The sequence below is a fragment of the Camelus dromedarius genome, chromosome 5 (genome assembly GCF_036321535.1).
Source record: "Camelus dromedarius isolate mCamDro1 chromosome 5, mCamDro1.pat, whole genome shotgun sequence".
Lineage (NCBI taxonomy): Eukaryota > Metazoa > Chordata > Mammalia > Artiodactyla > Camelidae > Camelus > Camelus dromedarius.
This window is the reverse complement of record NC_087440.1, coordinates 4,629,849-4,774,027: the sequence shown is the minus strand read 5'-3', so window position 1 is coordinate 4,774,027 and position 144,179 is coordinate 4,629,849. Positions and strand designations below refer to the sequence as shown.

Below are 144,179 nucleotides of genomic sequence, written 5' to 3'. Positions count from 1 at the left end.
TCAAAGAAATACTACAATGCAATTAAAAGGAATAACCTCTTAGACACACAACAATATGGATGAATCTTCAAAAACAATGTCTGTTAAGTGAACAAAACAAAATAATAAATACTAGATTCCATTGACAAGAATTTTGCTTATGAAATAGTTATAACTAACTTATAATTACAGAAATCAGAGAGAGGGTGGGATGACAGAAAAGGGTCACAAGAGAACTTCTGAGGTGGCGGAAAGAGTCTTTTAGGTAGTGGATACACTGCTGTATATAAGTTAAAACTCAACAAAGTGAACATTTAAAATATGCATATCTTATTGTATATAAATTATACTTCAATAAAACAGCATCATTTGCAGTCTTAATTCTTCATCCTCCTTCCCCACCAAAGGAAAAAAATACATAGTAAATATGAATTTCATTACTAGGAAGCAAAAATGGACTCTTGAAACATAAAATGAGAAATTAAGAGTAAAAATAAAAATCACTAAGGAAATAAACCACACAAACATACCTGTTGACAGTGCATGCACTTCTATTTATACTTCTGGTTAGAACCCCTAGTGCATCTGTCACAATGTAATCATTTGGTTATGGATTTGATTTTTTTGTTGTTAAAAGTTTATTTGTTTAAAGAGAAATAATTATTTTACACTTTTAAAAATTAATTTTCTTAAGTCAGTTGCTAATTGCAACTAAGGAAAATCTCATAAAATCTATATTTAGTATATATTAAATGTAGGTTAAGATACTTCCAATTTTAAGAAGGGAAAAGATCTATCTACTCTTTTTTGAAATGCCCCCCAAAATAATTTAAAATAATAATTATTATAGCCCAATTTTGGAGAAATGATAGGTTACAGCCCATAGTTAACTGTGGTTTTCCTAAAGCAGAGATTAGGGAAATGGAATGAGATGAATGTTTCATTTAGAAAAAGGGAAAAAATAGCAGAAGTAGGCAAAAAACTTCAAATTGGAGAAAGAAGCAGAAGCCTGTATCACAGAGAGATAAAAACATTAAAGAGGCCTCATATCCTCCACGCTAATTAAAATCAACTGGTAGGAGCTACTCTGAATGCTGGTGAAGCTAAGGAGGAGTCCCAGGCTGTGCTCTGGTTCAGTGGGAAAAGGGGCCATGACTGATAAGCTATGTGGACAAAGGCCAAAGGACTCAGGATGTCTGCTTGGCATTTTCCATCCTTTCTTTGTGTGGAGCAGGTATCATTTAGCTGCCGGATATTGCACTGCCTGAAACTTTAGACAATAAGGCAGAATGCAGTAAGTTACAAATCAGCTGTGAAAGCTACAACTACATTTCTTTTTAATATTCTAAAAAAAAATTGATATTAAAAGTTAAGACTCCATAGCTGAAGGTGAATTACAGCAAACAACATCACCTTCAGTTCACTGGAAATGACTCCTGGTGGCAGCATCGCTAAAATGCAAGGGCAAAATAAAAACCAGCGAAAATGCAACCTCTTAAGTGCTAAAAATGCAGAACTACAGTCACAGGGTGTCTGGTACATATATCACACACAATCATATGTTTATAGATTATATCCATCTTATACTAGAAACAAACTAGATTACAAAACATACGGTTATTTTCAGATATACAAAACAAGGAGGTAAGTCAAGATGTAAAATTGTCATCATTTACTCTTTTAAACTGACATAGTTTAGGCATCTGAAAATTACTAAAACAAACCTAACATTTTAAAAACCTCACTTCCAAAGATTTTGGAGATGTGAGATTCCTGCTAGCCACATCATCAAGCTGGGAATCTGAAATCTATCAAAGGTCCATCCAGTCAGTTCATATTCTTGTCACAAACTGCTTGAGTCAAAAATCCTTCTCTCTCATCTCAACTTAAAAAAAAAAAAGCCATTCACTGCAATTATGACTTCTACTGTTCACAGCTGCACTACTGTTAACTGTGACTTCACTGTACACCCAAACTATAAGAAACAAAGGTCAAATCTACTGATTCTACCATTGAAACAAGGAAGGGCGATTTGATTGGCTGCCTCAAAAGGCAGAGACATATAGATTTTTTTCATTTTTTGTTTTATTAGGTAGAACTGTTACAATATGCACATATGCACTATATACTGCACGTTTTAAATATATATATATTTAAAACGTGCAGTATATACACACACTGACATATAGTTTTCAAAATGAAGCCTTAAAGAGAACCCTGAGGATTAATCAAACACTGGTCTATAACAGATAGTATAGGTCAAACTATAAAAAATATATATACTTAAGTTACCAATGGAACCAATTAACTGTAACACTGATTTCAAGTAAATACAAAGTGTGCTTAAAGACAGTTCAGTGAAAAGAAATAAAGGCTCAAAAAAAATTTTCCCTGTTTTACCCACTTTCCATCTTTGTTTTTTTTAAGTTCCAAGTACCATCTGGCAACTTCTCAAAGAACTTTCTTGCTTTTGGTGCTTGGTCAAGAATATGAGCAGGTGGAATACTCAGAATTTCCACTGTTTTATTCATCTGATCTACCCGTATTCAAAATAAAAACAAAAACCCTGTCATTTCTACTGTAGTACATCCAACTTCTGCTCATCAATTCATTCATTCATTCATAAATTATAAATGCAGTGAGGGAGCAGGCGCACTTCAGGCCTGGCACAGGACGAGTGCAAGGGCCTGGCAGGGCCTGCGGCTAGACCAGACAGGAGGTCATGTGCTGGGACCGGTGGGAGAGAGGGAACAGGAGCAGAGGGAGTAAGGGACCTTCAAGCTGCTCAAAGGACTTTGGCTTTTACCGTGAGTGAGGTGGAAGCCACTGAAGTTTCAGGCGATCTTAATATTGTTTAAACCCATGGAAAAGGTACTATTACAGGGTAATATTATTTATTATTAAAAGAAAAACAAATATACACTATGGTAGTTACTGCCAAACAGGAGCTCACTAGCTACAGTGAAGTGACTTAAAAGGAAGGCAGAAGGGACAGGTTCCTGACACTATTTATTGACAGCTGTATAACCCAGGACAAGTCATTGCATTTCATTAGTCTTTCTCGTCTCATGTGTAAATGAATCGACTGATCATGATCTGCAACTTTTAACTTTTCTTTAAAAAAAAAAAGAAACAAACAAACAACAACCCAGAACTCCACAAGTGAATAGTTTCAAAAACCACTGAAAGCCCAGTTCCTCTGACTGTGAGGGAGCCTGGCCTCTCCCTCTCCCCTGCCCTCTTACCCCTCCCCGGCACTGCCTTTGACTTTCAACAGTCCTCTAGGAACACAGACTGAAAGCCTGGGGACTAGAAGAATTACATTAGTCTGTAGATCTAACTAGGTTCTCTAGTCCTAATTTGCCCTAAATTATTGAGATCAAATATCCATCAAACCTACCTACTGGTCATCATTTACTTTAACTCCAAATCATACCCTCAAAATTTACAGTGACGTTCACACTGTTTTTAGGGTGGACTTCAATTCTTCAATATCATCTTTTTCTGTTATTATACTTAAAAATCAATAAAATTTATACCAAAATACTTATTTTTCTAATCTAATTTACCATTCTCCTTCATCAGCAGATTGAAAGATCTCACCTTCTATTTCATAATTCTACACTTCACTATTATATAACTGAAAATTTTAAAAATGGATAAAATCAAAACTGACCTAACACTTGAATGATTAAGCTGGTAAACAGACACCTTTTCCTAAAAAAAACTTGAAGATTACACTGTCAGAGGTTAAAAACAAAAAACCATGAAAACAGAAACAGAATTTTTAAAGCAATCCATCATATACCTCACTGGCTCCACTGAACAGAGGTTCTCCAGTGTGCATTTCAACCAAAATACACCCAAGGGACCACATGTCAATAGCAAGGTCATAAGGCATTCCCAGCAGCACCTCTGGAGACCGATAAAAGCGACTCTGAATATACTGGTATATCTGAAATACATTTCAAAATAGTATTAATGCCAAAATAAGTTTTTTTAAATTGTGGTCAACATTAGATTAAGAACAATACTCTAATATTAACCAAAAAAATAGAGTTATTATAGTTTCATTTGTTGGTTTCAACATTAGACTGTGAATGTTATTTAAAGAACTAAACATTTCAAGGGAGTGGTTAAATCTGTGAAATACAAAATACACAAAATTCAAGCTCTTTCATTTAGTTCAATCCTAACTAGTAATCGAGATGTATCTCAAAAATTATGCCTTATTAGAAGAAAATATTACTGAGAACTATTTATTTCTCTATTAATTATTCTTTCCTGCTATGGCTAGCACTTGGTTTACCATGAATTTAACAGTTAAACTGTATTTAACCTAAAGATTTAAGGGTCAAATAAACTCAGTAGAATGTAACTGAAAATTCAGACATCAGCACTATACTAGTCTCACAGACAGATCCTAGAAACATGCCACAGAGATTCAACTGGGAGTCATTTCAGACTAATCACTTCCTCTCCACCCTGTCCTGTCCACCTCGCTCTAAGACTTCTTAGAAAAAGAAAATCTTGAAATGTATTATTTCCAACGAAGTAACCTGAGAATGTCTTGAGATCAATTCATTTCCACGTAGCCATTTTGAAATTACATCTAGAAATATCACTAAAGCAAAGACAGTTTTATTTAAAAACGGAAAGAAAGAAACAAAATTGTAACTAAACTTCCTAAACTTAACACTCAAACCAAGTGGCCAAGCAGCATGGAGCTGCTTCCTCAGAAAGCTTCTATGGCCCCGACCTACAACTCCAGCCAAGTCTCTGAGAATAAGCTTTGCCTCCACAAGCAGCTCAAACTCAACCTTAAGGGCTTCTCAGAGTGAAGAAATTCTAATTCAAAGGGACCAGGAAGAAGTATTACATTTCCAAGTTTTTATAAGCCAGTGGCATCTGTTAAGCCCCAAAGACTCTCTATTACTGACACTGTCTTATTTCCCAGCTTGTGAAAGGAAGTTGGTCAGCTACCTGAGTAGCAGTTAGGTTATCCACAAGGCTGTGCTCCAGGATCCCCTGACCAATTTCTGCTGAGACATAATTGCCCTACCATCTTCTAACACTGAGCCAGCAGAACCAGGTTAGGACCGCCGCATGTCTACTCTGTAAATGACTTCCAGAGAATTCTGATATACTCACACAGTTTAAAACTTGAGCTAAAGGTACAGTTGTGTCAGTTTGGCTGGATAGTAGTGTTTGACATTAGGACAGAATATATGATTTGATTTAAATAGGAAAACATTTTGCAAGACTAAAAATCTATTCAAATAACTCTCAAGATGGGCATGTATTTTCCATTTACAATATACTTTATCCCACAGAGTATCTTCTGATTTTCAGAGGCATCTGAAATTTGCAAACCTTGCTTCCTACTCCTTCAATTTTTAAAAATATTTTCAATGATTTATAGCAATCACTACCATAAGATAATTTGCAAAAAATAACAAAAGGACAATCTTGTTAATTGGTCGTAAACCTTCATGATTAAATTAACCCACTATATTTAAAAGCTGGAAAAAAGTTGGACAGGACAGGAAATTTCATGAATTTGGAAAACCAAGAAATAGAAAGCCAGTATGAAATAGTAGTATCTGAATGTTAGTTATGCTTTCACTTTTTTTTTTTAAAGAAATGTAGTTTCAAATACTTACAAGTAAATAGAAATAGCACTTAAAATGAATAAAGTATTATCAGATGGTGACCCTAATTCAAGAAGAGAATAACCTACAACTTCTATTTTATATGCAAAACACTGCTAACGTAGCTTTCATAATGCCAAGAATTTTAGGGAAAAAATGCTTTCCTAAATTAGCTACACCCAAACCTACTTATTGCTATGGACATGTCTGTTTTTTGCACTCTGAAGGAAACTAGTTTGGATGTGTCAGAATTTATATAAGGAAAAAAGGATTTAAACTTATTTGTCAAAATAAGTTGATGTTTATCAACTGCATAGCTTCTACACTGTATTACCATGTATAATGCAAAATTACCTGCTTTTTTTTTTTTAATCCATCTATTTTCGAGGAAAAACACTGTTTGGATCTATATTTAGAGAAATATTTTATAGCAAAGATTCAATGTTCTAGTACTGGAATCTCCCCAAATTTATACTAAAACCCCTCTTTGGGAAATACAGTTAGAACAAAGCACCTAATATTTAACATATTTGTCACCTATTTTCTCTTAGTCTTTTAGCATACATGTAATTTTTTAAAATAAACTTTGAAAAACCAACACCTTCTAATTCAAAGTATTACTGTTTGCAATTTAAAAGGTATCTCCTCAAAGTATCAACATAAGTGATTCAAGTGCTACATTTTAAAGATAACCATCCTGTAATTATCTCCAAACTGTACACAGATTAATAACACTTCAAGTATCTACCTACACTGTTCTACTTATTTCTATATTTTAATTTACAAGTCCTGAAATATACTTACCCGCTGCCCCAAATGACAAGAACTGCCGAAGTCAACAATCTTGATTGCACTGCGTTTGGGGTTACAAAGAAGGATACTCTCAGGTTTTAGGTCACAGTGAATGATACTAAGTTCTGGAGTCACAAGGAAAAGCAGTACAGTGCACATTTGCTGTGCAAACTTTCGTGTTAGGTTCAAAGAGACACGTCGAAAACTGGTGTTCCTCAACAAGTCACAGAGGTTGTAGGACAGCATTTCAAAAACTAAACAGATGGTTTCAAAACATAAAGTGACATTTTAAATGCACTGAAAGAGAAAAATGTTTCATTTTAAATTAAACATACCAATTAAATGAGAATAACATACACATGAACTCACAGTTACAATGTCAAATGCAGAGTGAAAATCAAGTTAAAATTTGGAGATCAGCATTCTACAGTAAACAGCACATTCTTTAAACAGTTAAAAATATCTAAGTTGTTTATCTGCTGAATTAAAATAGGTACAGTGTCTGCCAATAAGCAATTTATGATACAAGTACCACCACTGCAAGGCCTTGTGTACCCCTGTTCTCAGGGACCAGACACAGAATACTGTCATGGTTATTCCAGATAGCCCTGTAGAGAAACTTCTGTTTCAAATGATACTAAAAGACCAAAACGAAGGTAGCCTTGACAAATGGTTGTTTTATATCATTCCTGTTGAGTTATAGGTGCTCAATCTGGTATATGTAAGAAGTTTTATACTGAAGGGCAATGCTTTAATTTATTGAATGACTTCATCTCATGTGAAGTCAGTGTTAATACTTAAAGCACCACTTTTTGAAGCAATGTGTTGACTATTAAGCCTTTTTAGAGGGTCCATAGTTACAGCAAGTAATATATTCTATGCTCTTTCTCCATTCATAAGCCTACTTATCATTTCTAGACCATGGCAGGGACCAAATAATCCACATAAGAAATTATGCTGCATGGTTTAAAAATATTTTAAAAAGTAGACTTTTTTTAAGTTCAAAGACTTAAGACTATAAAACTCATCAGAATAAATTATATTGATCAATCACTTCAAAATAAAAAGTAATTTATATCATAAAAAGGCAACACAACTTCCAGACACCTTAAATTTAATGTATCTACTCTACTGGCAAGGCTAAATCTAAAGGATTTTTTTTTTTTTTGGCTAGTTTTCCAATATAGAACCTCAGTTTCTTGAGACACTGCACATTAATTCAGCATCTTCCTAAAAAAGTTTAAAAAATTCATCCAAAAGAGTATCTGTAATGACTAATGCAATTAATGATCATTAAAGTCAGTTTATTAAAAACAAAAATGACAGCCATTATTGTAACATAACCAAGTAGCTAACATTTCATGTTTTCTTTCAAAAAGGCAAAATTAAAATGTTATAGTAATGCTATCAATATTTTGTCTACCACTTAAGCAAAAACTCAAAATAAAACACAAGAGTGAAGAGGAAGAAGAGGTGAGGTATGTTCAGATCATAAGTCAAGCATCCTCAGAATGTCCTTCCCGGTCTTCTAACCCATTGAATGGAAATGTGCCCAGTTTATACTAAGTTGTAACTAACACTGAAGACCAAACATTCAGTGAATTAGACGATAAAAGGGTTCAAATGCAAATGTTGTTACTATGGACTGTATCAGATGATCTATAAAGACACTAAGGAAGAAAATGAATAGGATAAGCTCATTTTATTGCAACAATAAGGAAAGAAGGTGTTTCATATATGAAATCTAATCTGAGTCACGGGACCATGTATCTTTAAACATCAGTGTTTGTTTCTATCATCTTGGAGGCCACAATGCCCTCTCCTAATTTATTAAAAAGGAGTTTGTTAATAAAACTTAACCTCATGGTTACCAGGTAAACCAGCCAGCATTTCTGAACATGAGTTGCTAATATATGCCTATTTTTAAAATTACATAATTAAATGATCCTAAGGTCTCGATCTTAAAATTTATAGCATCTTATTTTTATTGGCAGCAATTTGTTTCTTCTTGGTGGCATTTCATTTCAGTGTCATCAAATAAAATATTGATGTCTGACGATCACTGGCATCTTAGATTTGATTAAAAACAGTATTAAAGAATATATAATTAGAAGATAGTTTACCCATGTATCAATTGGCCCTAGAAGTCACTATTTTCATAACTCTTCTGTCCCTTTTTTTTTGTTTTCAGAGCCCTGGGACCTTGGGTATGTTACTCCTTGAGACCATCTGCAGTATAAGGATTCTACCACCTTCCTTACAGGACTGCTATGACTATTGCAGACAATGGAGGAAAAGCACAAGGAATATGGTAGAAGTTCAAGACATCGTGGCTGTTATTTCTTGAGGAAGACATTCCAAAAATGGTTCTATAATCACTAACAACATAGTACCTCACTTCTAATTTCTGAGCTGTATTAGAAACGATTAAAGTTAACAAAGAAATCTCTGGAGTTTAATGTATCATTAAAGCAAACCAATGGCACTCATAAGTTGCAAAAAAGAGAGAGAGAGACTATTCTTATTTGTTTTTAGACTATGTACCACCTGGAATGCCATTCCTAAAGATTTAAAATACTACCGCCAGATCAAGTAACATATAGATCTGTATGCCCTCCAACAGAAATAACTGATTTTTATTCAATCACTTTAAGATAAAATCAACATATTATCATATAAAAATAACCATTAACTCAAATCTTTGGTCTGGGTCAGGGCGCACTGCTTTGTCTGTCTGTCTGTTTACCTATGTAGTATCTCATTTCAGTGTCATGTTTGCTCATGAGCTCAAGAAGTCGCACTTCTATCTGGGCTTGATCCAGAAAAGCCTTCTTGTTCTTTATTATTTTAATGGCAGCCCATCCTTGCTCCACACCATCATATGCCTTTACAACCTAAAAGCGAAAAAAGATAAATAATATCTATTTCATTAACAACAATTTACAATTCACCTTAATTATACATTTATCTAATTCCCATTTTGATGACCTTCCTAAATATGAGATTCTGTCCATTTCCATTCAACAGCATCCATTCACTACTTTATTGTCACTTTAAGTCAATCTTTTCAATTGGATTTCTTTTGCATCCTTATAGTATTTCTAAACATCCACAAGGTAGATAAGTTTCTTAACAAAATTAGAATAACTATTTTCCTCTTTCAAAAATAAATTATGAGTGTTGACAAGTGCTTTGGTTTTCCACCTTTCTTACTAAATAACATTATAAAACTGTATGTCTGACTATTCTTTTAATGAGAGAAAAACCTGGTTTAAATTCCAAGTATCCATGTGAGATATTTAAAAGTTTGTAAGTCACCTGAAAAATGTAGATAACTTTCTAAATTTAAATTAGATTTTCATTGGCATATAAGAGAATTAGTTTAGACTAAAAAATTTTTTTGAAATAAGCAGGAAATAAGTTAAAATACCATAATTAGAGGATTTTGAGTTTTAAAATGAGAATTAATGCTAAGGAAACTGAAGTGTTCATGAACAAATGACTGCACACCTCTCATTTTAAACTTTACTCATTTAAACAAGTTTCACACTGTTGACAAAGAAATTTACATTAAATACTAGGAAACAAACACAAAGAAAACTTTATCTATACAAAGTAGAAATAACTACTATACCTGATTAAATATTCTTACTTTTGTAATATTATATACAGTCTGAATAGATAATAGCTTTAGACACATTTTCTAGCATATTCAGAAAGTCTGGAGATGCAAGCAGAACTCCAAGTGATTCCAATGTTTTCGGTGAGCATCACTGGATTAAAGGAAGAAAATGGATGCACGGTCCAAGATCCCTATCAGTCAAGGTTATTGTCAATGACAGATCATAAATGGTTTAGTTGAAATCAAACTTGAAATAAAAAAATGCAGTATCTCTGGTTTCACCCAATTCTAAAATAAACTACTGCCTACTGCCTTTTAAATCAGAGGTGACCCGTGTAAACATCTGACCATGACCAAGTGGTTTTGATATTCCTCTCTTTCACTGACCATACTGACTACATCAAGAGTGGCAGTTTAGTGCCCAGATCCTAATGGTCTCCAGGACAAAGGCCACTAACAGGACCCCAACTATTTACTGACTACGCAAATAGTTAACTGGCTCAGTGGTAAAACAATGATTTTTGACCTTGAATTATACATTCAATAGGCAGTTTTCAAGGATGCCAATGTCCAGAATTCAGTCAGAGAGATTCTGAGTTCATTAGTCTGGAGCTTAGGCATCAGTCCTCCCTCCCCAACCCCCATCCCCAAAGCTCACTGGAAATTTTCAATGTGCAATCAGGACTGATAACCACTGGCCTAAGAAATGAAGGAGCTGCTTATTTGACAAGGACCTGGCAGAGAATTTAGAGAAAGCCTGACAAAGTCAGTAAGGAAGAATTTATTTGGCGAGTGACAGGCCCTGACCCTGAACACACTTCAGCCTAGGAGAAAGGCGTCAATCAGTCTCATCTGGGGAAATGAATCCTGATGTCAAACAGGCCTGTATTTTCACAAGTATATGATGCTAGCGTGCTCTTAGAAATCAGAGGATGAGAAGAGGTAAAGGGGAGGGGGAGGATCACTGCGAGCTTGAAGGTTAAGTGCCAGGGAAAACTAAGTTAAAGAGCAAACCGCGTGGCCCCGACTTGCACAGTGGGCATCACAGAAGGCAGACGCCGCCCTGCTGGGGGCAACTGCCAGAGCGTCGGTGTGATTTTGAGGGTGGAGACAGAAATCACTCCACCCAGCGCATTCACAGCCTTACTTATGTAAGTGGTAGGCCTCAGAAACACGTTTCCTTAAGAGGCTCTGACAGAGAAGTAGAAGCTGCTTCTGACAAGAAGTAATATTTTGATACAGAAGGGCTCCCATAACACTGAGAAACCCCTGACTCAGAAGAAAGAGGTTAGAATTAAGGGAAAAGGCCCTGAATTATGTATAATTACAAAAATTCCTTGACATCATGGAAAGGGGCAGGCATACTGTACACGTGACACCAGGGCCTGGCAGAGCCACCCCAGAGCTGCAGAGCTCTGCTAACAACCTTGTTCATACCTCCTTCAGGTTTCATCACTTAGATGTGTCCTGGTCTCAGCCTGTGGCTGCTAGTGGCTTACAGTATTCTTTCTGTCCTAAACACGATCAGATTCACACAGGAAAACGTTTCCTCACAGGGTGATAGAGGCATATTTTGTTTCTCACAGGGCAGGAACAGGTAAGTAAGAACATGTAGGTGCCACAGTTTAAGAAAAAACAAACACAACCCCCCAAATTGTCAAAAAGTCAGAAGTATTTGGACTGAAAATTAATAACTGCTTCACTGCAGAAAAGTTGCAAGGCAATGGAGAATGGGACGAACAGGAAACCATACCTCAAATAAAACAGCTCTGCGACCCAATGAGACAGGGGATTTAGGAGTGGGAACAGCTGGGGAAGCCACAGCCCTAGAAAAGCTTCGCGAAGTGCAAGGAGGAAGGACTGACAGCTTAGTCTGGGCTCGGCTGATGCAAGACACTGATGCAGTTAGGGTTTTGTCCTCTGTATTTGGCAGGATGTGCAAGTGAGGAGAGGAGAGTTGTAGGTAGAGACAAGAGGCCAGGAAGGAAGTGAAAAAACCAGGTCCCCTGGAGTTCCTTCCTCACTTTCCTAAGCAGCCATGCTGCCTAAGTTGTCCTGCCCATCAGAACTCCACCAGTCATAGCCTTAGCCATGCTGGTGCTGTGGGGCCTGAGAAGGACATCCTGAAGACTGCCCACTCAGAGGCTGGTAGTTAGAAGAGGAGCCGAGAGACAAAGTCAAGGCACAGCCCCTGGCGTCCAAGCCTCTGAAAAAGTGAGAGGGCACCTGCTGGGCCAGCTGAAGATGGTAAGTGTTTTTCTCTTTGAAGAGGAGTATCAGACAGGAACGCAATTATCTCTAACATACATAATGAAGAACCACCCACAGACCCCAAAGCCCCTGTGAAAGAGGCAACACTATCTATCAGTCACTTAGTGAAGTAGCTACCTGGTAGCCTCAGAAAATAAGTTTTAAAAAACCCAAAAAACAAAAAAAAACCCACAAAAAAACTGCTCATGGAGTTTTTAGAGCTGATGCAGTATTAGTACCTTCACAGAACAATGATAATCCGAATACTTACATGTCCGTTGCTGAGATCTATTTACAAACATTAAAAGTGTACTATTAAGAAAAACATGTAACAACATGATTCACTAATATGTTCTAACTATAAAATTCAGCATTTCCATTAAATTACCTGTCCAAAGGAACCTTTGCCTATCAAGGAGTCAATTTTGCAATGATCCATCGACTTCTCTCTGTTTTTTACAATATAATCATGGTTATCATCATCATAACCATCATTATAAACCTTCTGCTCCTTCTTACGACTGGAATCGTCTCCCTGGCCTTGTTGGTGTCTTCGCTTCTTTTTTGCTTATTAAACCTGAAATGAGAATACGCAGTGTTAAGTGTGTCATTAAAATCACTGGGGGGGGGGGCGTGCGCACACCATTTATCAAGAGTATATATGAGACAAACCTGCTATCAGTAGAAAACAGATGAATTTTTATTCTTTAACACACACACACACACACACACACACAAATGAAATGAAGAATTTTCCTTAGTTGCTATTTGAATTACAGAATAACACTAATATATAACCAGGGAAATTTTCTGCAGTAAAATTCCCTTTAGAATTATACAGTTTATACATTTTATAAATAGATGTTAAGTGACTGGAGCAACGCCTCCCATTCAAGAAGAGTAACAGGACCTGATCTACATTTATTTTTTTAAACCAAGATATAATTTATATACAGTGAAATGGCATAGATCTCAAGAGTGTATCATATGAGGGATTTTGGAAAACTGCACATGTTGATGCAATCAACAAATGCCAAACAAAATAACATTTTCATCCTCCTTATATTCAAGTTCCTTCATGCCCCCTTCTAGTCCATCCCAATTTTATATTTGATCCTAAGGCAAAAGTGTTTTAAAATGAAAGTTTAAATGTATATGAACTGATGTTTTACTAATATAAAAGGGGCCTCTGAGACATGCCCAGTTTTTAAGCCTATAACAACACATTAATGAGAAACAGATATGCTCCCTACCTATCCCACACACACTAAAGGCCATGAATCTTGTGGTTGATCACAAAATGAGTTATTTTCCTTATATCTGTTTTGCTTATAAGTTTCTAAGACTAGTAAAAAATAATAGGTGGACTAGGCAATAGTCCAAGTGATTGGTAACTAACTGAGGAAGTTATAAATTACACTGCAAGGGGCAACATCACAAAAATTCTAGTTTACAAGGTAGCAAAACAGTTAAAAACAAGCTTCAACAGAGTTACTGTTAACAGTTTAACAATTTATCAGATATTAACAAACTGACATTAATAAAGTGTTAACTATTTTATCAGATATTTTCAGATAACCAAAAGCTGGTTTGCACATCTTTTATAACACATTAATTATGTACAAAATCCAATTTAGAAGTGTTCCTCATTGAATTCATTCCAATTTTATCTTGCCACAATGCCACAGTAACATAAATACTGGCATTAAATGGCATCAAACTATTATAAAATTTATACACACATAAGAACGTCTTTTTAGATAAGTGGCTCTAACACTGGTAGAAGATAAGCCTTCAGTGTGAAAAGATGTAAGCCCCCCCCAGAAAAGGAAAGAAAGCACAGGCACTCTTCTCCAGAAAAGCTCATTTAATAATTAATTACAGAGCTAGAGTTGCGGTTAGAAGCAAGTAACAATCATGCCAGAGGTCTAAGACAACACCAGAAAAATAATTTTTGGAGGCAAAGAGTCAAGTTGGAAGATGAGTAATTCAAAGTGCATTTTTTTTTAATCATACTTACTTCCACCAAAAAGGCTTTTGGATATCTTACAATGAAAAGATACAGATAAAAACACATATCAATTTAAAAAGAAAATTATATAGATAAACTAGGCCAGATGCCTGTTACCTGGGTACTGAATACATCTCAGAGCTTCCTGACATCCACGGCAATAGGAGAAACAGGTAAATGAAAATTCAAGCAAAATTCTAACATATTCAGACTTTTCCAGTGTCATTATTCCCTCTCTTCCCCTTTGTTTTGAAGAGGAGTTATTACAGAAGTGATAACTCAGCCTATATTAAACATTTTGAAAAAGAAGGAAAGTTATCCACAATTATCTTAATTTTCTGTAGTCCATGTTAATATGTCTTCTTTCTGTTACATAATTATACTATCTATAAGTCATTAACTTACCAGTCTTCATAATAGTCATCAATATGACAAATCATTGGGAGTAAAAAATTTTAGTATGTTTAAATACATCACAAAATAACTTCTTTCCCCTACTCTATTGCAGGGTAGATGGTGTTATAACAAATCAATAGTCTTACCTCACTAATATGCTTATATGTTTTGATCAAGTCAACAGAAAGTTTTCTCAGGGGAGCAGTAGCTGGATCACGGAAGGTTTGGGGCATCCGCCTCTGTAACATGACAATATCAGGCATCACCTTAAATAGACAGAAAAGACTAGCACTTTAACTATACTGTACTGGCATGAATTCCCTCTTTTGTAACCTGTGTATATGAATTATTAAAAAAAGACATCTACATTAGAAGTTTCAGTTATCTCTTTTAACTGGAATCCAATGAAGACAACCACCAGAAAAATAAATGAAATGAAAAGATAATGTGCCCAGCTGCCCAAGGCTTCAGTTCTGTTCCCCAAATTAAACAACAGCATTATAGACATACCCCTGGTTCAGGAGACATGCATGATATGCTGCCCAAGAGGGCTTCTCCACCATACAATTAGCCGAGGAAGAACTTCTGAATTATTCCTAAGCCTGACCTGGTTCACAGCAGGCAAAGACTAACTCATCTTCCAGCCTCCTAAGACAAGATTTTAGGACCCAGCTTGCACCATGAAGCAAGCTGGTCACAGGGCAGAGATGGAGTTTGGTGCTGCAGAAGTGCAGCTCCCAACACCCCCAGAGCCTGCCCTCCAACAAGCATCTGCCTATAATATAAGCAAGGCTGAAATCTGCACTCACTCTTTAGCATAACAGTAAAGCATGCCCTCCACCTGACGCATCTGGGCTTGCCCTCCACTTTCCCTTCGCCCCCGCCCTGCTGAGTTATCACCACCTGACATGCTAGTATACATTTGCTCATTTACTGGTTTTGGTTTGTTCTCCTTCCAGTACAAATAAAACTCTGTGTGGCACATGGATTTTGTTCAATGTTGTATTACCTTTGCCTACAACGGTGCCTGGCACACAGTAGGTTCTTCAATAAATATCTGTTGAATAAACAAATGAATCCACAATACCAGTATCTCTACTTCTGATTATTACTAAGAGCTAACCACAAATAAGTTCCAGAGGACACCTTAAAGCTAATGAAACTTTCTTTTAAAAAACCCATTTCAGCCGTACTCCCAGTGCAATGCTAAACCATGTCTTTCGCCAACCAGTAAGCAGTCAGAGTACAACTGTGAGCTTCCTGCTAGACGGGGGCTGGAGCAGGAACACGAATGTCCTCCATACACAAGCACACCCAGGGACGCTGCAACTAGCACGCCAATGATGCTGGATTGTTGTTCCCACCAGACTCTGCCACGTGGCAAGCCTCAGTAAAGGGGTTCCCAGTGGGGCTTCTTGCAGCCAAGAGATCCTGATCCTCAAAACCAATTAATTACATCAAGGTACCTACAGTCCCTACCACTAGCCACTCTTGGATTTCTGTCTAGCTCTCTTACAGACATTTATACCAGCAAAATCTACTGAGCCAGGAGCCCCTGATGCAGCCCCTTTCAAAGGACACTCTGGTCAATTCAAGGGGCAGAGAGAAAGCAAACACATCACACTAAGGCCTCACAGAAATGTCTGGAGTCTTGGGAAAATTAACCAAGTTAACTCACACTAACAAAAAAGAAGAGAGGAGGGTAGAGATAACAATGGACGCAACAGAAAAGAATCACCATCCCAGCAGCATGAGAAGATGGAGTGACCACAGCAGTGATCAAACCAATTTTAACATTAGTCTCCTTTGCATCTATACTCAAATTCTAAACATTGTTACCCAGATAGTAAATTCACTGAATTATTGTATTCAGTTAATAATTATCTTTCCCCAAGATCTCTCCTTCTCAAAGTTCCAAATAGGTTTTAAGGGGACAAACAGTGATTATAACTATTTGTCTGAAAATATATTAAGACTTACTAAGATAATCTGAATTAATTTTTTAAATAAATATTGTTTTATTTTTTTTAAATATAAACAGGTACAACTAGGTTCACAGAATATTTGGCTCTCATACCAGTCCTTGGAGACTGAAGGAACAGACAATATCAGTATAAGCAAGTCAATTATTTTCATGCAAATGAAGCTGTAAGCATTTAAGGTAATGAAACAGGTTTCTCATAATCTATTTCCTTTCCTATTTTTTAAGCACTGGCATTGTTTTCAAGCAGGTAATGTTCTCGGCAAGACCCTTCTTGGATTACTGGAGTGCAGCCTCACTGTGAGGTTTCACAAAATCTCAACCAGTGAAATACTTCATTACCACTGTAGTAAGCGTTGACAGAAGGTATAACTATCATTAGAAACAAATGAATTACTTAAGTAGTTAATAAAATAATAACTGTAGCAGCAAGTGTTTGCTATACACTGTATTTTGGGCATGCATACGTTTACATCTTTCATGTAATCTTCTCAACAATCTCATGAAAATAAGTAATGTTCCTGTCACCATTTTACAAATGAGAAACCTGTGTTCCTGAGGTAATGTTACTTGACCAAGGTCCTAGAGCCAGTAAAATAATACAGATGAGAAGAGAACTAAGGCAGTCTCACACCCAACCCCACGCTCTGAATCACAGCACTGGGCCAGGGGCTCCCTATTAATTTTAGGAGTCTATTCTAGCTTCTTGGCAGAATCATTTTTAGGCTATTTGTTGGGCAAAATAATTGAGCCATGCATAATATGTACCAATAAAATAAACATATGCATTTATTAAAATCAGTTATGTTTAAAACTATAAATGTGTTTAAGTTTTCAACTTGCCCGCTTACAACTCCACTGGTATTTCAAACACTGGAAAAAAGAACCAATGGCTACATCTTTCCAGGAGTAACTATGCTCAATTAAAACACCAAAATCACACAATCAAAAAGATTTTTTAATGTACTGCACAGACCTGAAATTGGCTATGAATGTAATTCTGACTACCACATTTTTATGCACACAGTGTGTAAGTGTGCACTGTGCACTTGTCATGTCACGACACTGCTAACCTTTTCACAACTGGCCAAACTGCCTACAAGGCCAAGTCAATTAGCTAATTCTAAATATCTTACTTTTCTTACAGACTTTTGGCAACAGAAGTTACTATTTCAGGAACATATGTATATATAAACCAGATGCATTCCATCCACAAAAAATTGGCCTTTGGATCAGACTGTACTTCAGTGCTTCCAACAGTGCCTTGTACAGAGTAGATGCTCAAAACACATGGGAAGAACAAATTAATTCCTACAAACTAAACAACACTTTCTTCACTAACTTTCATTGTGATTTCATGTTAGGTAATCAAATTTTCTGTTTTTCACTACTGTAATGCCATAATCACAAATCCAGAATTAGAAAATAATTTTTCCAAATACACTGTTACAAATTTATACTCAAACTCAAACCAGCCCTAAGCATCTGATGCTTTGTCCACTTCCAACTTCCATAGTCACAAAGTCAGGAGATGTAATGTAACAAGCTCCCTTCTTCCCTTCCCCAGCTGGGTGAAAAAACCCAGTGGTTCAGAGGACCCAGGAGCTCACCAAGCTGCTGCAGGTCGCGAGCTCCCCTCCACACTGCTGCTCAACGTCCTCCCTGCAAAAGGGATGGCTGCTGAGATAATTCTCCTGCCGCCTCAGCTATCTGGCTCTGAGAGCCCAAAACAGCCACACCCCCAAGGCTCTAAATCTCCTGCCCTTTCAATGTGAAGACACAGATCACAAAGACCAAAAAAAAAAAAAAAAAAAAAAAAGGCAGTAGTTCTCACCTCCTGCTTAGATCAGTTACAAGAGCTAAAACAATCTTTTTTTCTTGAAAGATTCCATAGTGTAAGTGCCAGGACTTCATTAAAAAAATTGTTTCCTAGTTTAATAATACCTATTCCATCCATTTTATTTACATTTACTTCATATTTTTATATATAGTAAAGAGTAAGAAACACTATATCCTGCCATTCTTGCTATCTTGAGGCCTATTAATAAAGCTGAACAGCATACATAACACACATGCAGAACACAGTTTAAGAACCATGAAAGGTGCCGTAAAAACTGTAATAGCCCAGACTCAGCATTTCAAACAGTAACCATACTTTTCTACACTTTTACTACATTTATCTTTTGAACAAAACTGTGTTTAAATTTATGTGAAACACACTCATATTAGAAAGATTAATTACCAGAAATGAAATGTTCAAGTAAGCTCATTTCAATTTACTTGTACAATAAACCTTATTGAAGACACTGATAGGATGATTAACAAGAAACAGTGGAAATCAAATAGTGAAAATACCAAAGTTTAGAGCTAGAAAGCACTTGGGTGGGGGGGATGTCGAGTCTAGTCCAACCTTACATTCAAGGAACAGAGAGAAGGGTCCATGTGGCCTGACTCAAGTCACACAACTAGATCATGAATCAAGATCTGGAACCCACGTCTGGTAGACCAGGCCACATCAGCACACAGTTTTAGTGTTTTACACTTCAATAAGAAGAAAGCTTTTAATCTGACTGCCTTTGGTTCAGAAACTTCTGGAGTTTGGCAAAAATATCTGGCTGAATATTATTACTTAAAGACTTTTTTTTAACACAATATGAATCTAAAAATATTTTACAGCTTAAAATGGATACTAAATTAACTTATCTCTTATTTGAAAATAATCCACAAATAAGATGTCAGTTGTATATAAAAATAGGTACTTTGCTAGCTAACTAGATGATCTACTACAATAATACAACCATAAAAATAACTTTAAAGGACTGGGTTTTTCCTAGTCCTTTGCACATGCCGGGGGTTAGAGCAGAAAGAGCACTGCATCTAAAAAGAAAGAAGCCTGGGCTGGACCCCAGAGTCTACTGCCTACATACTTGGAGAGATCACAAATGGGAGCTCAGTCCCTTCAGCTGCAAAACAGATTAAAAACAGGCAGCCTGCCTGATAGGTTGCTTCTGAACAAGCAGGAAAATGAATCCAAACATACTTGCTTCTTACAAGTACAATGCAGACAGATCATTATGCTATTACTACTGTGTGGAAGTCCAGAGAATTTTCTTCTGGTACACACACACTTTCCAATTTTGACCAACTACTCTAATTCTCAAACATACAATTCCTCAATTTACTGCATAAAAGAATTCTTAAGTCCTGCCATAATTTATCTTACTATTTTATTGTGAATGTTACTTACACGCTGTAATACATTTTATAACTGTAGAATCAGGTCCACTATTAACAATATTTTATTTTAATACATACAAGGGTGTCCTCAAATAATGGCGTTACTTAACTGTAGCCAACAGCTTATTAAAACCACATAGTAAGTTAGGAAAAACTAATTTCCCTCAAATAATCCAGTAAAAGAAACACTCTGAAATTTTCCAAGTTTTTGATCATATTAAAAGACCTAAATAAACAGTGGAAAACCAAATTCCTAAGTACATGGAAAAACAGCCACTTTCAGTGCTCATCACACACTCAACCTCAGGGGGAAAGAAACTTTACCACAACTATAGCTAGTAAAAAAAAAAATTCTTCCCAAACCAAAAATCAACATAGTAGATGCAGTTAATTCAGGAAGATAGTAAAAATACATTCACACATGCATATATGTATGTATGTCAAGAGGGTTCAGCATTTATTCACTGTATACTATTCTTATGAAAAATTACTGAATCTCGAGTCTGAATATTAGAATGAGCAGCGTAACTAATTTACATTAATTTTAAGGAGTTCCACGTTTATTTGTAGGTATGTGTATAAAGTACTTTATAACAACATAAAATCAGCTCCGTAAGTTTGCTATAATGGAATCTGACTTGTTTCCCTGTAACTTGTATTTTTCTACTTAACGTTCTTTCCCTAAAAATCAGTTTTCAGTTTCTTTAACTAATATTCTCTAGAAATAACTTCCCCCCTTATTGCAAAATGAGAGAATGTGCTTATGTTTACATGTGTTTTTTAATTAAAGTGAAAAACACAGGGGAAAGAGAGAAAAACCAACAAAAATTTTAATGCAAACTTCTTAACATCGTATTTTGTTCATCTGAAGTCCCATGTGACATGTAAAACTGAAAACCATTAAGGTATTTGCCTGTTTTCTATTACACCATTTTAGGGAATAAATGACCATCCCAACAAATCATTTCTGATACATCGTAAACTTACCTGGTTAGAGGTTGCTGAATCTGGTCAGAGTAAGATAAGGCAGAAACCTGTTGGTCACTTATGTCTGGCTGGCGACGGTCACTGTACTGATGTGAATGGGGCATCTGTGCAGCCATCTGAAGGCCAGCAGCATGGAATGAAAATGACAGTGCAAGCCGAACAGATGAAGGTTTGCATGCTGAAGTCTCTCCTACAAGACGACAGTAAGTGAGGCTTAAAGGGTGCATTCATATCCTAATGTTTGTACCTTCTGACCTATTTGATAGTTCCTTAAATTAAGAACTTTAGGATGTTCAATTATATTAAAAACATTTAATGCTACCAACAAGGATATGATACTCAACACAACTGTTGTACATTAAATGGTATAGAATCCAGTAGTGCTTAAAATGAGTATCTATAAATCTGTTTTAAGAGAAAATCTTAAAACACATCTTTTTGTAAAGCATGGAAACAACCTTTAATACTCATTTTCACATATGAGGTTTTCATCAGTTCAGAACTGTAAATTGCAAAAGTAATCTCTGAATGCCTGCACCAGGCCTGTCCAGTGGGGCAGCTCTTTAGAAATCAGTTCAGAGGAGCACTGCTGAGGCTCTGCTTTGCACCTGCCAGGTGTACAGCAATCAGTCCCCCCGGCATCCTCCAAAGCAGGTGAGAAAATCGTCCTAACGGTACTCGCCACTGATACAGGTCATTAAAGGCTGAGCACACAATACATGGAAACAAATTCACAGGCTGCTGTATTCCTCTGGACGCTTCTTACACAGTCCCAAGAGAACCTAGACCAGGCAAGCCTGCCACAAAATGAACAATCAATAACTATTTCTCAGGTAGGCTGAGACCATGGTCCTGATTTTTCATGGTAGACATGGAAAATTAACATTTTGGTCCATAAAAGTACTTGCTAGCTAACTAACAAAAGTTACTTTTTCCTTAAGAAAAGAGAAAGACTTTTCTTCTTACAGTCAACAAAACTTTCAATCACAAACTAAAGCCAGAAGGCAAAGCATAAAACCCTGGTCAACCAACACTGGCCCAGAATACCTTTTTTTTTTTTAAGTAAACCAGCGAACTCTCATCACACTGTTCAGCACCATGGTACTTTTTCTCAAGCCGACTTGTTTCAAAACACACACCAGCACTGGTCAAAAAGTGAAGAGCACAGACTCTTAGCCAGGCTGCTACAGTCTGAAATTTCAGCTCCACACTCCACCAGCTGGGTGGCCTTGCACACCTAATGTCCTGATAATGATAATAATATGTACCTCAAACAGCTGTGGCGAAGGTTGAGTACTTTACTACGTGTAAAGTACTGAGAACAGCTCTGGCACTGATAGCTAGCTTAACATCTGCTGCAGTCACCGCACTGACAGTTCAGTCACGATGAAGACGAGCATCCTTCTTGCGGAGCATACAACCTCTACCTGAATGTCGCACGGATTCTGCAAACTGAAGACAACAAAGCTCAACTCCCCCCAAAATAGAAGTTCCACTTCTATATTCTCCCACAGCGAATGCCACTGTCTCCCACCGAGTCAATCAGAATCAAGGCTCTGGGAGTCACAGTAGAGCTCTTTTCGTCCACAGACCACCTCACGCAAGTAACAGCCCCGCCTTGCTGATCCCACCTCCTGCAGAACTCTCGGATACCACCTCTCCTTCCCGCCTCCGTCACCACATGCCGCACTCAGACAACTGGAGCAAATCCCTAACAGCTCACTCTGTCTTTACCTTGCCCATCTGCAATTCTGTATTTCTTCAGTGAGAAGGCTACAGTGGCCTTTCTAAAGTGCAAATCTCAAGTCTTCACCCCCACTTACACGTGAACATCACCTGCGTTAGCTCTGCTTTTAGACCTCGGCCTCCGTCCCCTCCTTCACAGCACAAGGCCCTTAACTGACCCAGAGTGTATGACTGACAAACATCTGCTGAACATGTAAAAGGACCACATCTTCATGGCAAATGGGGTAACTTGTCTAAACAATTCATTAATCAGAATTTAAAATACATTCAGTTAACTCAATTATGTAGAGCAACTCTGTTCAGTTTAAAAGGGGGGGGTGGGTTATATCTGAAGGAAATAGTAGATGCTGTGCACAAAGACAGGAAACAATACAACCTGGTACTGTCTGCAATAGCAAACAACTGGAAATCTAATGTCAAATAATTGGTGCGGGGGTGGGGGGTGTATGCTTAAATCTGCATGTTAAAAACAAAAGAAAACTGGGAAGGAATATAAATAAATAAAAATTTATGTGAAAAGAACTGAGATCCTTGATATACAAACAACTCAGGAATAAACAGTAAAAAGACTAAGGCCCTGCATCATAAGGACAGCCACTCTGGGCCCTAGTTTCCCTGCCTCCAGCAGAGGTGTTATTACACTAACCCCAGTCCCTTAGGTCTGTCACAAAGCTTAAATGAGATAGCACAAGAAGACACGCAGAATAGAACCCGGCACATAATAACCACTTCTTAAAAAAAATTAATTTTGATTTCTATTATCAGTGCTATTATTAAATTCTATGTTTAAACTTGTTTGTTATACATATAAAAATACAGAAATTAGAATACAACTTAAACAATTATCATCAACTGAACTTGTCAGGCAGGAATAATAAAAATTGCCGTCTTCCCAGAACCACCCCACCACTGATTCACGACCCCTCAGTCAATGCTGAATTCTCTCTCCCCCAAAAGTCATTAGCATCCTGACCTCCATTATCAGATTAGTTTTAACTTTATGTAAGTGAATTTGTTTAAACAAACTACAGTTTGCTCATTATCATTATTTTATAGTACCCCACTGTATGAACAGGTGATGATTTATTTATCCATTCTTCTTTCGTCTGACATTGCATTATTTCCAGTTCAGAGCTATTAAGAATACTGCCACTGGGAAGATTTTTGTTATACGTCTTTCTGCATATACAGAGATGCTGTCCTTTTTGTTTGTTTGTTTTTTATCTAATTTTTCCCTAGCTGTTTATGAAAATTCCCTGTGCTCCACTCCATTCCTTCACCAACACCTGGAATCATCAGTATCTCTAATTTCAACCACAACAGTGTATTGGTACTCCATTGTGATTTTAATGTGTTTTCCTGATGACTGTGAGCACCTTTTCATTTATTTACTGGCCACTTGTGTGAAATGCCCAGATTGTTTTTCCACTTTTCTATGAAGAGTCTTTTTCGTACAAATTTCTACATTTTTAAAAAAGTCTATTTTTAACATATTTTGGATGTAAGCCCTTATTGATTACAGATGCTTTGCACTGTCACTCTCTTAATGTTATTTTTTTATGAATGTGATCTCTTAATTTTACCAATTTTTGATTTAAAGTTAGTTCTTTTGCTGTTTTAAGAAATCTTTCCTTATATCAAAGTCATGAAGAAATTCTATGTTATCTTCCAGAAGTTCAGTTTTACCATTTACACCTGGAGACGGGCAATGCCCTTAGATCTGATTTCTGTGTTTGTGATAGCAATCAAGTTTCACTTCCCCCAGAATGGACATCCAATTAACTAGGAACCAATCGTTAAAAGGACAAACTTTCCCCAATGTCCTGTAATGTCATCTTTATCATAAATCATATTCCCACATATGCCTGGATCTGTTTTTGGATTCTTTGATCTGCTGTATGCAGACTTACCTAGATTTCTTATGTCTTTGCCTAAGAACCAGACGTTGTCTAAATTATAACAGATTCAGAAGTTTAAATATCTAGTAGAGAATTTTGTTCTTCTTCAAGAATGTTTTGCCTACCCTTAGCCTTCTGTGTGTCCATCTATGTTTTAGAATTAGCTCATCAAATTCACCAAAATAAACAAACTCATGCTGGGGGTTTTGATTGAATCTGCATTATCTCAAACAGTGCTGTCCAGCAGAATGTTCTGCAATGATGGATTTATCTGCACTGTTTAATAAGTGACTACCAGCAAAACTGGGGACTTCAATAGTTTTTTTTCCCCTCTTCCCTTTGCCCTACTCTCCTTGCTGGAAACTCCAATACAGTGGTGATTAGCAGAGGAGATACAGGTGCTATTGTCTTATTCCCAATCTCAGAAAGAAAGCTTTCAGTATCTCTTCAGTATCGTGGTTACTGTAGGTATTTAACTGAGAATGACTATCAGGTTAAAGAAATTCCCTTCTAATCCTAGTTTGCTAAAACTTTTTCCTCAAACAGATGCTGAATTTTATTAAATGCTTTTTCTGCATCCATTGAAATGACATGAGTTTTCTGATTTACTCGGCTAATGTGGTGAACTACACTGATTGGTTTATGAATAGTAAGCCATACACTGTGCATTCCTGGAATTCAATTTGGTCATAATTATCCTTCTGTAGTAGATTCACTGGTGAAATCATCTGGACCTGGAGTTTTCTTCGTGGGTGGATTTTTCAATTAAAGGTAGTATGTCTTTAATATGACCATTCAGATTTTATATTGGAGACGGAGGAAAGAAAGAAAAGAAAAGAGGAGAGAAAAGAAATAAATGTTGGTGAGGATGTGGAGAAACTGGAACCCTCATATATTGCTGAAAGAAATGTTAAATGGAGCAGCCACTATAAAAAACATGTTAGCAGTCCTCCCCAAAGTTAAAGAACTACCTAATGACCCTGCAATTACACTCCTAGTTTTGAAGACAGGGACTGAAACAGATTCATACACCAATGTTGACAGCAATGTTATTCACAAGAGCTGAAAGGTACAAACAACCCAAATGTCCATAATAGATGACTGGATAAACAGAATGTGGTATATACATACAATGAAATATTACTCAGCCACAAAAAGAAATGAAGTTCTGACACATGCTATGACATGGATGAACCCTGGAAACACAATGCAGACTGAAATAACTCAGACACACAGAAAGTCAAATTTTGAGTGGTTTCACTTATAAGAGGTCCCTAGGGTTGTCAAATTCAGAGACAGAAAGCAGATTAGAGGTTGCCAGGGGTTGGTAGAGGGAAGAAAGGGGAGTTATTCCTTAATGGATCCCTTCCTAATTTGCAATGGTGAAAAGAGTTTAGAAATAATGGGGTTAATGTGCAAATTCCTGTAATTATACACTGAAAAGTGACTGAACTGGCAAATTTTATGTTGTCTATATTCTGCCGTAGTGATAAAATAAATAATAAAAGACACACAAATAAAAAGACTCCCTCTCCATCTCTCCAATTCCACATCCCATCCAACAAAACATTTACTAGTTTCTTGAGATCCTTTTACTGTTTTTCTATGGAAATACAAGCAAACAAACCCCATGATTCTAGCTCCAGAGACCTCCTCATTGCTTGTAAAAAACTAGTAATTCACCAGGTGGGTAGGACCAGCTTTCCTGTTTCACTGTGCACAGAGTACAGTGCTCACCATTTAAGCATAAGCTTTAAAGATCAAAACTAACTTTGTTTCCACAATAATTATCTCACTAATAAATTTTGTGGAAAGAGAACGTAATCATTTACCATACGTGGGTCATTTGTTCTGCCAAATATATGCCTGGTGTTGTGTTTCCTAGTTTTGAAACACATTTCACAAAAATCAAAGTCGTCACAGTACTTGAATTGAGATCCATTGATAGGAAACATCTCACAGCCATCACACCTATTTTTTAAATAGCCATTGGTTGATAAGAAAAAGATGAGGTCATTTGTTAAACTTGATTCCAGAGAAAGCCATTCCTCCCAAACAAGTCTAGCAACATAAAAATAAAAACTCACGTGATACCAGGATGGACACTGGGTACCAACTCCATGTCTGATGAGAGTGCAGTTCAGTGAGACTAAGGGAAGTTGACAATAACGTCTTTCCCATCGGCACTGACAGCTAGGACAGAATAGAAATTGTCTGGAACACCTCTTTCACCACTAAAAACTGAAAATTAAAATTAAAACTATACCTAACCACGTGATATTCTATTACAGTTTTCTGTGTTGTACAAAAAGAACTTCTCTCTGGGAGAGACATACTAAGATACTTCTGGGTCAACTAACACATGATAGCAATCAGGCATTAGCTTCAAAATAATGGAAGCAGGGGACCATGGATGAACGGTTTGGCCAGGAGCTGACAACTGCTCAAGTCAGGTAATGGGCACATGGAGGCTCATTATACTATAATCTTGACTTTTGTATCTGTTTGAAATTATCCACTTATTGAAGGTTTATTTGTTTGTTTTTAATTACACCAACCAAAAACTCCATTCAGTAACTTAGGGAATAAAATTTGTATTAATAACGTTAAGGTATCTCTTGCCCTTTGGTGAAAGCTACTGAAAACATTAACTTCTAAACCAAGTTGTTATTTTTGAAATTTATCTTTGTTTTGATTTGTAAAGCTTTTAAGAATCTCTTAAGTGAAGCAAAATGTTAAACCAAAATAAAATGTTAAATAAGCCATTTGTTCTTAAGTAACTTAAGAAACTCTAACATCCCTGTCCACCGAGGAAGTACCAGCACTGCGGCCATTTCTAATCTAAGCTATCTGGCAGAAAGATGGCTTTCCACAAAGCTGAAACAAAACAAAGCAAAAATGGCACTGAAAGTGTTCAAGACAAAATAAAACCATGCATATATTTAATTATTTTTCTTGCAACTGTTAAAATGGACATAGTATGCCATGTGATTTGAAATCTCAACAATATCACATTAAATATAAACTGAGGAGAATTTTGTGTTTCCAGGTCTTAACACCCATCATTTCTACATTTCCATTTCTTAAACTCAGTCCTAAATTTTCATACAGCATTAATAAAAAGAGAGAACAACACTGAGGAAGCTGGCCATTTGGCAGAAGGACTGACAGAACAAGAACCCCAATATGAGACAAGGTCAGCCTGAGACTGTGACAGATTGAGATGAAAACAAAACCACTCTAACATGTCCAGTCACATCCAATCAAATCCCAACCACAGTCCCCTCCTGGCGAGTAAGACCGACTGCTTCCCTGCCAGGCATGACCTCATCCTGACTCAGTATTTCTGCCCTCCAGGGAATATTTATTAACACATCCATTCTTAGAATTACCCCAATTCCTTGAAATCTCCCCCAAATACTCAATGCGAACCCATTAGACTTTGTCACATTCACACACTTACGGAGACACCGCATTCTCCATGGTGCATTCTCCCACGTTGCAGGGAGTTAACACACCTGACTCCTCAACAGCAGGGCTGCTCCTGGTCATGAGGGCACTGACAAGCAGAAGGACACTATTTTTATATCATAAGGTTTGCTTAATTCTTGTTTTTCCTGCCCTAGTTTACATCAGTTGATGAAAAGCCAACACCCAGCACTTTCCTGCCTAGGTACTATGACCTTTCACAAGCCCCACATTTTACTGAGTCACAGACCCCCACTTGTATTTCAGTGTCAAGACTGAGGCTTTCACATGAACTTTACCACCAATCTTGCCTTTATATGAGGAGAACTTGGTGGAGGACAGCCTAGAGATTCCAATAAAAAATAAACTATAGTTAGCATTCATTTCTGGGAACTCTAAAGATCTCACTCAGAAGCAGATGAAGAATGTTCCTACCTACAAGTTCCACGTGAATGTACCTAACCCAGTAAGTGCTCCTTTCTGCTGCCAATCACACTGCACACTGAGGTCAATGTAATCCATCTCTATCCAATTTGATAATTTTGCCCACATCTCCTCCACAAACTTCTTCATCTGTTCAACAGCATCTAACCATCATTCCTACCTAAAATTAAAATTAAATGTAAAAAGTCTAGTCCAGTGTATAGATGAGTGATCAATTTTAATTTAATCAATCAATTATTCTATTTCTAAGGAAAGTTCCTCTAGCACCCAGTATGATCTCAAAATCATTTCTCAATACATAGAACCAGGGCTCTTTAGAAAGCTGCCTGTCTTGATCTCTGGGGGAGGAAATACGTAACATGAGCCTAGGTCCACGTGTGCCATAAAGCAAGGGAGCACTCAAAAACTAACAGCTCCACACAAAAACTACCAAAGCTGATAAATGAATTTGGCAAGGTAGCAGGATACAAGATTAACATACAGAAATCAGCTGCATTTCTTTATACTAACAATGAAATATCAGAAAAGGAAAGTAAAATTTAAAAATCTCTTTTAAAATCACATGAAAAACAAAGACAAAAAAAACTTGGGAACAAACCTGACCAAGGAGGTGAAAGACTTATATGTGGAGAACTACAACACACTGATTAAGGCAATCAAAGATGATTTAAAGAAATGAAAAGATATTCTATGCTCTTGGATTGGAAAAATTAATATTGTTAATATGGCCATACTATCCAAAGCAACCTACAGATTTAATGCTGCCCCTATCAAATTACCCAGGACATTTTCCACAGAACTAGAACAAATAATCCTAAATTTTATATGGACTCCCAAATGACCCAATGGCCAAAGCAACACAGAAGAAAAAGAATGAAGCTGAAGGTATAACCCTCCCAGACTTCAGACAATACTACAGAGCTACAGTAACCAAAACAGTGTGGTACTGGCATAAAAACACACATGTGGATCAATGGAATAGAATAGAGAGCCCAGAAATCAGCCCACAGACCTACGGGGTCAATTAATCTTCAACAAAGGAGGCAAGAATATACAGTGGAGAAAAGACAGTCTCTTCAGCAAGTGGTGTTAGGAACACTGCAGAGCAGCGTGTAAATCAATGATGTTATTTAGGACACTCCCTCACACCATACACAAAAATAAATTCAAAATGGCTTAATGACTTAAATATAAGAGAGGACACCATAAAAATCCAGAAGAGAACATAGGTAAAACATTCTCTGACATAAATTGTAGCTATGTTTTCCTAGGTCAGTCTCCCAAAGCAATAGAAATAAAAGCAAAAATAAACAAATGGAACCTAATCAAACTTACAAGCTTTCGTACAACAAAGGAAACTAAGAAAAATAAAAAGACAGCCTACGGGATGGGAGAAAATATTTGCAAATGATGCAAATGATAAGGGCTGAATTTCAAGAACATACAAACAGCTCAAACGGTTACCAGAGGGACAAGGGGGTGGGAAGGGTAAGTTGGGAGTCTAAATACTAACTACTAATTCTAATACTACTAGTACAGATACTAAAATAGATAAATAACAAGGTCCTACTGTACAGCCCAGGGAACTACATTCAGTATCTTGTAGTAACCTGTAAAGGAAAAGAATGTGAAAAGGAATACATGCATGTGCATGGATGACTGAAACAATAAGCTGCACACCAGAAACTGACACAGCATTGTAGACTGACTATACTTCCATAAAACAAAAAAAAGATCAGTGGGTTCCCACATGATCAAGAGGAAAAATGGCTAAAACACATCAAATCCATAAAAGCCAATAAATTCATCATAATGATAATAGACAAAACAAAGGTTCTTGGTCACCTTTACAAGTACCAGGGCACCAATTCATCATTCTGAAAATTGGTAACGCAAGCAAGCAAGCAAACAAAAACCAGCCACTATTATGCCTTTCCTATATGAACTATATTATAGTGACCAGAGTTCATAAGAAAGTTTTTTTTAAAGGACACAACTCCAGCTAATAAATTTGGGAGGGATGACAAAGTTTGTGACGGATCTAGAAGGTGACATGAACAATATTAACAGAGAATAGATGGTGATGACCAGCAACGCTGCGTGCTGGCCCCTACGATACATTCCTGCTCAGGGGCAGCCTGAGCCCAACCACCCTGCAGCCCTCACTCTGACTGTACAGGAGACACAGAGGAGAGGGAGAAAGACTGTGGGCTGATGTAGTTTTAGCACAAATGAATGGCATGAAAAGGAAAAAAGGAGGGAGGAACTATTCTAGGTTAAAAAACACTACAGGGACCTATCACCCAAATGTATGATATATGATCTTGTTAGTATCAAAATTCAAAGGAATTACTATAGAAAGCCATTTTTGAGAAAACTGGGAAAATCTGAGCAAGCATTAGCTATGAGATGACAGTGAGGAATCACTGTTTACTCTGTCAGGCAATGTTAGGCAACTGTCAGGTCATTATGTTAAAAATAAAAGCCTTATCTATATGAGATACATGTTGACATATTTACAGGTAGAATGAGATGACTTCTGGGACTTTCTCTGAAGTGTACTAACTAGAACAAAAGAATTAAAGCAGGAAAAGGAAGGATTTAAGGTTGAAAAAACATAACTAAATTTTTTAAATTAGATGGCAATGAGAATGATATTTTTTTACAAAAGATGGAGGAGTGTATAACTCAGTGGTAGAGTGTGTGTTTAGCATGCACAAGGTCCTGGGTTCAATCCCAGTGTCTCCATTAAATAAAATAAATAAATAAACCTAACTACTTCCATCTCCCCTCAAAAGCAAAAAATAGGCTGTGGAAGTGTCCAAAAGGGGGCTGACCGAGAAGCACAGGACCCTGTGCCATGTCACTACGGACAAGCCTCCTTTTGTTCTGTGGTGCTGGCCCCCCCATCTGCTGCTCCTCTGTCCTCTCTCCAGACACAGAGGCCTCCCTGCTGGCTGCTATGCCCTCCTCTGCCAGGTCTCTGATTTTCTGAGATGCTCACACATTTGTTGAATGAAAACCTAAGCCAGGCTCCAGCCTGAAACAACTACTCACCTGATTATTCTGTCTCACATACACAGCATAATCATCATCTCAGGAAATCAGCCTGTTTTTTTGTTAAGTCTGGCTCTCGGTTATGACAGCACCAATAGACTACAAAAGAGAAACACATTTTTTAAAATGGTGAACCAGATAAACCTACTTAAAGAAGTATATGAAATCTCTAATATTAAAATAGAAAGTGTGAAATATTATGCTGTGTTTTCACTGTAAAATTCTTCATTTTTACAAGATTAATGGCAGCAGCACAGTAAGCAGAACTAACCTCAAAACCTTAAAGTATAGAAAATTTCTGAGGCATTTCCAAAGCAATCCCATGAAACAACTCACTCAAATCAGAAGACAATGTGTCATATAAATAATGATTTTTAAGAGAGAGGGTATAGCTCAGAGGTAGAGTGCATGCTTAGCATCCTAGAGGTCCTGGGTCCAATCCCCAGTACCTCCATTTAAAAAAAAAAAGATTTTTTAATAGCATCTCCTCTCGTGGCTACCCAACATCATTCGATGTTGGAACAAGGGTCTGTTTTAAAAATGAAAGTAATTAAGGCACAGAAAACCCAGGTAGCAGTTAGGAGCCTCCCCATGTGCCTGGCAGAACCAGAAGGGCCCCATGGGGCAGCGTGGAGGAAATCAGAGCTCAGGACAGATGGCACGAGGGAGGCACTGACCACAGCATAGGCCGTGTCATTCACATCCTCCACCACCTCCTCGTCTGAACACTCCTCAGACCCCATGTCTGTGTCCGAGAGATCCGTGACCTGCACGTCAGCATTGTCCAGCAGCCACCCAACCACGGCCTCCATGCCTAAGAGCAGGCACACACGGCGCCCCGCGGTGAGGACCACACACCCAGCTGCGCACGGCAGCATTTCCCGGGGGGCCCACAAATAGGTGGGCATGTGAAGTCGAACAACCCCATGGAAAACACAGTACCTGGCAAGCCTGCAGCGTTCCCAGGGGTGCCCGTGGGTGACTTGAGCGCAAACTCGATGTTCCGTCTAGGGAATCCTGTTTCCATGAGCTGGACCACAACAGGCAGGGCAGGACCCAGCGACAGCTGGTGCGTCTTTGCTCTGATGGGACGGACGTGTGGCACGGGGACAGGCAGCGTGGCCCCACCAGAGCTTCAGGCTTCACACACGGGGCTTGCTGGGCATGTGGACCCCACAGCCAAACGTTGACACACAGCCAGCGCAGTGGCCTGCGCCAATGACAGCAGGGCTGGGGGCAGAGCAGGAAGTCTAGGAAAATGGAAATTACAGATGACTACTCCCAACTGCAGTGCAGAAGTGTATTTCTATACCCAGGCCTACCAGGTATTTTTAGATGAACAGATAAAACATGTAAACAAGGACAGAGACAACTTTCACAGCTTAATGCAGAGGAAAAACATGGTTAAAAAGCTTCTTTGGCACAGACAGAACCTACCTAGTAAATTAGCCAAACAGCAATGTCCGTTAAGGAAATTTCACAGCCCTGAAATCTGAGCTCTGAGTGGCAACAAGCTGAGGGAGTGAATGCAGAGTGAGGGGCAAGAGAAAAGGACCCCTTCCTTCCCCATGACCAGGCTGTGCCCACAGTCTCCTGCTACCTTCCATCTGTAGGACAGGCCACAGACAGCACAGAGCCATCCCATGTGCCACCAAATCAACCCCCAACTACTAAGGAGTAACAGAACCTCTCTGGAGGTTAAACATGGTGTAAAAAAACAAGAGGACTAAAGAATATTGGGAAGCAAATTGCAATGAATCGATGAATCCACACATCACTGGGGCCTGCAGCTGGGGACTGCCTGCCTCTGGACACCTCGCCCCCTCCCTGAACCACCTGAAACTCCCTGCTCATCTGCTCTACTTCTTCTCATAGCTCTGAGACTCGCTATTTGTTTTAAACTGACCACGTGAGGAAGGATTAGGAAGAAACAGAAGACATCATTGAGCTTTCCAGGGCTTAGGAAGGGTCAGAATCCTAGGGTTTTGCTGTGAAGTCTGAATAACTTGGAAGTGACAGGCTTCATCCTCAAAGCTTGTAATCCAGAACCAGATCGAGTTAGGAGTTCCGGTTCTGGCAGTAAGAAGCAGACTAGACTAAGCCTCTGCTGATAATAATTGTGAATTCCCGACAGAGTATTTAAAAAAAACAGTTTGAAGGGAGGCCCTGGAGAAAACAGGGACAGGTGTGACCCTGACCACAAGGAGGCCGGGGGCAAGCCGTGATGGGGGTGGCGCTCCAGGACCGCAGCCAGGGACCTGCCAGAGAAAGCAGAGGTGTGGGAGGACCACGAAGTGCACACACGGACTACCCGTGACTCCTTGGCTGACTGCAAAGCTGAGCCCAGCATAAAGGAACTGCAGGCAGGCCCAGGGCTAGGGAGATGGCACGAGGTCCCAGTCCAACCACGTTTGAGCGCAGTGGTCATGATGTAGAGGTTTCCACTGAAACCTCAGAAGACATTATAAATCCTGTAGAATCAGAGTCCAGGAACCAGGACTGATGGCAAAACAAAAATAAAGTGTCACCAAAAAGTCTAGAATCAAGCCTCCAAGGACTGAGGAAAACTGCCAGGCACTGAACTGTCTGCAAAAATAAAGCTCCATGTTCTCCAGAGGACGTTACAGAGCCCAGAGTCCACACAGCGTAATACCCAAACCACCCAGCACACAGCAACGTTGTTTAGACGTGTGTAGAAGTAGAACCAGTAACTGACTATAACCAGCAGTATAAAAGCAATCAGTAGCAGACCAGTGAGTGGCCCAAGTGTCAGAATCAGCAAATAAGAAATTTAATATAGCAATCAGACATATGTTTAAAGATGTACAGGTATCAAGGGTGAAATGTGTTTTAAGTGACACAAAGGGTGAAGAGATGAGAACCATCAGGAGACCTGTAAAACTGTAACACAGGAACCGAACGGAAACATGAGATCTGAAAGTATAAAGGATTCCTTGGATGGGTTACAGCAGATCAGACCCGATGAAGCTGCACACCTGATCTTTAAAACAGCTCCGTACAGCGAGCCAAGACACACAAACAGAAACTCACTAGCAATCCCCAGATGACAGCGGCAGTCTCAGAAAGGAACAGGAGGGCAGACAGGAAAAAACACCTGGCAGGGGCTTGGGTGACTTTAACCCGGCCTCTCACCTCAGGTGTTCAGACCTAAGGAGCAGCTGGCACTCGGTGGGGGTCACAGAAGGCCCTGCACCCTCCTCCCCAGCTGCCCCCATGCCCAGCATTTCCCGCCTTCTCCCTCTGCACCCGCTGCTTCCTCGCTCTGGATCCCGGCTCCACGCAGGGTCTTGGTCTCTGCAGATATCTACTAGGGTGTTTTCTGCCTGCCAAATCGAGTTCTCAAGGTTTAATTTTTGTCTTTGATGTTTGGTCCAGAATTTCTGATGTACTGCAAGCAAGAAGGTTTAAAAAAAGAAATCTAGTCCCCCATGTGGTGGGCCATGGAAGTCCCCATCATGCTTAGACCTGGTTAGGTGTCCCCTCGTCAGTGGGAAGATGCCCAAGTCCACCCCCGAGTACGCAGTGCACCACGTGCTTAGAAACAGGGTGTAGACGGAGAGCCTGGCTTCAACAGAGCAGCTCGGGAAAGGCTCTGGCATGAGCGAGACACACCAGCAAGAGCCATCTTCCTAGGCTTCACGGGGCTCTTTCAGCGACACTGTTTCCTGGGAAAAGATTCCTCCGAGAACACGTGAGCAATGAACGCATGCTGAATCCAGCTGACTTTTTCAAATAAATCACAGAAATTCAAAGTAGAATTAAACTTTAACTCATTCATTCTTTAACCAGTATCGTAACGTTCTATGACAAACATGCTTAACACCTACCTAGTCACAAGAATTATTTTGACATATTTAAAATTCAGACTATATCCTTGAGGAAATCTACCTACACATCTACCAAAAAACAATGCTGACAATCTCATGTGCTGGATAAAAACCGCCAAGGCTACTACTGACTGTACCTCAAGCTCCTGTTGGTCAAATATGGCCTCGCCGGAGATGGCTGGGTGGCCGAGGCCAGTGACTGCTGTCAGAGGATCATTGGGGGCTGCAGGCCTTCAGGAGACATGTCACTGAGGTCAGGGGATGCAGCTGCTCCATCATCTGAATTTAAAAACAAAGTAAGAATGACACTGCATTTTCAACCACAAACATCTCTTTACTATTTCTTTTTAACTTTTTTTTAAATTGAAGTACAGTCAGTTACAATGTGTCAGTTTCTGGTGTACAGCACAATGTCCCAGTTATGTGTATACATACATACATATATTCGTTTTCACATTCTTTTTCATTAAAGGTTATTTTAAGATATTGAATATAGCTCCCTGTGCTACACAGAAGAAATTTTTTTTTCTAAAAAACATAGTGCACTGCACATGTTAAACCAGATATATGATTTCTACCTCATCAAGTGTTAGCTAGCCAAAATCTTCAAGGCTTTTCCACTCCCTGCTTCCTGGCCTCTGTCCTTCTTTAGTTCTTCTGTCTGTCTCTTTAGAGCCAACCAAAGCAACCTCCCAGACTTCTGCCCTTGGTCCAGTTTTGGTCCCTTCTCTGCCTTGGTGAGCACTCACTGCTTCAGAAACGCCAGCTCTGAACACTCCCAAGTGTGCACCATGGCTCCAGGGACTGTTCTCTTTCCCCTTGTTCACACATAAACTGACACCAAATCTGAATGTGCCATGTGCTTAGGGTGATGTCTACTGTCTTCATCTAAGCAGCTCTGGGTGAGGTGTCTGGCACTTCTCATTTGCCCCGAGCCCACTGATACAAATTCAACTAATCCTCTAGTCCAGGGGTTGTAAATTTTTTTTGAAGAGCCAGGGAGTAAACAGTTTAGGCTTACTGACCACAGGGTCTGTCACAGCCACTCAACCTCCGCCGCTGAAGGGTGAAAGTGGCCAGAGATTACGTGTAAACAGGAAGGCATGGCTGTGTTTCTATAAAGCTTGATGAAACAGGTGGCTGTGGTGGTCTGGCAAGCCCTGTGCTGGACAGCTCCACCTGGAGCCCTTGCTCTGCCCCGAGCATGGGATGGTAACCCCGATTCAGTGCTGCTGTAGCTACTCACCAGGGTGGCCACAGAGCAGCCAGTCCAATTCCCTGGGCACGACTTAACTGACCTCTCCAGCTTTAGTCCCACGATCACTGATAAACCCTGCGCTCCTTGCTAAGCTCAGGACCCAATACTCACTGATCACGCCTGTGCTCCTGCTGTCTCCTCCCCCAGGACAGGGACTCCTCATCACCCTACAACCATGGCCTGCCTCGGCCCTCAAAGGCTGCCCTCCCCAGCCCTCTGCCGCCAGCATCCCCGGGACACGTGTGAACTGTGCTCAGACATCTCACAGCACATGAGCGTGTACCCGGGACAGAGATACCTGGGTTCATTTTCTCTCCCCACCCTGACTCCAAAGAGTAAAAAAACCATAAACAAGGACTGTCTGGTTGCCCATATTTAGCACAATGTCTTTCAACAGTAGACAGTCCACAATCTTTTCAGCTTTGGGTTTTTTCCTATTTAAAATGATATGAGCTCATTCTAGAAAACTAAAGCCATACAGAAAAGTGCAAAGGAAATAAAGTCAGCTGAAATTCTCCTGTCACTCTCTGTGGCAAATCTACAAATACACGTACACAGCAATGCACTTTGTTTTTTTTATCATTTTCACGTTTCCACGGTAAGGGGCACACACATGCACCACCACTGTGAACAGCACCACGGCATGCTACCATTCCGGTACACCGCCTAATGATGGGCACTGAGGCATCTCCAGTTTTCAGCATAAAAACAAGACCAACCAAAAAAAGCCACAATGAGCATCTATAAATACATTTCCTCATGCCTTTCCATGTGATCAATTCCCACAAGATGACTTGCTAATCAATGGATGTACAGATATAGATATGAGTGCACATGCATTTTAAAGTCTAGCATGTCCTCAGATGCCCAGTGGATGGCTGTACCAACTTAACCCCCCCCCGAAGCAGAGTGTCAGATGAGCCCCACTTCGTGTGCACTGGGAGCCTTGTTAAAAATGCAGATCCTGATTTCTTAGGTCTGGGCTGCAGCCTGAGGGCCCACACCTCTAACAAGCTCCTATGTGCCACCGTCACTGCTGGTCCTGGGGCCGCACTTTGACCATGGAGGCAGCAGAGCACTGTTTCCCTCCCTCCCCTCGGGCTTTGTCTTTCTCACTTGTGGTCTGTGTTTCATCAGTTACTGGCCTGGTGGCACATCTTCCTTGTGCACGTAGAAGCCATCTCTAGTTCCCCTTTTATGGGCCACCCATATGTGTCCCTTGGCTGCCTTTCTTACAGGTCTGTAAGGGCTTCTAGAAAGTCACCTGCGTGAGCAGCTGCTGCGTCCTGAACAGCTGGCTGAGACAGGATCCGCCTGAGCTGGTCCTAGAGGGAAGGCAACATGCGGCCGCCTTCAGGACGCACAGCGTCAGCTCTCGCCCCTCAGCAGGCCCAGGTCTCCTTGTCCTGGGGGAGAAAAGGCCTCAGCAGGGATGGCGCAGGCTCTCCCCTCAGCAGGGGTCGGCCTTGGGGAGGGTGCTGCCCCAAGGCACTCATCTGACCTTGCAAAGCCTGGCAGTGACGAAGGGCTCGCCCTTCCCCGGGCTGTGGGTGAGCATCCTCCACCCTGGGGTCTCCCCTGCCACGTGTTGCGTCGGGTCGGGGTGAGGACACGATGGTTTAACACGGTTAGGGCTATGTTAGCTACTGCTAGTATAATCAAGTGTTTCCCAAGTCGCTGAAGTTTCATACAGACACCTATGTCATAAATAACATACTTTCACCTTTTCTTGCCAAGACTCCTAAAACACAATTTTGTCAGATACTCACGACATACAGTTCTCTAACGTAAAGATCATGGCACTCTGTAGGATTGTAGAGCAGGCAGATAGCTAGATATGAGCAGAGAAAGGGGGACACAGGCCAAATGGCAGGAACTGAGCAGAAATGAGGGGCATGGGGCCAAATGCAGGAAACCCTACATCATGTAAGCACCAGGGGTCCCTGGGTAGAAAAGAAAGGCAGGAACCTCAAGGCTGAAAAGCAGTCTCACATTTTAGAGTGACAAGTGGCCTGGAGGCTGACAAAGAAAGGTAGGAAAAGGCAGGAATCTCCAGTGTCCCAATACAATCTTTTACTCATTGTGCCTTCATTTCCAGAAAATTGGCCTTGCAGATTACAAGTACCCATTATGCACCAATGCCATGACACTTCCAATCTGGACTAAGTAAGAACAAACATCCTTCCTCCCTTCGGGAAGGTGGAGTTGGGATGAAACCAGGAAATATGACCCCAAACCCTTCACTTCCTAATGAATATTCCACCCATTCAACTGTCCTCTATATAACCATCTTGCCAGAGAAACTCAGCACAGCCACTCACCTGAGCCCGCCTGTTCTCCCCTTAAGACTGTGCTGTCCATGCCTTAGTAAATCCTCACTTCACTTTCTTAACCGCCATGTCTCATCTGAATTCTTTCTGGGATGGTTCAAGAACCTACACGCCGGTTACATCTACCGGCAACAGGATCTTATCTAATCAAATGACTGCAGTGACGTCCATGGGCCAACTGAGGAACAGACCAGGGAAGCTGCCACAAAGATGCAGGCAGGCAACAAGGAGAGCCAGGCCAGTCGCAGCAGCAGCATCCAGAGCAGGACACGCTGGAGGCCACAGCAGGCAGCGTGGGGACATGGGGACTGGGAACATGGGGACATGGGCACGGGAGGAGCCAGAGGTGCCTCTGGGGCGCCGAGCTCTAATACCCAGCAGACAGGGTTATTCACCGTGACAGGAAATGCTGGCTAAGGGACAAGGTTAGCTGAACTGTGGACGTGCTGTGGTTTACATGCACCTGGCCCTCCAGCCAGAGATGAGAACTGGAGAGCCATCATAAATGCTGTGGCAGGAATTACAGAACTGGGGAGAAATGGGTGAGAAAACTCAAGAAGAGTGGGCAGAATGAGCCACAAGTGACCGATGCAATCACAGGGATATCTAACGTGCAAAGAATAGTCAGGGAGAAGAATTCTGAAAGGACATGTGAGAGGCAACGTTAGGGAACTGGAGAGCAGCATCCCAGACCAAAGGCGGAGCTGGAGCAGGGCCGGCCTTGGTCTCAGACAGGCCGCCACGGACCACAGACACAAAGCGAGGCAGGTCCAGGCACACAGGCCCTGCCGGGTCTGGCTGTGATGAGACCCGGAGCAACACTCAAGAAGGGCAACTAGGCTGGGGGGCCTCAGCTGGGGGGTCAATGTGCAGGGAGAGAACACAGACTTCTCTTCAAAAAGCGTGTTCAGAATTAATGCTGGCACCAGGAGGTGGGGAGGCCTGGGGGTTCTCTGGGTGCCACCCCCACCACGGCATCATTCTTGGTGTCACACACACTCATCACCACGCCCGCTGTCACTCACCCAGTGGTCAGTCCATCTGAACCCAAAGGCTTCGGCAGTGACAGACCTGCTCTGACAAAACAAGACGTTGTTCAAATAATTCTAGTTAAGATGCAGCTCTTTCATCAAGAAGCGCGTGTACTGACCTGCAAAACCCTGCTTAGGTGATTTCTTTATTTTGTGCTTTTCCAATTTGCTGCCAGCGAGGTTCACCAACTGAGCCCAGACGGAGAGCCCGGGCTCTGTGAAGTGCAAGTCGGTGCTGCTGAACGCCGGGCGGGGAGCTGAAGAGGGAGCGCAGGAGCCTTCAACGTGTGTCCAGTGTGCAGAGCACACGGACGTTCTGGAAGCTGTCAGAGCCACGAGTCTTAATTCTGAAACACCACATGTAGATGTAAGTCTTTCTACATCTGAAAATAATGTTACAAGATGACACTGGAGGCAAGACAAAGACTTACATGTACAGTAAATAGAAACTAAATTAATTTTTTCTTTACCAGCGTGTCAGCAATAATTACATCATGGTGGTGGTTACTAAATTTTTAGGTATTATCTACAACATGCACATATTCCTGTAATTATCAAAAACAGTATTTTATTGAAAGATATGCTCAGGTCTTAGTTGGGTTACATCAAAGTAATATAAATCACTTTCTCTGTGTATCCCTAATTCACAGGTTTAACATGACACCAGCTGCCACACAAACCATGTCACTCAACATGATTATTATGGATTTTGTACATGAAGAAAGCTCATTTAAGGGAATCATTTTCAGGGTTTTTTTGAAAGTTGAGCTGTTCGATAAGAAATAAATTTCATTAATTCACAGTTTAAAAATAATGAAAACTAACTTATCCTTCCACAGTACCTTCTAAGTAACTAATGCCCTTTCATGTCTTTTCGAGGCTAAAATAAGACAAATGAGCTACTAATCTATGTAATCCTGTGAGATAGGTCCCACTCACCACTGGAGTGCGAGGTGAAAAGGAAGAAAGGCAGACGGGCTTCCTGAATTTGGATGGCGTCCTAGAAGGCAGACGTAAACGGCCAGAATCAAGTTCTTCCCACTTCACCCAGGAACTGAACACAGGTTCACTACCAGCTTCAGCTGGTTCATGGGGCACGCACGACAGACGCACATGTCACAGAGCTGCATGGTGATCCTGCCCTTCGGGGTGATGGGAGTCACAGTGCCTTCTCCAAACTCCTTGTGCGTGACTTGTCCTTCCAGGTGCAACCAGCTGTCGATGCCTCCGCCCACAGCCAGGACTGCCATGAAGCCCCCCACCTCTGGGTCCTCAGAGTCAGGAAACTAGCCCTTCCACAGGGCCTAGCACAGACAGACAGCAAGCTTGGGGAGCGGAGTCCAGGGCGCTGCCTGCTTCTTACACTTACAATTAAGCTGAATTCATTTCTAGATTAGTTTCTTCACCCTTTTTTTCCAGGAACAAAATATTTAAAAATATATCTTTGAATAAAATGCAGTGTTTAAGGGGGGAAGGTAGAGCTAAAGTGTGAGAGCACATGCTTGGCACACACAAGGTCCTGGGTTCAATCCCCAGTACTTCCACCGAAAAACAAAACAAACAAACCAACCTAATTACATACCCCCTGAAAGAAAAAACAAAAAAAACCCAAAAATAAACAGAGCCTTTAAAAAGGGAATTTCAAAGGGAAATCAACATCCTACAGGGAAACCCCAGCAGAGGTGAAAGGCACGCGGCCCCCACCCTCTCAGCTGGCTTCCTGGCACCCCCGCCTGCTGGGGAGCCTGCCAGAGCCAGGCGGTGCTGCTGGGCACCCACCTTCTACAAAGAAGCACTCGGCACAACCTTTGCTTTTAATTGACCTCCATCACGTTATTTTCAAGGAGAAACTACTTCATGGCTATGTTACAATTTCACTGACTCGGTGGGAGAGGAACAGGGGACTTTCAAATCAGCTCAAAGGACTTTCTTTTGTCTTTTTGTTTTTTTGTGTGAGGGGAAGTAATTACGTTGATATATAAAATAAAAATATGGAGGTACTGGGGATTAAGCCCTGGACTTTGTGCATGCTAGGCACCCACTCTACCACTGAGCTCTACCCTCCCAAGGTACACTTTACACGTTAAAAATCTCTAAAGCACGTGTAGCAACTCAAGCTCCTTAAGGAATTTCATCCACTCACCCTCCCTGTGCAGTAGGGAGACAACGCACAATTCCAACAGCAGTTCTCTGTGAGGGAACATCCTACTGGTTTGAAATCTCACGTTTTAAACATCCTCCATGAGCTCATTCATATTTAATCTGTGTCCTAAATTCCCAGGCCAAGGCTAAGAAGTCTGCAAAGCAGAATGAGAGGAAGAGGTTTCCATGCGGTTTATCCAACTTGACTCTGACCTGACCATGACCCTGTCTGCTCCTCCCGGGGCCCCACTCGGGCACCTGGGGCTTCTGCTCCCTCCTGGCTGGCAGTGACCCTGGGGCAGGGCGGCATCCCGTGACCTGCTCAGACCCCTGGACCAGCCGCTCTTCCCCAGCTCCCACGGCCCAGCCCTCCTGCTCTCCCGGCTTCCAGGGACACCGCCCTTCAGACCCATGCTCACTCTCACACTCAGTCACTCTCACCCAGACACATGCACGGACACTCACACCCCAGCACAGTCACACATATGCCTGCTCAGTCATTCACACACCCAGTTACTCACACACATTCACTTGTTCACTTCACATTCACACCCATACTCAGTCTCACTCTCATAGACACTCACACTCACATGTACAAACTTACACATGCACTCAAGCCTGCACACACACACACACACACACACACACACACACACACTCGCTGTGCTTACTTCCACCTCTCCACACTTAACACCCTCACATCCACATACTCAAACACTTCAGTGGGTTGAACTGTATCCCCCCAGAGTCATCTTCACCCAGAACCTCAGCTGTGACCTTATTTGGAAATGAACTCTTCACGTGTATAACGAAGGTAAGGACTGAGATGACATTATACTGCATTAGGATGAACTGTAAACCCAATGAAAGCCCTTAGAAGAGGCAGAAAAGGACAGGGGAGGCGTCCAAGCGAAGATGAGGCAGACACTGGAATGCTGTGGCCACAAGCCGAGGAAGGCTGGGAGGACACGGACACACACACACACTCGCACACGACAGCCTCACAGCCCGGTTCTGACTCTGTGGCCCACAGCACTCCCTGCATACCTGTCTTGTCCATCTTTGCCCTCTCCACCAACGTGCGCAGCAGTCCACACAGAGTCTTGGTGGCTTCACTCTGCATGACTTCAGCATGGGCTCCAGCAGACAGAGTTTGCAGTAAATTAACAGCGCTGGTGAGCATCATTGCTGTGGGGTAAAAGTTCTCTTCAATTTGTTAAAGCTTCTGAAAAAAAATCAAAATTAGAAACTACACTCCCAAATAAATGGGAAAGTGTCTCCACATGTAACTTAAGGGATTTGACTTCACATTCTTCTTTTCTTACTTTGGAAAGGGAAGCAGCTCTTTATATTTGAAGATAAAATTCAAGGTCCACTAAATAAACACCCTATTCAGCTCCATCCCTACCTCCTTCAAAGGAATCAAGCCTTTTAAATATTTTTTTAAAGCAATCTCAGCATACAGCTCAGAAGAACTAAAACAATTATAAAAACTCACTTCTCAGAAAAACAGCTCATCAAATGTCAAAAGCTGGTTGTTAATGAGCTGGCTGTGCGCAGGATGAAGATGAGGTGGCTGCCTCCATGGACGCGGAGCTAGGGGCACACTTGTCCAGGCCACCTTCCTGTCACTTGGCCAGCCCTGCTCAGGCCGACTTCCTAAGTGAAGCCCCCTGGCAGAGAGCTGGGAGGAGGCGCACTTGACCAGGACACTGTCAGATGCAATGATAACATAACCCGCACTGACCCAGGCAGGGCCACGTGGTGTCACACACACTACTCCTAACCTGCCAAAGGCAGACGCCATCCGTGTACATCTGATGTGCAGAGTGGCATGCACACGGGGCGGGCACGGAGCACTGCCTCTGACACCTTCCACACCATTTTCTCTGATGAGCTCAGCCTCTTGGGTTTCCTCTCCTAACCACAAAAGTGACTTCTGAAGCCTGCCCGTGCTGTGCATACAGCTGACATTGGAGCCCCAAGAAAAATCGCTGGCCTCCTGGATGGTCTCACCAAGATCTCAACATCCCAAGGTCTGAAAAAGTCCTGAAGCCCTCCTCCCACACCCTGCATCTCCTTAACCTTGCGGTCATGCTAAACTCCCACCTCCACTTTCCCTCAGGTAGTAAAGTACTGACTTACTACTCGACACTACATGCCTGACAGCAGGACCTCAGTGGGTAAGGTGACAGAAGGAAAAAGGCATGCTCTGGCATGGCAGGGTAACACCCACTCCTCCAGGCACTGGCTCACTACCTCAGACCCTAGCTCAGGGCCCCCAGAAAGCCCACCAGTGGCGAGGACACAGACAGCCCTGCCCTCTCCCTCCCACCACACTGTCTCCAAGGAAAACAGGAATCAAATCCAACAAAATCACCGGGGGCCGGTTTAAAACTGACCTTCCAGGGAAGCCTGGTCTACAGAGCTGCTCTCACTCCCAGATGAAAGGATGGCCAGCCAGCATGTGCCCACAGCTTGCCAGGCCCCCTGGCACCCACCGGAGTCATCTTCTGTGTCCAAGTCCTCTGAGGAGGGCTGCGTGGAGGCCAGCAGCTCCGCCAACTTCAGGTCATATTTCCCCTCCTTTCCCATCCTGTATGAGCTGGTGCTGCCCGTGTCCCACTGGACCATGATCCACCCATCCTCTCCAAGTTCACCGATCACACAGCCAAGGCCAGGAGGAGGTCTGTCCTGGGGAAGCCGAAACAGAGACTGGTTAAGAGGGTGCGGGCCGGTCTGTCACATGAATATGGCCTGTAAGGGTGGCTGCAGCATTGGCACAGGCTGCATGTCCGTAGAGGGCTCCAGACCCGCTACAACACATACGGCTCACGCCGTCATCACGCAGCTCACACCATCACTGCACAGCGAACGCCGTCACCACACAGCAAACACTGGGGCTAACTTGCCCGTGCTCCTTTACCGAAGAGGTAGCTGGGAAGGAGTCACCTCAGTCGGCATCCTCTCTAAGCCAATGCAGAGATGAGACTTTCCAGCCTGGTCCTGCCGCCCTGCTCCTGCCGCCCTGCTCCTTGGCCCCAAGATCCCTCCTGGGGCTTCACGAGGTCAGAACCTCAAACAAGCACCACCACCGCCTCATTCCCGCTCATTCTTCAGTTCTTCTCTGACCCTAGAGTGATCCTTCACCTCCCATTTCTATGAGTAAAAGCTGTAGGATGCTGCTGCCTGTTCTGGACACCGATTCTGAGATGATTCTCAGGAGGCGCGTGCTTAAGAGTGAGGCTGAGAACACCAGGACGTGAGAAGGCGGCTCCACATCATAGGAGGGTGAACGCAGTCCTGCGCGAGTGGCCAGGGCAGTGGTGCAGGGCCCAGCCCCTGACCTCCACCCGGGGTGACCCTACAGAGATGCGGGAGGAAGGAGCTCGGGGTAGAAGACAAAAGGTGGGCACCCCCAAGCCAGCGCCTGCTGCTGCCCGGCCGGGGCGCTGACAGGCACGTAGCCATCAGCTCGTAGAGGCCGCACCAGATCTTTCTCGACCCGATTACTCGGATGAGGTGCGCTCTCTCCTGCTCACTCTCTTGTTTCGGGCTGCACCCCTAGTTGAGCCCACGCCAGGAGTTCTCTGAAAACAGTCCCCACTCCTCACAGACCTGATCCTGATCGGGGCCCCACAACAGGCCGCTGCTGCTCCCTTCTTGTTTGGAGCCTCTAGTCACCTGCCTCGGAGTCAGTACTTTGTCATGGGTCAGTCACACACATCCTGAGAGAAGGCAGGTACTGACCCCAGGTTCCACCCAGCCAGGATGCGCAGAATATGACTAACATGTGGCTCATGTGTTTGGGTCAAATCTCTAAGCACCTGATCGCCCCATTTCCAGTCCACGCCTCTCATGACCCTGGTTCCGATCTTCATCACAGCAGCCAGCTCCGGGCCAGAAACCGGGAGCTGCACCGGGGCTGTTTCCTTCCGAGTCTCTCCCAGAACTGTAGCGGGAGCTCCTCGGGCAGACGTGTTCACAGCTTCTTCAACAATATCACAGCTGGGGCCTGTCAGAGCACCAAAAGCAGCAGCTGAGCCAATCAGGAGTCACAGTTTCCTAATCTTAATATATTTTTTTAAATAATTATTAACTATTAATGAGGATAGTAACTTTAAAGACTCCACAGTGTATTTTTTTTATCAGTACAACAAATACTATGAAAAACTTACTGATGAGAATTAAATTTTGGAAAAGGCAAGGGGAGGACAAAATATCTAAATGTATATCAGAAGTTGTAAAAGATGAAAAAACTACTCAGAAAAGACATTTACTCTCTTTCTAGGGATTACGCCCTGCTCCAAAAAAACCAAAATGCTCTAAGTTAGAAAGACACACACTGAGGGGGAGGTCAGCTCAGCGGCAGAGGGCACACTCAGCACACAGGAGGCAACGGGTTCAACAAGCCCTGGCACCTCGATTAAAATAAAGAAACCTAATTACCCCCTGCAAAAAACAGTAAGTAGATACAGATAGATAAAAAAAAAAAAAAAGAATAGAATATTTAAAAAAAAGAAAAACATGCATCACATATTTTTATTACAATAGAAAAAAGATAACCACCTCACCGTCTAACAGTGAGACATGAGCCAGCTTTAATTACGGTACTGGGAACAGACAAGCTAACAGAGCAGGCCCGAGACTGCTGTCCTTGGAAAGGCCTGCTTGCAAGGCTGCCCTCCGCTGGCCTCCGATAACCTGGATTTTGTGAGGGTTCCAACCGTCCCCTAACTGCCAAGAATGCGTCCCTGGGCCTCAACTGTCTGCACAGACCACATGGTTCCAGGCTTCCTTCCAGGGGCCTGGAACTTACCTGAGCGCCAGACAGACGTGCCTACACGACCTGCCTCAGTGAAAGCTCAGGGCACCGAGTCTCCCCACTGTGCCCGCGAAGACGACACTTCACATGTGCGGTCACAGTGCCTTGCTGGGGGGACGAAGGGCATCCTGTGCGTCTCCCCTGGGAGAGGACATCTGTCTGGTTTCTCCCAGACGTGGCCCACATGCCTTCTCCCTTTGCTGATTTTCCTTTCTTCTCTTTCACTATACTAAATCTCAGCCCTGAGGATGACCACATCTAGAGCCCTGTGAGGCTTGTTAGCGAATCACTGAACCTGGGAGTGCTCTCAGGAACAGGGAGGGCAGCGCTGGGATTCTCTAGAACAGCCCTGATTCAGTCAAGTATCACAAAAGCCTTGTTCAGTAAAAGGAAGAATGAAGGGTGGGACACGATGAATCTGCTCCCTGGTGGCCATGCAATCACCCACAGTATAAAATGGAAGCTAAGCTGTAAGGTGGGAGAAGTAAAATGCACCAATGCATTTGAAAGCAGTAAATGCAACCCCAGGAGTTGGCCTGCTGGCCTCAGTGAGGGGAAAGCCCACGCCTGGTGACCCCGTGGTCTTCCTTCTCCCCCCAGGTGGGAGGAAAAAGTGCCCCAACATTTCCAAAGATGGACCCGGGTGGGTCAAAACTGTTGAAGTTTGTGTCCCTCTCTCCTCCAAGAGGGAGAAGTAAAGGTTATTCAATTCCAGGCCTGGCCAGGGAGAGTGTTGCTCAGTGGCACAGTGTGCACATGAGGTCCTGGGTTCAATCCCCAGTACCTCCATTAAAAAATGAATAAATTATATATTAAAACAATCCCAGGACTGAAGAAAAGCTTTAGATAAACTGGAGGAAAAAGTCTTTTCTTCAGCCTCGCAGTGTCCCTGTGAGGCTCCAGGACAGGGAGGCGTGGCAGCTGTACTGATAACCCTGTAACTGCTGAATCTGCTGCTAAAGGTTTGAACACGTTCTACAGTAAGAAAAAAGGAGTATCTTTTTTTAAGTGGCCTTGTATTTTGTGGCGATTATATGTGAATGTATGCATAAAAATCAGTGTAAATTACATGCTTATCATTTTGTATATGAAAGAGAAACCACCCTGATGAGGGAAAATGACAAATACAGATATGTATTCACTGGACACAATTCCCTGGCTTTTTACAGCCAGTAGCTGGGTTGGAATTTAAACTCGAGTGTGACTAGCAGAAAAAGCCCCCATAATTAATGATGTGTGCTACAATTTTTGAATGACATATGCAATGACTTTTGCATGATGGCCATTCTAACTGGTGTGAGATGATACCTCATCTAGTTTTAACTTGTATTTCCTTGATAATTAGCAACACAGCATTTTTTCATGTGCTATTGGCCATTTGTATGTCTTCACTGGAGAATTGCTTGTTTATGTCTTTGCCCATTTTGAATTGGGCTGTTTGTTTTTTGTTATTAAGATGTATGAGCTGTTCAACTTAAAGGCTAATTAAACTTACAGCAAAGGAAACTGCACAGCAAAGGAAACCATAAGCAAAACAAAATGACAATCTACGGAATGGGAGAAAATATCTGTAAATGATTCAACTGACAAAGACTTAATCCCCAGAATATATAAATGGTTCATAAAATTTAATAACAAAAAACAAGCAACCCAATCCAACAATGGGCAGAAGACCTAAAGAAGCAATTCTCCAATGAAGACTACAAATGGCCAATAGGCACATGTAAAAATGCTCAATATCACTAATTGCCAAAGAAATGCAAATCAAAACTACAAAACACCAGTCAGAATGGCTGTCACTTCAAAGTTCATGCATGATAAATGCTGAAGAGGGTGTGGAGAAAAGAGAACTCTATTACACTGCTGGTGGGAATGTAGTTTGGTGTAGCTATTATGGAAAACAGTATAGAATTTCCTCAAAAAACTAAAAATAGACTTACCCTATGATCCAGCAATCCCACTTCTGGGTATATATTCAGAGGAAACTCCAATGCAAAAAGGTATCTGCATCCCAGTATTCATAGCACCACTATATATAATAGCCAAAAAGTGGAAGCAACCTAAATGAAGAAACAGGTGACTGGGTGAAGATGAACTAGTATATTTATACAATGGAATACTACTCTGCCATTAAAAAGGTTAAAAGAATGCTATTTGCAGCAATATGGATGGACCTAGACATCATCATTCTTAGTGAAGTGAGCCAGAAAGAGAAAAATACGAAATGATATGACTCAGATGTGCAATCAAAAAAAAAGGACGACACTATGAACTCATCTACAGAACAGAAACAGGTTCACAGACTTGGTTAACAATCTTATGGTTACCAGGGAAACGGGGTGGGAAGGGATAAATCTGGGAGTTTGAGATTTACAAGTATTAGCCACTAAATATACAACAGTTTTTTTTTTAAGTTTCTTCTGTATACCACAGAAACCTATGTTCAAAATCTGGTAATAACCTATACTGGAAAAGCCACTACAGCCACCAACTGAGGAAGCAAGAGAAGAAAGAAGGAGAGTGAGTTACCCTGGGCTACAGCCCAGTCCTCCTGAAGTCCTTTCCTGCTGCTGACGCTGCCTCCTGACCACACTGCACCCTCCACCCAGGAGCAGGCTGACATGAACACATGCTTCCTGTGAACCTGGGGCAGCAGAGACCGCCCCCAGGACAGGCCCCTGGGAGATGGAGCAAGTCCACTTGCCACCTGGAGGAGGGGCAGCACCCCTCCCCCCGCTGCCCTCTAACCGCAACCACACCTGCCTTCCAGAGCCAACTGACCTGGAAAAGTGTCCCATGAACTTGGGGCTCTGGCGGGGAGAGGGGTGCTGCCCTTGGCAAACTGGTCGATTTGTCCCCATCTTCCCCACAGCATGGCCTGGAGGCAGCCTCTACTGTCCCAGGCATGTCCCCAGGTCAGCCTGCTCCCAGGAGGCAGGCCCGGTGTGGTCACAAGCAGCAGAAGCAACCGGGGGTTTAGGGGTCTGCCCATGCAAGTCTATGGATTTGCTTCCGACTCCCCTGTGGCCTGGCCTGGCCTCGGCCTCTGATAACCCAGGATCGCGGGACTCAGTTTACAGGTCAGCCTGCTCCTGGAAAGCAGCAGCTGTGCTGTCAGGGGATGGAGGCGGCGATGGTGGGACTGGGGCTGCCCTGTGCAAGCACGGGGATTTGCTGCCACTTTCCGCTGTCGCTACCGCCGCCCTCGCACACTCACTGCACCGTGCCCTCCTCCCAAAAGCAGATTGACCTGTAACCTGAGTCCTGCAAACCTGGGGCTTTAGAGGCCGCCCCCAGGACAGGCTGTGGGGTAGATGGGAGCAACGCGACAGCTCCCAGGAGCAGACCCCTCTCCCTGCTTCTGCCAGGATACTGCCACCCCTGCCCCGACAGCCCCACACCTGCCTCCCGAGAGCAAGCCATGATCTGAGGGCCGGTGGGAAGTGCTCCAGGGCCTTCTAATGCCCTCCCACCTCCCGGGGCTGCACCCGCTTACCCAAACCCGGGTACAAGTGGCAGCAAAGAAACAGGGTTCAGGGACTACTAACCGGGTGAAGGCACCACGAACTATGGTGGCGGCCTGCACCCGCCTCAGGGTCCTAACGAGCAGCACGGCTGGGCCTCACCCACGCATCCCTCCCTGTGCACCTCCCCAGCTGCGCAGCCCAGGCCTCACCCGCTGGCTCCCTGACCTACACGCCCCCACCAGCGCCCCCTTACCTGCCCAGCGATGGCAGCGGAGACGACGGCAAGCAGCAGCCCAGACCCCAAGCCTCGTTCCTCCTCAGGAGCTGGTCCAGGAGCACCCACTTCCCGTCCAGCTTCCATACAGGCCAGGCGGGGTCCGGCATGTGCGCGTCCGCAACCCTCCTCCTCAGGCCTGCAGCGCAGATGCTCGGGGTGGGGCTCCCACTGTCTGGTTCTCTGTGAGTGGGGCCCAGACGGCCAGGGCAGGCCAGGGCAGTAGAGTGGGCCCACCCCTCTGGGTCTCCATCCCCAATGACCCCACCCCATCACCGACCAGGTCCTGGCTCAACCAGGACCACCACCGGCCATGGGCCAGGCCACACACCCCAGCCCCACTCCTCTTGCTTGCCCCCCAACCTCCAGACAGGCCCAGTCTCAGACTACACCCCCAAGACAGGGCTTCTTGTCACAAGGAGGTCCCCACCCCCACACTCCACCCCGCTAGTACTAACCTTTGGCCCTCACACCCCAAGCACACTCCTCATGCCTCACCGCAGGACCCCCTAACATTCTGATATGGTCCCCTTCACCCCTCAGCCTGTCCTAACTGTGGGATCCCCCTCACTCAGAGTGCACCCCTACTTGGAGCTGACACCCTCACCCCTTAACCCACGGGTGGGGTGAGGAAGTCCGGGCTCTGGTCACCATGGTGACTGCCACCAGCGGAGCTCCGGCCTAGTGTGCACAGCACAGTCTGAGGCTACAGGGCGCAGCGGGCCAGGCTGGAGGCAGTTCCAATTCCAGCTCAGGCACTCTAACCCCCACACCCTGTGCCTCATCTGAGCCTGGGGGTCAGGGTGGTCCTGGGCTGCCTGCCACTGGCCTGTGGGCCTTGGGTGGTTGATGGCCCGGATGGTGATCCGGACCCTGAGTGGAGGCACAGGAACCTGTGAGGGGGTAAGGGTGCAGCTGAGCCTGGAGATGGACAGTAGGCAGTGGGCTGTGGGAATCGGGCTATGTGTGTGGCCTGGGCTCAGCCCAGGTGGTTGCAGGGACCACGTTCATTCACGCCGGGGCAGAGGGAAAAGGGACAGGAAATTTGAAAGTGTCCTTGTTAGGAGCCCAAGGCTGGAGAGCCAAGCGGGCAGCTGCACTAGCCAGGCCACCTTGGAGCCAGCCATGACGCTGGTCTCTTGCATTGGGGAGACTGTTGATGGGCCAATGAGAAGTTCCCTGTCCGCCTCTGCCCCCGCCATATAGTTTACAGGCAATTGAAGGGACTTTGACAGGTAATTTTAATCACTGATAATTGTTACTTTCTCTGTGGGAGATCAGGTCCACAGTCACGGTGAACCTGGCAGGGCTCCTGCCTGAACCCCAGCCTGGGCAGAGAAGGACCCACCTGGAAACAACCGCTTACCTCTCACCAAAAGGCACTGTAGTAGAAAAAAACAAATTTGACTAATTTAAATCTGTTCCTTTTCCTTCTACCCTGTGCCCTGTTTTCTAGGCTTAGTCTTACTAGCTCTGCAGCTTTTGTAAAACAATGTTGCTTTTAGCCTGAAATATACAGGAGAGCCTACTCTCAGGGCTCTGACCTTTAAGGATATGAACACTTTTGCACTCCTATAAAGATAACAAGTTGCAGAATAGGGAATAACCTTTGTTTTGTTGGAGGATTTACAGGGGCACCATAACCTGACCCACAGGGACAGCTGCAAAGGATTCCAAAAACAAAGAATTCCTGCACTAAGAAGTTTGCAACAACCAACCACAGCCCCTCCCCTTTTTAGCAGAAAAGGAACCTAAAGTCTGACTTGGGGAAGATGGTTCTCCAGGACATTAGTCGGCCATGTTCTTGGTCTACAGCTGTCCACGTGGATCAAGTCATGGTGCCCCTGTAAAACCTCTAACAAAACAAGCTAATTTCTATTCGGCAACTTGCTGTCTTGTATCAGTGCAAAAGTGTTAATCTGCTTAAAGATCAGAGCCTTGAGAACAGGCTCTCCTGTTTACCAGATAGATGAGACTAAGCCTAGAAAACAGGGCACAGGGTTAAAGCCACAGGAAGAGATCTAATATGGAGTCAGATTTGTTCTTTTCTATTATGTATCATCTATTTTTATGGTTTAAGTCTACAAGAATTAAGTTTAGCCTTTTAAGTTGTGCAGTTTAGGAGCATTAAGTGCACTCACAATGCTGTGACATCAGCACCTCTGTCTGGTTTTAGACTATTTCCTTCCTCAAAGTAAAAGCTTGTATCCAAAGCTCACCCCACGTCCTCCCTCCCCCAGCCCGTGACAAGCCCTCATCCCCTTCCTCTGTCTTTACCTGTCCTCGAGGTTCCCTATCAATGAAATAATAAAAGGTGGCTTTTTATTTTCTGCCCACATATCTTAAGCCGGGACGGGTGAATTTTTTTGTTTTTACATGAATTAGCATTTTTGTATTTTCAGAGGAAAATCCAGATGAATTAAAGATGAGACGTCCTAAATGAAGCCTTTTTAGTAACTATGTGCATAATTTCGGGGTAGGCACTGCTGTTCTAAGTGTGAAGCCAGAGCCAGAGGGAGATGCTTAGCTCTTCCTCTGGCAAAATAAAACCAAAAAACAAAGACCAAGAAAGACAGCTGGAAAGACAAATCACAACCTGGAAAAAACACTGTTCATGACCCGAGGTCAGAGAAAGGTTTCACACCCATGTGGTCTAAAAACCTCTCGAAACCCAGTGTTCTGAAAAGAAACAGAACACACACAAGCAGTTCCAATGAGAAGCAGTGCAGGTGGCCAGTGTGTGTTAGAGATGCTCGACTCTCAGGTGAGGACACAGGCAGACGGACACCCTGCGAGGCAGTGCTGGTCACCATCACACTGGCAGGGCTTTAGCCTGGTGACAACCAGCCCTGGCAACAATGTGAGGAGGCAGAGGCCCCAGCAGATCCCCGGGAGGGAAGAGTGAACAGACACTTCTCTCTGGGGGAACAGGGTACAGGAGTCATCAAATGGCCACAGGTGCATCCCTTCCCCAGCAGTGCTGATCCTTAGAGCTGACCCCACCAAAGTGCCTGCACAACTTTCAGAGATGTTTTTTCTTCAGTAACATGAATTTAAAACAATCAGTATGTCATCAAGGCATTTTCATCAGTGACCTGCCCTGGGTTCTAACAATAGACACACATAAATACACACATATACACATAAATATATACACACATACATACAGGAAAGAGACAGGCAGACTGAAACACAGAGAGACAAAGAGAGAGAAAAGACAGACAGAGAGGAACTGAAAGACACACACAGAGAGAGAATGGACACTAGAGATGGGAATGAGTGGAAGTCACGCACACTTTCACAAGTCAGTCTACATGTCAGAACCTGGTCCCAGTGCCCACGACCCTGCAGAGGAGTGTGTGGGAATCACACAAGGATGTGTGACCAGAAGGCAAAAAAGCAGGGAGCCACTGTGGGGCAGCCCACCCCAGAGGCCGAGATGGGACACTGGGCCTGAATCTGACATGACAGAATGACCTAGGAGGTTGCATGCCAGAACGGATGATGTCAGAGTTGTTTAATTTCAAACTGCCGACAGGGAGCTGGGAAGCAGGCAGCAAGGAGGGTGACTTTCCCCAGAGCCCAGGGCAGACCCCGGCCTGTGTGGGGTGTGCCCTGTGCTCAACCAGCCCTCTGTGAGCCTTTCCTTAGCTGAGTCTGTGCACGAGCTCCCCGTGATGCCAGCCCGCGGGGCTGACATGTGTGGTAGGTATTTATGGGTCTAGAGACAGGATAGCTTCCCAAGGAAGCAGGGGCCAGAATGATGCCCACTGAGCTAATGGGGGAATTGGAGAGACCCTGAGAGGCAGGTGGCTCGTCCAGGGTGACAGCACTGCTGACGAGGGGTCTGAACCCAGCTGCGTCCTCAGAGCTGGCGCCCTGGCTGCATCCAGGCCTCCCCAGGGTTCTGGGGAGGAGGGCTGAGTTGGTGTCACTGTGTGTGGACATGGCATGGGCTGGGAGGTGAGCTGTCGGCAGCCCAGAGAGGCCCTTGGGGAGCTTTGTGTAAGGAGGAAGCTTGGGGAAGGGGACCCCAGGAAGTGACCTCGCTTCCCTGGCAATAGAACCCAACAGAACTTAGAACTGAGGTCACCAGGCACCCACTCTGTCGAGAAGCCCCTACTCAGCTCACTTGGTTGGTGAACTCAGCTCAACTCAGACATGTTCTGCTGCGTCCCAACACCCCGAGGCCGTGGCCCCCGGAAGGCCCGCGGCGAGGGGCTGGGCCAGCGGTGCCGGCGCTGGGTCAGCTCTCACCCCAGGCGCCTCTGGCCTTTTGGCCACAGGGACCCAAAGGTAACCCAGGGAGGCCCGGGGCAGACCCCACCCAGGTAGCCCCACATCCCCTTCCTCACTGCTGGTGGAGGTGGGCAGTCATGTTGGGGAGGCAGGAGGGCCCTGCCTCAAGCACGAGCGGGTCACAGGCCTGGGGGGGCCGGTCACGTCCGCACCCCGGGTCCCAGCTGGCAGGCTGGGCTGTGGCAAGCCGGGCAGGGCCCTGCTGCCCGAGTCGAAGCCCATGCCCTCTGGCTGTGTCTCTTCCTTCCTGGGTGGCCGTCTGAGCTGACCCAAGGTCCCAGTCTGATCTGGCAGCAGACGGTCGAGCGGGCAGAAGCAGGCATGGTCCTGGCCGGGCAGGGCTCTGAGACCTCCGGGCCGGGCCGGCTGCCGGACACTGTCATTGCAGAGCCAGACACTGCAGGAGCCGCTGCATGAGGACACTCACGCCGCCTCCCCGAGTGAGGGGCCGCTGCACGCTTCTCAGGGCCAGCACGAGCTCCGGGTGAGTCTGCACACGGAGGGGTCCCCGCCACCACGACGGCCTCCTCCCCAGAAACCGCCCAGGCGTCACGCCAGGGGCCTGCCCGTGGGTGACAGGCAGCTCAGCAGACCCGGCTCTGACCTGGAGCACCTCCCTGGGAGTCAGGTGGAGGACCAGGAGCCCACCAAGGCAGAGCCCGAAGGTGAGAAGGGCGGGGCTGGTGCATGTGCATAGGTGAGGGAGGGCCGAGGGCCGGGCCACACAGGGAGGTGTCCCCAGAGGCTGCTGCTGGCACCAGAGCAAAAGATTGGCCTCAGACCACCTGTCTACAAGAATTCAGTCACAAAACACATCCTGTGGGCACCTGCTGGGTGGGAGCTGTCCGGAAAGCTCTGGGAAGATGTCTGTCCTTGAAGAGGCCCATGGAAAGGGAGGCATGAGGGTCAAGTATTCCTCTCTCACAGCATGAGCACCTCCACAAGACTGAAAGCTCTCTCCACTTCCAACAGTCACAGGTCCAGAGCAGGCAGGGATAGGGGAAGATGCCAGAGACCAAAAACAGGACCACCAGGATCCAGTAGGAGACCGCGAGCTCCCTCCAGTTGCTCCTGCTGAACCTCAAGATCCTGCTGCTTCTGAAGATCCTGCAGCTCCTGCTGATCTTGCTGCTCCTGAAGATCCTGCAGCTCCTGCTGACCTTGCTGCTCCTGAAGATCCTGCAGCTCTTGCTGATCTTGCTGCTCCTGAAGATCCTGCAGCTCCTGCTGACCTTGCTGCTCCTGAAGATCCTGCAGCTCCTGCTGACCTTGCTGCTCCTGAAGATCCTGCAGCTCCTGCTGACCTTGCTGCTCCTGAAGATCCTGCAGCTCCTGCTGCTCCAGCTGCGTCTGAAGATCCTGCAGCTCCTGCTGACCTTGCTGCTCCTGAAGATCCTGCAGCTCCTGCTGACCTTGCTGCTCCTGAAGATCCTGCAGCTCCTGCTGACCTTCCTGGCTCCTGAAGATCCTGCAGCTCCTGCTGACCTTGCTGCTCCTGAAGATCCTGCAGCTCCTGCTGACCTTCCTGCTCCTGAAGATCCTGCAGCTCCTGCACCTGCACCTGCTCCTGGACCGCTGGGCAGTGGAGAACCAGTTCAGGCATCATCTTCCCCTAGGGCTGAGCCCCCTCTGCCCCCACCTACACCATCTCCAAAATCCCACCATGAATCCCCTCCCCTACCCGAACTTGACTTCCCTACCCCTGAAGTTGTTTTTGTTTTGTTTTTCTTTAGTTTAGTTTGTTTCACATCATTTATGGCATCCTTTATTATTATTAAAATCTATCTATTTTCCATTTCCTTTAATAAAATATAGATATTTTTTCTCTCTTAAATTGTGCAATTCAGGAGCATTAAGTGCATTCACATGCTGTGCGACCATCACTACCATCTAGTTTTATGCTATTTCTTTCCTCAAAATAAAACCCTGGATCCAAAGCACACACTCCCCTTCCTTCCTCCCCCAGCCCCTGACAACCCCAAGTCCTCTTCCTCTCTAGGGGTCTTTACCTCTCCTGGGTGTTCCCTATGAGTGAAACCATAGGAAAGGTGGTGTTTTATGCCTGCCCACATGGTTTAAGCAGGGGCTGGTGAAATCTTTTCTTTTCACTTGAAATAGCATTTTCCACTTTTTACTTTTCCTCCCTCCAGGAACTTCCTAACATACCCCAAACAGGCTTGCACACACGTCTTTGTCTTAGGATCTGCTTCTGGGGGAGCTCAGCCTGAGACAATCCCCCACAGAGCTTATCACAGCACTCACGTATTAATGCTGGCTTTTTGATTTCTTCTCTATGTATTATCTCATTGATGAAGTCACAAGTGATTTTAGGGAAGGAACTACACTTATTGCATCATCAGTTTTCCTCACCGTCTGCAGAGCAGCACAGAATTTTATGTAGGAGTGGGCTGTGAGTCAACTTCCAGTTCCAAAGTTTTCCACTATGTTGCAAGTTTTCATTTCTACCACCTGGATTTTAGGAAATGGGACACTCATGCATTTACTAAAAAGCATGTAAAGTATGTAAATACCCATCATATAAGGGATGTCATTGGAGCCCAAGCTCTGCTTTTCGACATACATCATTTTTGTACATATCCACCAAAGGGGAGGTCAGCTGGGAGAAGGCAGCCTATGCTGTCGGGAGCCAATGATTGAACATAACATGCAGGCTTATCCTCTTGAAGCAGAAGCTTGAAGGGTATGTGGCTGTTATTTATCGCAGTTCACAATGTCATAGGGTCAGAGGGACCTCAGGACCATCTGGCACCTGAACTTCTATCCAGTTGGTAATTTGCAAGGAGGTCAAGATAGTCTTAACATTTCAAGTATGAAAGTGAAAACACCTTGGTAAACCAGTGAAGAAATAACCAAGTGGAAAAGAGTCTCCCAGCAGAGTTATGCCCATTTTCCTGGATCCTCTGTGTGTTAAGATCTTTATGCTTTGGAGATGGACGACCTGGGCCCCACCTCCATCACCAGTAATTTGTATTTGAAAAGTCACTCCTCTTCCAACCTCAGCTTCCTTATCTGTCAAATGGAAAACAGTAAAGGCAGCAACTTCATAAAGGGGTTGTGAGGGTTAGAGTAAATGAGGGAATTACTGAGTATCGTGCCCAGCATGTTGTCGGCACCTCCAAGCCTCACTGCCGTCATCATCCCGTCAGGGCCCTGCAGCGTCCGCATGACGGGGGGGGTAGCGCCCACGGCGTGTTTAACAATGCCCGCTGAGTGAACAGATGCTCTGGTTCACCAGGAGTGTGCTTGCGTGGGGAGCGGCAGGTCTTCTGGACCCTTTGAGGACCTGACAAAGTGTGGCCGCTGGACCTCTGACCCATCTTCTCTCTGTGTAACTTTATGAACTCCGATCACTGGGTCCATCTTAAGCAAAACTCTAAAGCTGATGATGTTTGGGGGGGTTCACTCCTTTTCCCTGGAGTCGAAGCTCCTCCCACCCTCTCCTAGTGCTTCCTTCTTAATGAACATTTCCTTTCAACTGAGACTTGCCTTGGTTACTATCTCAATGGAAATGTCTCACCATTCAGTCACACTAAAGAGTTAAGTATGTTTGCATCTGGTCAGCCCTCAGTGTCTTAATCCAAAAGAACATGTCTTACTGTGTAATTTCATGCTTTGGGGAAATTGGGTGAGCAGGCATGTGGACGTTCATGGGTGAGCTTGATCCCAGTCTTCAAATCAGCAGCAGGACACGTGGAGGTGACATCAGGGAACCCAGCGGTTCTCGTGTTTATCCATCACTGTCCTGGGTTGAACAGTGTCTTCCCAAGAGTCACATCGTATTTAAAAAGACAGTCTTTGCAGATATAATTAGGGTGTAAGTTAAAATGAGGCCATACTGGGCTAGGGTGGGCCCTTAATTCAACCACTGGTGTCTTTATAAGAGAACAGAGACTGATGCACAGACACATGGGGAAGAGAGGCCAGGAAGACAGGTGGATGAGAGTTACTGTCCACATCAAGGAGTGATTCTCCCCAAGTCCCCAGAGATGACGTGACTCCGATGACCCCACGCTGCTGGATTCTGGGTTCAGGACTGTGAGAGAAATGAATTTGTGCTGTTTTAAGCCCCCTAGTTGGTTATAACTTGTTAAGGCAGCCCTAGGGAACGAATGTGAACATCTACTAAGTACTAGATGTGAAACAGGAGCCTGCAAAAACACTAATAACTGGCCACGAACACTGAGCGTTTGACAACATGGTGAATAACAAGGAGCAGTGGGCACCTGAGCCCCCTTCCCACAGCCCTGGGAGGCTGAGCAGATCTGAAATTTACCTTCCTCTCCCAGGTGCCACAAGGTGGGTGGTACAGACATCTTTTTGTTACACAGAGCAGCTGCTGAGCTAAGCTGGGCTGAGCATCGCGGCCTGGATCACGAGTGGGGCAGACAGTGTGACCAGTGACACAACATGGGGGGACACTTCACAAGACATCACTACCCATGGTGACCTATGTAATGAAGTGCTCAAGGTCGCACTACATTCCGAAGTACACTTGACTGAGATTTAGGTGAGAAACCAGGGCCGGGATCACTGTCTGGACTGCACATCTGTGTCCCCCTCAAAATCCATATGCAAAACCTTAATTCCCAGGTGATGATGTTTGGAGGTGGGGCATTTGGGAGGTGATCAGGGCATGAGGGGGATCTCTCCTGCCTCAGATTATGAAGGAGATCCCTCTTCCACTTCACCACAAAAACCACACAGTGAAAAGTGGGCCACTGGGAACCAGGACCTGGGCCTCCTCCAACAACCAACCTGTTGAAGCACTGATCTCAGACTCCCATCCTCCAGAACCAGGAGGAATACACGTCTTATCGAGTCTCCCACGCTGTGGTGTTGAGAGATACGCAGTTACGTTTTAATGTCTACACATCGCTCAGCCTGTCCCCCTTCACTGCGGGATCCCCCCATGCCCAGAGTGCACTGGCTACCTCAGCTGAACTCCCCCTGACACATCACATCTCACCCCTCACCTTGCAGGGGCAGGGCGGTCCAGGCTCCCATCACCATGTGACAGCCACCAGGCAGGGATCCCGGGCAGAGTGCAGGCGGGCAGGGCTGGAGGCATTTCCACCTCCCACCTGGGTGCCCTGCCCCGCTGTGCCCAGGGCCTCCATCTGAGGCGACGGGACAGGGTGGTCCCGGGCTGCACACTGCTCGCTCACTCGCCAGTGGGCTTTGGATGGTCGATGGCGCTGCCAGAGGGGAGGGTGCAGCCGAGCCCCGGGATGGACAGCAGGCAGCCACAGAGGCTGTGGGGGACGGGGGCTGCCCTGGGAGAGCCTTGCTCCCATCTATCCTACGGCCTGGCCTGGGGGCAGCCTTGCTGCCCCAGCTTCCTGGAAAGCGCTTCTCCCTGTCAGTCTGCTCCTGACAGGCAGGCGGGGTGCAATCGGTGGGGTGTGATCAGCGGGGCGAGTGGGCAGGACTGGGGCTGCCCCTGCCCCTATCCAGCACACTCACTGCACCGCTGCCCGCCTCTCAGGAGCAGGCTGACTGAGGACAAGCCTCCAGCGAACCTGGGGCAGCAGAGGCCGCCCCCGGGCCAAACCGCAGGGGAGACGGGAGCAAACCCACAGGCTGGCACAGGGCAGACCCCCTTCTCCCACCACCTCAGCTGCCACCTCTGCAGTCTTCCCCACTCCCTGACCGAACCACGCAGGCTTCCAGGGAGGAGGCTGACCTACACATGTCAGTCCTGCAAACCTGGGGCAGCAGAGGCTGCCCCCAAGCCAGGCCCCTGGGGAGATGGGAGTACACACAAGGGCTTGCACAGGGCAGCCCCACTCCCGCCACCGCTGCCGCTGCCCCTGCACCCTGACCGAACCATGCCAGCCTCCTGGGAGCACACTGACCTAAAGACGTGGGTGCGGTGAACCTGGAGCGGCAGAGGACACCCCCAGGTCAGGCCACGGGAGAGATGGGAGCAAACAACTGGCTCCCAAGGGGCAGCCCCCCCCTCCTCCCGCCAAGGCTACCTCTGCTACCTTCCTCCCAAGCCCCCTGACCACACTGAGCCCCGCGGTCTTACCAAAGCGGGTAGAGACGGAACGTATCTCAACATAATAAAAGCTGTTTATGACAAACCTACAGCCAGCATGATACTCTGCAGTGAAAAGCCGAAAGCCTTTCTGCTAAACTCTGGAACGACACAAGGATGGCCTCTCTCACCACTTCGATTCCACACAGTAAGCAGTGGAAGTCCTAGCCATAGCAATTAGACAGCAAAAACAAATAAAAGGGATCTAAATGGGAAGAGAAGAGGTAAAACTGTCATCCTATGTGGATGACATGCTAAAACTACATATAAAAAGTCCTAAAGCCTCCGCAGAAAAACAACAAGAGCTAATCAAACAATTCAGCCAGGTAGCAGAAGACAGTATCAACTGATAGAAATCTGTGGCATTTCTTTACACGAAAGTGATAATCCGTTTTAAAACCGCACCCATAAATTAAAACTTAGGAATACATCTGGCCCAGGAAGTGAAAGACTTCCATGAGAAGACCTACAAAACCCTGACTAAGGAAACTGAAGAGCACTTAAAGAAATGGAAAGACATCCCATGTTCCTGCATTGCAAGAATTAATAATGTCAAAATGGCCACGCTGCCCAGAGCGATCTACAGATTCAATGCGACCCCTATCACATTACCCAGGACATTTTTTCACAGAACTACAACAAACCATCCTAAAATTTATACGGAATCACAGAAGACCCGGAATTACCAAAGCATCACTCAAGAAAAAGAACGAAGCTGGAGGAATAACCCTCCCAGGCTTCAGACAACACTACAGAGATACAATCAAAACAGCAATGCTATTGGTACACAAGATCAATGCAACAGGATAGAAAGTCCAGAGATAAACCCACGCACGTATAGTCAATTAACCCATGACGAAGGAGGCAAGAATACACAGCGGAGGAAAGACAGTCTCTTCTAAGTGGTGCTGGGAAAACTGGGAAGCAACCTGTAAAAGACTGAAATTAGAACATCCTCCAACACCATGTACGAAAATAAACCCAAAATTGATTAAAGACCTCAATTCAAGACCAGGTACTGTACAATTCCTAGGGGAAACACAGGCCCAACACTCACGGACATAACATTAATGCAATGTACTTTTGAACCAGCTCCTGGACTACTGGAAATAAAACCAAAAATAAACAAGTGGCATCTAATTAAACCCAAAGGCTTCTGCACAACTACAGATACCACCCACGAAACGGAAAGACAACCTACGGGATGGGAGAAAACCTTTGCAAATGATGTGACTGACAGGAGACTCATTTCCAAAACATACAAACAGCTCACACACCTTAATATCAAAGAAACAAGCAACCCAATCCAAAAACGGGCAGGAGACCTAAACAAACAAACAATTCTCCACAGAAGACACTCAAATGGCCAATAGGGCACATGAAAAAAAATGCTCAGCATCGCTCACTGTCAGAGAAATGCAGATCAAAACTACAATGCGATATCGCCTTACACCAGCCAGGATGGCCATCACTGAGAAGTCTACAAGTGACAGATGCTGAAGAGGGTGTGGAGAAAAGGGAATCCTGCAACACTGTGGGTGGGAGTGTAGATTGGTGCAGCCACGATGGACGACAGTACGGAGGTTCCTCAAAAACATGAACATAAACCTACCATGTGATCCAGCAATCCCACTCCTGGGAACATATCCGGAGAAAAATAAAATTCAAAAAGACACGTGCACCCCAGTGTTCACAGCAGCACTCTTTACGACAGCCAAGACACGGAAACAACCCAAATGTCCATCAACAGTTCCCTAGACAAAGAAACTGTGGTACATATATATACACAACGGGACAGCACTCAGCCATAAAACAAGAATAGAATCACGCCACTTGCAGCAACATGGATGGACCTGAAGATTGTCATTCTAAGTGAAGGGGACCAGAAAGATAAAGAAAAATGCCCTATGACATCATTTATACGAGGAACCCAAAAAACAATAACAGTAATAATAAGGCCACAAATGCACTGATTTTCATTTTGATTTCTTCACTGTGTGTGAGCACATCTGACTGTCCTTTATGGTCGTATTACCGCATTCTGTTGATTCTTATTTTGTAGTTGGCTTTATTCCGCTGATAACTATGTAAGTTTAAACACCTAATCTCTTCTTAAAACAGTAAGGAGAACACTTATGGAAACTAAAAAATTACAGTATACTGTATATACATATCTACGTGCAATAGAATGTGTATGTGCGGTCAAACTGTAGTAATTCTACCTAATAAAACTGGACAAGTTGGAGGGGGACAGACATACAGATCAAGGGAACAGAACAGAGTCCAGAGAGAAAACCCACAAACTTCTGGTCAATTAATCTTTGACAAAGGAGGCAGGAAGAACACACAGTGGAGGAAAGACGGTCTCTTCAGCAAATGACGCAGGGGAAACTGGACAGCTGCACGGAAATCAGTGAAGTTGGGACACTCCCTCACACCGTACACAAAAACAAATTCAAACTCGCTTAAGGACTTGAACATAAGACAAGACACTACACGCCTCTCAGAAGAACACGTAGGCAAAACATCTGACACACACGTCAGCAATGCTCTCCTAGGGCAGTCCACCCCAGCAAACAGACACCAAGGCACAAATACACAAACCAATGAGTCAAGGTGAATTTATCAGGTTTTGCACAGCAAAGGAAACCATAAGCAACACAAAAGGACAACCTACGAGATGGGAGAAAATTTTGCAAAAGATGAGACTGACAAGGGGTTAATTTCCAAAATATATAAACAGCTCATACAACACACCTTTTCTCCAGTGGACACATACAAATGACCAATAGGCATGTGAAAAAACCCTCAGTATCATTAATTACCAGACAAATGCAAATCAAAACTACAACGAAGTATGTCACCTCACACCAGTCAGAAATGCCGATATTCAAAAGTCCACAAAGGAGAAATGCTGGAGAGGCTGCGGAGAAAAGGGAATCCTCCTACACTGCCGGTAGGAATGCAGTTTCATGCAGCCATTGTGGGTAACAGTAGAGAGATTCCTCAAAAGACTAAAGATAGACTTGTCAAAAGCTTTTGATCTCGGTGGCAGGGCGACCAGCTCCCAAAGGCCCAGGCCTCTCCCCTTATTCTGCCCCATGTCAACTGTGAAGCAGAAGGTCCCAGGTGGCCTCCACTGGCCAGGCTGGTCCACCTACACAGGAAGGCCATGACCTGAGGGCCAGGGGGAGGTGCTCCCTGGCTGTCCAGCCACCTCCCACCTCCAGGATTTGCACCCCCTTTCCCAAACCCAGGTATAAGTGGCAGCAAAGACTACTAATGTGGGGGGTGGGGCACCACGAACCAGGGTGGGGGACCGGACCTGCTTCACGGTCCTAACAGGACATGTGGCCTGGATCTCACCCACGCACCCCTCCCTGTGCGCCTCCCCAACTGCACAGCCCAGCCCTCACTCACTGGCTCCCAGACCTGCACGCCCCCACCAGCGCCCCCTTACCTGACTGGTGAAGGCAGCAGAGGTGACAGAAAGTGGCGGCCCAGACCCCAGGCCGTGTTCCTCCTTGTGTAGCTGGTCCAGGAGAATCGGGCTCCCGCCCAGCTTCCACTGCTCTGGGCGGGCTCAGACGTCCAGGCTTGCATACCTGCCCCGCCTCTGCTAGACCACAGAGGGGAAGCTTGGGCTGTGGTTCCTGCAATGTGAGACAAGGAGAGTGGGGCTGGGTGGGGCCGGGTGGGGAGGGGTGGTGGGGAGGGCCTACCATGTGGCCGGCCCCTCCAGGACCCCAGCCCCAGTGCCCCCACCCCACCACAGACTGGGTCCTGATACTCAACCAGCACCACCACGGGCCCTGGACCAGGCCACACTCCCCCACCCCACCCCCCTGCTTGCAGTCCCCCACCCAGTCACTACCTCCCCACCTCTGGCCAGGCCTGGTACCCGACCTGGACCCCCAAGACAAAGCTCCTTCTCCTTACCCTGAGGTCCCCGCCCTCACACTCCCCACAAACCAAGCTGACCCCTCATGCCCCACTCAGGGTCCCCCCCACCATCTCAAGATGATCCCCTTCACTCCTCACCCTGGGATGACCACCCACCACTCAGCTGGGTCCCCCTACTCCCAGCAGCCCTTCACCCCTCAGCCTTTCCCCCCTTCACCCCGAGTGCACCCCTAATCTAAGCTGACCCCTTCACCTCTCACCCCTCGTGGGCGGGGCAATCCAGGCTCCAATCACCATGGTGACAGCCACCAGACAAGGATCCTGAGCATGTGCGGGCACTCAGTCAGCTGTCCCAGGCTCAGGGGCATGGGCAGGTGGGGCTGGAGGCAGCTGCAGTTCCTCAGCTTGCAAAGCACTTCTCCCTGTCAGCCTGCTCCTGGGAGGCAGGCGGGGGGCTATCTAGGGGACTCGGCAGTGGCAACAGCAGGATTGGGGCTGCCACATGCTAGAGCAGGTATCTGCTCCCATTTCTCGCTGTCACTGCTGCAGTCCCCAAACACTGAATGCACAGTGCCCACCTCTCAGGAGCAGGCTGACTGAGGACAAGCCTCCAGGGAACCTGGGGCAGCAGAGGCCACCACCAGGCCAGGCCCCTGGGAAGATGGGAGCAAACCCACAGGGAGGCACAGGGCAGCCCCCTTCTCCCACCACTGAAGCTGCCACCTCTGCAGTCTTCCTCGCTCCCTGACCAAACTTCACAGGCCTCCAGAGAGCAGGCTGACCTACACATGTGAGTCCTGCAAACCTGGGGCAGCAGAGGCTGCCCCCAGGTCAGGCCACAGGGGAGATGGCACTAAATCCAAGGGCTTGCAGGGGGAAGCCACTCTCCCACCACCCCCGTCCCCTGACCACACCATGCCAGCCTCCTAGGAGGCGACTGACCTAAAGACGAGGGTCCAGTGAACCTGGGGCGGCAGAGGCCGCTCCCAGCCCTGGCCACAGGGGAGATGGGAGCAAACGACTGGCTCCTGAGGGGCAGCCCCTCTTCTCCCACTGCTGCCATTACCTCTGCTACCATTATCCCAGCACCCTGAATGCACTGAGCCATGGTCTTACCAAAGTGGGTATACAGGAAACATATCTCAACATAATAAAAGCTATTTATAATAAACCCACAGCCAGCATACTACTCTAACAAAATACTCTACCAAGATAAGCTGAAAACCTTTCCACTAAAATCTTGAACAAGACAAAGATGCCCACTCTCCCCACTTGTATTCAATGTAGTATTGGAAGTCCTAGCCAGAGCAATTAGACAACAAAAAGAAATAAAAGGGATCTAAATAGGAAGAGAAGAGGTAAAACTGTCATATATGTGGACAACATGATACTATCTATAGAAAACCCTAAAGGCTCCAAACAAAAACAACGAGAGCTAATAAAACAATTCAGCAAGGTAGCAGGACTCAACATCTACATACAGAAACCAGTGACATTCCTTACATGAAAGGAATAATTCCTTTTAAAACTGCATTCAAAAAAATAAAATACTTAGCAATAAATCTGACCCAGGAAGTGAAAGACATATAGAGACCTACAAAACACTAAGGAAATTAAAGAAGACCTAAAGAAATGGAAGGATATCCCATGTTCTTGCATTGGAAGAATTAATATGGTTAAAATGGCCATACTACCCAAAGCAATCTACAGATTTAATGTGATCCCTATCAAATTAGCCAGGACATTTTTCACAGAATTAGAACAAATCATCCTAAAATTTATATGGATCACAAAAGACCCAGAATTACCAAAGCATTACTGAAGAAAAAGAATAAAGCTGGAGGAATAACCCTCCCAGACTTCAACAATACTACAGAGCTACAATCAAAACAGCATGTACTGATACAAAAACAGACATATGGGATCCATGGAACAGAACAGAGAGCCCAGAAGTAAACCCACAAACTTCTGGTCAATTAATTGACTAAGGAAGCAAGAATACACAATGGAGTAAAGACAGTCTCTTCAGCCAGTCGAGTAGGGAAAACTGGACAGCTGCATGTAAATCAATGAAGTTAGAATACTCCCTCATATTATACACAAAAATAAATTCAAAATGGCTTAAAGACTTAAACATGTCTTTAGAAACATGTCTTCTAAGACTGTAAACCTCTTAGAAGAAAACAAAGGCAACGCATTATCGGACATACATCTCAGCAAGATTCTCCTAGGGCAGTCTACCCAAGCAATAGAAATAAAAGCACAAATGAAGAAACAAATGGGACCTAACTAAGCTTATTTACAAGCTTTTGCACAGCAAAGAAAACCATAAGCAAAACAAAACGACAAACTACAGAATGGGAGAAAATATTTGTAAATGATTCAACTGACAAAGGCTTAATTTCCAGATTACATAATCACCTCATAAAGCTTAATAACAAAAAACAAAGAACCCAATCCAAAACAAAAAACAAAGAACCCAATCCAAAAATGGGCAGAAGATCTAAACAAGCATTTCTCCAATGAAGACATACAAATGACCGATAGGCACATGAAAAAATGCTCAGTATCACTAATTATCAGAGAAATGCAAATCAAAACTACAACGAGGTATCTCCTCACACCAGTCAGAATGTCCATCACTCAAAAGTTCATGAAGATAAATGCTGGAGAGGGTGTGGAGAAAAGGGAACCCTCTTATACTGCTGATGGGAATATAGTTTGGTGTAGCCATTACAGGAAACAGTATGGAAATTCCTCAAAAACCTAAAAATAGACTTACCCTATGATTCAGCAATTCCATTTCTGCTGTATATCTGAAGGGAACTCAAATACAAAAAAATACCTGCACCACTATATAGAATAGCCAAGACATGGAAGCAACCTAACTGAATTTTCAGCAACACATGACTGGATAAACATGTGGTATATTTATACAATGAAATACTGCTCTGCCATTAAAAAGGATAAAATAATGCCATTTGCAGCAACATGGTTTAACCTAGAGATCATCATTCTAAGTGAAGTGAGCCAGAAACAAAGAAAAATACTGTATGATATCAGTCCTATGTGCAATCTAAAAAAAAGACACTATGAACTTACCTACAAAACAGAAGCAGACTTGCAGACTTAGTAAACGATCTTACGGTTACCAGGGAAAAGGGGTGGGAAAGGATAAATGTGGAAGTTTGAGATTTACAAATGTTAGTCACAGAAACCTACGTTCATTATCTGGTAATAACCTCCAATGGAAAAGCCACTACAGCCACCAACTGAGGAAGCAAGAGAAGAAAGGTGAGTGAGTTATCCTGGGCTATAGCCCAGTCCTCCTAAAGTCCTGGCCCGCTGCTGACGCTGCCCCCTGACCACACGGCGCCCTCCTCCCAGGAGCAGATTGACGTGAAGACACGCGTCCTGCCAACCTGGTGCAGCACAAGCCGCCCCCAGGACAGGCCCCCGGGGAGATGGGAGCAAGTCCACCTGCCCCCCGGAGGCAGGCCCCCTCCCCGCCGCCGCCCCCTAACCTAACCCCACCGCGCCTGCTTCCTGGGAGCCCACTGTCCTGGAAAGCAGGGTCCCGTGAACCTGCAGCAGCGGCGAGGAGAGGGGCGCTACCCCTGGTGAGCTGGGCGATTTGCCCCCATCTCCCCTGAGGCATGGGCTGGGGGAGGCCTCTGCTGCCACAGGCACATCCCCAGGTCAGCCTGCTCCCTGGAGGGGGACGCGATGTGGTTGGAGCAGCGGCTGCAGTGGGTTAGGGGTCTGACCCTGCAAGCCTGTGGATTTGCCTCAAACTCCCCCGCCACCTGCCCTGGGCTCAGCCTCTGCTGCCCCAGGTTCGCGGGACTCAGGTTACAGGTCAGCCTGCTCCTGGAAGGCAGGCGCCATGCAGTCGTCAGAGGGCTACCGAAGTGATGGCGGGATTGGGGCTGCCCCGTGCGAGCGCGGGGATTTTCTCCCATTTCCCGCTGTCGCTGCTGCCACCCTCGCACACTGACCGCACCGCGCCCGCCTCCCAGGAGCGGACTGACCCATCACCTGCGACTCGCGAAACTGGGGCAGCAGAGGCCGCCCTCAGGCCGCGGGGGAGATGGGAGCAAATTCACAGGATCCCAGGGACAGACCCCTCTCCCCGCTGCCGCCGATGATGATGCTGCCGCCGCCGGCCCCGCACCCTGACAGCACCGCGTCTGCCTCCCAGGGGTAGGCTGACCGCCAGATGTGCACCCTGCGAACACGAGGAAGCAGAGGCCATCCCAGTCCGGGCTGCGAGGGAATGGGGAAGAAAATCCAGGGCTTGCACAGGGCAGCCCTCACGCCACCGAGCCACCGCCGGGACCCGCGACAGCAACGCATCCGCCTCCCAGGAGCTGGCCGTGGCCTGAGGGCCAGTCAGAGATGCTCCCTGGCCGTCCAGAACCCTCTCAACTTACGGAGCTGCACCTGCTTTCCCAAACCCGGGTATAAGAGGCAGCGAAGACGCGGCATTCAGGGACGACTAATGTGGGGAGGCGGGGGGTCACCACGAACCATGGCGGCGGCCCCGGACCCGCCTCAGGGCCCTAACGGGAGGCGCGGCCTGGGCCTCACCTCCGCACCCCTCCCTGTGCGCTTCCCCCGCTGCACAGCCCAGGCCTCACCCGCTGGCTCCCCGACCTGCGCGCCCCCACCAGCACCCCCTTACCTGCCTGGCGGCGTGAGCGGAGGCGAAGGCTCGCGGCGGCCCAGACCCCAGGCCAGTTTCCTCCTCTCGGAGCTGGTCCAGGAGCACAGGGCTCCCGCCCAGCTTCCCCCGCGCTCTGGGCGCGCTCCCGCGTCCGCGGGCTTGCGCGCCCCTTCGCCTCCGGCCCTCAGCTGGGAAGCATGGCTGGGGCTCAGGCAGTAGGGACGCTGCGAGTGGGGCCGGGCAGTGGGGCAGCCGGGTGGCGGGGCTAGCCAACCTCGTGGACCAGGCCGTCTGGGTCCCCAGCCACAATGCCCCCACCCTGCCACCCACAGGGTTCCGGCACCCAACTAGAACCACCACAGGAAGCTAATAAAGTTCCAATAACTAATACCAAATAAATGAAGGTCTATCAACTGTCAGGCAAAGAATTCAGAATAGGTGTCCACTTGAAGTTTAGTGAACTACAAGAACACACAGGCAGACAGCTAAAGAAATCAGGAAAACAATCCATAAATAAAATGAGACGTTCAACAAAGTAATTCAAAAAACTATAAAGAATTATATGTAGAGTTATGTATATAACTACAGAATTCAAGAAAAAAAGAAAAAGTAAAGCATAGAAAGTATATTTCAAGCAATAATGGCTCAAAACTTCTTGGGGAGAGAAATGGACATCTAGACCTAGCAGGCCCAAATAGCTTGAACCCAGACAGGCCTACATCAAGACACCTTACAATTAAACTGTCGAAAGTAAAAGACAAGGAAAGAAATTTCAAAGCAGCAAGGAAAAACATGAGAAACAACATGTGAAGAGACCCCATAAGACTATCGGTGGATTTCTCAAGGGAAACATTTTAGCCCGGGGTGATATATTCAAAATATTGAAAGAAAAAAATAGCCAACCAAGAATTTTACACTTGGCAAAGCAGTCCTTCAGAAATGAAAGAGTAACAAAGCCCTTGTCGTTCTGAAACCATTAAAACTGAAGGAGTTTATCACACCAGACTGCCTTACAAAAAATGCTAATGAAAATCTCTTTGTGTGGAGGTAAAAAGATGCTAATAAAATTTGTGAAAACACAAGAAAGGATAAAACTTACTGTCAATAGTAAATATATATTCAAAATTAGACTCTGTAATATAGTAATGGTGATGTGCAATTCACTTACAACTCTAGTCTAAAAGCTAAAAAACGAACAGTAAAATAATCATAACTACAATGTTATTAGTTATAAAATATAAAATAATTGTAACATGAATAAAATGTGAGAAGAAATAAAAGTATAAAGTTTAGTAAAGCTATTGAAAAGTTAGGTTTTTATCAATTCAAAATAGTGTTATAATTTTAAGATATTTTATGTAATAATTAGGGGAAAACCTGTACTAATTAAACAAAAGAAGATGATATATTAGTCAAACAACGTTCATACCAAAAGACATCAAAACACATAAAAGACAATAGAATACAAAATAAGTAACAATACATCTGCAAAGCAGCCAGAAATCATTTAACAAAATGACAGTAGTAGTCCTTACCTATCAATAATTATTTTAAATGTAAATAGATTAATTGTTTCAATCAAAAGTCATAAAATAGCTGAATGGATTAAAGAAAAAAACAAGTTTTAATGATACACTCCCCACGAGAACTTGCTTTGGCCTTAAAGACATGCATAGAGTGAAAGGATGGAAAAAGATATTTTAATCAAATGACACCTCAAAAAAGTGGAAGTAGCTATACTTATATCACACAAAATATATTTTAAACAAAAATGATATAAAGAGAGGTCACTGAATAATAACAAAGAGGTTAATCCATCAGGAAGGTATGACAATTGTAAATATTTATGCACCTAACGCTGAAGTGACCCAATATATACAGCAGAACTAACGGAGCTAAAAGGAGAAATAACAGCAACACAACACCAGCTAAGAACTCTAATACCCCACCCTCTGCAATGGACAGATCATCCGGACAGGTAATCAGTAAGAAAACAGCAGATTTCAACCTAAGAGACCTATAAAGAACTTTCTATCTGACGATGGCAGAATATACATTCTTCTTAAGCAACATGAAACATTATCTATGACAGACCATACACTGGGTCACAAAACAACTCTTAGCAAATTCAAGAGGGTTGAAATCATACCAAATATCTTCTCTGACTACAATGGTATGAAAGTAGAAATAAATTGTCTTAAGAAACTAAAAAAAGGAAAAAAAAACTGAGTCTAAAGTAAGGGAAGGAAGGAAATAATAAAAATAAGAACACAAATAAGTGAAATAGAGAACAGGAAAACAATTTTAAAAGATTAACAAAACAAAGAACAGATTCTTCAAAAGTTAAACAAAGTTGACAAATCTTTAGCTAGACTAAACTAACCAAGGGAAAAAAAAAGGGCCCAAATCATTATAAATGAAGAAGGAGATATTTCAACTGATACCATAAACATAAAAAGGATAATAAGAAGCTACTGTGAACAATGATATTCCAATAAACTGGAAAACCTAGAAGAAGCAGAAACATTCTTAGAAATACACATTTCAAAGCTGAATCAGGAAGAAATACAGCATCTATCTGGCTAAATGCTAGCAAGCAGACTGAACCAGCGATCAGAAACCTCCCAACAAAGGAAAGCCCAGGACCAAGTGGTTTCACGTTTTTTTATTTTACAAAACATTAAAAGGAAAAGGTTAATGTCAACTCTTCCCAAAAAAACCCAGAGGAGAGAAGACTCCAAAGCTCATTTCACAAGGTCAGCACCTCCCTGATAGCAAAGCCAGAGAAGGCCATTACCCCCAAGGCAAACACAGGCCAATATTCCTGATGACGGTAGATGCCAAAATTATCAATAAAATACTTTCAAATCAAATTCAGCAGCACATTAAAAAGATCATTTACCATGATCATGTGGGATTTATCCCAGAAAATCCAGGATGGTTCAACATATGCATATCAATCTATGTGAGAAATTACATTAATAAAATGAATTTAAAAATCATATCATCATCTCAATAGATGCAGAAAAAGTAGTTGACAAAATTCAAAATCTGTTTAAATAAACACTTTTAACAAACTAGGTACTGAAGCAACACACTTAAATACAATAAAGACCATAGTGATAGGCCTGCAGCTAACATCATACTTAATGGTGAAAGGTTGAAATCTCTTCTTCTAAAGTCAGGAACAAGACAAAGATGTCCATTCTCACCACTCCTATTCAACACAGTACTGGAAGTTCCAGCTAGACCAATCAAGAATGAAGAAATAAGCCCCAGAATTGGAAAGGAAGAAGTTGTCTATTGCCTCTATTTGCAGAGGGCATAAATTAATATATAGAAAACCCTAAAGACCTACCAAAAAACTTAAATCTAATCAACAAACTTAGTAAAGTTGCAGGATACAAAATTAACATTCAAAACTCAGTAGCATTCCCATACACTAACAGTGAATTATCTGAAAAACAAATAAAGAAAACAATTTCATTTATATTAGCATCAAAACAAACAAAAAGACTCAAGAACAAATTTAATCAAGGAGGTGAAATCTCTCTACACTGAAAACTATAAGACATTGATGAAATAAATTGAAAAAGACACAAATATATGCAAAAGTATTCTATGTTGATGGATCAGAAGAATTAGAGGAGTTTTAAAATGTTTATTCTACCAAAAGTAATCTGTAGAGTCAGTGCAAACCCTATCAGGGTTTTAAAGACATCTTTACATCCTAAAATGTATATGGAACTACAAAGACCTCAAATGGTTAAAGCAACCCTGGGAAAGAAGGACAAAGCAGAAGACATCACATTTCCTGATTCCAGGCTAGTTTACAAAAATATAGTGATCAAAACAGTATGGTACTGGCATGAAAACAGACATAGTCCAATGGAACAAAATTGAAAGCATAGAAGTAAATCCATGCATACAGCCAACTAATATTTGACAAGGGAGCCAATAATACTCAATGGAGAAAAGACAGTATCTTCAATAAGTGGTGTTGGGAAAAGTGGATATTTACAAGCAAAGGAGTAAAACTAGACTGATATCTTATACCACGACCAAAACTTAACTTGAAATGGATTAAAACATGTAAATGTAAGATCAGAAGTCCTAGAGAAAAACAGAAGAGAACAAGCTCCTTGACATGGGCTGTGGCAATAATTTTTTGGATGTGACACCTAAAGCATGAGCAATAAAATTAAAAATAAACAAGTGACACTATGTCAACTGAAAAAATTCTATGGAACAACAACAAAAACATCAATGAAATGAAAAGACAAAATATGGAATGGGAAATATGTGCAAACCATGTATCTCATAAGGGGTTAATATCTAAAATATATCAAGAACTCATCATACAAATCAATACCAAAACCTCACAAAGAATCCAGTTTAAAAATGGACAAAGGACCCACAAAGACATTTTTCTAAAGAAGTAATATGAATAGCTGACAGGTACACGAAAAAATGTACTCAACATCACTAATCATTAGAAAAAGGCAAATTAAAACCACAGTGAGATATCACTTCATACCTGTTGAAATGGCTAGTATCAAAAAGACATGAGATAACAAATGCTTGTGAGAATTTGAAAAATTTGAAAAAAAAAAAAAAAAGGAACCCGCTGTGCACTGGTGGTGGGAGCATATACCAGAACCACCACTATGGAAAATAGTATAAAAGTTCCTCAAAAAATTAAAAATAGAACAACCATATATGATCTAGTTATTCCACTTTTGGAATATATATCTGAAGGAAATGAAAGCACTATGTCAAAGAGATATCTGCACCCTGATGTTCGTTGTAGCATTACTTACCATAGCCAAGACATGGAAATGGCCTAAGTGTCCATCAAAAGATGAATGAATGAAGAAGTGGTGATATCCATCTAACTATCTAGCTATCTAGCTAGCTAGCTAGCTAGCTCGCTATCTATCTATCTACCTATCTAATGGAATATTAATCAACCATCAAAAAGGAGGAAATCCTGCCATTTGTGACAACATGGATGGACCTTGAGAGCACTGTGCTAAGTGAAAAAGGTCAGATAGAAAATGACAAATACCACATTAATTTACCTACATGTGGAATCTAAAACAAATGAATTAACTCATTAAAAAAAAAAAAAAAGAGAGATCATACTTGTGGTTACCAGAGGCCACCAGTGAAGGAAAGGAAGATATGAATGAACTTGGTTAAAAATAAAAACTTTCAGTTATAAGATGAGTAAGAACTAGGAATGTAATTTACAACATGATGAGTATAGTTAACAATTTTGTGTGGTACGTATGAAAGTTTTTAAGATCATAAATCCTAAGAGTTCTCATCAAAAGGAAAATTATTTTTTTCTTCTTTGTATCTATATGAGATGAAGGATATTATTTGCTGTGTTATTCCATGATACATGTAAGTCAAATCATTATGTTGTAGATCTTAAATTTATATAGTGGTGTTTGCCAATTATAGCTCAATAAAACTGGGGGAAATATTTACATCAAAAAAGAGAGTAAAAAGAAGCAACAAAGATTTCAAACTCAGAATAAATAAAGAATTCTCATAAATCCATAAGAAAAGGACATCCAATCCAGTAGAAAAAAATGGCAGATGTCTATCAGTCATTGCCTTAATAATACTGCATAACAAGCAGGTGTCAGAGCTCAGGGGCACACAAAAATAAGGGCTTATTTCTCACAAGTCTGCAGGTCAGCTGATACAACTCCACACTATGTGTTTCATTCTAGGGTCCAAGCTGGTAAATAGTATAAACAATGGCTACTTGGAGTTACTATCTCATGGCTTGGCCAAATGCTCAAGTGGGCCAGCCCAGACACACAAGCACACTTCAAGTTGTTATTCACATTACTTTCATTCACATACCATTAGCCAAAACAAATGGCTGACCAAACCAATCAGCAAGAGGAAGGAAACCACACCCCTTCCACCAAAATGCTGTACTCATCTAACAAGGACATCTGTAACAATATTACAGGGGAGTGAAAAAATCAGTCAGCTACATACAAGAGAAGAAATTTTACAAATTAACAAATCAAATGATGAGGAAATACACGAGAATTTGCTCAAAACCATTAGCATCAGGAAAGAGGAAATTCAAAATCAAAATAAATTATCAACTTACATCTATTAATTTAGCAAAAAAAATGAAAAGTTAAACGCCAACTGCTGGCAAGGATGAAGAACAATGGAAATTCTTGTAAAGTTTCTCAACGTTAGGGAAACAAATTGGCTTTAGCTACTGAAGTTGAGCGGGCACATACTCTACATCCCAGCAGTTATACCTCTGGGTATAGAAGCTGGAAAGTCTTGGCACGTATCCCTGGAAACATATACTGTAAGAAATGTTACAGTAGTTGTGTTTCTATCATACACACACACAAACACAAACACAAAGCAAACCAGAAATACTAGGAACACACTCATCACGGAAGAATAGGTGGACGGATAAGTGTACTATGGAAGATTCATACAAGATTCCATTCAGGAAGTGAAAATGGAAAACTACTTCTACGTATTTCAACATGGATGTAACTCACTAAGATAATGCTGAATAATAAAGTGATAAAATAACATAATTTCCAGCTACAGCTAAAAGAAAAGAGTCTATCATTTAAAAATATATGAAGTGAAATATTTCACATTTTTTTTTTACACAGGGAGTAAAATATAATAAGATGTATATATGATACTGAATACATAGGGCAATTCTTAGTCTAGGGGTAAGAAACACAGAAACCAAGTGGTAACTGAAACACAATCAGGGAGAGGCACGTGGTGGATGCGCCGGCGATGTTTACTTTCATTACATAGGGGTATACGTGCCTATCACCACTGCTATTATTGATACAATTATTTGTATCTTGTGTGTATATATGTCATAAATCTTCATTTGTATCTTATAATTTAAAATATATAAATAATATGAAATAGTGATTCAGGATGTCTAATTCATTTGTCCCTTTAGAGGAAATCTATAAGTTATTTTTTTAAAGAGTTCTTTTGAATTTGTTTATATTTTTACAAAATTATTCCATGTAAAATCAAACAGAAGAAGATTGAAATAGAAATACACATTGAAATAAAATAGAAATAGAAATATACTGATTGAAATAGAAATATACACCTAATACACTAATAATCAGAGTTAAAATTCCACTCATAAATAATCTAATGCAATTATCAACTCAATTCCTTATGTATTTCAAGTGACATGCTTCAATTCTGTAATTTAAGGAGTCCTGGCTATTGCTCTGTGCCTATTGCCACAATCCCTGGTTACAGCCACCTCTTCCCTTTCTTTAATGGGCTCTGATTTCTTTAACGGGTTCTGGGCTTTAATTTAGGCCAGATGTGTCCTTCTATCCTTTCCAAGCAGGTCTTTAGTCCCATGGGTAAGTTCCTTCTCCTGTGTGAACTACGTTTTCAGAGACCTCAATGCTCCTTAATGGGCTTGTAGGACCAGTCAGTTCATAAGAGGGCACCAAGCCCATTAGGGAAGGAGCATTGCTGCTACTGCTGTACTGATGGTTGAAACTTGTAGAGTCTGCTTTACAGGTCACAGATCCATCATCTCATACACACACCATCCTCTCTCCCAGAGTCTAATTATCCTCCAGGGCATTTTGCTTCAAGCTTCAGCCTTCCAAAGTGTTCCTGTCACATCAGGCCTTGGTCTGTCAGCTTCAAACCAAGATACTGTGAGGTCTATCTCGCGCTTCCTTTTTCTTCTTACTGTATAATCACTATAAATAAACTTTCATGTGGAAAAGAAAAGAATTAATGGTATAGTTTTCATCGCTAAGAAAGGGAAAAGAAATCTTCAAACAACACATTGGACATGCTTGTAGATGAATTCCAGACAAGCCAGAGACCAAAAGGTACTTTCAGAAAATTTCTTTCAGCACAGCTTTATGTTGAAAAGAGTGAGCAATGCAAAAATGCATTTGCTTTGCTGTGCTCAAACTTACTTTGAGGATTTATTGTTATATAAATGAACTGGAAGTTCTTGAACATGTAAGAGCTCATGAAAACGCATTAATGAACATACAAGCAAAACTGTTTAAGTGAGAGTCACATTATACATTTCTAAGTTGCTCTAGGTCAACTTTTCCACTGAACCAGCAAGTGGATCTTGAAAATTTGTCCAAAAGTCTAGTAGAGGAATAAAGCTAATTCTGTACCCTAAAGAGAAAAAACAAAGGTGCTCGTCTACTAGGAATGTTCTGAGGGACCAATAAGCACATAGCCTGTTAAATCATATTGATATTTTTAGTGATCGTCAGATCAGTCATAGTCAAGGAACCTACAATAGTTTTTCTTCTAATTAGTGAAAGTGACTACCTTTTCCTAAGCACATTCTAGAGTTCTTCTCTTAGGATTCATCTAATCAGTAACAGTGCTTTGACTGTCACCTTGTCCTCAGCGTTGTCAGGAACAACATCCCACACATCCTTGTACAGAGAAGACTACAGAATGTGGTTGGGGGAAACAGTCTCTTTACAAAAATGGTTCTGAACTTCAGTCCTGTGCTTAAAGAGGGGACACTAAGAGAGATTACAAATCCATGTTCTTCAAGTTTGACTAGCAGAGGATAAGGTCAATTTAAATTTCCCCTTGGTGGGAAGTGTACATTTAGGGAAAGCACATATACTAACGCTGGAATGATACATTAGCATGGCCCCTGAGCAAGATACACACATATTCATGAAGTGATCTGACATCAGACCTAAAATCATAAAAACTCCTAGAAGAAAGCATAAACAACTTGACTTCAGTCCCGATGATTATGTTTAAGGTTTGACACTGCAAGCAAAGACAACAAAAGCCAAAATAAACAGCTGGGGTTACATCAAACTAAAAAGCTTCTGTACAGCAAAAGAAGACCATCAGCAAAATAAAAGCAGCCTACTGAATGGGAGAAACTATTGGCAAATCCTATTTCTGACAATGAGTTAATATTCAAAATACATAAAGAACGCATGCAACTTCATAGGAAAAACAAACACTCTGATTTACAAATTGACGGAAAATCTGAATACCCATTTTTCCAAAGGAGACATGCAGACAGCTAACATAGACAAGAAAAGGGACTAAACAGCACTATCATCAGAGAAATGCAACTCAAAACCACAACGAGAGATCACCTCACACATGTCAAGACAGCTGTGACCAAAAAGACAAGAAATAATAAGACTTGGCAAGGATGTGAAGAAAAGGAAACCCTGGTGCATTACTGATAGGAATGTAAATTCCTGTAGCCATGATGGAAATATGCAGAGTTCTTAAAAAATTAAAATACATCCATGTGATCCAGCAATTCCACTTCTGAGTATTTGTCTAAAGGACATAAAAACGCTATGAAGAGATAACTGCACCCCATGTTCATTACAGCATTATTGATAATAGCCAAGATACAAAAACAACATGAGTGTCCATCAGTGGATGAATGGATAACAAATGTGATTCACTCACAAACACAAACACAAACACACACACACACACACACACACGAATATTATTCAGCCATAATAATTCAGCCACTTTCCCAAACCCGAATATGAGCTGCAGCAAAAAATGACGCAGGATTCAGTGATTACTAATCTGGGGGAGTGAGGCACCCCAACCGGGGCGGCGCACCTGGACCCGCCTCATGGTCCGAACCAGACCTGTGGCCCTGGCCTCACCCGCGCACCCCTCCCCTTGCGCCTCCCCAGCTGCACAGTCCGGGCCTCAGCCGCCGGCTCCCCGACCTGCGCGCCCCCACCAGCGCCCCCTTACCTGCTCGGCGACGGCAGCGGAGGCGACAGCTCCCGGCGGCCCAGACCCCAGGCCGCGTTCCTCCTCCGGGAGCCGGTCCAGGAGCGCCCGGCTCCGGCCCAGCTTCCCCGCGCTCTGGGCGCGCTCCCGCGTCCGCGTCCGCGTCCGCGCGCGCCCCTCCCCCTCCCGCCCGCAAGGCTGGGGCTCCTGCAGTAGGGACGCTGCGAGTGGGGCCTGGCGCTGGGCCCGCGGGGCGGCGGGGCTGGCCAACCTCGTGGACGGGGCCGGCCGGGTCCCCAGCCCCAACGCCCCCACCCTGCCACCCACAGGGTTTGGGCACCCAACTAGAACCACCGCAGGCCCCGGGGCCAAGGCCACACCCCCAGCCCCATTCCCCCTGCTCGCCTCCTCCCACCCAGTCACTGCCTCTCCACCCCGGACCAGGCCTGGTCCCCGACTGATCGCACCCCCAAGACAAGGCTCGCTCTCCTCACACAGAAGTCCCCGCCCCAACTGGGCCCCACTAGGTCCTAAGCTACAGCCCCCGCAGACCAAGCTCACCCCTCATGCCTCACCCCAGGTCCCCCCACCATCCAGAGATAGTCCCCTCGCCTTTCACCCCGGGATTGCCCCCCTCGACTCCTCAGCCGGGTCCCCCCACTCCAAGCGGCCGTCACCCCGGGCCGGGCCCCCTCACCCCACAGCTGGGTCACTTCCACTCCCAGTGACCCCTCACCCCCTCAGCCTGTCCCCCCACACCCGGAGTGCAACCCTAACCCAGCCGACCCTCTCACCCGTCACTTTGCAGGGGCAGGGCCATCCGGGCTCCGATCACCATGGCAACGGCCGCCAGACAGTGATCCCTGGCAGTGTGTAGGTGCAAAGCCCTGTGTCCCAGGCTCCCAGGCCAGGGCGGGCAGGGCTGGAGGCCATTCCAGTTCCTGCCCCTGCGCCCTGCCCCACACCCCCAACGCCTCCACCCCTCCCCACCACCACTCCCTCCCCAACCCCGCACGGTGCCCAGTGCCTCATCTGAGCCTATGGAGCAGGGTGGTCCTGGGCTGCACAGCGCTTACCAGTGGGCTCTGGGTGGTTGATGGCACTGCTGGGATGGACAGCAGGCAGCAGCAGCGGTGGCAGCGGCAGAGGAGGGGGGCTGCCCTGAGAGAGCCAGTGGACTTGCTCTGATCTCCACTGCTGCCTGGCCTGGGGGCAGCCTCTGCTGCGCCGGCTTCTTGCAAAGAATTTCTCCCTGTCAGCCTGCTCCTGGGAGGCAGGCAGAGTGTGGACAGGGGAGCATGGCAGCCGCAGCAGCAACTGTAGGATTGGGGCTGCCCCATGCTAGAGCTGGGATTTGCTCCCATTTCCCACTGTCGCTGTCGCTGTTGCTGTCCCTGCCCCAGCACACTGCACCAAGCTCGCCTCTCAGGAGCAGGCTGACCTGAGGACATGCCTCCAGCGAACCTGGGGCAGCAGAGGATGTCCCCAGGCCAGGCCACCAGGAAGATGGGAGTAAATGCAAGGGCTTGCACAGGGCAGCCTCACTCCCGTCATCACCACCGCCCTCGCCCCTGACTGCACCATGCCAGCCTCCTGGGAGCAGACTGGCCTAAAGACCTGGGTCCAGTCCACCTGGAGCAACAGAGGCCACCCCCAGGGTCAGGCTGCAGGGAAGATGGGAGCAAATGACTGGCTCCCAAGGGGCAGCCCCCCTCCTCCCACCGCTGCTTCTGCCGCTGCCATCCTCCCTGCCTTCCAACCGCACTGAGCCTGCGGTCTTGCCAACGTGCGCATAGAGGGAACACACCCCGACGTAATCAAAGCTATTTATGACAAGCCTACAACCAGCATCACACTCTACAAGAAAAGCTGAAAGCCTGTCTGCTAAAATCTGGAAGAAGACAAGGATGCCCACTCTCAATACTTCTATTCAATATAGTATTGGCAGTCCTAGTACAGCACTTGGACAAGAAAAAGAAAGAAAAGGGATCCAAATTGGGAAAGAAGAGGTAAAACTGCCATTATATCTGAAGGACATGATACTACACACAGAAAATCCTAAAGGCGCCACATAAAAACCAGCTAGAGCTGACAAAAGGTTTGGCAAGGTAGCGGGATACAGCAACATTACACAGAAATTAGTGGCATTTCTTTACATGAAAGTACTAATCGCTTCTAAATCCACATCCCCCAAAATAAAATACTCAAGAGTAAATCTGACCCAGGAAGTGAAAGGCTTCTATGTGGAGACCTACAAAACCCTGATTAAGGAAATCAAAGAGGACTTAGAGAAATGGAAGGACATCCCATGCTCTTGCATTGGAAGAATTAAACATGTTCAAACGGCCGTGCTGCCCAAGGCAGTCTACAGATTTAATGCAACCCCTATCTAATTACCCAGGATATTTTTCACAAAAATACACCAGATCATCCTAAAACTGATACGGAATCACCAAAGACCCAGAATTACCAAGGCATTCCTGAAGACAAAGAACAATGCTGGAGGAATAACCCTCCGAGACTTCAAACAACAGTACAGAGCTACAATCAAAACAGCACGGTATTGGTACAAAAACAGACCTATGGGATCAATGCAACAGGATAGAAAGTCCAGCAATAAACCGGCGCACGTATGGTCAATCGATCAATGACAAAGGAGGAAAGAGTATACAATGGAGAAAAGACAGTCTCTTCAATAAATGGTGCCGGGAAAGCTGGACAGCTACCTGTAAAAGACTGAAATCAGAACATTCTCCAACATTATGTACAAAAATAAACTCAAAATGGATTAAAGACCTCAATGTGAGACCAGATACTATAAAACTCCTAGTGGAAAACACAGGCCCAACACTCGTGGACATCCATTACAGCAATGCATTTTTTGAACCTGGAGTATCAGAGATAAAAGCAAAAATAAACAGACGGGACCTAATTAAACTTCAAAGCTTTTGCACAACTAAGGATGCCATCGACAAAACAGAAAGACAACCTACGGAATGGGAGAAAAATCTTTGCATACGATGTGACAGACAGGAGGCGGATTTCCAAAATATACATACAGCTCATAGCAAAGAAACAAGCAACCCAATCCAAAAATGGGCAGAAGACCTAAGCAAACAGTTCTCCAAAGAAGACATTCAAATGGCCAAAAGACATGTGAAAAAATGCTTAGCAACGCTAATTGTCCGAGAAATGCAGATCAAAACTGCAATGCGTTACCTATCACCTTACACCAGCCAGAATGGCCATCATTGAAAAGTGTATAGATGACACATGCTGGAGGGGGTGTGGAGAAAAGGGAACCCTCCCACACTGTTGGTGGGAGTGCAGACTGGTGCAGCCACTATGGAGGACAGTATGGAGGTTCCCTGAAAAACTGAAAATAGACCTACTGTGTGATCCAGCAATCCCACTCCTGGGCATATATCCAGAGAAAAATAAAATTCAAAAAGACACATGCACCCCAATGCTCACAGCAGTGCTATTAACGACAGCCAAGACATGGAAACAACCCAAATGTCCATCAACAGATGACTGGAGAAAGAAGATGTGGTACATACATACATGTGGAACACTACTCAGCCACACAAAAAGAAGAAAATAATGCCATTTGCAGTGATACGGATGGACCTGAACATTGTCATTCTAAGGGAAGTGGGCCAGAAAGAGAAATAAAAATGTCAATATGACATCATTTATATCAGGCATCTAAAAAGATATCACAAAAAAGGAAAATTGTAGGCCAATATCACTTATGAATATACATACAAAAGTCCTCAGCAAAAGACTAGCAAACCAGCTCCCCGATACGTTAAAATCCTGTAAGTGGGATTTTCCAGGGATGCAAGGGTTTTTCAGTATCTGCAAACCAATCAGTGTGACACAAAGACAAGGATGCCCACTCTTGCCACTTTTATTCAACACAGGTTTGGAAGTCCTCGCCTCAGTAATCAAAGAATAAAAGGAAATAAAAGGGATCCAAATTGGAAAAGAAGTAAAACTGTCACTTTTGCAGGTGACATGATCCTATACATAGAAAATCCTAAAGATGTTACCAGAAAACTACCAGAGCTCATTAATAAATCTGGTAAAGTTGCAGGATACAAACAATATACAGAAATCTGTTGCAAGAAAATATCAGAAAAAGAAATTAAGGGAACAATCCCATTTGACATCACATCAAAAAGAATAAAATAGAAATAAACCTACTTAGGGAAGCAAAAGATAGACACTCTGAAACTGTAAGACACTGATGAGAGAAACTGATGGAAAGAAATACCGAGTTCTTGAAGGGGAAGAATCAATATTGTTAAAATGACCACACTATCCAAGGCAATCTACAGATTCAATGCAATCCCTATCAAATTACCACTGGCAATTTTCACAGAAGTGGAACAAAAAAAATTTTTAATTTGTATGGAAACACAAAAGACTCCGAATAGCAAAAATAATCTTGAGAAAGAAGAATGGAGCTGGGGGAATCATGCTCCCTGACTTCAGACTATACTACAAAGCTACAACAATCAAAACAGTGTGGCACTGGCCAAAAAACACACACACAGCTCAATGGGACAGCATAAAAAGCCCAGAAATAAACCCACGCACCTATGGGTCAATTAATCTACAACAAAGGAGGTTATACAATGGAGAAAAGGCAGTTTCTTCAATAAGTGGTGCTGGGAAAACTTGGCAGCTACATGAAAGTGAATGAAATTAGAACATTCTTTGGCACCATGTACAAAAATAAACTCAAAATGGACTAAAGATCTAAACGTAAAACCAGATACTCTAAAACTCCTAGAGGAAAACAGAGGCAGAACACTCTGACACAAATCACAGCAATACTGTTTTCCATCTGTCTCTCGAGTAATGGAAATAAAAATAAAAAACAGGCAAATGAGATTTTCATTAAACTTAAAAGCTTTTGCACAGCAAAGGAAACCATAAACAATACAAAAAGACAACCTACAGAATGGGAGAAAATATTTGCAAATGAGGAGACTGACAAGGGCTTAATTTCCCAAATATATAAAATAGCTCATACAGTTTAATATCAAAAAGAAAAAAATAAACAAACAACTCAATCAAAAATGAGCAGAAGACTTAAAATGACATTTCTCCAAAGACATCCAGAAGATCAACAGGCACATAAAATGATGCTCAATATTACTGTTATTAACTATTAGAGAAATGCAAGTCAAAACTACAATGAGGTATCACCTCATGCCAGTCAGAATGGCCATCATTAAAAATCTACAAATATTAAACACTGGAGAGAGTACGGAAAAAAGAGACCCTCTTACACTGTTGGTGGGAATGTAAATTTAAGCAGCCACTATGGAAAACAGTGGAAGTTCCTTACTGTTACCATATGGTAAGAGTTAATACATGATCCAGCAATCCCACTCCTGAGCATATATTAGGAGTAAACAACTAACTCAAAAAGACACTCGTACCCCAATGTTCATACCAGCACTATTTACAACAGCCAAGACATGGAAGCAACCTAAATATCCATCGACAAATGACTGAATGAAGAAGATGTGGTATATACGCACAATGGAATGCTATTCAGCCATTAAAAAGAACGAAATGATGCCATTTGCAGGAACATGGATGGACCTGGAAATGGTCATTCTAAGTGAAGTAAGTCACACAGAGAAAGACAAGTGTCAGGATATCACTTACACTTTGAATCTAGAAAAAAAATGATATTAATGAACTTATTTACAAACTAGAAACAGACTCACAGACATAGAAAATAAACTACGGTTACCACAGGGGAAGGGGGGGGGCGGTAACTCAGGAGTTCAGGATTAACATATATGCACTACTATATATAAAATAGATAAAAAACAAGGACGTAGCATGTAGCACAGGGAACTATATTCAACATCTTGCAATAACCTATAATGGAAAAGAATCTTAAAAAGCATATATATTATAATATATATGTATAACTGAATCAGTTTGCTGTACACCTGAAACTGAGACAACACTATAAATCAACTGTACTTCAATAAAAATTTAAAAAAATAAAAAAACTTAAAAAGAGAGAAAATACAAATGAACGAATGCTTCTTTCATTAAACTTATGAAAATATGCTCAATTTCATAATTACTCAAAACTGAGATACTATTTTCTGTCCAAATAGGCAAAAATTTTAAAATATTACTCACATCAAATTTGACAAGGATTGGGAAAACAAGTACACTCATACACTGTTCACAAGAGTGTAAATTAATACAATCTTTTAGGAAAGAGTTTTCATTACCTACTAAAGTTTTAAAAAGTACATTTCCCTTCAATCTATGCCTAGTTGTCAATGTACACACTATGGAAATACTGCAATAATGTGCATGTACAAAAGACATTCAACCCAGCATATATTTAAGGAGACTGGCAACACCATTGGTAATAGAAAATAAACTACGTTACATCAAATATTATGAAACATATTACAATTAAAAAATTGATCTGTTGCACAACAACATGAATATACTTAACACTACTTAAATACACAAAGGTCTTCTCTAGGATATACTTTGAAGCAAAAAAAGCTAGCAATCCAACTGTATAATATATACACTAATTTCAAATTCTATTATGTATGTATTTATAAAATAAATGTTTTAAAGATCTGGAAAGATAAAAACCATTAACAGTAAGAACATCTAGTGTTCAGCACAATTTTTCAGTTATTCATGGACATATACACACTCATTGTCTCATTTTTTTCTCTGTGAGTTATCATAACATTTTGTGTATATTTCCCTGTACTGTGCTGAACACTGGAATTCGGCACAACATTGTAAAAAGATTGTAGATCAATAGAAAATGTTAAAAAAATAAAATAAAATAAAATAAAATCAGATAGTCCTAGAAAAAAAATTGTGGGGTTTTTTGAACATTTTTTGTCGATTTGTAGTCATTTTACAATGTTGTATCAAATAATAAAATATTGTTGAAAGAAATTTTGAAAGATTTAAATAAATGAAAAGATATCTCATGTTCATAGACTAGAAAATTTAATATCATTATGATGACAGTACTCTCAAAACTGATCTACAGAGTCAAGGCAATCACCATCAAAATCCCAGCTAACTTTGTAATAAAGATTGACCAGCTGATCCTAAAATTCTTATGAAAATGCCAAACACCAAAATGAATAGCCACAACAAACTTAAAAACAGGACAAAGTTGGAAGACTCACACTCCTGATTTCAAAACATTACCAAGCTACAGTGTGGTACTGGCATAGGGACTGACATACAGATGAATAAAACAGAACTGAGGGTACAGATAAAAACTCAAACATCTATGGCCAACTGATATTTAAGAAAGGTGACAGACGATTCAATGGGAAAATAACAGTCTTTTCAATAAGTGGTGCTAGAACAAATGAATATCCATATGCAAAATGATGAACTTGAATGCTTACTTCACACCATAAATAAAAACTCAAAATGGATTACAGACCTAAATGCTTGCCAAATTGTCAACTCAAAATGGATTATAGACTTAAGAGCTAAAACTATAAAATCCTTAGAAAACTTAGGAGTAAATCTTCAGGACCTTGGGGTAAGCAATGATTTCTTAGATACAACACCTAAAGCACATGAAACAAAAAAAAAATTTGATAAAGTGGGCTTCATCAAAATTAGGAATGTTTGCATTTCAGAAATAAATAAGTTCATTCTGGTAAAAAAAAAAAAAACAGTAAGAACATCTACGGCAATTATGGAAGTAAATGAATAAAAATCTGCCTTATTTGTATTATCATTGAAATATACTTTTAAAAGATTTATTTCCTTACCTACAGTGTACCAACTCGCGTCTGTTAATTTATTGATTACAGCTTCCTGATAGTCACCGTCAAGATTCTTCACTTCCACAATAGCTCCAACCTAAAGTAATAAAAAAAAAAGTTAGAAAAACTTTTAGAAGATAAATGAACGAACCAAAAAGTGTCTTTTTTCCCCACTAATTGGGCACATGGCGGGTTAAGAATAAAATAACTGATCTGATTTGTGTTAATGTGCCAGCAGTTTTACTTAACACTGTTTTTGTACCATTAGTGAAAAAGTTAAATAACATCTAAGTATTATTATGAAAATAGTTTTTCCAGTATTATGTCCCTGAAAGGGCCTTGGGAACCCTTGGGGGTCTGAGGAACCCTGCCTGTGAAATTTACTGTCTGAACCATATTACCACTTCTTTTTCAAGGAGGCTGGGGAAGACTAGGAAAAAATAAGAATTAATTTTGGGGTCTCCTTCAGAGTTAAACTGTACCGGGGGGTGGGAAGGAACAGACTGGGATTTCAAAAGGTAGAATAGATAAACAAGATTACACTGTGGAGCACAGGGAAATATATACAAGATCTGGTGGTAGCTCACAACGAAAAAAAATGTGACAATGAATATATGTATGTTCATGTATAACTGAAAAATTGTGCTCTGCACTGGAATTTGACACAACATTGTAAAATGACTATAACTCAATAAAAAAATGTTAAAAAAAAGAGTTAAACTGTACCATTAATGACAATCATTTAAAATAGTTTCATCTGATCAAGAAAATGCTGATGATTACATTCATATGGTCTTTATAACTACATCAAACTCTTAACACTTCTGCACGGCAAAGAAAATCATCAACAATTTGAAAAGGCAACCTAGTGAATGGGAGAAAATTTATCAGCAAACCATGTATCTGACAAGGGGTCAAAAACCAAAATATAAAAAGAACTCATGCAATGCAACAGTGTTAAAAAAAAAACCAAAAACACTCCAAGTGAAAAATGGACAGAGGTTCTCACATTATTTACAAAAATAACCTCCAAATGGACTAAATATAAGACTGGAAACCATAAAGCTCCTAGAAGAAAATGTACACTCTTTGACATCACTCTTAGCAATATTCTTTGGCTCTGTCTCCTAAGGCAAAGGAAACAAAGCAAAAATAAACAAAAGGGACCTAATTAAACTTAAAAGCTTTTGCACAACAAAGAAAAGTATCAACAAAGTGAAAAGACAACTTACCAAATGAGAAAATATTTGCAAATGATATAACTGATGGGAGTTACTATCCAGAATATATAAACAGCTCACTCAACTCAATATGAATAAAATAAACAACCTGATTAAAAAATGGGCAGAAGACCTGAATAGACATTTTTCCAAAGAAGAAAAGACATATAGATGGCAGACCGGTACCTGAAAGGATGCTCAACATCACTAATCATCAGGGAAATGTACATCAAACCCACAATGAGATATCTCCTAACACGTATTAAAATGGCTTATCGAAAAGACGAGAAAGTGTTGGCTGGAATGTGGAAAAAAGGAAACCCTTGTGCACTGCTGGTATAAGTTTAAATTGGTATAGCCACTATGGAAAACAGAATGGAGGGCCCTGAAAAGTTAAAAATAGAACCAGTATATGATCCAGCAGTTCCACTGCTGGGTAGTTATGCAAAGGAACTGAAAACACTAATTTGTAAAGATCTGTGCACCCCCGTGTTTGCTGCAGCGTTAGGTACAATAGCCAAGATATGAAAACAATCTAAGCATCCAATGACAGATGAACGGACAAAGATGCCTGTGTGTGTATAATTCAGCCACAGAAAAGAATGAAACCTTGCCATTTGCAACAACATAGACCCTGAGTGCATTGTGCCGAGTGAAATAAGTCAGACAGAGGAAGACAAGTACTATATGATATCACTTACATGTGGAGTCTGAAAAACGAGGGAAAAACAAAACAAAACCAAAAATATCAAGGTTACAGATACAGAGAACAGACTGGTGGTTGCCAGAGGGGAAAGAAAGTGGAGGTGGACAAAATGGATGAAGGGGGTCAAAAGGTACAAACTTCCAGTTATAAAATTAAAAGCCACGGGGATATAATGTACAGCATGGTGACTACAGTCAGTAATATTATATTGCATATTTAAAGAGTTGCTAAGACGGTAAATCTTAAAAGTCCTTATCATTAGAAAAAAAATTTTGCAACCATGTACGGTGATGGATGTTAACTAGACTTAATGGGGTGATCCTTCTGCAATGTACACAAATACTGAATCATGTTGTACACCTGAAACTAATAATAATGCTATATGCCAATTATACATCAATAAAAATAAAAGAAAATGTATATGGTCTTTATAATGATAACAAAAACAAAATTGTTCAAAGAGACTGTCAGCACAATGCCCACAAGAGGATATGAAATTCTAGAACTTTCACTAAATGACTACAGTCAATAAATACATGGTTTAATTTTTTTATTTAATACTCATGTGGTCTAGTATTATTTTCCTATGACCTCACTGAAAACATATTGAGATCAGATCACTCTTGGAGGCTTATTTCCTCTAACAGAAATATTTTATCCAAATGCTGATACTTTCTATCAGTTGACAGAAGGCTACAGAATGTACTAGGGAACAATCAAAAATCTACATACAGTCAATAAGAAAAAGTTAACTGAAAAATCTACATACCAAAAAAATCTACAGACAAGAGAAATATGTTAACAATGTTGAGATCAAAATTTAATATACTTGCCTATGTCAAAATCCAAATGGTCTTAAGCCTTAATCACAAAAAAAATTTTAATAAAATAAGAAAAACCAAACAAGCAAAATAAATCAACTATGCCACAAAGAGGCTGGAGCAACAGGAGAGGAAGATGGCTTGATGATACAAAGTAACTGTCTTTCCTGTCCCTTGCAACACTGAACATTTTTTATAGTTGGTACCAGCTGGCCTGTGCCAGGTGAACAGGGTAGTCAGGCACTGAAAAGCTGTGATGGTGTTATTATCAGGCAAACACACATAAAAGGCATGAAGAGGTATGTGTTCTGATCATCCAGAGGGCACTATGTTCAATTACAGGCTGTGAATCTACCAGAATTTTGGTTATCATGACTGGCCCTAAAACCTTGGCCAGATAACTTTATCTCCCACCTCCCTTCAGTTTCCTCTTCCGTAAGGAGATGTTATGAAGATTACACAAGACAGTATGTGCCGAGGACTCAGTACAGTCCTAGCACATACTAAGTGCAAAATGAATGGCGGCTAATGTCCAATCATACACATGTGCGTTTTTGTCTTTTTGTCCCCACAAGTGACGTACATGTGCGTGTAAGATGGCACCTCCAAAACAGAAGGGCAGAAAATATTTTTACACGGAGTAATTTCAAAAACTTACAAATTTTAGGCCCCCACAGTACCTACTACATATGCAAGGTACTAATGCCCTGGGGCTTCAGTTAAGTTTTTAAGTCGACCACAAACCAGCAGATACACACATCTATTCTTTACAAAGTACAGCTTCATTAGGACAAGACACTTCGTGCATCTGCAAATGCTTCTTCAGTTTTGTTAGCATTTCTTAAAATTCACTCAGCTAGGCCAACGTCCATTTCAGACACTCAAAAAGGCCAAAGGGAATATGAAAACAAATACATGTATGTACACGCATGACAGAGACACCGTGCTGTACACCAGAAACTGACTGTACTTCAATTTAAAAAAATAAATTTTAAAAATTAAAACAAACAAAAAAAATGGCCAAAGAGCGCACAGCAGCTTCCCACGCGTTCCCTTTAGCCTGCTCCCCAGTGGGAAGCAAAGCAGCGCGAACTTCACTGGCCAACGAAGAGAAACGGATGCAAAGAAATAAAACTCTGTATGTATGACCTTGTTCATCACGTACAACTCGCTGACAACCCTGAAACAATTTCATATGCCAGTAGCTGCTTTAAAGAACTAAAAGGCCTGAGATCTTTTTTATATTTTTCTGTTTTCTCACTTTTCGTATCATCATGGAACTTACGTCACTTGATCCCCAATTCATCACCTATAATTCTGGAAATTCCATCATTTTAGTATGTGAAACATGTTGAGACCAAGACAGGTGAGTAAATAGACAGCAATCAATGCTTCCTTGATGTTCATTTCATTTCTGAGCACAGTTAGGATATCAGGTTTTACTGAACACCATGTCTACTTTGTTCTATTAGTCAATTTAGAGAGAATTATGTATTTATCAACTCAGTAACAAAGTAATCAATTAATTTTTAAAAGACCAAGTGCAATTATTGTTTCCCATTGAAGCATTAGAATTAACACGGAATAAATAAATGAATTACCTTTAGTGGGCCATTTATGTGGTCATCCTGAACTTCCACTGTTGAAGAATCATGCCTAAATGTTACCTAGAGATAATAAAGTTTATTAGCCAACAAAAAAGAAAAAAAAAATCAAGCAACACAAGCTCATCAATGCATGAATCCATTTTTATTACAAGTAATCTAAACAAACAGCTGCCTAGTTTATACAAAATCTCAATCCCTAAGTAGATTAACTGAAAATTTTATTATTTAAACAAAAATTCCCAGACTAACTTACTTGATGTTTCACATATCATATTTTATGCAATACTATTAGTAATTAGTTTAACTGTATAATTTCTTTTCCTAAAAATAAAATGAGGGAAAAAGTGGTGGCAATCTTAGGCTGTTATATGAGGTACTCCACCATTTTGTGAAGGCCCAGCTCAACAACAAGCAACAGTAACCCTCCCTCAGAGAGCCCTAGCATCAGGCTCAGGCATAAATATATAATCTTCACAACACCCTTATTAGGTAGGTGTCATTATTCCCATAATGTTGATAAGAAAACTGAGGGACGGAAAGGTTAAGTGACTGGCCCAGGACCACGGAACTAGGACATGGTGGAGCTGAGACTGAAACTCGGGCCACCTAGATCCAGAAATCTGTGTTACTACAGAAATCAGAGAACGGAACACCAGCCATGAAGTAACAATCAAGGGGTAAGTTTAAATACTTAATTAGTTGGTTAAAAAAATGAAACAGCTTCCTGTGTTCAGTACAGAAAAGGTTGTTTTCCCTATACAAAGCAGGAGTTCTTACAGGGACCGAACCATTAACATGGTCTTATTTGATGTGCGTGGTCATTAATTTAGGTAACAGACTCACAAACCACATATGAAAGGACAGAGCCTATACTCACAGCATCGCGGGCATTTCTGTTTCATACAACGGCACTGTGACACTTTATTTAAATTATGTGTTTAGATGTCTGCATCTTTCACTTAGACTTAAGCCACTTAAGGATGAAGACAAGATGTAAATCCTAGAGTTTCAACACCTGACATAGCGCTTAGCACGCAGTGAATGCTCAATAAGGGAAAACTGATGGGGAAGAAGTGTATCAACACATTGCTGAAAAATTTACTAACTTTGAATCATAAATAAATTAAACTGGCACAGAAATATATTACGATACTTGTTGAGAAAATCATTAGCTTTGAATTACAAGCAGCTTTTCAGGGCAGCCACAAATACTAACAACAAATTTCAGACAGTCAATATTTATAAGGCACAAGGTCCTGGTTGGCACTATCAGCAGAAGCAGTAGAAACTAACTAACTTTTACTGACACCAAGAAACGGCAGAGTTGCTACCTGCCATTTAGCTGGTTCACTCGTTACCCAGAGCCCTCGAGCTGCGATTACCAGTCAGGGCCTAGATCTAAGGCAGCTCGGGGCCTGGCCAGCGCCACTCCAGCCCACGTGGAGCACCTTTCCTCACCCGCACGGAAGTGCTCACCTACAGGCTGAGCTCTGCTGAGGAAGGTCTCGACCTGAAGGGAGGGGTTTTGTCTAATTCACACGAAGATGTTACATGTGTGAGCAGTAGCTCCGTCTAAAAGAGTGAGAAAACTGATGGAAAAAAAAAAGCTTTCTCTTCATCTCTAAGATAGTAATGGCAAAAAACAAGTGCTCAGAGAACAGCAGTGTGTGAAGTCAGAACAGGAAATGCCACTACAAGAGCACTGGAAGATGGTCAAACCACAAACGCGCTCACAGGCACCAAGCACGTGCAAACTGACGGCAGGGTGGGGCACCGGGACAGGCATCCCGCAGGCTTACAGTTCATTTAAAGGCCTGATCACAATGGCTCTGTGTAAGGGAGAATCACCCAGGCAGTTTTCCTCAACATATCCATGAGTAAGGAAGGAACCTAGGTGTACAACGCGTGGAAAGGGCTCCGAGGAGGCTCTGATACTCTCCCCGGGAAGTACATCACCTCCAAGGCCTGTTTAACTCCTGGTGTTTAAACCAATGTTTTACAGGGCATCTGCTAATCTGGAATATAAATCCCTTGGAAACAGAGATCAGGTTATTCTCATATCCCCATCCTCCTTCCCATCTAAGAGAGTAACCTGCACAGTTTGCCAGACAATAAATGATTAACAAAAGAATAAAGATCTACCTTGAAATCTTTCTCTTATCTCATATTTTCCAACACTGAAAACTTACTACAATGTAAACAGTTACATTTCTTTATGTGCATTATCTGAGACAAAGCACAGATTTTTAGAAAGATTTTTCAAGAAAAGTAAAGGGTAAGGAATCCACAACTAGATCCACGATCACCAGTTATAAATCACATCCCAATCTCATGGTTAAACCTGTGGGGGCGGGGGTGTCTTAGAACTTAAGTGCTATGGTCATTCCCATTCTGCCACTAAATTCTAATAATGGCCCTGGAGAAATCACTAACCCTTTATGAACCTCATTTTTCTTACAATAAAATTAAGAAATTAAACCATATGACTTCTAAGTTCCTTTCCAGCTCTAAAAGGCTAACAATACAAACAATAACAAGTCTGTGGTGAAACAGCATTGAAAATACCAGCTGGGATCATCTAATTTCATTCTAACTGCAATACTTTAAAATCACAAAGAACGCTTTGTTTTCGGGTATTTTTACAATCATCACTCCTAGAAACTAAATTCATCTTGCAGGAAAAAAATTTCTTAAATACACTCACCAAATAAAAGTTTAATTATCAAATACTAAACATATAATTTATAAAATCTACATATACTGTACCTTGACTTTGACAAGTCTTTTTGCTGTCTTGATCTTGGCTTCACAAAAGGCTCCTCTGTATTTCACACTCACATCAGTGCCCACTGTCAAATAGGGAGGCTCATCAAGGGCCTAAAAATGCAAACAAATATAATTAGATTTTGACTCTCCAATTCTTCCCCACAATCAGACCTTAGAATGGAGAACCCAATCCTACTGTAGTTATAAAAGTTGTAATAGATGGATGTATTTGTTAACAGGAACAATCCATCAAATACTTAAACTTAAAAATAAGTAAGTATGTATCCTAAAGCCTGTGTAAATGTACTAAAATGTACATCACATAAAACATAAAGGCATCCTTTTTCTCTCTATAAAATACATACAGTCCATGATGTGAATTAGCTCAAACACAAGTATATCATTCCATCCACCCCTCCATCTACCCATTCATTCAAATATTTTTGTCCTAAACGACCACTGAAAGAGAAGGCAGGTCCTTAAAGCTCAGTCTGAGAAAGTTCCAATATTCAGGCTGTCTCTTGCCAGCCACCCAAATTCAGAATGGCTCTGTTATATCCCTGTCTAGGCAATTCTATGGCAGACGAGCATGCGAGGGGCTGAGAGGGGACTCCGTGTACTCAAACTACTGGTGAAAACTAGATGAAGAAATTAAATCTAAAAAGTCTCAAGTGAAAACGAGCCACAATGTCTCCAATGCTTTGGCATGGGTTCACTGTTTATTTCCTATCTATAATAAATACTAAGTTTCCTCACCTGTGATTTAATTCTTAACAGTCCTAGTCTAGCTGCTCTTTTTATAATCAGGTGATTTTCTGCACAGGATCTGTATTTCTATGGAGGTCTATGTATATTAAACAATTTCATAGTCAAAGAAAGATTATGTAAGTAACTTTTCCCAAAGTGTTTTACAAGAAATACTAACATCCCAAGATGTTCCATCAGAAAGAAAAGGAGTTGGGAGTTTGGGAAAATCAGTTTATTGAATGAATTCCCACTCTGCCTCATCATTTCCCAATCTATTTGTCCAAAGAACCCCCTTTTTTTTTTCTATTAACATCCTGCAGAAATTCTGTACAGCATAGGCTGAAAAATGCTGCTATTCAGCAATAAATAATGAAAACATTCATTTCATTTCGATCTGAAAATAAATTCACCCTTAATAGTTCCGGCTAATACAGACAGAAGAGAAAGACCCTCCCTCAGAAAAAGATACTCTAATGCTCTAACAAAAGCGACCATAAGTCTATCAAATAACTTTAATAACCCTTTTAAAGGTGGGGAGGCACCACAAACCACAGGGGCGCCGTGGCCACCAGCGTCAGGCCGGCCTCTTAGTGGCCCCTGGCCTCTTGTTCTATGCACTTCATGAGAAGTATTTAAAAAAAAGAACTCAAAATGCATCAAGTATATACTTTTTAAAATCTACTTAGGAAAGTGCCTGTATTTCAATTTATTTATGCCATAACAGAGGTGTATCCTCATAGAATGATAATCATTTCTGCAATGCTACCTTTCAAATTTGTTGGCATCATTAACTACAATTTGATAGCTCTGTACTGTTCCTGCACGCACTTTAAGTTCATAAATGCATTTCAACGTCATGCCTAGCCTTCTCAAAATACCATTTTCCCTTGGTCAAAATTTTGATTAAATTTCAGACAAGCTAGTAGCTTTATTTTAGCAAGAATATGAAAGGGATTCACAATACTTCACTCAGAAAGTTTAGGAAATTTTCAATAAGACATCAGTTCACTTTGTGGTTCAATTGATATTGTATGTTATTGCTAGAAAAGCCCAAAGGGTGTGGCACCCTTCATGGCCGCAAGGCTCATTACTCTCCACAACTTGCAAGCTCTCCCATGAACACTTCCTGCTTTATTAGCCACTAAATATTTATTTTCGTAAACAAATAGTACAGTTAAATAAAACTAATGAGGAACCCAAAACTGTGAAATGTAGAAGAGAATAAGAGATCATTTAAAAGTTGCATGTAACAAACAAATATTTCAGAAGCGATAAGCTCTTTATTTTTATTACAGAGAATTTTGAACAAAGAATAGTTACTTTTGTGTTCCTAAAGTCTCATCACTAGATGAATATAATGATGAGTTCTGTATACATCTGTTTAACAAGCCTATGTCAAAGGATTGGTGTTACAAAGCTGGTCAGAATGAGACACAGTCATCTGGAACTGAAACTATGCCCCAAAGTATGCGAATTTCTAGAGAGAAACAAACAAAACTCACAACCTACACAGTCAGACTTGCGCGTAGTTCTGGCAGACCACGACGATCACTCTGTTACTAGCACAACGTGGGACCAAAAGCACAGGCTTTCAGAGAAGAATGACAGGGTCCTCATCCCAGCCCTCCTCTGTGTGCTAACCAGTGAGCCATCGGAGGCTGCTGAACCTTCAGTTTCCACATCAGGAAAATAGGGTCACCTTAGAAAGTACTCCGTCATGAAGCCCAGAGTGTGCAGCCATTCACAGTTACTATTAATATGATGAAACACTCAGTGTGGGCAAACAAGACATTAAGCCAATGCAAATTCAGATTTGACACGCTTCCTTTTTTTCTTCTTAAAATGGGAGAGGCAAAATCTCATCGTATTTTTGGTGGGGGGGTGATCAGGGTTTTGTTTTTTTTTTTTTAGAGGAGGTACTAAGGATTGAACCCAGGACCTCGTGCATGCTAAGCATCACTTGAGCTATACCCTCCCCCCAAAACCTCATTTTAAGTGACTGTTCATCATAAGGACGTACAAGGTGAAAATGAACCATTTTCTCACTTTTATCAAAGATATCTATATTATGTTATACATACACACATATTAAAAATAAAAAATTATGTTATACATACACACATAAACATACACAGCTGTTAAAGAGGGATTAACCGATGAGAAAGGCACTGGAATAGAGTACGTACATGAAAATATTTTATTCAAAGTAAATCTTCCTGATTTTCTTTAAAAGTTTCCTTTTTTTTGTTTGTGGCTTGTTTGTTTTACAATTGGCATGTATTCTTTGCTTTTTAAAATGTATACTAAGGAACATTTCAAACATATAAAAATGATAGAATGTATAATAAATGCCTCACAGACTCATAACCTGGCTCCCACAATTATCACCTCAGACAATTTTGCCTCATCTATACACCTACCCATTCCTCCCAAACTCGGATTATTTTCAAGGAAACCCTAGATATTGTATTACTTCACCAGAACAACAAAAAGTACTACAATCTATTGTGACTGGGATTATGGGCTATCCTGAATTTTCTTATTAACACTTTTCTACATTCTTCCATGCGTATGGAATGATTTTATTAATAAGGGTCGGTGTAACACAGTAATTAAGACCACAGGCTTTTGAATTAGATGCTTAAGTTCAAATCTACCACTTAGCCAAAAGACCTTACCTCTGGATGTAACAAATAGTGACTGTATCACAGCGATGAAGAATGAAATGCTACATGTAAAATGCTTAGAACAGGACCCAGCATACAATACCAAATAAAGGCTATTATTATTACTTAATTTTCTGGGGTACGGTTGTGAGTTTAAAACATGTGTAATCCTATACAAGAGAGACTCCATATAACTATAACAGTTGAAAGTATAATTATATGTATAGGGGGTAGTGTTTAAAATATCCCCCTTATCAGAAAAAAAGTAATCGTGTTGAATTCTAGCAGTGAGAAAGGTTAACCGTCCGTGGGGGCTCTCCATCAAGTCCACCACAGCCCTTTCGTGTCGCATAAAGACAACCAGACAACACACCTATTCTGAGGCTACTGTGCTCTGACCCAACACAGAGGTTCACCCAAAGAACTGTGTCAGCAGGTTAACAAGATTCCGTCCCGGTCAACACCAGCCCTGTTAGTTGTATATCACCAGAAAAAAAAACTCCTACTTTCTCTTTTTGTTCTGCTTCTCTGATTGTGGTCAAAAATATAGACCATCTCAGAGGCTAAAACAAAATGCTTTTAAATAGCACCTCCATGCCAAAAGGGGAATTAAACTACTAAATTATCATTCCTTTGTTTAGCAAACAGAACAGTATTCCAGTTGTCAAGGCAACAGCCACCTCACAGTTATCCCGGCACTGCTTAAACAATTATTTTTCCAGTCAATCTACCAAATGCCTGGACTGGCAGCTGAAAACCACTGAATTCCATGGGGACACTAAAAAGCATAAGCAATTTTTAAATTAGCTATTGGTGGATAATAATCCTTCAAGAAGCCAAAATGCCATGGAAATACGTGGCATAAGCACCCAAATGAATCAACAGTGATATCTAATGTGACTTGGGCTACACCAAGTATGTAAAATAAGTTTTAGAAAGACAGTAGTTGAATCAGTTCTCCCAATGGCTATTGTCGACACTGCCTAGGAAATATTCAGTTATTTAAGAACTATTTTTAAAAAAGCAAAACATGCTAGATGACATTTATGAGGTAGGTTTTTAAAAAGAGTAAGCATTCGAATTGGTTACTAAGGCAATGCCAATGCAGCCAGGAGAACCAGAAAACAAGAGTATCAAATTTGGTACTAAAACCCTCAATAGATAAATATATTTAAACACACGGTGTGACAATATATCTAAGAAAACAGCCTTTTTGTACATAACAATCTCAGAGGCATTAAAACAATAATGAAAATAATTCTAACGAATGAATGAAAAACACTCACACCCATATATAAAAGGATGTATCATTTTAAAACTAAGTTTAAAATTAAAATGCATGAGTTCTTGAGACATACTAAGAAATGAGTAGGCTGAGGAAATAAAACTGTGCAATCTAACTTTAAAATCTTCTCTGGAGCCATTTCCTCTCCTCCTCTTCATGTGGCTCTAAGGACACGGGGTAGTGAGGGGTCAGAACTGGGGACAGGAGGTAAGAGACACATGCTGGGTATACAAGGCTATGAGGGGGGCAGGTGGAAGCACAGCGAGCCTTGTGGCTGAGCCCAGGGTGGAGCTAAGAAGGGGGTGGAGGAACTGAGGTACACAGCTGGAAGAGGTGTTACAGCGACTAAATAAGTAAACTGAATGATCAAATAAATCAATGTCCTAAGGATAGCTGGGGCAGTGTTTCTCACTGAGAAGTTTAAAAGGAAGGAAGGAGAAAGGTTAAAATGAAGTTTAGGGTACTGGACTGGAATTAGAAATATAAATTCATGGTTGTATTACACGCACACATACAAACACAGCAAAATGAACACGCAGTTACAGGTGCATACGTGTACATGCAGATGTATTTGTATGTGCATACATATACATCATACAGTTTCCTAACTATGTCCACCAAGAAGGCCTAAGAACAACTGACAGCCCAGTGACAAAAAGTGCACCAAAGGCCTATATCTTTATTTCTAAAACTCATACTATATTAAAAGGAACCAGAGATCCTTAGAGAAATGACTAATTTCAAAGTTGAGCAGGGAAAGTACAAGAAGAATCGAAAAAAAAATCTTGTACCAGAAAGTAAGGAAATGGCTCAGTGAATGATGGGGACATTTCAAAGGGACACAGGAGCCACACTGAAGGGGCTCCTACCAGCCAAATGGGGGAAAGTTTGTGTATCATAATCAGTATTGGCTGTCCTGTTATCCCATTAGGCATGTATGTATATGTCAACACTGAATGACTTAAGACGTGTGCATTCCACGGTAAGCAAATTATACTTCAGCTCTAAAATTAATGATAATAACAAATTACAGTCTATTCAATAAAACTGGCATCCATGAGTCCATATTGACAAATGAATGAAAGAATGATGAATAAATAAATAAATGCAGAAAATGGAAATACGGAAAGAGGAAAGCTCTCCCTTACAGTAAAATGTCAATAGATGCAGCAGGGGTGATGGAAACAGAGTCATCTTTCGGCAACCAATTTCACAGAGTTATCAATAGATGCTAAATGGATGACTGAAGGTTGAAGAACAGGATACTGGCATATTCCTGGAACACTACTCAGTTATCAGAGGTGGAATGATGTGATGTACTGAGAACAAAAGAGCATCCTTTCTGTAGTACACCTGCCAATGGCGACTCTGACAATGAGAAAAATTAGGCAGATTTATAGAATGTAAGATGTGCATTCCTTAAGACTTTAAAGGATTTGAAAAATATGGAAAACTGGGAAAGACTTTCAGATTGAAGCAGTCTGAAGAGACATCATAATCAAATGCAACTTGTATTCATAGATTAAACATGGACCAGGAAAAAAAAAAAAGGAGACATATTATTAGGAGAGTTGGTAAAATTTGAAAGGGGTCTGAGAATAATGCTGACTTCCTGATTCAGAGGGTTGAATGCAGGACAGGTAGAAGAGTGCCCTTTTTGTTGGGAATTACACTGTGGAGTATTTAGGGTGACAGGACATCACGTCTGCAGCTTGCTCTCAAAAAGTGCGAAGATAATGAGAACAGGCCCGTCTACATGTACACACACATATATATTATATGAATTATTTGTACTGTAAATTTGAAATTATATGAAAATAAATACTGTAAATTTGAAATTATATGAAAATAAATTCTTTTTTAAAGTAGTATATACTTACTGGGCATTTGCATATCTTTTTCTATGAATTGTTCACGTATGTTCATTATCTGTCTTTCTGAGTTACTCATTTTTTGTAACAAAATTGTAAAAGTTCTTGCATATTAAAAAAAAAATCACACGATCCTACTGTACAGCACACGGAATTATATTTAAGATCTTTTAATAGCCTATAACGGGAAAGAATCTGAAAAAGAACATATATATATATATATATATATATATATATATATATATATATATATATATATCTCCTTATATATATATATGCATATTGTACCTGAATCACTTGCTGTACACCTGAAACTAACACAACATTGTAAATCAGCTATACTTCAATAAAAATTTAAAAAAAAAATCAACCCTCCCCTCCAAACATAAAAATCTTCTCTAGATGCTACCAATATTTCCTAATAGTCTTTCTAAAATTTAAATTACTTAGATAGAACCACAAATTATTCATAAGTAAATTTTTGACCCGCATCTATTAACCAGAGAGATACCTACATAGTGACAGATATTAACAGAGGGGTGTCTGCATATTTCCGGACATTTAAATAACTGAGAAAAGACATTCTAACTAAAATGTTCATCATCAGCAAAGAAATTAAAAGAGAAATACATTTGGAAGGACATTTAAGTGCCTACTGTATTTAAGACATTATTCCATGCGCCAAAGCAGCAAAGGCATTTTCCTCATGTAACACAAAGGTAGCCAATTCATTCTGCCCTCAGAAGAGGTTAATCTTATTTGTTATCTTGTTAGTGAAGTCCAAACCTTATTCAAGACTAGTTGGCCACATTTAACATCGTATGTTCCAGCTATAATTTGGATTGGGGGTGGGAAGTTGTCAAAGCCTTTAAATTAGAATCTCAGAAACCTCAAAAGTAATTTGATATACAATTTTGAAAGACTGCACTAAAAGTAAGATTTTAATCTTATATGAAAAAATTAACTACTAGTCTATTAACCTACTACTCTTTTCTCACTGAACTGAATACTTAATGAATAATTAACCTAAATACTGGTTAACCAGAGTATATATGTATTTCATTATAATACAAAGTTAGCTACTTGGAACTGCTCTAGGAAAACAGTCATTTCAAAGAATGAAATCACAATAATACATTGTGCTCACCTCCTAAGGAGTCTCAATTTGTATTGAAACTATCACTAAAACTGGAAAGACCTTTCTGATACATCTCATCAAAAGAATCCTCTTTTTATATTATAGGTTATTAGTCTACAACACAAGATAAACAGTGACATTAAATGCAATAATATGTGAGGCTTTTTTAAAGCCTTATTTTTGAGTGTGCATATTTTAGGGCGGGTGAGTGAGTGGGTGAGTGGGTGTGATTTGTTTTGTTTTTGGTCCGTTTGTTTTTCTCCTGATCATCATCCCAGCAATTTTCAAGTTTTTATTGGTGGCACCAAATGATCACAGTAGTTATTTCTGTGTTGTAATTGCTCACTCGTTTAACTGACCCCCTCCACTAGACTCCTTTGAAATGAATACTAGATCCTAGATTGCATCCCCAGTTCCTGACTGGTGCCTGCTGCATAGTAGGCTTTTGGTGCAATATGTGACTCAGTGGATGGTAATTTTACATGCAGCCTCTCAGCCATTTTCTTCTCTTACCTTCTTTCTCTTGTTCTTTCCCCACTCAGTGATGAGGGAGTAGGAGAAATAGGGAAAAGGGGAGAAGGAAAAGGAAGCTGAAGAAGAATGGGAGGAACATTTGCTGCTGGGTTCTTAGTAATAATAGTAATAATTCTGTGCCTAATTCTCCCTCTCCCCACTCCAGGGATGAAATAACTTATTTTTGTTACAAAGAATGGACATTTGCTATTCTAGTTTCAAGTTACTGGGTAAGGGATATGATTTTTAGTTTAAAAACTAAAAAGGCAGTATGTATGCTGAAGTATTTAGGGGAAAGTGCACTGATGTCTGCCATTTACTTCACTTTTATTATTTATTTATTTATTTAAAAAATTGAAGTATAGTTTATGTGCAGTACTATGTAAGTTACAGGTGTACAATATAGTGCCTCACAGTTTTTAAAGGTTGCATACTCCCTTTATAGCTATTATAAAATATTGGCTATATTCCCCAAGTTGTACAGTATATCCTTGTGGCTTGTTTTATACATAATAGTTTGTACCTCTTAACTTCTGACCTCTATATGCCCTTCCCCCTTCCTATCCCCCTGGTAACCTCTAGTTTGTTCTTTAGATCTGTGTGTCTGTTTCTGTTTTGTTATAGTCACTAGTTTGTTGTACTTTTTAGATTCCACATATAAGTGATGTCATACACTATTTGTCTTTCTCTGACTCATTTCACTTAGCCTTGCCGTTTACTTTACAGTCCCTGTCTGAGCATCCCATTGTCTGCCATAGCTGAGTCTCGTTCTGATACACACTCTCATTCTTCAAACTGTATTATTATGCCTTGTAATTTTTTACTGAAGGCTGGACATGATGTACTGGGTAAAAGGGACTGAGGCCTTTAATATGAGGTTTTATATTTATCGCCTAGGAGTTAGGCTATGCTTACTGTTTGCTGTAGCTGTAGGTATTAGAGGCTAAAATTTCCTTTCGTGTACTCGTTTTTGTCTTTTGAGTTTTCCTAGAGATTTCTTAAATAAGGTCTGATACATGCAGGTTTTCATTTGTAATCAAGTTTCATTTGTCATTATGTAGGAGTTACGTGGATATAATGTAAAGGTGTGGGGGAAGTAGTCCTGTGATCAGGTGTCATTCTTTTAGTGAGCTGGTGTCCTTGGGCTGTGACCTTAGATGGGACAGGAAGGCTTGAGGGCTGGAGTTGAGTATTCTACTCCCCCACCACTGGTCAGTTAGGCTCTGGTAAAGCCCCGGTAGGTTAGACTCTCATAAAACAGTTTCTCTTGAGGGCAGGGCTCTGTTTTTACAGAATATTCTGGGTGTATTTCAAAATGGTGAAAAAGTTTCCTTTTCCGCTGCTACAGCATTAGGGAGATTTTTCTCTGATGTTCTCTGTGAGAGCCTGTGCTCTCATTTCATGAGTGCATGAAAGTGTGGGGGCTTTCCTAACCCTGAGCCCCTTGGAGTTTTTCCGCTCTTAGGCTGTCCAGGTGGGGCCTCCAGCAGAGGGCTCTACTCCTGCGCTGCCTCTCTGGTAAATTACGGTAGTCTGTGCTGGCCTGTTCTCTCTCCAGTCTGGGCAGTGGTTTCTTCTGTGACCTTAGTTCTCTATTGGATGTAAGAAAAGGTGCTGATAAGTGAAGACTAACTGCTCAGCCCCTGCACAGCCTAAGAGGACAACTTTAACTAGGGTTCCCATGCAAATCCTCTAAACAATAGACACATGTCTCAGTGGACCCTTGAATGAAAACAAACAAACAGCCATGTGAGGATTTGGAGGCTTAGCATAAGAAATCAAAACTAAGTGATGACAAATTTTAGGATGTCTGAGATCAAGAAAGGTCAGAGTGAATATAGTACTATGAACACAGAGAAGAGTCATATAAGATGAAGCTTGGAGAGCTGGTGGGTGCAGCTCCTGCAGAGATGTCTAGGCACAGTGAAGAGTTTAATTTTTCTCTAATTGTGATAGCAGGAACGGTATGCTTTGATTTGTGCTTTAAATATGCTCTGCTGAACAGAGAATAAATTAAAAAGAAGAGGAGTAGAATCAGATTGATCAGCAGAAATACTGTAGTAGCTCAGGTGAGTATCCTGGCATTTTGAGCAGGCATATGTTAAGATGTTGGAAATGTTGAACTGGAGATATATTTTGAGACTTAAGAGATAAGATTTTGGGATTAGATGGGATGATGGAGTGTGCCAGGAAAGAGAACAAAAGTATGAATGGTTGTATAAGTTGCCAAAGCACTTACAGAGGGAATGAAAACATTCTTAGAGATAAATTAAGACCTATTTTAGATTTGTTAAATTTAAAATTCATTTATGACATCTAAGTATTATAAAAATGATGATAACATTTAATTATATTACTTTAAAAACATTTTAAAAATTCTCAGCTTAAGTAACAATTTTTGTGGAATTTCTCCGTGATGTCTTCAGAGTTAGGTATGCAGCTCTTCTCTGTTCTCATGTTACTCTGTGTTCACCTCTAATATCCCAGATGACAGCAAATATAGACTTTCTTTCACCAGCTTTAAGAGAATTCCTACTCTAGAATGTACTCAATTAATAGATTTTTAAATATGTTTTTTCTTTCTTATATTTTGATTTTTTGAATCATATTTCCCACAAAGAACTTTCTGTAACATTTTGAAAATATCAACGTATCAAAAGAAAAGAAAAGGCCAGTGTATCAGACCACCACAGTAGATTAAAAGAAACACACACACCAGGAAATAGAAGAGAAACACTGAGAGACAGAGAATTGTATGAGAGACAAATTTCCCTAAATGATATAGTCCAAGTGCTCACAATGCAGATATTTACCTAATGTCAAGGGGGCTGCCCTGCTTTCAACAACTTCATGATATTTTATTAAATATGTCTCAGAATCTTTTTCTTTATATAATAATTTATTCTCATTTTTTTTTGCCTTCAGTTTTATACTTTTGACAGTTTAAAAGATGATCCTTTATTCTTTTTATACCTTCATGTGACAAAAGTTATTTTTTCATGGCCCTCCTCCTCTGTTCCCATAGAAATTGTTTTCACCTCCCGGGTAGGAGATCTTGCAAGATCTCATTTGAAGTAAATTTTGGATGAATGGTCTTTAATTACCAGTTATTGCTGAGCTGACATATATGTTGTAGATCAAACTATCATTTTTACTGAGGATACTTTTGATCTTTTCTCTGTTTTATGACCCCAACCAAAGTCACAACTACTTTTTTCAAGGTATATCAATGCAAGGAAATCCAAGGATTTTCTAATACTGATCTTTTCAGCTCAATAACTTTTACTAATAATGTTGATGCAATTAACCTTTCACAAATGGTGGGTATTCAGGCATCCTATCGTATAAGCTATATACATAGAATAATGTTTACTATGGTTATATATTTTTATTAAGACAACATAGTGTTAAGACAAGGCAGTATAATAAATAAAACATTACCTAGCATAGTAAGATGACGTCATGTTGAAACAATATTTATGACTTATTTTGCTCTTATATCGATACAAAATCATCAAGGAATTCAAATACCCACGTTTCGATCTACCCCTGCATTTTTAAGAACAGCTTAGTCACAGAAAAAGCCAAGTAGCTCCAGAGAGATAAAGTTTACAGAAGTAAGAAGAATAGTCATCTAAAAAGTCTTCATGAATTATTGAATTCAGAAAACAAATACCTCAGTATCTGTTCTCTCAAGATTTTTTTAAAGTTTTGGGCATTCATGATCTCCTTTATTTGTAAAGCAGTGGTGTTAAACTAAAAATACTTATAGGACATTTCAGTTAAAGAGAAGGAGGGATGGCAAAAATATGCAGTCTTATCACCACAATGGACCTAAGAAATGCAATTTACAGAAAACAGAATATTTACAGTCAATCAAATTGCAATAACACCAAATATACTTTACCCGGGTCAGCAAACTGAGGCAGCAGAGGAAGAGAAGGTGAACACGGGGAGGAGCTTGCTTGAACTAGTTGGTATGGATACCACATAGCAAAAAGTATTTCAAACACAGATTGTACATTAAACCCTAAATTAGATACCATGATACAGAAGAGGCATGGCCATTGTCTTCAAGAATTTATAAATTTATTGGGAATAAAGGAAATCATACAATTGAAAACAAACTGATAGCATTACTTAAACCTTTTGGTATTTTCATTAAGGCCTCAAATAATAGTACCTTCCTAATTTTTAAATTATTTTTGATTGATTTGATTAACTATACAACTTATTTGCCACAAAGGTTAAATCAAAATAGCAAAAGTTTAAGGATAATTTAATATGAGGGAATTTTTGCATAATTTAATATATGTATTACATGATTTCACATATAAAATTTTTGCTTTATTATAAGATATAGATTATTTCCATTATTCAGTTGTTAGATATATTACTATTTAACTGGGTTAAAATAGTTTCATCACCTTTAATCTCATCATTAAAATGTACACCACTATGTCTTTAGTATATTATACTTGGTAATATTTTCATGATTGCTTCAAATTTTAACCCAAGTTTCACATTCTTATTTTTCAAGTGATATATTACATAGTAAATCTGTAGATTCTTGAGCATTAAAATCTCCTTATTTTTGAAGCTGTTTATTGAACCAGAATTGAATCCATTATTTTTTTATCACATCCAAAGAAATTATTATGACAAGGATATTATGCATGTACTACACTTTTTTTAAGTGCACACAATAGTGTTAAGAAATTATAACGTTCTCCTGATATACCTCTAGTTCTTTAATGGAAAGGCTAGTTTTTTCACTGATTCATTTATTAAAATAAACTCATTTAACAGCTATAATGAGCCAAGCATGAGCTTCTATTATGAAAAATAAACAACTGATTGTTCAATAAGAAAGCTTATATTAGAACATATACTAAGCAAATAATTTAATAGCACTTTTCTTAAATTACTATCTATTCTTCAACAATTTCATACAATGAGGCAACCAAAATAAATAACATAAAGTTATCAAGGCCACTATATTGAGAGACCCATGATTAATTTCTTTATTTTTGTTTCATTGAAAGATTTAGATTAAATATTATATGACACCGCAGCTGAATATTTTTGCTCCATGCATTTGAAAATTCATTTTGGTAGTTAAAATTTAGCGGGCTGCATGTGTTTCTGTTTCTACCAGGGGATACTGTGTAAGCTGCTTATCTTTAAAAAATTCAGTGAGCATTACCTTCAGCAGGGATATTGTGGGACTATAGAGTTGATGGAAGGAGCAATAAATAAAAATAACAGGTATTTTTCATGACATCATGTACTAAACAATAGAAACAGTTCGACCAATGAGAAGTGGGCTCTCAGTCTTGGTGTGGTACCTTAGCAACAAGTCCCAAGTAACACAGACACAGACACACACAGACACACACACACACACACACACACACACACACACACACACACACAATCTGATGATGCGCCATCGTAAAGAGAGCTCAACCCCTGATACTGTATCCAGGAAAAACACTATTAAAACAATGAAATCTATAGAGGTCAAAATATTGAGGCTGCTTAATCAGATGATGCTGAGTGAACATATTTGACTCCCTAGTTGCCAGGAAGAAAGAAGTAAAGTGGGAACTTGGCAGCACACAAGTCCTAGTCTAGGAAGCACCACTCCTATCACTATTACATTTATCCCCAGCCAAGGCATCCAGCAGGAACACCATACCCTGGGGACCTGGTGAAATAATTGGGGTATAAGCAGTTAGTTTGCTGATGTGCTATTTTTTCATTCTACCCCCAATAAATATCCTATTCCTCAAAAGTATAGCAAAAATCATTGCTTAATTTATTACTCTTAATGATGAGTCAGGGGGAAATGAGAAATGCTGTTAAAATTCCCCCTCCCCTTCCCAGATTGCCCAACTCACTCAAGGGCCATCTTAAATAGAGAATTAGAACAAGTCACTCAAATTCTAACAGCTTAGCTCTGCATGAGCCAGACTTCACCCCCAAACTGTCTAATGTTTAAGCTTGTACTATTTGATGCTGCCTTAACTGAATGTAGCCTAATTTTTTTCTTGTTAGTGAGTTGCTGGAAGATTTACTAGAGAGGTTGAATTCTCATTGCCAAGATGCTTGGAAGGGGAATAAAGATGGGTAGAAATATATACTACTGCAGTTTTATTAATTCCTTCTCCTTGCAACAATCTAACGTCTAACTGTAAGTGGACAGTAAATGAATTTCCATTTTTTCATAGTCCATAGCTAAAATCATCATAAAGCTTCAGTAAAACCCTGCTCTAGTAAAATCAAAAGATGGCCATGGAGACATTTCCCAACACATTCTGCAATCAGATATAAGAAAATGCAAGAAAAAGAAGAAATTGTGAACTTATGCTTTCATTTTGCTACCAGAATTAATACATGAAAATGGCTGCCAATGAATGTAATACTGTTATCATTAGTAGCTATTAGAAGTTGTTTCTCTGTAAAATAATCTATGGAGGAATTACATCAGCTAGAAGGCATAAAATGAATAGCACAAAGCAATTTGGGAAATTTTTATTAGTGAATTAGGGAAGGATAGAATTGGAATTAATTATTAAAGAAGAAAACTTAATATAAAATTAAAAAATAATTAAAACTATGATGATAAGATAAACTTTGCAATTTTTCCAGACCCTTGGCTGCTCTTTCTAATTTACACGAAGGCCCAGGCTCTCAGTGCTGACCCAGGCAGAACAGGCATTCACTCATCATACCATTAAGAACTTCCTAATATTTTAACATTCACAGCTTGCAGAATATAATCCATAATACTTACAGACAGGTTATAAATCAATACGGAAAGTAGTTAAATATATTATTGTGAGCTAAAAACACGTTTGAAAACTCACAAAAGCAGAAAGTGACTACAGAGTCCACATATACATCCGGCCATAAGATTTTTAAACCTGTTTTTAAAACAAATCAAGGATTTCAGAATTGAGTTAAATACATGATTTGTGACCCAAAGGGGTCCTAGAGAGTTCTGAGTGAGGGTCTTCAGAACAAAGTTCTTTGCTAGGAAAAAAGTTTGGGAAAACTATTGTTTGAAAACATTATATTGTGAAAATAAAACTGCAAAACCTAGATGCTCTGTTTTAAGAGGCATAAAGCAAAGGAAAAAGAGGTTGGATCATGAATATATGTTTATTGTAAAGAAATATTGCCTGAGTAACATTAAATATTAATTCTACATTTCAAACTAAAAATGTGCCTACACCATTCAGTCAGATACCAAAGTGAGACCTTGAAAAAATAAAATATTTATATATAAATAAAAGTGTCCATAAAGGAATTTAAAGTTTATCCCTGAATCTGCCACTCTAACACTGCACCAGAATGTTGTCAACATGGCATAAATTTATATCTTTGAAAGGAATCATGATTTCAAAAGCACAAGAAATTCTCTGGTAGTAAAACAATACAGCACAGATAAGGTTTTTTTTTTTTGTGTGGTGTTGTTAATTTTAAGACCTCTAAAACATTTACAGAGAATTTTAAATTGTGATTCATAATCATTTATTTATTCATTCAATATAATTTATTTAGAATTCTACATGATAGCAATCCAAGAGCTAGAAGATGTACAAAGTTCCTATTCCTCTGAAGTTTGCATTCTAGTTGGGATGTAATTGAAATAAAGAAAAAGATTCATGATTAAGAACATGTCAATTAGTGAGAAGTTACACGAAGAAAGTGAATAAAATTAAATGAGAAAGTTACTTGCATACGTTACTTTAGAAATCAGCTAAATGTGCTTTACATGGCAGGGATGGTATGAGATACACAGCTCCTATACAGAAAGCAAAATTTGATTTGAAATTTTAAGAGCAATTTCAATGAAATATTATATTTAAGCATTGATATAACTTTTCCAGTTAGCCTTGACTTCAGAGTACAAAAAAAAAAAAAGTAAGTTGTTATATAACCCAAACTAGAACTGGAACTTTACTAAGAGTCAGAAAACCAGGTTCTAGTTATATACTTATTCATTCATGTCTCAGTGAATTCATTTTTCATTCATTTTTCATTCATTCAATACATATTTATTAAATGCTTACTAAGGGCCAGAAAGTCTTGAGTGGAAGCCTTAATACATAGCAATCAGTACTATGTGTAAAGTCTTCATTATGTCTCCTTCGTGGAACTTGTAACAATTTAGATTAAGTATGTATTTTAAATCACTGCTTTATTTCCCCTTGCCCCCACTAGAGTGAAATCTCAGAAGATCAAAAACTATGTCAGCGATGTTGACCACTATATAGCTAACACTGTCATGTAGATGCTCTGTAAATATCTACAAAGGTAATAATAAAGGAAGGAGGGAAGGAAGTAGAGACAGAAGGAGGAAGGGAAGAAGAGAAGGCAAGAAAGAGGCAGAGAGGAACGATGAAAACAAGGAAAGAGAAAAAGGAAGGCAAAGAATGAAGAAGGTGGGGGATGGGGAAGGAGGAGGGACAGAGGGAAATTAACAAGTACTTATTGTCTACTGTTTGTCTAACCCTGTTAGAGTAACTGTTTTTGTGATCAAAACAAATAACAACCATAACAACAACAAATTACCACTTTAATGCAAGTAAATAGATATTTCAAGAGCAGAATGATTACTGCTATGATGGAGAAAAACACAAATAGAGCCAATAATCCAGTTGAGGAAAGGAATCAGGAATGTGTGTTGAGAGAGGTAATGTTGGAATCTGTTACAACTGTGTGTCTTTAGATAAGCTGTAAGTCTAACATAAGACTTTCTGCTGAAGTTCAGGCAGACATGTCTAACTGCCTACCAGATCTTCACTAGGGGCCATTTGACAATAATATAAATTCAGTGGGTCCAAACTGATTTTCCCATCCTATTCTCTATATCATGATTTCTTTTGTGAATCATGTGATCATCCACCACATTAATGCCCCTAAAAGCAGAGTGCTTTCCTCTTCTTTATCTACTCTATCCAAGTGGCTCCTAAATCTTAACAGTTTCCCCCCAAAATATGTCACTAGTCCTTTCTCTCCATTCATACTTGCCCTGCCTGCCTTGTTTCAGATCCACCTTGGTTTTTTGCTAATTACATCGGCTACTTAACTAGGACTGCTTATCCCTGTATTTGGAGATTTCATTCTACAGTATAGATGAAATTAAGAAAACCCAGATATAATAGTGTCATCTCCTTGATTAAAATACTTTAGTGACCCTCCTTTAGTAAAGACAAACTTAGCATAAATGAATTTGGACCTCAGGATTTGGTCCATAAATACTTTACCTACCTCATGTTCCCTGTGCTCCATTCACACACAAATGCTTGAATTTCCCAAACGCATCCTCTTTTTCTCATCTCCATAATCTTGCATATGGTTTTTATTCTTCCTGAAGTGTCTACACCCCTTTGTGTATATAACTAATTCTTTCTCATCCTTCACTTTTACCAAACTCTTCCTGGATAATATTACTCACTCTTAGCATCCATGTTTACTTCAGAGAGCTTTTAGCACAATGCTATGTAGTAGGTGCTTCATTTTGTCTTCTCTATTTAATTTTGAGCTCCTGGAGAGCAAAAGGTCTTGTCTGATTCATTTATAACAATGAGTGGTAAATGATTAACTCCTGACAAATACTGAGTAAATCAATGTACAAAGTAACTAATAAATAAGCCATCAAAATTAGTTTATTATCTCATCCATAACATGTTTTCAGTGGACAAGTTTATTCTAAGTTACTCTCCAACAATAAAACTTATGTTTGTGTGTAACTGAAGCATTATGCTGTACACCAGAAATTGACACAATATTGTAAACTGACTATACTTCAATTAAAAAAACATAAAAAAGGAAAAAAAAAAGAATTCCAGAATCTTACATCTTATTCTAAGAGGGATTTTTTTCTTATTGTTTCCACACAGAACATGTATGCATGCATTAACACCTGCCTATGGCCTTACTATTCAGGATATTTAGTCTTCTTATTAAGAGAAATCAGGATTAAATAAGAAATATAAAATTGTACTGTTGATGCAAATTAGCATACCAATGAATGGTTACATCTGGTTAGTAGAACTTTTAAAATTCCAGTATATATGAATAAAGCATTTTAAACTATACTGAGTTTTCTTCTCATCATTTTCTTTTCTTAAGAGAATTCAAAAGTCTAAATTACTCCAGGTGTAAGTTTTAAAGAAGTAAATACTACACATCATTTACCACTGGGGACAAACACACAAACACACACACACACAAACATACACATCTTAAAAATTTGGAGATCAGCAATGAAATGGAAATTTAGTTAAGGTGGATTTTCAGAAAATATTGAATGCTAGTATCAGCAAGAAAAATAATCAGTACAAATTAGCATCTTCTTTAAAAGGAAAAAATGCAAGACAGAGTCCTAAGAATGAAACAACAGCAACATCAAAAATAACAACATAATCCTTGGACTGACAGTTTAAATCTATTCATGCACTCCAAATCTTGATATCAATTCAAAAACAATAAAAATGACTCAGGAGATGCCATTGGCACAATAAGCTAGATCCAAATATTGAGTAAGACAAACTATCCTATTATCAAACATACTCAAGGAGAACAAAATAAACAATATTTTGTAATATAAACAGCAATTATGAGAGGAGAAAATACTCAGACACAGTGTACCAAACAGATGCATCTTTAGGAAGGGAAATATGAGACATCCCCACACCACTAATATCGCCTCCTCCCTTGGTGCCCCAAGGTTGAATCTGTAAGGACGCTGATGCGAAGAAGAAGTCAATTGCATAGTTAAAACCTTCAGTACTTCCGCATTTTTGTTTAGCCTTGTAACTTTCTTAGTAACACTTGATAGACTATATTAGAAACATTTTCTAAATGCTAAGACTTGTATCAAACTGAAGTGAACTTACTCATTTTCTTATCGTTCTCTATCCTAGGCAACATTAAGTTTCTTGAGAATAGAGTGTCCTTTTTTTACAGCATCTTTAAATGCCTAGCATTGTGCAAATACAGAATAGGTGTTCATGATCTTCTGTTCCTGTTGAATAAAGTATCAGTGCCTTCTAATCAAAGACCAGCAGTAACACACCCATGGCTAAACAAGTTGTTTTTATGATTCATGGCAGCCAGGAAAAACACTCATCAAAAGGAGCAACAGGGCATCTCAAAAGAGAGTGTTAGAAAGAATTTATCATAGGATTTGGCCCTGTCATAGGTAACTCTGAGGCTCATCAAACACCTTAGGAGGAGTCTACTCATTCAAAACTACGGTACATTTCTTGAAAGTTAGAATAATAAAGAAGAGATCAAAATTTTATCATTTTTATTCTGAATAACCAAAAAATGCAAATTTTTCAAGTTCTTTTTTCTACTACTAAATTCTAAGAAATTTTAACCAGGAGAACTTTAATGGATAACTTCAAGTTCCATCTGTGCCCATGAGAAAAATTTTACAACTAATGTGGTAGGAATGTCCATTTTGCTATTTCTATGATAATTCTTGATATGAGTATAATAGTAAATAAAAATAAATGAAGAATTCTTAAACTAAGTAATGTACCCTCAATGAACAACCTTACAATCTAACTTTACATAAGAAAGAAGAGTAGAAGTCTTACTTTCTAAGCTGGGGAGTTGACTAACAGACCATTTGTAGCAGTGGTTTTGGATGGAGTGATTCTGTATAAGTGACTGAAGGAAAGATAAGTTTAAGCTTGCCATATAAACAGGTGCTAGTGCTGACATGCTAAGAAGAAGATTGGAAAATGCTAGCAGCTTTGTGGTTCAACAAGAAATAATATTTCAACTTAAAATAAAAAGTGTTTGAAGACATCTGCAGATACAGCTATAGAATAGTCCTTAAGAAGGCCATTTAAATCCAATCTAGCCCTTGAGTTGTAGTTACTTGAAAACCTAGAGTCCCAAACTATAGATTATATTACAGATGCTGTTTTTTCCCAGAGATTCATTTGCCTGGACTCTTGTTCCAAGAATGCATTACCAATTTCTCTCTAACTTGGTTAGAAAGAAACTTGACAAATGCCACTGTGGAGCATCCAATTTCAAGGAACATGATCTGCAGTGTAACATTTATGTGCTCTATTACTTAGCAGAAATCATTTTTAGTTTGGTAATGATCTCCTAAAAACAATCAATGACAGTATGAAAATAATTATTGCTGAAACTGATTTTCAACAGTAGTTAGAAATTGGAGCCAATTATCTACAGGACTAGACTTCGAGGAAGCCTAAAGCCTGGAATAACAAAGAAATGATGCACCTGGGAAACTGACCTTCGATTCACCTAGTCCCACAACAAATGCCTAGGCATACACTTAAATTGTTAGCGGTTATGTGCCTTTCATTGGCAACCAGGGTATCGCTTGAATCTCAGACATATCACATCCCCATAGAAAACAGCAGAGCATGGTTCTGCAAAAGGGGCAGTGGACTACTCACTCTGCTCAGGGGTGGCACTGGGTACTGTTGTAGGGATCTGAAGTCAGAGAAGCTTGTCCTTTTGACTGTGACTACTATTGTTTTCCTGGCTTTGCGTAGCAACTTTGTGTATATTAAAGGGCCTTTGTCATTTGAGTCTTTGGCCAACTTCCTTTCACCATCCTCAGGCTGGAAGCCCTGCAGACTGACGCCTAAAGTAACTTTAGCACAAGGCATCACATTCTGGTTTACCGACCTGTGGAGATATTCTTTTTAAAAATGGAAGGATAGGATCCCAGAAAAAAACAAACAGGTTCAGAATTTAACCCTTCTTGTGCCAGACAACAAACGCTGTGTAGCTGGAGAACTGGGAAGAACAGTTGTCAAAGCGTGCTCTCCTCCCTTTTGACTCAAGGCTCTCTGGCACTTTGGCCAACTGGTTAAAAACAAACAAAAACAAAACACTAGAATCTGAAGTGAGCAAAACGTGTAAAAAAATATACGATTTCACTGTGGCTTCTATTGCCTCAATACAAGAGGCACCTAACGTTTTACAAAAGAAAAGAAACAGAAAGCCACCAGATTAGGTGTCTGGCTGGCAAGGAAGCAGATACTAAAACTGTGGTCCCTGTGGCTGGAAGGAAGACAGCTGTCTATAATGGTGCTGCTGTGAATGGCTGAGGTCCTGTGGGCCTTGCAAGCCCCAGCCTGGCAGGCAGCAACTTTCCAAGCATGCTTTGGCAAACTGTTGAGGTATTAGATATGGGAAAGGGTGAAAAAGGAGCTGAGAAGTGCTCTTGCTTATACTGATGCAATTCTAACTAACTACAGGGGGAAAAAATAGGATGAGGAGATCAGATCACGTGAAAGATATGAAATAAGTTAAAGTATTGGCATCACCCTTGGTTGTGAGTAACTCTGTTCTAAGATGTGTGAGTTAATCTCTCTGCTCTTACAGACAGGCTGAAACGAGAGCAGTGACCTTGGAGCGTTGTGATTTGCACAAGCTAACTGGGTTACAAATAATGGTATTCAGAAGACTGAGTATTAGAAATAATTTTCTAATTAGAACAGGTGGCCTCCAAGTGCAAAAGTAAAGGTGCTTAACTGATACAGGAAATTTTAATTGGTAAGAGTAGACAAAGCTATTTCATTTTGAAACTTCTGATTAAAATATGGTGCATAATATGTATGGGATCTGGCCAGGAAGAAGGAGTTTTTTGACTGGCATTGTTGCCATTCTGAGTACTGTGTTTTGTTATTGTCCAGAACCATCCCACACATTAGAGGAAGATTAAGATCTCTGCCCCCTGCTCACCAGAAAAACACTTCATCTTAGAGTCTACAATCATTGAGCAAAAGCACTTCCACATAATTGGGGGAGGGGGGGAAGGCTAGAGGTGTGCTCCTTAATGTAAATTTACTAAATGCACACTGACAAATTTTGATTTGTCCAAGATTCCTAGTATTAGTACAAGACCTAGAGTTAATATGGTCTTGTGACCATGCTGATATCTACTCTGACATAATTTTGCTCAGAGGGACATGACTTCTCTGGGCTGAAGCTAATTGAAGTAAGGGAGCAGGGATGGGGAGTAGGGGAGGAAGGATTCACAGTGCATCTGAATCCTTTCCTGGGTGACAAGTCTTAATTTTGAACATTTTTTCCTGTTTTTATAGATTTTAAAAATTATGGTTTAAAACTACTATCTTTATGGTGGGAAGGGTCAATCTGGGTAAATACATATTCCTTCCTTCAATATTAGATGGTTCAAATTTAGGTAAAATGCCTCAAAAATGAGACTAACCAAGTGGGAGCTGACAAAAGTAAGCACCTTTCTGTAGACCCCAGGTGAAAAGAGCTCAACTGTGACAGGAGAGAAGACGCAGGCTTGCTGCAAACGCTGAGCCCTTGGAGGGGGTCTGCAGCTGAGGCACATTCTAATGCAGCTCAAGTGTGCCTTCTACACAAGGAGCTCATGCATTTGATGGTGGTGACTCCATCTTCACTGCTACAGCTACACAAATGTTCTGGTATAGTAAGTTTCCTGTGAGAGAGCAGATAGTAATATGGTACGTGAAACAAAAACTTTGGTATTATAAGCCATCAGGCAGCTAATGAATCTGAAGTAGCTAATCCACGGGAGGATTTTGTCAGCAAACCCTCATGGTAATCCCATGCAGTTACCCTGTCCACACCAAGGGCAAAATAAGACAACAAATAACTTGAAATTTGACAAAATCATAACTACCTTTTCTCCACCATCTTACCCAGATAAAGTGAGTTTGTGTTCCTTTTCTGTTGAAGTCATGCAACTGGCCCTGACAGAATGCAAAATCAAGCACGCAGAGATAGTATGCCTTAATTCATGCAAAATATCGAACATTTGCAATTGGTCTTCCCATAAAAATAATTTACTGAATATGTTATTTTAATGTCTATACTAAAACCTTTGGAAATGAGTCTAAAGTGACATAAAATTCCATATGAAATCATTGACAGATATGTAAATGTAGCATAAACATAAATATGAGACAAATTTATTAGTGTCCTTTATGAATTAAATCTTATGAAACATCCCAATATTGTAAAAATGCGGATTTAAGTCATTATTCCACTTAAACTTTGGAGTACTATTTTTTAAATCTTTGATGTTCCTAGATATTAATATAATTGTTCTTTCTAAAATTCTAATTTTTTTAGTTAGACAAAGACAAGAAATATATTTATACTGTTAAAGGAGCTTAGCAGTTTGGGTTCAACATTAAGGATACCTGTGATAAAAAACTGAGTAATGAAACATGAAAATGAAAATAAAAAGAGATAAAGGAGTATTAGGCTCAGCTTCAGTTCTTTTACTAGTCTATATTGTTCCTTTTTCTGGCTTTCACTTATTAACTATAGATGATTCTAATTGAGATACTAAATATTATGTATTTAGCAGTGTTAAATAAATTGAAAATTATTAATGTGAATACATAATCTTTTGAAAAAAGTCATTTTCCTGCTCTGTAACCTTAGGACTTGTTACTCTGTGCCTCTCTGCTTCTTCTTTTCAACCATAATTGATTAGTTCAGGTACTTACTGTATTAATACTGCTTATAATTTGTTTAATTTCCTATTTATTATGTATATATGTATGGAATACATACACACATGCATATATGGCATACATATCTTGGACTGCAAAATTCAATTGTAACTGTTAAGACGTCAGTTTTTCCAAATTTGATCTGCAAATTCAACACAATCTCAATAAAAATTTCAGCAAGCTCTTTGAAGATATCAACAAAATTATCTCAAAGTTTATATGAAAGGCAGAAGATCTAGAATAGCCAACACAATACTAAATAAGAAGAATTAAGCTGAAAACTCACATTACTCAATTCCAATACTTATTCTAAAGCTACAGTAATCAAGACAAGCATATCCTGGCAAAAGCCGAGACACACATATCAGTGTAATAGAATATATAACCCATAAAGAGGTTCTCACAAGTTTGGTAAACTGGTCTTTTACAAAGGAGCAAGGGCAACTCTAAAAGATAGTCCTTTCAACAAATGGTGCTGAATAAATGGATTCCTTATGCAAAAATATAAATCAACTCACAAATCTTAAACTTTTCATAAAAAGTTAATTCAAAATTAATCACAGTCCTATTTGGAAACACAAAATAATAAAGTTCCCAGAAGATAACATAGGAGAAAATCCAAATGACCTTGCCTTTGATGACTCTTAGACCCAATACCAAAAGCACAATCCATGAATGAAAATCATATTAAGTTGTGCCACATTAAAATTTAAAACTTGTGCTCTGTGAAAGATTCTGTTAGAAATGAGAGCACAAGTCAAAGGCTGGGAGAAAATATTTGCAAAACACGTATAATATAAAGGATTTGTATCCAGAATATAAAAAGAACACTTAAATTTCAAAAATAAGAAGTAATCTAATTAAAAACCTGAACAAAAAAACCAAAAAAGACTCATCAAAAAATGTACAGATGGTGAATAAGCATATAAAAAGATGTTCAACATCATTTATCATTACGGAACTGGAAATTAAAACAACAGTGAGTACACGTCTATTATGAATGGCTTAAATTCTAAAAACTAACAATACCAATTGTTGGTGAGAATATGGATCAACAGTAATTCTCACTCATTGCTGGTAGGAGTGCAAAACTACAGCAACTTTGGAAGATAATTTAGCATTTTGTTACAAAGCTAAAAATAATCTTATCATATGATCCAGCAACTGTGCTAACAGGTATTTACTTAACTGATTTGAAAATTTATGTCCACATAAAAACCTCCATGGGTATCTTCACAGCAGCTTTATTCAAAATCACTAAAATGTGGAAGCTTAAGATGTCATTCAATAGATGAATGAATAAACAAACTAAGGAACATCTATACATATACACAATAGAATATCATTCAACCATAATAATACATGAACTATCAAACTACAAAAAAAATTAATGAGTCTTAAATACATGTGGCCAAATGAAAGAAGCCCATCTGAAAAAGCTACAAACTATATAATTACCAATTATAGAACCTAGAAAAGACAAAACTATAGTGATGGTAAAAATTTTGGCAGTTTCCAGGGCTTGAGAGCCAGAGGGTAGGACTGAGTAGGTATCATTTAGGAAGTCAGAAGAATCCCAGGATGGAATGCAAAATGTAACAAAGCAATAGAACTCTATTACAAATACACAAAATAACCAGAGCTCTCGAATAAGTGGCTCATTTTAAAATTGGGGAAGGAAATAAGTCAGATGAGTTTAGAACATGTTGTAGTGTCAGAAAGTAAGGAAGTGCTCAAAAAAGAAAAATACACAATGAAAAATGTATGCCAAAGAGACACAGGAGCCAATTTAAAGAGCTCCAAGTTGCCAAACCTGGAACAATTTCAGCAACAAAACAAACAAACAAATAAATAAATAGCATTGGATTTATAACCAAAAGTATGAAATAAATATCCATGAGTCCATTCTGATTAAATAAATTATTAAATACATAAAAAATACATAAATAAATAAGGAAGAAAAACCAAATCTACCCACAGGAGAATATCAATTTATGTCAATACTGCTCTCAAAGAGATGGGGCATCAACTCTTCACTGCTTAAGTGTGGCATGCAGGGAGTGATTCCTTCCAAAATATGCAATATAAAAGGAGGGTGGAAAAGAGTAATTTTACAGTGCAGAAACCTATTATCAAGGTCCTCATAAAAAATGATGTCATGTTAATAGTATGTACCTTTGATATAATCTGATGAAAATGGTGCTTTATTTCTGTGATCTTTCCACCAAAACCTATATCCCCAGTCTAATCACAAGAAAATAGACAAAATATCAGTTAAGGGGTATTCTACAAAATATCTGATCAGTACCCCTCCAAATTGTCAGGATCATTAGCAACAAAGGCAGTCTGAGAAAATGAAATAGCCAAGGGGAGCCTAAGGGAGTAAGGGGGACAGAATGACTCAATGTAATCTGGTATCCTTGCTAGAATGCCAAACATAAAAGGGATGTGCATTTGGTAAAAACTAAGAAAATCTTAATGAAATGTGGACTTGATAATGATGCATCAATATTGTTTTCTTAATTGGAACAAATGTATCATATTAATGTAATATCCTAAGTAATATGGAGAATCGCTACACCTTCTGTGTAATTTTACCAAAAATCTAGAACTGTTCTAAAAATTAAAGGTTTATTTTAAATTAGAATAGATTGGTTTTTTAAAAAGCTACTTTTATTGTTCCTTGAAACATTTTCCAGACACTGTTAATGTATATGATAAGTAATAGCATTCTGAACTATGTAGAATCCTAGAAATACTGCAGAGTATATAAGCTTTATTCATTTGACAATGAATATGGAGCATAATGAATGGAATGGAAGGAGGGGTGCAATAAAGACAGTTACTTATTTCATGGTAAATTTTTAGTTGTGTCTACATCACTGTCACTCCATCCACTCACCTAATGATTATGATAACATTCCTTCATTTTATTGGTGGTGTGGTTCCAAACCTAACATAGCAGCTAGCACTATACTAGGCATTAATTAAAATAATGTTTTAAATTAATGTAATTTCCTTGCTTGCAATACAGTGGGCTTCCACTTCCAGCCATATGGTAGACTAAATATTCTGAAATGCCCTTAGGCACTGCAAAATACACAAATGTTATTTCTGTATATATAACAGAATACTAAACAGTTTAGAAAGTCCAGCCCAAATCTTATTTTGTGTAATCCAGACTGTGTAAAACTCATCACTTTTCATCTTTCAAACTTTAAAGATATTAGCTTATAAACAATTTGTAAGAAGACATAAATATTGATTAAAACAATAGTTCAATTCTTTGAATTGTTAGTTGTATAACAAAGGTTATTAAGCCTGTTGTATAGATATTTTTTTGCTTTCATAACATTCATTTAAACAAATTGATCATGTTGCTTTTTCTACAGAGCTGCCAAATATGTGAAACAATGCTCCAAAGAAACTGCATTAAAATTTTAAACAGAGGAGCCGCCCGCGTCCAGCCAGAGTCTCAGCCCAGCCGCGCCTCGGCCCATGGCCACCTACCTGTACCGCCCGGGCCCCGGGGCCGGCCCTGCCACGGGCGCAGCGCTGCCGGACCAGAGCTTCCTGTGGAACGTCTTCCAGGGGGTTGACAAAGACAGGAGCGGCGTGATATCGGACAACGAGCTTCAACAAGCGCTGTCGAACGGCACGTGGACTCCGTTTAAGCCAGTGACTGTCCGGTCGATCATCTCCATGTTTGACCGGGAGAACAAGCCGGCGTGAACTTCAGCGAGTTCACAGGCGTCTGGAAGTACATCGCGGACTGGCAGCTCGTCTTCCGCGGCTACGACAGGCACAACTCGGGCATGATCGACAGGAACGAGCTCAAGCAAGCCCCCTCAGGTTTTGGGTACCGGCTCTCCGACCAGTTTCACGACCTCGTCATTCACAAGTTCGACAGATAAGGACGAGGTCAGATTGCCTTTGACGACTTCATCCAGGGCTGCATCGTCTTGCAGAGGCTGACAGCTATATTCAGACGCTACGACACGGACCAGGATGGTTGGATTCAGGTGTCCTATGAACAGTACCTCTCCATGGTCTTCAGCATCGTATGACATGGGCCTTCTGCAAGTACCAACATGGCTTACGGATAAGAGACTGAAAATGCCAAATCTCTTATTTTAACAAAACGAACACGGATGCAGTTAGATACTGTTCCTGTTTTAGGTTTTGTGTAATGAATATTTGGGGACCCAACTGTACATGTGTGGATAAGCTGGTTAATGTTTCAGAACTGTAACAATAGTCGTTTCAGATATAGACATTTGATTTGAGACTTCACCTGTGCCATGAGGTGAGATGTAATGATGTTTCGGGTCTTCTGCATGCACAGAACTCATCATGTGCTTTTCTAGATAGCTCCCATTCTAGAGTGAAGATACCTTATTAGCCAATAGGAATTTTAAATAATATGGAACTTGCACAGAAGGCTGCTCACATGCCTTACTTTTTAAAGAGGTTTACTCTATTCACTTGCATTTGCAGCACAAGCAATAAAGCACACAGGCCCTTGTCAAAAAAAAATTTTTTTAAACAATTTTACTGGGTTAATTTTTTTTTTCCAGTACACTTGCTTAGAGCCTAATGCTACAAATAATATTTTCAAATGTCAGATACAATTTCTTTCTTTTATGAAAGTGTGTTGGCTAGGTTAAAGTATTAACTAATCTTCCCACAGAGCACAATGATTATGAAAAATTATACATAGAAACATGTGTTTACATGTTGAATTTAATATACAACCAAATACTTTATTTCTATATATTTAAATATGTATTAACCTAATTAAGAAGTAGAAAATGTTTAATGGAATTTAAAAATAATTATGGTTGTACAAAAATGTACCTATAGCAAAAATATGTTTTTCTCAAGATTATAGTTATTTTTTAATATTGGAAATGTTGGAAAAAGTACTGTCACAATCTATTTACTATGGTATTATATTATAAGAAGGGTTAGGTTTGACAAAATATTTTCTTAAATTATAAACATTATTCACTTTGGTATTGCAAGAATAACGCCACTGATTGCATTATCAGAGTAGAAAAGTGAAATGTCAACATGAATGTTAATTTTTAAAAGGTAAAGGCATAATCAGAAAAACAATATTACTAGTATTATTCCCCAAAAGAAAGTATATCATAAATGGTAAAACCCAACAACACCCACATCACCAAAAATAACTAAATTAAAATACAATATGGGTGGTGTCTATACAAAAGGAGGAAGCCTGGACACAGACTGTCACAGAGGCAAGACCATGTGAAGACACAGGGAGAAGACAGCTGCCTTTAAGCCAAGGAGAGAGGCCACAGAAGGAACCGATCCTCCTGAAGCCCTGACTTGAGGATGATAGAATTGCAAGGAAAAAATCCTGCTGTTTAGGCCATTCAGTCAGTGGTATTTGATTCTGGCAACCTTAGTAAACTAAGCCATCCAACACAAGATCACATTATGTCTAGAATGAATTAATTACATTAACTAAATTATGTTTGACTAATTTAATTATTTGAAATAATAAAAAATAGCATAACCTATCAAATGAAATGAAATTTCAAGCTACCTAGAACTTGAAAAAGATTTTTAAAAGTTGTTAGCTCAACAAGGACCTGTGACATAGCACAGGGAACTGTATTCAATTTCTTGTAATAAAATATAATGGAAAATAATCTGAAAAGAAAAAATACATATGTATGTATATGTATAATTGAATTGCTTTGCTGTATACCTGAAATTAACATTGTAAATCAACTAAACATCAATAAAATTTTTTAAAGAAATTATTGGCCCAAGTAGGAATTGAAACTGCGATATAAAATAGAACAAAACATGAACGCTCAACCCATTAAAACTTACTAAATGCAAAGTTGAAACCAGAGAATATTCTCATATTTAAATGTCTCAGAGAAGGTATGACAATAAAATAAAGCATATAACTAAATTTTTTTAAAAAATGATGATAAAAAACTGATAAAATATGATAATAGAGGTACACAGAAATTACAGAAAATCCACAGGTTTTTCTGATAACTATATTCTAGATTTGGCTCATTCAAAAATGCAGTGTAATTCCAAATCAAATCAAGAAAAATAAAAATAAATAAATACTAGAAATGCACACAATTTGTGTGAGAAGTGGACATAACCATAGAAACTAAGTAAATATCTTGTAAAAATTTATCCTTAGACCTTGACAAGAGTTGATAAAAACTGACAAATTGAATCAATGAAAAAAATTAGGAAAAGTTGTTTAAGGAGTGAATTTCAAAATCAAAGTGGATAGAGATGGCTTAATAGATTTGGTTTTCAAATTTACAAAGAAAAATATAAATCTCATGTTAAATGTATTATTATAATGTAGAATATACAAATGTACCCCAATTAATATTTCAAATCCCATTAACCCTTATGTCAAAATATTTTAGCATAACTTTTACTCAAATACTAAATAAGCTTAGGTAAGCATATATCTAAAAATGCAACATATTATAAAGAAAATCTAGAAATATGTTAAAACAATGACTAAAATCTATTTTATTTTGGGAATGTAAGTATAGTTTGATACTAGGATTTTTCACATATATAATTTTGATTTGATAAATTATTAAATATAAAGTAATATACTTAACATTAAATTTTAGTTTTAACATTTATAATTTAATATTTTATTGAATCAAAAGAAAAAAATTACATAAAATGTTATTAAATGCTGCAGTGTCATTTGAGGACATTATATAATGTCATTTGAGAAAATAATAAAATATCTTTATTAACTTTTTAAAGGATATTCCTTTATATGACAATGACTATGTTTCAAGTAAATGGTGACACATTAGAAGTGTATGTCTTAAAGGTGTGAAAAAAACACAGATGGACTGTATTACCTGGGTAATACAATAGCTAATACAGTAGTTAATACAATAATTCAATCTAGCTAATACAATAATTCAATAAGGAAACATGCTGAACACATAGCTGCAAGAAGAACTCAGTATTAAATTATTATAGATGGTATTATCCACCTAGAGAAACTCAGAATACTTACAAACCTACTAACAATAGTAAAAGAAATTCAAATGGTAGCAAAATGAAGATTCATTGGTCTCTCATACACCGACATGATAGGGGTGAAACCCTAAGAAAGCCATTCTCAGTAGCAAGTGCAAGTTTTACCACAGAATAGAATAGAATATTGCTTCCCACCAGTAGAAGATTTTCTAGGGGGATTCTACTGGCCTGAGCATGGTCCACTCTTACCTCCAGCACATGATGGAACAAATCAATTTTATTTTTAAAGTTTGACCATACTTGTTTATTTACTTACTCTTATATCACTTTGCTCTTGTTAAGTATGGGAGTTCTGTGACAGTTTTCATTATTTTCTGTGTCAGCCTTCAATATCAATCCTGTCTTTTCCACCTTACATCTCATACATATTTCTAATTCAAAAAGATACATGCACCCTGATGTGCATAGCAGCACTATATACAATAGTCAAGACATGGAAGCAAGCTAAATGTCCATTGACAGATGACCAGATAAAGAAGTTGTGGTGTGTGTATATATATATATGTATAATACTATATATATATATAGTATTCCATATATATATATGGAATACTACTCAGCCATAAAAAAGAATAAAATAATGCCATTTGCATCAACATGGATGGACCTAGAGACCGTCATTCTAAGTGAAGTAAGCCAGAAAAAGAAAGAAAAATACCGTATGACATCACTCATATCTGGAATCTAATTTTAAAAAAAAGACACCATGAACTCATCTACAGAACAGAAACAGACTTGCAGATACAGTAAACAATCTATGGTTACCGGGGAAAGGGGGTGGGAAGGGATAAATTTGGGAGTTTGAGATTTGCAAACTATATGTAAAAATAGATTTTAAGAAATGTTTCTTCTGTATAGTACAGGGAAGTATGTTCAATATCTTGTAATAATTTTTAATGAAAAAGAATATGAAAATGAATATATGTATATATATACATGACTGGGGTATTGTGCTGTACACCAGAAACTGACACATTGTAACTGACAACTGCAATTTAAAAAAAAAATTGAGGAAAAAAAAGGATAAACAGGCAAAGGACAGAAAGAAGGAATATAAAAGAAATGTGTGTATTTCATATGGAAGTAAACATCGGAAATGTCCAGTTTTGAAAATGATTGAAGAAATTAAAACTAAAGCCATGATGAGGCAAAAAAAAAAAAGAATATTTCTAAATAACTTTTAAGATTGTCTGCTTAATGGTACAGAAAAAGAATTGTAGTGTGTGTGTACATATGTGCATGTGTACCCAATGTGAGTATGTATGTTACCCAATATAAGTATGTGGTTAAAAGTAAATTTAAGCCATTTATATTTATTTGTATAGCATTTTAATCTAAATTTTGTCGTATTTTCATGCTTTTTCCTTATAAATTTACTTTTTTCGCTAACTTACTACATATTTTTCCTATTTAGTTCCTTTTCCTAACTTTACAAGTTAACTATCATTAGGCTTAAACATATTTTAATCTACATTTCTCTAATTATCACTAGAAATAATATCTCTTTATTCTTTTCCCATTGAAACATATGAAGTCATTTAGTTTTTCTTAATTTTCTTACACCTGATATGATCTCTCATTTTCCATTGATATTATTTTAAAATATTTAACATCATTTAAAATATAAATTTAATATTTGCATGTAGTATTTTTTGATATGCAAGACATGAATACATAATAAAAATATAAAACTCAAAATAAGGGAAGTTGCAACTACAATAAAATGTTTGTTTTTAAAAGACATTAAATATAAAGTATTATAAAAAGCATTAGTACAAATACTTGTCTAAATATTTTTATGAATGTGTTTGTAACACTATATATAATAGCAGATAGATAGATATATAGATATCAATTTATCAAAACCAATAGGGTTCAAAACCACAATGAGATATCATTTCACACTTACTAGAATAGCTGAAGTTTAAAAGCGTATAAAATTAGTTGTTAAGGATGTGAAATTGGAAACTTCATTCACTGTTAGTGAGGCTGTAAAATGATTCAGCCACTTTGGAAAACAGTCTGGCAGTTCTTCAAAAGATTAAATAGAGTTACAATATGACCCAGCAATTCTACTCCTAGCTATAGATGCAAGAGAAATGAAAGCACATCTATATGAAGGTTTGTACGTGAATGTTTATAGCATCATTATTCACAATAGCCCAAAAAATGTGGAAACAGCCAAGTGTCCAGCAGTGGATGAATTGATAAAATTTGGTATATACATACAATGGAATATTATTTGGTCACAAAAGGAATGAAACACTTGCACATGCTACAGCCTGGGTGAACCTTGAAAACATCATGCTAAGAGAAAGAAGCCAGTCACAAAAGATCACATGCCATATGCTTCCATGCATACAAAAGCGTAAGATAGGAATATCTATTTAAATAGAAAGTAGATTAATGTTATTTAGGGTTGAGAAGATAAGGCAGGGGATTAGGGTAGCAATAGCTAAAGGATACAGGAGTTCTTCAGGTAAGGAAAATGTTCTGAAATTGACTGTTGCACATATTTTTGAATATACTAAAAAATATTGTATTGTATGTTTTAAATATATAAGTTTTATTGTATGTGAGATATAGCTCAATAAAGTTGTTAAAAATCATTTCTTCTTTGAAATTATTTAAATCAAAGGAAAGAAACAAATGATAGTAATAGAATATTCAACCCCTCTCTGATACAAATTTCTTTTCTAAAGACAAAATTCAAAGTGACATTTCACTATTTTTCATTTCCACATAGTGTCTCCTGCTTGTGATACCCTTCCTTTATTCCTACACCAAGAAAAAAATCTAATTCTCATTATTCTCTGAGCAGTTCCATGTCACCTCACCTGACTCTTTTCCTCTTCCAGGTAACATAGTCACTAATGTAACCTGTATTTTCTTAGCACTGTGTTCATACTGCACTTCCAAACATTACACTTGATTAAAATCATATGCCACAATTTCAGTTTCCTCCACTAAACCAGGAGATTTTAAAAGACAGTCCTCAGTAACCATTTTTTGTTTTAATACTCAGCATTCAACACTGTGTGATTTAGACGTGAATTTCACTTGAAGAAACAGATACAAATTCACTTTTGTGGAATATCCATTTCAGGGCACCAAGGGGAGAAGAGAAATAGATGTCTATTGATTTTTTTCCTAAATTTCACTCATTGTCATAATGGAAATAAGTTTTCTCCAAGTTATCCAAAAGTATGGAAATACATACTGCAACTATAATACGCTAGTACAATTTACTAAGCATATTAACTCAACTTAATAATCAGTTCAGGGGAACAAGTAATTTTAATAAAAATGATTGTTTTGTCTTATAAATCTATATATAAACTGAACATATATTTTCTTATATTCTTATTTCACATTTTATGTATATATTTTTAAATTTACCTTAGAGATACACACTTTTGGGTTTTGTGGTTATTCTCATTATGTTGGAAGACTTTTCTCTCTCAAAAAAATAAATTTGTTCAATCATGTCACTGTTAAATGAGAAATTTTGAGAAATGATGACATAGTCGCAAAATTAGAATATGCCTTCTAACAACATAGGTATTTAGATGATATTTTAATATTTAATATTTACAGATAAATTTAAAAATTAACATCCTATGTCCAATCAAATTTGGAAATGAAGAAAGCCATTTTTTGATGTACTTAGAATTGTCAGGAATACTTTTGACAGTGCCTATCTTTTAGAAGCAACTTCAAATGAAAAAGCAGAAGAGAAATGAACATTGGCAGGATGAAGCTTGAGGCTCTTTAAGCTGTCAAGTTGTCATTTTTTAGAGAATTACGTTCCACTTAAAATGGTTTTACATTACTTCTAATGCTGCTTTTACTGTTGTTTCCCATGAGCTGATTTCACTATACATACCAGAGGTAAAATATTTCTTATATGATTTATTTTCCCAGGATGTTAGATATAATATATATTTTTACCCTCTCTGTATTTTCCCCATTATACACCACAGTTTCCTTAAGGGAGTGCTTATCTATGCTTATCTATGGTGGGACTTAATGTTTAAGGGTTAATTGAAAAGTTTTTTTATGTCATAAAATAAAATATCTTGTTGGACTTCACTTCATCATTTTGAAGAAATACAAAATGGCCTTGGTGAATCCAGAAAAATTTGGATCCCACAAGAAGATGCACTGCCTTAAGTAACTTTCATAGTATAATGAGAAAAATTGAAGCAGATAAAATATATTTTCCTTTCTAGCTTATTATAGTAATAAATCATATAATTAACAAATGGATGGATTCTTTTACAACAGCAAATTAGATAGGAATAGAGCAACATGATTTTGTATAGAAGAAAGAAATACAGAAAGCTTTGCTTCATTCTATACTCATTCTATTTGGGGAATACTAAAGAGAAATTTTTAAATCAATGACATTCATACATAAAGAGAAATGAAGGTATTTAACTGTTGTCTAGTGAGTGGATAATGTAGTCCATGTAGTCAGTATGGGTCAATATGAATTATATCACCTGACTTAAAGAGAAAAGGCCTGGGTTCAAACCTTACATCCTTCATTCACAAGTTGTGGGATCCTGAGCAAATGGTTTAGCCTCACAGTATCAGATGAAGTATCAGAAGTCTGCTGTAAATAGATTATTTTGAAATTTAAGATATATATTGGAAAGTTCTCGGCAGAGAGCCTGGCTCAAAATTGGTCCTGAATAAAATGCTAGCTTACTCTGTATTTAATAGGATGATGTTTAAAATGGATCAGCCCATGCTGCATTTTTTGCCAGATAGTCATAATTATTCTTGCCCTTTCCTCTTCCTCACTGTCTTACTTCCCTCCTCCCCATTTTATAAGCGGCTTAATCTTCAACATTAGAAGAGAAATCTTCACCTTAGAAGAGAAACGGTATCAGTGCTGGAGGAGGTCACTGGGTGGATGTGACGACCAGTTGACTCTTGAGCTGGATCCGGGCAACTGGAGGCTCCTCACCCCCTGCCCTGTCCCTGGAATGCAGGCTCTTCCCACCACTCCCACAGTGAGAGTAACTTTCAAGGACGCAGCCTGGAGTGAGCAACGTGTTTTAGAAACCATCTGGACAGTGCACTTGACTGTCTTTTAAGTCCTCTATATAAACTTTTAAGAGCCTGGTGGGGGCACAGATCTGTCTGTCTTTCGGCCACCCAAGACAAGACTTCTAGGTAAGTTCCCTTGCTTATTAAAACCACCATCTAACTATTTGGAGTAATCTGCCCCTTTCTTAGGTCTCCCCTTGCCTCCGTATGTGGAGGCCAGTTTGCGACCCACATACAGCCAAACACAGACATCAGTTCTTCTTTTTTAATTTTAAAAACATTTTCCTTAGGAGAATCATTTAGAAGAAAAAGTGGAATAGTTAAAGAGCCAGGCTAGTCTCCAAATAGGAGGAAATAAAAGTCAGATGAAATTCAGGTGGTCCTTTATCATGTGTTCCACATGTAATCCATTTGGAGTCCCAGCCCTGTGTCAGAGAAGGCTGGCGGGCTCCACCCAGATTTTCAACCTCCAGGAGCACAGATGCACCGTGCTCCTATTTGCAGGAAAACCCCATGTGAGGCAAGAACCAGGACTGTTTATAACTAGCATAGGGCAGAAGCAACAGAATAAAAGCAGCTAAGAATTTTTTTCCCCTGGGCAGAATCCTGATATGGGCTCAGAATTCCCACACTCAGCTTGGATCAGGATAATTAAAATGTTTACTATGTCACCAAAAATGGCATATAATAGTGAACGGCTTTGAACATAAGGTTTCCCATGGCCACACAGGGGAACTTACAGAGTAGAATGTTTTCCCTGCCCCTGAGAGGGACATACATGAAGCACAGAGTGAACCAAATAAGGAGAAACTTTGGTTAAGGATCAAGAATGGCACAGAGGCAACTGAAGTGGATAAATACCCTGATGTCAAACAGGATGATAGGACCACAGGTGCGGATTAGACTCATGATGCTCAGGAAAAAAAGCCACCACTCCTCTCTCCAGCCATGGTTTTACACTTCCTAAGTCCTCCAGAACTTACACAAAGCTTTGGAAAAGTGAGAGAATTCTGAATTTATAGAGATTACACAATAATATGTGGTAGAACAAGGACTCATACTTGATATGATTCAGTAACAGAAAAAGTAAATTACGTTTCTTACACACCTGAGTTTCTAGACGGATATCCATACGTTCTAATAACAAATTTAGATCATTGAAATCTTTATTTTTGGAAATGTGTTTGTTGTTAGCTAGAGGGAACACTGATATGTTTAAAAATAAGTTGAAAGTACTGAGAACACAATACTGCCTGATAAGTAGCATCTATGAGGAGAGATGTGGTTTAATTGGGGATCAGAATTGAAGGCACTTGTATTATCAATAGTTTGAAAATAAATATCAAGGTGAAATTAAAAAAATGACTGAACCTATTTCTTGACTGATTTTTTTTTTAATGCTGCTAATTTCTGCCAATAAGGATTTTTCTAAACCTCTCATAGATTGGAGTAATTGCATGTTCTTTAATTGAGAGATAATGTATTAATTATATTTTTAAGCATTTTGTCTTAGTTCAAATACATAGAAGTAATAACATTACAATCTTCCAGATATTTAAATATAAGCCTCCAAGTATTCTCTTTCCAAATCTTTTTTTATTAAAATATGCATATATATGAATACCACATGTATAAATCTAAGAACTAAATGTGACTTAAATCTAATCATTTAAAAAATACATGATAATATGTAAAGTATGTGGTAGATGTAGAAAACACAAAGATAAATAAAAAATGGTGGCTGGAGAGCTTATACTCTAGTGGATAAATAAGACACATGCAAAAATATCTAAAATGCAAGATATAAAGTGATAAATGTTAAAGCTTGACTGATAAATTATGAAAATTAAGTAATTAAAGCAGTACTCCTGGGCATAGGGATCAGGGAAAATTTCCTGGAGAAGAAAACCAGCAAAATGGATTTAAGCAAAGAGAATAGAAGAAAGGGCATTCTAGGAGGAGAAGCCGGGGAGAAAAATCATTAGGTGAGGAAGGGGAAGAAGCAAAATATTTTACCTCAGTTTTGTGAGAAATGAGAGCAGCACTGTGTAACAGAACTTTCTGAGAGCGAAAATATCCAGGATACGTGCTATCCGGCGCGACAGCACTAGCCACGGGGTTACTGACCACTTGAAATGTAGCACTGCGACTAAGGAACTCAGTTTATAAATATATTCAATCTTAATTACTTTAACCTGTCATTTCGATAGCCATGTGTGTCTGGTGAGTACCATACTGACAGAGCAAATTAGCATGTGTGAATTGTGACAAACAAGGATGAACCCAGTTTGTGGGCTGAGTAATAGACTAGTGAGCAATAGGAAACATTTCAAGTTGGCTGGTAGGAGAATATGAAGAACAGAGATAGGAAAAAACCAAGATGACCAATAACTGATACTCTTGTGAACGAGCGAATAGGAATAAAACAAACAAGAGGGAAGAAATCTTTGGTGAACACTTTTGCGACAGTGTATTCTAGACGCAGTGAGAGCCCCAGTTAGAATAACCTCATTTAGATGAAGCAATGCATAACAAGGAATCTTTCATGGATGCACTTGCCAGTACTTGGCATTACCTTATCCAGGAAGATTTCTTTGACTTCTGCTCAGTCTCTTCTTACCTCTCCTCATTTCCTCCAACATCAATTAGGAGTTTCTGGTATACAATATCAAAGCTGCCTTGGATATTTTTATAGTATTATTTTACAGGACTGCAACTTTATGTTTAACTATCTGTCCTAGTAGCCTGAAAATTACAAAATGGCAGAATGTGGTTTATAAGGCATGGTATCTGGCAGTGCTGGGAACATGAAAGTCATTCACTATGTGTTAATTGGATTGAATAGGTAAGAAGGAAGGTACTAATAACAAACACTGAAAGTCTGAATTATTGGAAGGATGGTGATGCCGTGAACAAAATGGAGAATGCAGAAAAATGTATTTAGCAGAAGTTGGTAAATCATTTCAGGCATGCTACATTTATGATTTCTGGCAACATTAAAGTAGTGCTAGAGGTAAAAAAGAATTTAGCTGGGGGAGAGCTGTTAATAAGAAAGGTATAAGTATGAGCAAAGCGAGCCACAGAAGTGATAACTAAAGCTACAACTACCTAGGAGACTGGGAAAATGTGCACATATAAAAGGAAACTGGATTAATTAGCACAAATTAATTTTATGTTTAATGAAATAAATAGGAGTTTTGCTTATTTAAATACAGTGATATGAAAAAACAATTGAAGACTTAGTTTTCTATTTTGTTCTCTGAAACAAGAATAATTTTTTTTTAACTTCCTTCCATTTATTTGGGTGTTAGTGTCACCAATACTGAGTTCAAGTAAATTGCTGAGGCATTAACAGCTCAATATCCTAAGGTTTGCTTGTGGTATGTGAGATATACTACACACAGGTCTATTCACAAGTCAAGGTAAAAAAATGTATGAATTATCATTATTTTTCTAGGGTTAATTAATTATATCTTCATACTCTTTCATGTAGTAGACTAATATTATTCTTTAAACTTGTTCAGAACTAGATGTGACTTAGTGGAAATAAAAGGGAAATCAAAAGGTCTGAGTTCTAGACCCGACATAAAATAACTGACTGAATGTTGGCAAATAATGTTTCTCAACATTGGGATTATCACCAATTAATGGCTGAATCAAGATTCTGCCCCCATGACCTAATAACTTCCCAAAGACCCAATCTCCAAATACCATCACATTGAACAGTAGGATTTAACATAGAACTGGGGGGGAGGGGCACAAGTATTCAGTCTATAGCTCCCATAATGTCTTAGTCACATTATATTTTTGTCCTCAATGTAGTGACGGTACATTTTATTTCTATTATCAATCCTGATACATTTTCTTCCCTCAATAAAGTGAATCACATTTCTGATCAACACTGTCCAGTATTATCCTTTATGCTATGTTCTTTAATTTCATTATTCAACATAATCCTCACGAAGAACTTACAACTTAAGGATTTTCATATTTCTGCTCCACAGGAACAACTAAGTCACTCCTGACAGTCTTATCAAGAGGTATACAAATACTATTTGCTAAATTAATCAATAATTTAAAAAAAATTTGGATTTGGATGTACTGAAATAAAATTACATTTCAAAAGCTTGATATAGTCATAAAATTAAAATATGAAATCACCTCATGATTAGTCTATTAAACCTTCCCAAATTGAAAGCATTTCCTCCACTACAGATTCCTCATAGATGGTACTTCAGTTTCAGCCAGTCCTTCTGAATACAGCCACGATCATATCTTTCTACTTCACTAATCTTCCACAACTTTCATAACTTCTCAAAGCTCCTGTGAAAAGCCCTTCTATTCTGTGGATGCTGTTCATCATTGGCTTATCCCACCTCTGTGTTCACTTTTGTTAACTCACTCTCGACCACAATCTTCTTTTTTCTGTTTTTAAGTAAAAGCCATCTTCTCTACTCTAGGTTCTCCATATGTCTGGATGACTCAATGCCTATGTGGACAATCCTTCCGATACCCTGGTTTCTCTGTTTGTAACTTTTTAATCTCTAGGAAAAGCCTTTAGTTTTCTTCCACTTCCACTAACTGTATCCATGGTCACATGTTAGACATTATCATCATCCACCGAACTACTTCATCTAGTTCAACCCTCTTAGTTCTCCAATTAGTTAACCCCAGTATGTTACACCATTTTTTTTTAATACATAAGAAAGGACAATAAAGAGAGCTAATGAGCCTTACTTCATTGTCCTTCCTACCCTTGTCTTTCCTTTCCCATCCAATTTTGTGGGCCTTCATCTCAAATCTGTATCTGGCAATACCCACTCCATTGTGTGTTTAAATTTTAAGGAGATGAATTAGGAAGTTATTTCATCCATCTAATGATAATTTGAAGATAAAATCTAAAAAAGTCAATGGTCATTTGAATAAATGCTATGAACGACACCATTATGTCAAAATTAAAATAAAATAAAATGCACTGAGATCTCCATTCTCCCTTCCTTTCATTCTTGTGCTCTGTGTAGAATTTTTATTTTCATCAATATTTCCCCTGTCCTCTCCCCATTTAACTTGGCATGGCTAAGTTGTATTCATACTTTAAGTGTCAGATTAATGAAATTTTTCCAACCTTGAAAAATGAGCAAAATGTTCTTGAATATGCTCTGTTGAATCCTCATATTCTCCTTAAAAATGATAGGGTCTCCTATCATTGCGATAATGCTATCTTGTAATCTTCTGGGTTTTGTTTTGTTTTGTTTTTCTCCCACTGAATTGTAAATTCTCTGAAGACAAAAACTTTGCTTAACTTTGTTTATTAGTCTCTCAGGTAACAGTACAGTGTCTAACACAGAAGTCATGCAATAAATCATTATTAAGCTAATAAATAAATGAATAAATAAGTGGATTGATTAATTAGTACTGGTTTAGGATTAGATTAAAGTCAAATAAAAGACAACTGAACTCATTTAAAAGAGTCAATAAGTTAAGATTCCAAGGGTAAGAAATTACTGAAAATCTTAGTTAATAGTATAAAGAAATAAAAGAGCAAGACTTAGAAGACCTAGACAATTTCCACTAGAGTTTTCCTGGCTGGTTGAGTTCAGCGTATGGCAAGCCCCATGGCACCACATTCAAATGCTGAAACTCCCCCTAGTGGGCTTGGTGAAGCACCCTGCACTTGGCCGTCTCCCGCAAACTCCTTTGGCTTCTTTCTGGACACCTGAAAACTGCAGTCCTCCCACTTGGGAATGGAGTGGATGATAGGAAAAGCTCATGGGGTCTTTTGAGTTTAAAGTGTGTAACTTAATCCAGTATTCCATCCACATGAAATATTTCAAATTCACTTACAGTGATTATTTGGTGTCATATGACCATAAAACTAAAATCTCTTACACATATTTTACTTTATTCTATCAAACTCACTATATGAGTAGACATAGTTCTTGAAAGGTATCTCAAATTCTTCTAGAGTTAGCATTTTTCCTTGTTTTTATTTAGTGACACAAAATCTAAACTACTTTATCTTTTGATTTGATATGGTAGATTTCATTTTTGTCTAGTTAATATAAATGTAAATGAATTTGTCTTTTTAATGTACCTTGATTTATACAAGGAAATAAAAAGCCATAATTTAACTAACAGCAAATGTTTGCTTGTTTTTGTGTCTAATACTGCCTAAAGTGGTTAAGATTATAGAATAGCAAATGTTTATTTACAGTGAGATGATTGATCTGGAAATAAAAACAGTAAGATATAAGACAATGATGTATTCAACTATATATAACTAATGGTGTTCATGGGGACAAAAATATAAGTACTGAGTTCCATATTAAGCAAATAAAATTCATGTACATTGTAAAAAAGATGAATTTATTTCTTGTAAGACTTAACTATATGTATGCAATCAAGGCAACTTTAAACAACAGAAGAAGTATTATTTAACAAGGCAAAGTCTAGTGTCATAGAAAAAATACTGGCCAAAAGTCCACAATCTGATTTAATCCAAGTTGGGGTATTCACTATTTTAGATCAGGTTCTCCCAGAACAGACCCTAAGACAAGAATTTGTCTGAGTATTCTAATAATGCCCATTAAGAGAAAACACAGATTTAGGAAACAAATGAGTTATAGTGGAAGTGTTCCCAGTGGAAACAAGAAAAGGGACTGGGGGAAGCAGGACAGGAAAGCGAAGTCAGGATTAGTGTGGAGGCAAGTGAGGCACTAGTCTTTGATGCCAGAAAGCTCAGTAGTCAAAATAAATTTTATTTTAATGCAAGATTATACATAAACCAAAATGAATACAAAAAAGCCATGATGAACAAAACGTCAGTTTTTCAGCAGGCCACTGTGCTGCTCTCTGTTGGTTTTATAACCCTGTGCTATTGCACAACAGGAACAGCATTTTGAATCAGCCCAGGGGGCTCAGATCTCCTGCCAAGTAAGCTTGTGACAATGGTGTGCAAAGAGACTGAACAACACAGGACTTCATGTATTGTCATTTTTTAAATCATAAAGCTTACAGTGACTAATTCCACTTGGTTTGAAATGTGGGAGACTATTTTGGTAAGTATACACACGGGCACACGTTCTTCCTTTTGCCTCGAGCTCTAACGTGGGGCAGCAAGATATAACAAGGAAAGAAAAGAAGCTAAGCAAGGTGCGACTTCAGGTTAAAAGACCCAACCTAATTCATCACCTGAGAAAAACTGGAATAGAACTGACAGTCGGCCCTTTGTATCCACCTGTTCTGCATGTATGGATTCAACAAACCACATTCAAATTCAACCCCATGGATACAGAGAGCCCCACTGCACCAGCCATTTTGTATAAGAATCTTGAGCATCCTCACAACTTGGTCTCTGCTGGGGAGTCTTGGAACCAACACCTTGTGGAGAAAGAGAGATGGTGGTACACATTAAATTTTGTCCATCTTGAGACAGAGGGTCTGGGACTTCAGCCTCCCATATAGGGAAAGCACTGGCAATGAGCCACTTCCAGCAGAGGGTGAAACGGACTCCCAGGCAATTCAGGTTTCCCACTGAGATGCCCAAGGACAATCCTTTCAAGAAGGTTGCAGGTGCAGACAAGCCTTGCCAGCAAAACACACAGGCACTGTGAAGAAAAAGACCTGACCAGGGCCACGGTTTCATTTGTTTTAGGTTCCGCTAAGTTTATTTTGTGACTGTCAGCAATCAATTTAAACTCTCTGAAGATAATATTCATCTTGATCACCTCACAGATTTGGTATGAATAACAAACGTAAGGTAGTAAATTAACCTACCATTCTCAAATTCAGTTCACTATGTCCATTAATAGAGAACACAGACGTAAGTGTAATCAAGTGAGCCTAAAAGAGTTCTGAGTAATGAAATAGTATTACAAACAACACACACTGAAACTCATACACTATTCACAGTAGTGGTTCTCATTTTCTCTCTGGGACCCTATTTCTTATTATACTGAAATAATGTTACAGAATTTCATCGTGTGGGTTTCCAAGCTCCTACATAATTACAGTAAACAAAGAAGGTGAGAGACTGCTCCAGATAGATGTGCAGACAAACAGACAGCTTGAAGGGACAGAAATGAGAAGTGACCTGTCACTTCTGTGTCAAAAAAGTGTGAGTTACAAAAATGATAAAAATGATATAAATGACCCCCAACTATCAAATCAATGTGTATTCTTTTAATATGGATATACACACAAAAACATATGTGCATATGTGTACTCATCATGTATTTTATGAAAAATATCTTATGAAACTTACAAGAAATTATTTTAAATGACATAGAAAATTCTAAAGAAAGGAAGAAGAGCAGAATTGTCCAGCCAAAGGGCAAGGGAGTAGCAATGATCAGGGGATGGGTTTTGCACAGTAGAGTAGACCTGCGGGATTCTTCTCACCCACATCTTCAGCTCTCATGCCGCCATGCTCTCAGGCCACCTGGCCACCTGCCTCATCACCAGATCTAGCTGGGTGTCAATCAACTCCTGGGAATAAAAGCCAGAGAGTGTATACTATATCCACACCAACGGAGGGTGAATTTATGGTGGTCAAAGCAACAGAAACTGCCGGTTGTGTTAGAGGCAGTGTGTTCCAGTGATAATCAGTGACTCTGAGACAGCTATTGAATAATGGAGATGATAATGAGCAAAATACTACACACTTACAGAAAAAGGAAAGGGCTTCACTGAGTCTCACGTGTTATTTTTCTTCATCTATTCAAGACCTCAGGGTAATACCTAATTTAAGGAAGGGTTTCAGTGAAAGGGAAAAGCCTCTTAATTAAACAGAGAACTCAAACATTTGGCAATTTTGTTTTTGGCTATCTTATCCTGGTACGCACTATGAGACTGTTCCTATTAGTGGGGCTAAGTAATAGAAATTAATTCTGGCTAGCAGATGCAAAGTGAGAATTCATCATAGAGATCTAGAGATCCTGGGGCTTCTCACAAAATTGAAAAAGAAAAAGATGAAAAATAAACCTAGAAAAGCGAGGAAACAGGGCAAACCAGAAATTCCACGTAGTAGGAAGTAATTTACAGCAGGGTTTGGTTTTCACCACTATACTAAATCAGTTCAAATAATTTTTCAGTCTTTGGACGCTGTTAAAGATTCAAAGGATCTAAAGTGAATCACAGTGAACAAAGCTATGTCATGTGCTCATGTATGGTTAGGGATCTTCAGAAACCTTGACAGGCAGCTCTATAAAAACTGCAGACAAGGAGGGTGAGGTAATAACCCGAAAGGAAACCAGAGTGTGATAACTAGAAAAAAGAAAAGTTAAGATTATGTTGTACAAACAGAAAAACAAAAGTAAACAAAAACAAGCAAAACAAGGAAAATATTATTTAAAATAGGTCCCTAAAAAGCTATCAAGTTCATGTTGGCTGGACAGGGGTCATATGCAGTCCAGAGTAGAGGAATTTCTGAATAACGTCCAATAACATTGTGTCAGAAACAGGGGCAGAGTGAGAGTGAAAGACAAGCAAGTCAGAAGCCCCTGAACTGTTATGAGAGCTGAGATGCAATTTGAATTCAATCTTCCTGTCAACCAAAGCATAAGAGTCATATCAGAGATCTATATTCCACCATTCAGAAGTGGATGTTACACCTGAAACTCACATAATAAAAAAAGAAAAAAAACCTGATGTTAATATCTAATTTTTGAGTCATCGAAACATATACATAGGAAGTATGTGCTGCATTTTGAAGGAACATCTATTCAAAATAATTATTCTGAATGATACTTAAATGATAATGTGCTCAGATATTTGGAAAATTCTGAGATTCAAGATTTCCCCCAGAGTTATGAACACCTGAAAAAAATTGCATTAGTGACATATGTGTACAATATTGAAAAATTGCCATGTCAAAATCACATGCATGATCTATAAAAATATTAGAGGTTGATAGAACTACTCAACTACACATTTAAATTCAAAAAAAGCCAGTGTACCTTTAGCATTTCACATTCATTAACTTTCTAGTAAATTAATATAATACATTGAGATATTTCCAATGCTATAAATACTAATAGCTTTTGATTGCATACCACTTGAATTAAAAACTGGTTTGCCTGGCAAGGGAAAAAGGAAATAAAAGCTTACAGGTGTATTAAATATTCAGCTTTGCTATGTATATGAAAAGTGTCAGTTTCAGGATTTGTCTGCATGCAGATTATATATGTATCACCAAATAACTGACGCAAAACTGTTTATTTGAGCAGCAGCTTAACTTGCTTAGCAACAAGTTAACAGCGTGCTCTTCCTCTCTGCCCCTTCCTGCTTCAGCTCTCCCAGGGTCTCCCTGTGTGTTAACTGATTAGTGTGATCTCCAGATATTATGACAGCATGTCAGGGATCCAATTTTATAATTTGTATTGAGGAAAAATTAGCTTTTGTATATAACTGGCACAGTTAAATTAATTATAACAGTAGGTATGTTTTTCTTCTGTTTAATCTTTTTTTACGCCTGTTTTTCCATTCACTGAGTAGCCCATAGCACCCAAAAGTTTGCTTGGGTGGACCTACAAGGATGCCTATTCTCTTTCCTGGGAAAACTGACCCTTGGGAAATTCAGTATCCTCTTTTAACCTCTACTATAAAGAAGCATGTTAAAAATGCAGGGGCCTTGCTCTATCCCTTTGATTCAGTAGAACATCAGGTCATTTTGATGGATACTAAAATCTTAGAAATTCACCTGTTTCTGGCAAAGAAAAATTCCAATTGCTACTTACAGAGAGAAAGCTGTTCAACATTATCAGAATTTGACTAATGCAAAATCATCATCTGCCAGAAAATAGTGATACTATCATAATATCTCTCTCTAGTATTTTGCAGAATGATCAACAAGCATCTCAAAAGCCATAAATAGGAAGGTTTTCGACATGAATTCCACAATACCAGAAAACTTGCTGTATTTTCTGGAATATTTTCTTCTTACATGTTTCAACTTCTTAAATACTCAGAACAATTATACAACTTAGTGCCCTGATCAGGCTTCCCCATATTTTTTTTCTGCATTTAAGCAGGATGCCCTGAGCTAAATAGATCTTATCCATGCCAGATCAGACAAATGTCAGACTAAAGGAAAAGCTAGTTGCTTGCCTCTGTGCAAAGTGAAGACAACCAATCAGCATGAATTTGGTCAATACTAAACTAAATTTACACCCAGGCAGCCATGTAGATGCCTTAACTGTCTTTATTTCCATTGATTAAAGGTGTTAAAGACCTTAGATTAGGGTCATATTACTTGAGAATAACTTCAAAACACAATGAGAAAAAAGGCTGTTTTTAATATGTATTCATGTTTATATTATGATATGAAATTTAACTTTCTTGCCTTCATTTATAACTGATCTCTACTTATGCACTATGAATTTAATTCTTTCCTGCCAATTTCACTATGGGTCTCATTTTTCAATCATTTATTTATCCATTCAATAATTTATCAAATGTCTAATATTGAAGGGCACTGAACTAGTATTTGAAGTATTGAAAAAAAAAGACATTGTGCATTGGAACCACAAACTTTCATACAAAGGCTAAACAGATTAAAACAACAATATATTATGATAAAGGTTCCAACAGGATTATGCACTAGTTCCTACCAGAATATAGAAGGCCATTTTACTCAAACCAAGGAGAAAAAGAACTTAATTCTGCAAAAAGGAAAAAAAGAAATCACTTGATTTTGGTTTGAAGCCTGTTCTAGAGTTTTCCAGGCAAAATGGGAATAGAAGTGAGGGAAGAAGTCAGGAAAAGGGATCAGCAGTGACTGGTAGAAATGCATGTATTTTTCAAATAATTTGAAGGAAATATTTAGACATTGGGGAGTTTTATGTACAAGACTATAATGATCAGAGTTATGTATCCGAAAGATCACTCTGAGTCTGCAGGGGAGAATGTGTTGAATTGGGCTGGGAAGTGACATGCTAAGGGCCTACACAAAGTCAGTGATAATGAGATTCCAAGGATGACATTGATTTGAGAGACATTAAGAAAACAGAATAAGAAAGAGTTGAAGGAAAGAGAGGAAACAGGTACAACTTCTAAGTTTCTGATTTTGTCTACTGGCTAGGAAATTTTGATTCAAAAGTTATAGACTTCAATTGTAAAGTTAAGTAAAAAAAAAAAGAAATGAAATAAAAATGGTACAAAATAGGGAAAATAGTTGAAATATTACTATCATCACAATACATAACCTTAAGAAAGTAATCTATTTGACTACCTAAAACCAACCTTGGTTGTAAATAAAGAAACAGTCTGGTCATGGGTAAAGCTAGGTAGATACTTAGTGATATTGATCAACCAGTGTCCACTATGGCTTACTAATCAAGAACCAGAAATACATCTAATAAACAATATCAAGACCCCAATAGGTCTTCCTCATTCTCCAAAAATGAATTATGAATAAAACAAAACCAAAAGCTGTTTAAGAGATAACAAGAATTAAAGAATTTGCAACAGATGGTACCAGCTGTGCACATTTAATTCCAGCTCAAACAATCTGCCAAACAGTTAGACAGAACTGCTTTTGCATGGGAAATTGGAGTGTCTCGGCGCCAAGGAGGAAATCAGAGAGTAGTCTTTCTGGCATTAGTTATCAAACCTTTTATTATAATTAATGTTAGTGGACACAAACCTTCTTTCCTTTCCCTGCTTTCTTTGTACTATGTGTATTCCCTCTCCTCCATCTCTCCCTCCCTTTCTCTCTTTTCCTCCCTGTATTTCTCATAAGCATATATACACCTACACACATAAACACATACACACACCTATGTTTCCATCAATTAAATAAAGAATAAACTCAAAGAGTTAAGTGGTCAAAATGTCATAATCTAGGCATTCAGCAAATATGTATTAAAACGTATAGTATAAAAAATGTTCACTGTGGACGTTTTAAAGATATGTTCTAAATAAATCCTAACATGCTTCAATATATTTATAAAGACATAAACTGTAAATAACAAAACAAAAATAAAGTAGTATAAATGTCATAAGATAATCTATATGGACTTGATACATATACGCTTAAAGTCATTGAAATAGATAAATATAACATGTTTGAAGAAAATAAGACCTGAACTCGGCATTGAAATTTGGAATTTGGATAGGCTAATAAAAAAATAAGCAAGTATTAAAGGCCAAGGGAGCAACATCCACTAAGGCTCAGATGCAGAATACAAACACATTCAGAGTATGCATTGATCAGAATCAACTCACTAGAGGGAGGAAATATCCATGAGTGGGCTTGACTGTGAGATTTAAGACCATCAGTTTATCCTGAAGATAATGTTAACAGAGTGCTGTGAAAGCTGTTTGAGAAGGTAAGAGCCATGATGAAGTGGTCATACTCAGTGCACGACAGAACGGAGCAGAAGCTGTAAGCCTGAAGGCCCGTGAGTAATTAGAAGGTAGTTGCAGTAATAAATGCATGAGATAATTAGTACCTGAGTTCCCATGATGGCAGCAGACTGAAAAGGAAGGTAGCAGAGTCTAATATAAAGGAGGCATTTTCAGACATTAGTGTTTGACTCTAGCACAAACATAAGGAAGGGAGAGGCAGAAAAACAAGGTTTTGACTCTGAGTAGTTGAGATGAAAAAGAGAGTGATTACAGAGAAGTTCAATCAGAAGAAGCAAATTTAGGGAGGGAGGAGTACATGGAAGAGGATGAGTACAATATTAGCCACATTGTCTCTGAGATGTTAGGAAGAGAACAAAATGGACATGGTTAGGGCTCAAGCTGGGGCCTGAGCATTCTAGACAGTCATAAGAATACATCAGTATTTTGAAATGAAAGAATATTAATGAAAAATTATGGAGATCTCAAAATGTTCCAGTCAAGAATACTCCCACTTAGGGTGGGGGTAGGAAGAAGAACCCATGGGTTAGTGGGGGGAGGGGGCAGGGGTGGGAGAAGAGATATCAGAGATCAAACTGGAATCTAGTAACCACGT

General features: G+C 40.2%; 2 protein-coding genes and 1 pseudogene across 2 annotated transcripts in view; 1 reads left to right on the top strand and 2 right to left on the bottom strand.

The window, feature by feature from the left end:
- LOC116151596 (dual specificity tyrosine-phosphorylation-regulated kinase 1A) overlaps nt 1-44,638 on the bottom strand; it is a 59,869-nt gene extending 15,231 nt beyond the window's left edge. The window contains 18 exon segments of the mRNA XM_064485511.1: nt 2,384-2,515; nt 3,376-3,379; nt 3,788-3,934; nt 6,435-6,684; nt 6,686-6,719; nt 9,169-9,316; nt 12,683-12,871; nt 14,848-14,967; nt 20,903-21,096; nt 26,638-26,743; nt 28,014-28,109; nt 31,520-31,618; nt 32,462-32,769; nt 35,505-35,646; nt 37,890-38,031; nt 40,106-40,333; nt 40,926-41,393; nt 43,176-44,638. Coding sequence (XP_064341581.1) covers nt 2,384-2,515; nt 3,376-3,379; nt 3,788-3,934; nt 6,435-6,684; nt 6,686-6,719; nt 9,169-9,316; nt 12,683-12,871; nt 14,848-14,967; nt 20,903-21,096; nt 26,638-26,743; nt 28,014-28,040 — 1,351 coding nt within the window. The 5' untranslated portion in view covers nt 28,041-28,109; nt 31,520-31,618; nt 32,462-32,769; ... (3 more) ...; nt 40,926-41,393; nt 43,176-44,638.
- Nucleotides 44,639-50,735: 6,097 nt separating this feature from the next.
- Nucleotides 50,736-121,808, bottom strand: LOC135321265 (uncharacterized). Its single transcript, XM_064485507.1, has 6 exons — nt 121,592-121,808; nt 94,329-94,439; nt 91,557-91,622; nt 87,215-87,305; nt 64,515-64,707; nt 50,736-56,568 (listed from the first exon to the last, which is right to left on the bottom strand). Exons 5-6 carry the CDS (start codon nt 64,655-64,657, stop codon nt 55,797-55,799), a joined length of 915 nt encoding a protein of 304 aa, XP_064341577.1. The 5' UTR covers nt 64,658-64,707; nt 87,215-87,305; nt 91,557-91,622; nt 94,329-94,439; nt 121,592-121,808; the 3' UTR covers nt 50,736-55,796.
- On the top strand, nt 121,544-122,148 carry LOC135321266 (programmed cell death protein 6-like; annotated as a pseudogene).
- The last annotated feature ends 22,031 nt before the right edge of the window (nt 122,149-144,179 follow it).

Excerpts from the sequence above, each read along its gene's own strand:
- LOC135321265 (XM_064485507.1), bottom strand. The coding sequence starts at position 64,657 with ATGCAAGCCTGGACGTCTGAGCCCGCCCAGAGCAGTGGAAGCTGGGCG. Across the intron at positions 56,569-64,514 it reads CTGCTGCCTTCACCAGTCAG|CGGTCCAGGAGCAGGTGCAG; the intron begins GTAAGGGGGCGC and ends TCCACTGCCCAG.